Source organism: Coloeus monedula, assembly GCF_965178545.1.
Source record: "Coloeus monedula genome assembly, chromosome: Z".
Classification (NCBI taxonomy): Eukaryota; Metazoa; Chordata; class Aves; order Passeriformes; family Corvidae; genus Coloeus; species Coloeus monedula.
The window spans coordinates 29,677,221-29,818,749 of NC_138822.1; the positions used below are offsets into that span (position 1 = coordinate 29,677,221).

A 141,529-nucleotide genomic window follows, 5' to 3' on the forward strand; every position below is an offset into this window, starting at 1 on the left:
GAGAAGGTGGGATGGGAAACCCACCTCTGTCCTGGCAGCGCGGGTGCGTGAACTCAAGGAGGGAGGCACTAACCGAGGGGGTTCTGCTAAGGTGAAGGTAGCCTCAGCCTCCCGCGATCGAGCTGCCAGGTATTTCAGAAGGGAGGATGATATGTCGGATCCCCTTGAAGGTACCTCGAGCATGTACACCCAGGGAAAGAATGATAACCAGGGCTAGAGGGGCCCTGCCTCTAGCCAGGAAGAGGCACGGGAGAACCGAGTTTTCTGGACGGTGTGGATCCGATGGCCTGGCACATCAGAGCCACAAAAATATGATGCATTGGTTGATACTGGGGCACAGTGTACTTTAATGCCATCGGGACATGTGGGGGCAGAACCTGTATCCATCGCTGGGGTGACTGGGGGATCACAGCAGTTGACCCTTTTGGAAGCTGAGGTGAGCCTGACTGGGAAGGAGTGGCAAAAGCATCCGATTGTGACCGGCCCAGAGGCCCCGTGTATTCTGGGCATAGACTTCCTCCGGAATGGCTATTACAAAGACCCAAAAGGACTCAGGTGGGCATTTGGGATTGCTGCTGTGGAGGCAGAGGGCATTAGGCAATTGAACACCCTGTCTGGACTATCTGAGAATCCTTCTGCAGTTGGGCTCCTGAAAGTGGAAGAGCAACGAGTGCCAATTGCCACCTCGACAGTGCACCGCCGGCAGTATCGGACAAATCGAGATGCTGTGATCCCCATCCACAAGATGATCCGCGAGCTGGAGAGCCAAGGGGTGGTCAGCAAGACCCACTCACCCTTCAACAGCCCCATCTGGCCTGTGCGCAAGTCTGATGGGGAATGGAGACTGACTGTGGACTATCGTGCCCTGAATGAAGTGACTCCACCGCTGAGCGCTGCCGTGCCAGACATGTTGGAGCTCCAGTACGAGCTGGAGTCCAAAGCAGCAAAGTGGTACGCCACTATTGACATTGCCAATGCATTCTTCTCTATTCCTCTGGCAGCAGAGTGCAGGCCTCAGTTTGCCTTCACATGGAGGGGCGTGCAGTACACCTGGAACCGACTGCCCCAGGGGTGGAAGCACAGTCCCACCATCTGTCATGGACTGATCCAGACTGCACTAGAAAAGGGTGGGGCTCCAGAACATCTGCAGTACATTGATGACATCATTGTGTGGGGGAACACCGCGACCGAAGTGTTTGAGAAAGGAGAGAGAATAATTCAAATTCTCCTGCAAGCTGGTTTTGCCATCAAGAAGAGCAAGGTCAAGGGACCTGCCCGAGAGATCCAGTTCCTGGGAGTAAAGTGGCAAGATGGACGGCGTCAGATTCCCACTGAGGTCATCAATAAGATCACAGCAATGTCTCCACCGACCAACAAGAAGGAAACACAAGCTTTCCTAGGCGCTATAGGTTTCTGGAGGATGCACATTCCCGAGTACAGCCAGATCGTGAGTCCTCTCTACCTGGTTACCCGCAAGAAGAACGATTTCCACTGGGGCCCTGAACAGCAGCAAGCCTTCGCCCAGATCAAGCAGGAAATTGCTCACGCCGTAGCCCTTGGCCCAGTCAGGACAGGACCAGAGGTGAAGAACGTGCTCTACTCTGCAGCCGGGAACAATGGTCTGTCCTGGAGCCTGTGGCAGAAGGTGCCTGGTGAGACTCGTGGCCGACCACTGGGATTCTGGAGCCGAAGCTACAGAGGGTCTGAAGCCAACTACACTCCCACAGAGAAGGAAATCCTGGCAGCTTATGAAGGAGTCCAGGCTGCCTCAGAAGTAATTGGCACAGAGGCACAACTCCTCCTGGCACCCCAACTACCGGTGCTGGGGTGGATGTTCAAAGGAAAGGTTCCCTCCATGCATCACGCCACCGACGCTACTTGGAGCAAATGGATTGCCCTCATCACGCAGCGCGCCCGAATTGGAAACCCAAGTCGCCCTGGGATCTTGGAAATAATTACGAACTGGCCGGAAGGTGAGACTTTTGGGTTATCTTCTGAAGAAGAAGAGGAGCAGGTGACACGTGCTGAAGAAGCCCCACCATATAACGAGCTACCAGAGAGTGAAAGACAATACGCCCTCTTCACTGATGGTTCCTGCCGAATTGTAGGCGCTAGCCGGAAATGGAAAGCCGCTGTATGGAGCCCCACACGACAAGTTGCACAGGCTACTGAAGGAGAAGGTGGATCGAGCCAATTTGCTGAGCTCAAAGCTGTCCAATTAGCTCTGGACATAGCTGAAAGAGAGAAGTGGCCAAAGCTCTACCTCTACACTGATTCATGGATGGTAGCCAATGCTCTGTGGGGTTGGCTGGAAAGGTGGAATAAGGCAAACTGGCAGCGCAGAGGAAAACCAATCTGGGCTGCTGAAGAGTGGAAAGACATTGCCACTCGGGTAGAGAAGCTATCCGTGAAGGTCCGTCATGTAGATGCTCACATCCCCAAGAGCCGGGCTAATGAAGAACATCGTAACAACAAACAGGTAGATCAGGCTGTGAAAATAGAGGTGTCCCAGATAGACTTAGATTGGCAACATAAAGGAGAACTGTTCCTAGCTCGATGGGCCCATGATGCCTCAGGTCATCAGGGCAGAGATGCCACCTATAAGTGGGCACGAGACCGAGGGGTGGATCTGACCATGGACAGCATCTCCCAGGTGATCCATGACTGTGAGACATGCGCTGCAATCAAGCAGGCCAAGCGGGTGAAGCCTCTGTGGTACGGTGGGCGATGGTCCAAATACAAGTATGGGGAGGCCTGGCAGATTGATTACATCACACTGCCTCAAACCCGCCAAGGCAAGCGCTATGTGCTCACAATGGTAGAAGCCACCACTGGATGGCTGGAGACCTACCCTGTGCCTCATGCTACAGCCCGGAACACCATCCTGGGCCTGGAAAAGCAAGTCCTTTGGAGGCATGGCACCCCTGAGAGAATCGAGTCTGACAATGGGACTCATTTCAAGAACAGCCTTATAAACACCTGGGCTAGAGAACATGGCATAGAGTGGGTGTACCACATCCCTTACCATGCACCAGCAGCTGGGAAGGTTGAGCGGTGTAATGGATTGCTTAAAACCACTTTGAAGGCACTGGGTGGGGGGACTTTCAAAAACTGGGAGATGCATTTAGCAAGAGCCACCTGGTTAGTTAACACCCGAGGCTCCACCAGCCGAGCAGGCCCTGCCCAATCCGAACCCCTACAAACAACAGACGGAGATAAGGTTCCAGTGGTGCACATGAGAGGTATGCTTGGAAAAACTGTTTGGGTAAAGTCTGCCTTGAGCAAAGACAAACCCATCCGTGGGGTCGTTTTTGCTCAGGGACCAGGTTGCACCTGGTGGGTGATGCAAAAGGATGGAGAGACCCGATGCTTACCTCAAGGGGACCTTGTTTTAGGGTGAACTACCCATGGCTCTGTACTTGTATCACTATCAGCATGTATATTTGTATATAATTTGGGTAATGCATAGATTTATATGGTTAAGAAAAAAAGTTAAGTTTCATGTAACATGTTAGTATGGGAAAAAATTCGGGGTGGATAATGTTGGGGTTTTAGTTTAGTCTTAGGGGTTTTTTTTTCTGTTAAAGGAATTTTCTCCCATATGCATGTTGCTAGGGGACAAATAGCTGTACTTAAGAAAGACAAAAAGGGAGTGGGGCGGGCCTGGCTACTTTCTTGTCTACACCTGGGTGTGGGGGCAGTTCGCTCTGAGCGTCCGGAGAGAGAAGCTGCAGAGAAAGGAGCTGCTGCTTCTTTCTTTTTTGGCCGTTCTTCTCTTCCCGCTGGAAACAACGCCGGGACCCCAAAAGCCGCTTTCCCTGCCCTGCTGGAGGCCGAGCTGTGGCTGCCCTGCCCCGCTGCTGCTGCTTCGAGCTTTTGCTACGCTGTAGCCCTGCTCACCCTGCCTGCCTGGGCATCCGTGGGGTTCTCCCATCTGGATACATCTCGCCTGCCACCCGGGATTTGCGTTCGTCCCTGCCGCTCTAGCCTGCCGTTCCCAGCCTGCTGCTCCTGAGAGTCCGGGATCGGCTGCCCAGCGGTTTGTGAAGCCTTTGTTCCTTCCCTTCCCGGGATCCCAGGGCACGGGTGCCGCGTGTTTCCCGAGCTCGCTGCGGAGCGCCCCCTGCAGCCGCGGGGGAACCATCGCACCTGCCCTGCTCACCGGGAGCCGCCAGCGCCCCTGCCGGCTACGAGCGGAACTGCACCCGAGGGGAAAGGGCCCGACAGCCGAGAAGGCTGGGACTGGGTTTGTGTGTGCTGTTACTGCCATGGTTGTTGTTGTTTTGTTTGACTGGTTATATACATATACATATATATATATATATAGTAAAGAACTGTTATTCCTATTTCCCACATCTCTGCCTAAAGGCCCTTGATTTCAAAATATAATAACTTGGAGGGAAAAAGGGTTATATCTGCCACTTCAAGGGGGGCTTCTGCCTTCCTTAGCAGACACCTGTCTTTCAAAACCGAGACAGTTTGTAATTCACAGACTCATAGAAGGGCTTGAGTTGGAAGGGACCTTAAAGACACTCTAGATCCAGCCCCTCTGCCATGGGCAGGGACACATTCCACTAGCCCAGGTGGCTCAGACCGAATCCAAGCTTTGGCAAATACCCAAGGACACCTTTTCTGTTTTACAAGGTCAGATTTCCATGCTCCTATTCACAGATGGCTCCAGTCTCATGCAGAGGATTGCTGGGTTGGTCACTCTCATCTCCACAACCCAGCAATGGTGCTATTTTGGATGGCTCTCACTGCTCCCAAGGCCCCAGGGACCAGCTACTGCCTTTGCTCCTTCCGCTTTCCTTTCCAGGATCAGTGATTTACCGCTACTTCCTCCACATCTGAGACAACTGGAAGAGATAAGGGACTGCGGATGCAGCTTCTGACAGAGAGCTGATAACACTCAGCTGAGTATTTTCTTCTCCTGCCACTACGCTGTCAGGCTGCCTACACAAAGTTCCTCCTGCTTGGAAAGGGGCTGGTGTGAGCAGCAGGAATTGATGCTGGCTGGAACATTTCAAAGAACTGGACAAAAGCAGCATTCTGTGGAAGGCCACCAGCTGCCCTTTGCCAGCAGCACAAGGTGTGAAGGCCCCTTTGAAGGCCATCCCTGCACAAGGACAGCCTGGCCTTCCAGTACCTCCGCCAGTACCCAGAACACCTTTCAGCCTTTGGGGCTGGCCCTGTCCCTTGCTCTGGAGAAGCAGGTTGCTGTTAGAGCTCCCATATCCACAGTTTCTGGCTGGATTACCACGTTTTACCACAGACAGCCCTTCAGACAACAGTACACAGAGGCTCAATCTGCAATAAAAGGGGATTTTTTCCCAACTTTTCCCTTGGACCACCAGTATGCAGCAAGCACACCTGGGCCTCATTCAAGTCTCTGTGCAGGCTGGTAGTCAGCTTCTGTTGGGAAGCTTTTACTCTACTTTCCACAGCAAATCGTGAAGCAAACTCAGCTGCACCAAACCCCAAATTTCACTTTAAAAATTACAGTTTTCATTTTCTTCTATTCAAGCCATGAAGAAAACAAACTTTACTTGGGTGAGCTGGAGGCACAGCGTCCTCCCAGATCATTCATGAGCAGAAAAATACTCCAGGGGAAAAAGCCAGAATTTCCTGATACTTAGGAAGCTTTGCAAAACCTTCCCACCTGTGGTGGTACTGCACCCTCCTGAATTCCTGGAGCCCTCACTCACCTCCAGTACAGTTTGGACAGGAAGGGGCAGGAGGAGGGAAGACTTTGCAAACACTGTCACGAGGCCAGGGCTGTTTTCATTTATGGTGACACGTTGTAGTACGTAATCTTCTAATTAATGTGAGTGAGGGAGGTGCCGAAGGGCAAAAATTCTCAGTAACAAGGACATCTTCCACTTATACAGCAAGGTAAATGAAGGGAAAAGTGCAATCCTATCTTTCATGGAAGGAATTTTATACACATTATTTTTGCTGAATACATGCCTAGACAGTGGTGATTTAGGGCACCTAATCAGGCTCCCACAGTATCATCACATCTGTTTTGCCACATTTCTTTCTTATTCTCATTGTGCATGATTTCTCCTCCCCGGGTGGCTCCTGGCTGCAGTTCTACGCTCAGGGGAGTCCCGTTTTCTCAGCAGGCCTCTGCAGCGAGCCTGTAGCCAACGTGTGGCTCTGCTGCCATCCCAAATGTGCCGTTCCCTTGCCCAGCCTGGCTGCAGCTGGGGGGAATCTGCTGGGCACGGCTGGGGATTTTCATGGCCAAAATCCTCCAGCATCATCCCATTTACATCTGTGCCTTCCTTTGGAGAGCACAAATCACAGAACACTCATCTCAGTTGACAAATGTCATTTATTACAAATTGCTACACCCGCGCTGACAATATATAACTATACAGATCTAACTTTAAGTTAAAAAAAGTTATTTATTAGATTTCTACAACAATGGAATGTAAAAATATACAAATACCAACTTCCATTAACAAAAATTAATTTATTGCCAACCTATACAACAACTCACTATACACAAAGATAAAATGAAGGTTAACAACTTAATTTATTGCATACTACTACAACCGTACAGCCCATATATCAGTACAAAAATATCAATATCCCTCTCTAAATAGCCCTATGCCAATAACTCAATAAACAGCATTCTACAACTATACAACTTCACACATATTTAAATAGAAATAAAGACATTTATAACCACCACAATATACAGATATAAATACAGATTAAATATTACATATTACATACTATATATATAAATAGATACATACAACAAACCTATCTATAGGCAACCATACCAATCTACATATCCATACAACTAAATCAATACAAATATATAGCTGTACATCTCAACACATATGTAAATATAGTTATACCTAGAAATAGATCAATATACATATAAAAATATAAAAATAGACATATATACCTAACCAAATACCACTATACCTATTTAAGTAGCCATATGCCTATAACTACATCAATAAAAACAGATACCTAGGAAACAGCATACATAGGAAGCAGAACTTAACACAGATATAACAACATACATATATACTTAGATAGATATAGACACATATATACAATTACATATATGTATATATATACATAGCATACATCCATAAATCTAACAACATACATATACAAATATACCTATACAAATAGCAACCTACATATAAATATCCATGTAATGATCACTATCTTATGAGCAAGTCCATAGATCTTTAAACAGAAATACAAGAAGAAGGATTCCCACCGCCCCATCTTCAAAGCCTCTCCCTCTGTCGCTTCCTCCCGTGCAGAGCAGCTCTCCTGGACGGGGACAGCAGATGGGACATCTGGGAAGCAAAGGGAACACTGAGTCAGGATCGGGACGTTTCCCTTGGCAGCACCTGCACTTCCATCAGGGAAGAGAAATCTCAGAGCCTCCCCAGGAGGCTTAGAAAGAAAAAGCAGGCCCAGCGGGCCAGGCTGTGGCGAGCGCAGCCCCGGCGGGACCGTCCCGCAGCCCCGGCAGCGCGGCACAGCCGGCACCGCTCCCGGGCCCTGCCGCCACAGCTGCCTTGCCCAAGGACCGCCCCTGTGCCGCCCGGGGCAGCCGCGCTCAGCGGCCCCAGCACGGGCAGGGCCCGCTCCTGCCCAGCCGGCCAGTGCCCGCGGCCAAAGCCCACGCCAGCCTCACGCCCACCCTGCCTCAGCGGCCCTGGGGCCTCAGCCAGCGTCTCGGGCGGCAGCAGCAGGTCCCCGTTCACTGCTCTTGCTGGCGGCCTTCAGCTTCTCCCTGCTGGTTCCCGTCACTCTCCGGCTCTTCTCAAGGTCTTCAGGACAGCTGGGGCAAAAGTGGAGGCTCTGGAACTGGTTCCAAGGGCTGGCAGAGCTGCAGTCCCGGACCCCTCTGTGCTCTCTGCTGGCCCCCTCCAGCCCCTCAGCCCGGCCATGCCCTCAGCAAACGCACAGCCGCCTTCAGTTTCTTCAGACTCCCACAGTCCTCTCACGCCCCTCAGTCCCTTCAGATCCATCCTGTCCCCTTAGACCTGCCACGCCCCTCAGCCTGTGCCACTTCCCTGTTAACCTCAGTGCCACTTCGCCCTCTGCTCCCCCAAAGCCCTCAGTCCCACCAGCACCTCAAGGTCACCGTCCCTTCAGTGTCACCTCTCCCCAGCCCCCTCTGGCTCACCGTCCTCCAGCAGCTCCTCAGGGCACAGTGCCTGCGGCCACCGGCAGCTCCCACCGCTCCAGGGACACCGGGGCTGCAGCTGCTGCTCCGCCCGGCCCGGCCGCCAGCTCGGAGCCAGCACAGGAAGAGGGGACAGAGGGGCACAGGGGCAAAAATAAGAGATTAAAAAGGCAGCTGAGGGCAGAAAGAGTTTAGAATGCAGCCTAGGTCTATAGAAACATCAATCTATGTATCTAAACATCCAAATACCTCTAACTATAATAACTGTGTACATTTATAAATACCACTTATATATATATAAATTTTTCTCTGCACATATATAAATATAACTGCAAATCTATAACTGTAACTGCCTATGTATAAATATAATTACATCACATCTATATATATATAAATTTAACTACACAGATCTATAAATATATGCACCTATAAACACAACTGTATAAATCTATAAATACTATATGAAACTAATAAGTATAGTATAAATACTATAAATAACTATATGGATATATAAATATAATAGACATCTATAAATCTATCTATAAACAGAGGGATTCCACCTGCCCGATGGTCACAGGCTCTCCCTCGGTCCCTTCCTCCCACGCAAGGCAGCCCTCCTGGAGAGGTAGATCAGATGGATACCTGGGAAGCAAAAGGAACACTGAGTCAATATAGGCCTTCAGGCATCTCTCCTTTTGGAAGTAATTGACTTTCTAGCAAAGACTGTAAAAGGTGACCTGAAAGGCAGACTCTCACTTGGGAATTTGAAGCCTGCCCTTTAAAGAACAGGGACCATTCCAAGTTTTCAAAACCTCCGAAGGTTTGAAGTCTCCCAATAAAGCCTCAGCACTCACAGTGCAAATGGCACCCACAAGAGCCTGAAGCACAGACAGGCCCAGCTCCCACACAGAAGCCCAGCCTTGCTCTTTCTCTGTGCTGACAGAGACACCTCAGTCCTCACTGAAATGGCTGAAGCTGAAGGGTGCTGTGAGCTATGAACCAGCTCCATTACCTGGGACCTACAAACTGCCCTCTGCAGTGAGCAACAGCGGCTCCAACTCAACCATCAGCTCTGGCAGAAAGAGCTGGGAGGGAAAGAGCTCCCCACGAGGCCTGCAGGCTGCACCAGCCTTGCTCAAGAATGCAGATCCAAGGTGCTCTCTCTCCCCTATTAGTTCTCACTAATTTGGGGTAAGTTAAGTTTTTCCTTTCCAAATCATAAATCATTGTGTTTTATGATTTGTTTGGCCTCTGAGCTTCTGCTGCTTGTATTTTTAATGTGTCTCACAAGGGCTATCAGCAGACTGGTACTACATTGATTTAATGTTCTGAGACAAAAAGCTCAGACTTCTGCACTGACTTCTTGCTGAGGTTTTGCTCTCTTGCTTCAAGAGTCCCTCAGTGTTGCCTCCAGAGCACTGTCACCCTGCAGCAAACTCATCCACAGATTTCAGCTCAAAATTGGGACACCCAGGTTAGTGACACAACTCCCACAGGGTCAGGGTCATTCACTGCTCTCTGGCCACAGCACAGCACTCGGTGTCAGTGCCTCTGGAGAAGCGTGGAGGGCAGGGCTCGGGGAGGCTGTGCCAGGGCAGGATTTGACCTAAAGGCACCAGGAAGCACCAACCCTGCAGACAAGAACTCAACTCTTCTCATCTCCCTTCCTGCCAGAGGCAGGCTCAGAGCAGCCGCCTCAGAGCTCTCTAAAGCAGTGTGGGCTCTCTCCTTACCAGGCTCCTCGGGCTCCAGGGAACTCTTTCTGCTGCTCTCGGTGCACGGTGAAGCTCCCTCTGCTGCAGCCCTGTTCCCGGCCTCCCCTCCTGAAGACTCAGGGGCAACACTAAGATTGTCCTGAAAAGAAAACCAGAAAGAAAGAAACCCAAAGATCACTTACTGTTTTCTGCAGGGACACAGTAGATCAGAGCCTGCCACATTTTCTTCTCTTGAAAAAGAAAATGCTTTTGAAAACTGCTGTGTGAGAGTTTACAGAAGACAGAAGTTCATTACACTTGGCAATGAGATATTGGGGATCCCAAAACATCCCACTCGCCACCTTGACTCTGCCCTTCCTGGCTAATAAATCTGCAGCAGGCAGTGGGTCTGCATATTAAACAAAACAGAAATTCTTTGGCAAAGTTGTACATCAATACGCAAAAAGGCCAGTGCCAACACAGGAACTGAAAGGTCCAGACACGTCTGGGAAGAGGCAAGAGTTAAGAGCAAGGGGATTCCTAAGTCAAAGAGGGAATCTGTCAAACACAAGGACTCATGGTCCCTGACTGAATTGCTCTTCCACACAGAAGAAACCCCTGGGCTTCAAGGAGTCCTTAACCCTTTCATGTCCAGCATCATCATTGTCCTGCTCACCAATCACACAAGTCACGGGGCCTCAAAACCAACACTTCTGCCCCTTAAAAGCTCCACTGCTCACACACTTTCATCCCTTGTTCCTAACAAAGAAGTCTGGGCCCCAAAGGCCTTCAACAGTGGAGAAGATTGACTTCTCAAACACAGTCCAAAAGCTGCCAAAGTTGACAAAGTTGAATGTGGGGCTGACACTGAACACATGCAATGGGCACTAAGGAAGGAATCCTGCCAGCTCCTGGCACGAGGATGTGCCCCTCCCTCCACAGCCCTGAGCAGAACAGCAGCGAAGGGCCCTGGAAGCGGCTTGATGGTCGATGGGAACCAGGTGAACCATGAGCTCAGGCTGGCGTTTCAGGTCCAGGCGAACCAGCGGAATGGTGAGCTTACGCAGATGAAATTTGCGAATGAGCTCGATTGATGGTTCCTCTGATAAAGCCGCTGGAAGTCTGGAGGTTGCAGGCACTTTCTGGGGAGGTGCTGGGGAAGCCCCAGACTCCTGAGCACCTGCACTTTGCGTGGAAGGGCCTGGAGGCAGCTCTGAACCCTCAGGTGAGGCAGCACCGAGGTTCTGGCACGAGGGAGCTGTGGAGCAGTGAGGGAAGAAGAAAGGAAGCAAAGGGAAGCCTGCGTCACTATTGGTCCTCAGGTATGTTTTCCTTGGCAGCAACTGTACCTCTATCAGGGAAGACAAAAGCTCCCATCCTCCCAAGCAGGGTGACAAAGAAAAAAATCCCCACATGTTCTGGGCCTTTGCAAACACCAATTCCTTGTCAATTTAGCGCTCCCCTGCTCATTCAACCGTCTGGGAAAACTGTCCCGCTGCAATTCCCTGGCAGGAGGCAACTGCCACAAACCCATCTGCCAGGTCATTTCCCTCTGCTCCAAAGGGACAGGAGGCTCCCTCCAGCTGGGCCGGACAAAGACCGAGCCCTCGGCACTCACACGCACTTACGGAGAGCTCCCCAGGCATCCCAGGGCCGGGCAAGGAGCAGCGCCAGCCACGGCGCAGGGCTGGGCCAGCTGCAGGCCCAGCGGGCCAGGGTGTTGGCTGTGAGCGCAGCCCCGGCGGGACCGTCCCGCAGCCCCGGCAGCGCGGCACAGCCGGCACCGCTCCCGGGCCCTGCCGCCACAGCTGCCTTGCCCAAGGACCGCCCCTGTGCCGCCCGGGGCAGCCGCGCTGAGCGGCCCCAGCACGGGCAGGGCCCGCGGCCAAAGCCCACGCCACCCTCCGCGCCCGCAGCTCCCACCCCGTCTCACCGGCCCCGCGGGGCTCCTGGGAGCGGCTGCGCCGGCGCCTGCGCCCCTCCCGCCCGGCCGCAGGTCGCTGCCTCTTGGCTCTGGCGCAGCGCCTGATGCAGAGGAGGAGGTGGGGGCGGTCGCGGCGAAACCAGGGGTTCCCATAGTGGACGATGGCCCCGGCATCGCCCGGCACAGCCGCGCCAGCCCGGCCCGGCACCTTGTAGAAGCCGTAGCGGTTCAGCTGGCGCACGATGCTGCGGAACTGCGTGGCTCTGAAGGTGCGCGGGGCCGGCCCCTGGACGCCGGCCGGGCTGAGCAGCTCCTGCTCAAAGAGGGCGCGGTCGATGAGCAGCCCCTGGCCCTGGCTGTCCCAGCGCACGGAGCGGACGCGGGGGCTGTTCGCCAGCCGCCACAGCTTGGCGGGGAAGGTGCGGGCGTCGAGCCCGGCGGGCAGCGGCAGCTCGGCCATCGCGCCTGTCGCCCACTGGCGCCGCAACGGCCGCAGCCAACGGCCTGAGGGGGGCGCTGCGCTCGGCCCCGCGCGGGAACGAGCGGCACAAAGCCGGGGCTGCGGGCACAGCGCGGGCGGGGCGGCTCCCGGGGCGCTGCCCGGGCACGGCACGGACCGGCACGGGGCAAACCCTTTCTTCCTCTGCGTGGAATCGGCCTTCTGGCTTTGGTGTGCAGCACGACCCCAAACCACCAAGGCATGCGCAGAGGGGAACTTTCGGAGAGGGGTCCAAACTGAGGAATCCCGTGGGAAACTCTTTGTCCAGTGAAAGCAAAACCGCTCTGTGTTCAGCATAGCTGAAGTGAGGAAAAAGGTCTTCGACTGAGTAGCTTCACTATTTAGGTTGGGGTTGCAAACAGAGTTCTCCAAAGCACATGGGTCAAATGGGACAAGGGGAAATGATGACAAGGAGAGACTTCTTTTCGCGACATTCTTTTTGCATCTTTTCCAGCCAGCTGGCTGGTTCTTTCTCACTGTCTCTGCCTGTCTTAGCAGATTTGGCACATTTCTCTTTCTTTGGAATCAGAAGGGGCAACAGGAAGGGGCAGCAATTTTGTCAGCGTTGCCATCAAAGTTAAAATCCTGCCCCGTGGAAGGATGTTGCTTTCCCCAAGGGATTAATGGCCTAGAGTTGTAGTCAACTTACGCTGGTGTCTTCAGCAAGATGTTTTGCCTTTTTCTTTCCTCAGGAATCACCTCTTCTCTTCTTTATTTTCCCCATTTTGGGGCGAGTTCCAATGCAAAATCCCTCCTGTAGCCAAGTCTTTTCAATGGAGACTGAAAAAGGAGATCTTGCAAAGATCTGTGCTTAGTGTCACTTGTTCTTTTTATTTTAAATTCTCTCTTGACTCTTGAACTGGAAACACTTTTCAGTCATAGCTGGAGAAAAAATAGACTTATTTCCCCCCTCTTTTTAAATTCATGCCTTTTTTTTAAATGTCTTTGCATCGTTTAACCCCAAGGGCTCATGTGAGTATGTTTGGTGCTATGGCATAAGCTCATCCCACACACAGAGCAGATGTTCTCCTTACATCCGGCTTGTCTTGAGTTCCAGCTAACACTGCCTTCTCTTGCCCTCCTTCCAGGTCCCTTTGTGAGGAGCCCTGCCCTGTCACTTCAGTCCCTGCTCTGTGGGTGACATGCTGACCCAAGGATTGTTGGTCTCATCACATTCTGGAATAGTCTTTTGCACTGAGTGGTTTAAAGATGCCCTGTCATCTCTTCCTCTGTGTGCTGGCTTTCTCAGAAAAATTGAAACCCACTACCTAGAAAACCTCTTCCCAATTCCTCTTAAATATCTTCAAACAGTACCTGAATTATGAATGATCCACCTCGGTGGGATGGGGTTTGTCTTTCTTTAAAAGCAGTGTAACAACTCTTGTAAAAATTATCCCAGCGACTGAATTGCAACAACATTTCTAATGAATAGGCAAAAAGGAGGAGACAGGAGTTCAGAAAAGAAGGGACATCTTTCCCCATGTTTCGTGGCCCTTATTTCCCACACATTTGTCTATGTGCTGCTTCATCCAGAAAAGCCTCTTTGGACATCTCCTCTGTAATCTCTGTGAGTCATGAGAAACACACGATCACTGGACCTGTGCCCTACTAGAGATGAGGAAGCAGGTGGCTGAAAAGCGGATTGTCCATTGGAATGTTTACTCACCCCTGTAGTATGGTTATGGTTGCATTGACTTTTCCACAGTACTCTGTGGCTAAGAATGAGAAGTTACCCTTAGCTGTGTTTTAAGGATGCTGAAACTTGAAAAGAAGTGGGTTTATCTTGTGTCTGGCAGCACAACTCCTTCCCAATTTTCTACCCCACTGGTAGAATTTAATGTCGGTTACAGACACCACAAGGCAAATAATGGGTATTACATTTCAGTGTTTGGGCCAAAAATTGGCTTAAAAATTAACAACAGAAAAGGTTATTAAGTTTTAGGAAAGAAACATCCTTAAAACTGTGGTATATGATTTTAGATTAAGATTTTTTTCTAAAAGTTACTCCTTGCCCCTGTAAAAGTAATTTGTAGAGAATGTAACTCAGTGTGCAGGCCTGATCACTTTAAGTATTATTGCTGTTCCATGTCTTTCCTTTTCCCCTACATGACACTGTAGCTTTTGAATCACAATTTTTACCACTTTGAAAATGCAGTTTTAGTGTTTTTCCTACTGCTGAATACTTACCAATTCCAAGTTAAAGAGCAGTCAGTTCTGAAAGCGAAATATGCTGTATGTAAATATATTTTTTCACTGCTCTCCTGGTATTATGTGCAACAGGGGCAACGTTCAAACAGTCTATACTGACTTATTTTTGAGAAGCTGTTAGAAATGATAAATATTTTCAGTATATCTGCAATACTTTAGTGTGTGTTTCAGGTGAAACTGTCCTTTGTGCTCTTCTGCTAGCATGTAGGATCTCCTTGCAGCGTAGGAAGACACAATTTTCACTTTCTGATTGGCATACAGCTGTGTCACTGCCTTCATCGTTCCATCTCAGATGCTCAGACGGTTTTTCCTCCAACACCTGCGATAGCAATGTCCCTTAAGGTGATGCAGACATGGTGGGCATGCAGCACCCAAGCTGTTCCTGATCTTCTGGGAACTAACTGCTGGTCCTGAACCCATCCTTTGCTGTTTACTTCTATACTGTACTTGTGGCAAAGGCTGTTCCTGCCAGTGTTGTAGGTTACTTGGTCGAACCACAGCACCATGAAGAGTAGAAGCTGAAGAAATAAATGTACATTTTTCTGACCAATTTACCTGGAGTCTCTATTTGGACTTACATTGCTGATAAAAGTGAGAAATTCCTGGCAAACGATTCCTGGGAAACAAGTAATAAGTCATTGAATTTAGCATGTATTTCTTGGGTTCCTTGGCTACAGAACGGGGAAGAGAATCTTCATCACTATCTTCCTCCTTACAGATGTGGTTTTAACCCAGTATGGGAACACCTAGACCCCAAGTTTTACATAACTAAAAAAATTTGCATAGGAGGTAGAATCCCATCAGGCAAAGTGACTCTTGCTGCAGCAGCAGGTACAGAGCATCCACGCTTTTGAGTCCAGTGAATTCAAAACACAGGTTTTGAAACCTGCTCACCAATACTTAGGGGGCCACCTTAGCCCCTGGACTTTAGAGGGTAAGAAGAGAGAACATGAAGTCTTTTATACAAAAAACAGAACCACAAAGCAAAAATTCATGGTAACTGCCCTGAAACTGCACCTCAGTTTTGGGATGAACTTGGTCTGAAATGGCTCTTCACTGAACTTCACAAGCAGCTTCTGCTTCTTTCTGTTTGCTCACTTGGGTTTGTTTGTCTGCAAACAGCATCTCAGGTTGTTCTAGTGCTGCTCCCCCCCAACTAAAATCTCTCTGCACATTCTGCAGCCTCCACTGAATATCTGCATGAACTGTTTTGTGTGATGTCTGCACAAGTCTTGTTAAACCTGAAGCTGTGATGCCCTGGTTTGGGTCACCCTGTCTCCTGGACATGCTGCTCAGGTGTGCCAGGATGGTTATCCTCCCTCAAGTGAGCTGAGCTAGTGGAAGCGCTCCAGGGACGTTTAAGAGCGCAGGTACCTCAGGTGGAAGAAATTCTCATTGTCTGTGCCCGTTCAGGCTGGCTGTGACTGTGCCGAGGGGAAATGGCATTTGTTACCTGAGTAGCTCCAGGAGGGCTAAAGGTCATGCTGAAATACTCTGGTGAGGACGGTGGCAAAGGAACAAAACTGGGATTAAGGGGAGTTTTCAGTAATAATTGCATCTCGTTCTGGCTGCTGTCACAGGTAGTTTAGTCACTGGCTAAGGTAGCTCAGAAGTGATTTTGTGTTGGAATTGTAAAAAGACGAGAGGCCCGGCGACTCCGGCGGGGGGAGTTACTTGCAGACCAGCCAATATGGTTGGTAAGAGCAAAACTCCATTTATTAGCAATCCAAAGGCACTTATATAGTATACCAGCTTGTTAACTCCTAAGTGGCTTAAAGCTTATCAAAGCACATTTCTACTTCTACATTATTGGACTTACATTGGCAAGCTTCTATAGTTATGTTATGATTAAAAGAATTCAGTGTTCACCCTCCTCCCTCCGGGTCTTAGCTCCACAGCTGTACCTTTTCAAAACTCCCTCTTTGTTCCCAGCCCTGCTTGTTTTCTTCACACAAGAACTTTCTCATGGAGAGTTTTTTCTCACACACAGGCCCTTCACTTCCAGGCCTATTGCTTGTACAGTTCTTTTATTGATCCCATAATTCTATCAATGATCCATGCCCCGGATCCTTTAATAATTGCAACAATTCCCCCTTTTTCTTTTTGTACAAGCAATACTTGATTGGTCACAGATATAGTGACTTTGTATATTATCCTTTGCAAGCATTGGAAGGCAAGGTGAACACACTATTATTAATAATATTACTAGTCCTACAGTAATCAAGTGCTACACAAATAAAATTAGCCATTATTTTAAATGTAATAACTTTAACCATCCCTCTAAGTTGAGACTGTCTTCTTTTTTCTGTAATTGTGTAGTTAATTGATGTAACTCACTTATCTGCTTGTGAAGTAGGAAAAAGTGGTTAGAATGATTCATACAGCACATACCTTGGAACCTTTCACAGCCGTGGCTGTGAGCTAATGGTAGAAAATCAATGGCTGCTTAATCTTATAATATTATATGTCTAACACTAATAACATAACACACTTAACTTATTGAGCATTTGCAAAGTCATATTAAACTTATCCCTCTCCCAGCAAGCAAGTTTAAGCAAAATAGCGTAAGCCCTGGCTGCTAAGATACCAGGTAAAAACATAAATGCTAACTAAATTAACTGCTTTCACTTGATCTAAATGGGCAGACAGCTGATTGAAAATGCCTGCTAATGCTCTGGTCTCAAGACAGTCAAAAACCAATTTTTTCACCTTACTTCTATGTTTGGTGTTATACCCAAATTCTCTTATTACAACAATCACAAGGTATTATAAGCCAAGCTCTACAGTTCACAAAACCACAGTTAAAGCAGTTCTTGACATAAGGTGAGCCCTTATTCACAGTCAGGTTTGCAGTCTATATACAGAGGGCACAACAGCCCTTTTCAGCCTTTCCTCCTCACGTGGATGCACTTCTGGATCCAGGGTCGGTGCTGTCCACTGCAGGCTCTGTCGCAGCACGAGTCCAGCAGCTGGGTACCCACAGAGGTCCTGCTGGGGTAATGTTCCGGTTTGGCCAAATTTAGAAATATATATCCTCTGAGAGAAGGCACAACCACCCCTCCCCCCACCAGGTTCGGGAAAAAAAAATAAATTTTCCTCAAAGGAAAGTGAGGAAGATAAAACTATTTATTTAACAAACACACGGGAAAGGAAAATAATGTTAAATGGTAAAATCTTTCGCTGTAGAGGAAAAACCTGGGAAAGTGTTCGAGTCCTCCCTTTGGTCTCCTCGGAGCTGGGGCTTGGCCCAGGGCCAGGCCCTCTGTGCCCGGTGGAAAGTCCTCCCGATGTGCTCTGATGTTACAGCAATCAAGCAGTCCAGTAGAAAAGGGAGAAAAAATCTGAAATTCCAGAGAAGGAAAAGTTCAACTCTCAGCCTCTCTCCAGAGAACAAGAAACTGGAAAAACTGGCCAAAAGCTGACTGGAAAAGCTGCAAGCTGGGTGCTTCCTCGCTCCCCTCCCCAGCTGGGAAAAAAACCTGCTATCTTTATGTGACCTTGAACAAGTTTCAAACTGCTTTGAGAAAGTTTTGCTCAGGTTTTCTTTCTCCTCTCAGGCTCAGTTCAGAGGCATAGAAAGGCCAATAATTAATTTCTGGGCATAGGCAGCGATATGGGATACACATCATAAGGTCACCCCAAGACAGGTAAGCACACACATGTACCCCCTGCCTGAATATCAAACCTCAGCGGGCCCCTGCCAGATCCCTGTAGCTGGGTGCCTATACATCACATAAAAAGGCTTTGTTACTTTCCTTTTTGCTTCTACAATACCGCTGTGAAGATAGGCAGGTGCAGCATCACTATCCCCAAACAAACACAAGTAATTTAATATATACAAGGCTTTTGTTAATTTTTCCTGCACATCTGAAATATCCTTGAACTTGGCTAAATATAACTTCAGTGTCTGATTAGCACGCTCTACAATAGCTTGCCCTGTGGGTACATGAGGGATTCCAGTGACGTGCCGCACACTCCACTGCTGGCAAAACTTTCGCAGCCGCTCGCTAATGTAGGCAGGACCGTTGTCTGTCTTGATCTGCTCCGGTACACCCATCAAGGTGAAACAGCTGGTCAGGTGTCGTATTACATGAAGGGCCTTTTCACCTGTCTGCGCTGATGCCCATATAAATTTGCTGCAAGTGTCTATGGTGACATGCACATATTTCAGTCTGCCAGACTCAGGAACATGGGTCACATCCATTTGCCATAGTTCATTCGGGCCTAAGCCTCGGGGATTAACCCCGACACCGAGACCCGGGCCATGATGACTGCATGTAGGACATGCCCGTACTATTCCTTTGGCTTCTTCCATGGTGATGTCAAATTGTCTATGAAGACCTCTGGCATTCTGATGGAATGTGTTATGGGCTTCCCGTGCCTTTGCAAATTCATTCAATGGCACTGTCACAGAGACGAACTGATCTGCATAGGCATTGCCTTCGCCCAGGCCCTCTGTCCATAGATGACTCCTGACATGTATTATAGCACAGGCACACAATCTCTGACCAACGGCTGCTTGGAGCTGGCGCAGTAGTTCAAACAGGCGTCTGTTGTTTATGTCTTTGATCCTAGCATCCTCTATCCGTTCCACGATGCCAGCAACATATAACGAGTCTGTTACTACATTGAGCTTAACAGACAACCATTGCTTAAAGGCCCAGACCACTGCAGCTAATTCAAGGGTCTGCAAAGAGTCTCCAGGTTCAGCCTCTAGTATCTGATGGCACCATTGTCCTTGAACCTGCCACGTTGCAGCTGCTCGTTGGGACTTCTTTCCAGTGTCGGTGAACACTGTTACTGCTTCTCGTAGTGGGTGCTTGCTCCTTTTGGGAATCTGAATCCATGTATGCTGTGTCACCCATTTCAGTACTGGGGCCTCGAGTGGTTGTACTTCAATTTGCTGGGCATTGCTTAGCAAGCTAATTTGCAAGGCTTGAGAATTTTGTAGATACCACTCAAGCTCAGTTCTTTTCATTGGCAAGTGGATCGTTCCTGGCTCTTGCCCAGTGACTTGTATTATACGGGTGCAGCCTTTCTGTATCAATTCTGCCACATTATCGATTTTCTGTTGCAATGTTGTTTTAGGCTGTAGGCTTGTAAACATCCATTCTAGGACCTTAACTTGCTCCCCCTTTTTCTTTTGGCACTGAGTCAGTGCACCAATAAGTTGACTCTCTCCGTGGAGGACAATAAAGTCGACTGGAATATCAGCATCCTTTCCATCAACTGCTCTGTCTGCAATAACAGTACTGATATGCTGGATAGTATCCACTTGCTCTGGTGTGGGCTGAACAGGCAAGGAAGGATCGGTCCCTTTCAGCAGGGGCCGCAGCACCTCCAGATCCTCATTACTGATGCCAACAACCAGCCGCAGCCACTGCAGGTCACCCAAGAGTTTTTGTGCATCTTTCAGGGTTTTGAGATTGGTTTGAATTGTCACCTTCTGTGGCCTGATTTGTGCCTCAGTGATATTCCAGCCCAGGTACTTCTAAACAGGTGTACGTTGAACCTTTTCGGGTGCAACAATCAAGCCATACCAGTTCAACTGATTGGTGAGCAGGAGCTCTTGCTGGGGGGTGATCAGGTTTGGCTGAGCGATCAGTATATCGCCCATATAATGATAAATGATGGCTTTCGGCCACTGCACTCGAACTGGTTTTAGTGCAGCATCAACATACATCTGGCACAAGGTGGGACTGTTCTTCATCCCTTGTGGAAGTACTGTCCACTCATACCGAGAAGCAGGCCCTGCCCTGTTTATGGCAGGGAGAGTAAAAGCAAAACGATGCATATCATCAGGATGCAATGGTATTGTAAAAAAACCAGTCCTTTAAGTCCACTATCAATAAATGCCAGTTCTCAGGTACAACTGCAGGATTGGGAAGACCAGGTTGCAGGGTCCCCATAGCTTGCATCTGAGCATTAATAGCACGCAAATCATGCAACAGCTGATATTTCCCAGATTTCTTCTTGATTACAAAGATGGGCGTATTCCATGGACTTGGAGATGGTCACAAATGTCCTTGATTCAACTGTTCATGCACTAGTGCATGAGTTTGCTGCAGACTTTGATCTTTGAGCGGCCACTGCTCGATCCACACTGAGGCATTTGTAATCCAGTGCAAGGATATCGGGAAAGTCAGTGCAGTGGCCGCTACTGAAAAGGCATGTCAGTGGTTAGCACAAAACCCAGCTGGTCGAGCACATCTCTCCCTATTAAAGCGTTAACTTTCTCTGGCAGAGGCATCACTGTGACTACAACAGATGCAGTGCGTCCATCTAGTATAATTTGAATTCGCTCCCGGCTGCGTTGCACTGAAGCAGTGCCTCCAACACCTTCGACCCGCCTGCCTGTTGAAGGGGCCAATGCGGAGGCCAGCATGAATTGGCCACGATTGTCAGGTCTGCTCCAGAGTCCAAAAGCGCAGACAATGTTATAGAATCACTGCCACGAGTGAACACTGCAGTAGCAACTGGCCGCTGAGCTAGTGGGAGGGTGAGAAGAGCGAGACTCCCAGTTGAACCAAAGTTTCCCGTTCTCCGCTCTGGCATTCCCTCAGCTACAGCTGCAGTTAGGTGAGGCAGAGGAATTAATTGAGCGATCTTGCTGTGTGCTGGGATGTGCACAGGTGGAAAATGAGTTTGAGCCATAATGCAAATTTCTCCTTCATAGTCCTTATCAATTAGGCCAGGCAATATAAAAAGTCCTCTCAGGCTACTAGAAGAGCGGCCTAACAGCAAAGCTCCATGGTACTGTCTTTGATATCACTGATATTGATAACCATATTGATACTGATTAAGGGACCCCTTAATGCCAGTTGGAATCCTCTGGGGCCGGCCGTCGATCAGAGTCACATCTATTGCTGTTGCCAGGTCCAAGCTGAGGCTTCCTCGGGTTGCTGGCCAAAGGCAGTTGGCAGATTGCAGGGAGCTGCGGAGAGTGGCATTGCTACTGCTGGGGCCACTGTTGGTGTTGGCGCGCCGTGACCCTTCGCACTCAGTCTCCCGTTTCCCGGCTTCTTCCAGCAAACTTCAATGGAGTGAGTATTGAGATTGCAGTTACGGCACCATACTCGTCGGACTGGACACTGCTGTTTCACATGTCTTTGGCAGCCGCATCGGTAGCACTTGACTTCATTAGACTTATTATAGCTCCTGTCTCTTGGTGCTTCTGCCCCTTTCAAGGGGGCAAGGGCTGCGAAGGCTTGAGTCTGGGCTTGCACGAGATCTTTCCCTATCTCCTTAACAGCTTCCACTAACATTGCCTGTGGCCCTACTGGCACACGGCTCATTCTATCTAGCATCAGCTCTACCGGTGCATCAGCTGGCAAGGTAACTATTATGGACCGGGTGTACGGATTGCAATTCTCCATTACACACTGTCTTAACAATGGTTCCTTCATAAAATCCTGTATATCTGAATTATGTATAGCATTAGTAACCCTATCGACAAGACTCAAAAAGGATTTATCCCTTCCTTGTTTGATTGACAGATAGGAAGGCTGAGGGGGTGCTGTTTTTACAAAGGACATTGACTGCTGGACATGTCTCATAGCCTCTAATAATCTTTCCGGTCTCACTTGCACTTGCATTTCCACTCTGGCAAACTGCCCAACACCCATAAGCTGCTCCACCATTAACCCCATGTAAGGGGTCTTGTGCATCACGGTGGGTATTAGCAGAGGCGTCACAAAGGCGTTGCCAGTGTGCCTGCCACAGCATAACCTGCGAAGGGGTCATAATCATTCTCATAATAGTTTTAATATCCTCTGGGCAAAGAATCTCACACCCCCATACATAGTTCAGTATCTGCTTGGCTGGCTCACTGTGCAGGCCGGACTCATTGACTGTGCCCCGCAGCTGAGTTAACAACTCCTAATTTACAGGACTATATTTTCCTACTATTTCATCCCCACCTGCTTGATATATTACCGGGAAGGCACCCGGATCTCCGATCTCTTCGGGAAGTTCGTAATCTTTATTTTCAAGGGTTGTTTTTATGGTATTTCTCCAATCAACCCGACTACATTGTAACTTAGGGGTGTTACATGCTCTGCGAATTTTGGTTCTAGCAGGCTCATGGCGACATCTAGCGGCTTCTTGGCCTAACTGTTTGTTGTCGCCGTCTGGTAACTCAGCCTGCGTTCGCACCGGGGGTGCAGTAGGTACGGCACCCGGTGCCGGATCTGTAGGGGGCTTTACAGGCACAGAACACCCTATTGGTGGTGTGGGAACATAATCGCTCCCAAGTGTCATTATACCTGGTGGAGGGTCTTTGCCGTCTAAATGAGCTGTAGCAACTGCTGCTACCTGCTTTTCAACTTGATATTGCTTTATGCAATTAGTAACTGCTCTCCATGGCTTCATTAACTTCCTAGCTTCTTTATTCTCGTCTATAACTAAATTCCACAAACAATCACCATATTCCCTCCATTGCTGTTCCTGAACCAGCGATCTTGACTCTTTAAAATACCCTTTTGCCTTTCCAAACTCCACTAACCCCACCAATTCCTCATTAAGGTTTATCTCCTTAATTCCCCGCTTTTCTAAAAAGCGTAAAAGTAAACCAAGGGCCACCACTGTTTCCATAACTGCGTCCTACCGCACTGCGTCTCACCGCAAATAACTGCGTCCAACTGCAAACTGCATCTAAGCACAAACTGTGTCTTTCCACAAGCTGTGTCCTTCTGCAAACTGTGTCTTCCCGCAAACTGCGTCTACCTGCAAAACCGCGTCTTACCGCGCTGTCCCTGCTGTCAGGGTGATGCAGCCTTCACGTTTAGCCCTTGTCAACCAAACGGCGGACCCCTGATGTCAGGTCAGTCTAGGCTGGGATCAGGCGAGCCGCCGATCCTTACGCCCGCCGGCGCTGCTCTGGCACCACAGTTGGCTCCCGCCGGGTCGAGAGGAACGAAGTGCCAGTCCGAGTTCGAGTTCTGAGCTCCAAGTTCGAGTCTGAGTCCCGGTTCAGGCACCAGATGTTGAAATTGAAAAAAGAAGAGAGGCCCGGCTCCGGCGACGGGAGAAAATTGCAGTCCAAAACCAATGTGGTTGATAAGAGCAAAACTCCATTTATTAGCAATCCAAAGGCACTTATATAGTATATCAGCTTGTTAACTCTCAAGTGGCTTAAAACTTATCAAAACACGTTTCTACTTTTACCTAATTGGACTTACATTGGCAAGCTTCTACAGTTATGTTATGATTAAAAGAATTCACTGTTGGGGAAGATGAAACAGGAAAGCCTTATAAATATGATTGCCTGACAAAAGATTTTGGGAATATGAAAACTATAAGCGACATCGAAATGAAAGCCACCTTTGAGATACCAAGTCTCAGTTACTGAACAACTGGAAAACAATGGTATGGCCGACTGAATGTAATCCCCTCTTGATTGAACAATACCCTCTGCTTGCAGGCAGGTCCAAGGGTCAGAGCAGACCCTACTAGCTCAGCAGAAGGGATCCAAAGAGTAGTTTTTAGAAGTTAAGATGTAACACTCTATGGTAATATAAGAACTCTTATAGGCTGTATGTAAATGCTATAGGATTTGTATCTTGTATTAGATTGGTTAGTGACAATTAGAATATTCAGTACAGAAGATGATTTATTGTATTGTAACCAGGACTTCTTCACTCTCATTCCTCTCTCTCTCTCTCTCCTTACTTACTCGCTTACACTCTTACTCTCTTGGGCCTGCTCCGAGCTGCGACTGGCAGCTCTAAGCAGTGCCCCTGTACCCACGCCCTTTGCAATAAACCGCATGTTCCAAGATCTGACTTCAGAAATCTCTCGTCTCTGTCCGTCCCGACCGTCCGAACCACCCCAAGCTCCCGCAATTCATAGTTTACCTCCCCTTCTCCCTCCGGGTCTTATCTGAACAGCTGCAAATCTTCAAACTCCCTCTTTGTTCCCAGCCCTGTTTTTTTTTCACACAAGAATTTTCTCATGGAGAGTTTTTCCTCACACACAGACCTTTTGCTTACAGGCCTATTGCTGCAGTTCTTTTATTGATCCCATAATTCTATCAATGATCCATGCCCCTGATCCTCTAACCATTCCTCAACAGGTTTATTGTTTTGGCTTTATGTATTTTCAGTCGAAAAACCAGAAGTTTAAACTGGTGGAAGACTTTAAGTTCTCCTTGCACTGACACCACACTTTTTTCAGGTAATAAAGTTCCCCTCAACCCTTTCCATCAGTTTCAGAAATAAAAGAGGTCTTCACAGGGTGACTTCCAGTGTACTCTGTGTAGTTAAAGTGACCATGAAGTCACATCCACATGCTAAAAACACCTTCATAGCCGTCTTTAGACAGCAAGTCTTCTCCACATGGTTGTTAAGGTATACTACTAAGATCTGTAATTACTTTAATTTAAATGTCTAAAAATGTCCTAGTTTTTTATTCCTTGTCTTTCAGCAATACCCAAAGAAAATGTTGAAATGATTTCACTTGGGAAACTGGGATTTCTCTGAGCACTCACTGTAGGCTGCTGTTGTGAACAGCAAGCTGAGCTGGGTGAAGCCCAGTGCAGAGTCTTCAGCTCCCCAATATCTCATTTATTAGAGAAGACGCTGCAGAAAAATGGAAAATTGCCACCTTTTAAGCCATCATGTTTGTCTCTTTATAAACACCCACCAGTGAAATACTTTAAATTAATGTTGCTTTTTAAATGAGCATAAGGCACAAAGGCTGAAAGAATTATTATTTCATTAGTAAACTGCATCTGGAATACCTGACACCAGAACTCATTCCCCTGCTCTCCAGCTGCTGAAAACAGAAATGGTCTAATTGTGCACAGCCCCCTGCATATTTTAGTGTAAATTTAGATGAATCACACATGCAAATCTGGCCTGTGTTCGTCAGGTGAAAAGCTTATGTAAACTCCTCCCTGTGTCTCTCCTGCTGATCAAACCCTGGTCAGAGCAAGCCCTTTCCACAGACACAGGATTCCTCCTCCTTCAAGATGCCCTCGTCTCTTTTTTGAGCGTTTCTGTACAAAAGAGACTAAACCACAGGCAGGGTAGGGCTAAGAGTCTCATTTATCATTTAAAGCTAGTAGAATTAGAGGAATTGAAAATGAAAAGACAACACTGACATGAGAAGTCAGACTGTTCACCTCTTGTAAAAGGTGGGACCTTGCAGCAGATGTACAGAACAGAAACAAAAAGAACAAGTGTTCTCATTACGTACTTTGAAGGCAAAGAATAATGCAATGACACTGGTGTGAACTCCTCTAAATATTAAGCAATGGTCATTTAGAATTCCAGTGATGGTGTGGTAACTTCTTTATTTCTGAAGAGAAGGAGCTGGCAATTTTTGGAGCCGTTATTACCTCAAATTGGAAAAAGCAGCAGGTCAAAATCATCCATAAAGAAACAATCATCCATCCAATATCTTGATCCTAATGAAAACGTTTACAAAACTGCAGCACCTTTTGGATTAGAGGTTTGGGATGGAAATGAAGCTGCTTTAACTTCATGGACCCATTTCCCATCAAATGTATTTACTACATATGCTGTAGAAAATAACCTGCAGCTATAAAAATTTTATGTTTGAAGGATTATCCTATGTCACCAAAGGGATTCTTTATGAGGAATAAATCAGATGCAAAGCTGTTTAAATTATTTCCAGAACAACTGAAAATTTCAAAATAACATACTTTCTCAGATTTCAGTCCTTCTGCTAAAGACTCATCCCAAAATCTGCTGGAGCCTTTGAAGAGACTGTGCAATTTAGTGCATATTCCTGAGTTCTGGCAGTGATGTGTGTATTCCAGTGGGGTGCTGGGGAACACTACAGGAGTTTTTCTTCTTTTTTTTCCTTGAGGTAATACCTGTATTGGGTTTGCATGACCTGGTTTTGGTAGAAGGGCTATAGGGGTGGCTTCTGTGAGAAGCTGCAGGAAGCTTCCTCTGTGTTCAGCAGAGCCAGTGCCTGGAAGCTCCAAGATGAACATGCCACCGACCAGCGCTGGTTCAATTAGAAATGGTGATAACACCTCAGTGACAACAGATTTAAGAAGAAAGGGGGGAAAAAAAATTACCGTGTGTGGAAGTGCAAGTGGCTCCAGCCACTCTGTCTCCTGAGAAGAATTCAACCAACTAGCTGTGGTGGTCAGCAACCCAAGTTTAGTATAGCACTTTCAAGTTACGGTGAGAACCCATGATTCCTTTGTTCTGATATTTGCATGTTTTCCCCTGATAGGTTAATATTTTCCCCTCCCAGTTTTATGTATGAGTGTATGTATATTCATTTCCCTTGTTTAATAGCCAAACATATGCATATTAAACAAGGGAAATGAATATAACAGATCCACTGGATCCATTGGATCCTTCCCCAAGTCCCTCCTATGTTTTGTTCTCACTGGTTCCCTTCCTGTCAACCCCGCCTACTTGCCCTTATCCCATTGGCAATGATCCCTTTCCCTGCCTATCTCATACCAAGTATAAAATCCCTGGACCCTCCTACCAATTTGGCTCTTCATCCCTGTCACTTCACCAGAATAAACCTGTGCGTGGAACACAAACGGAGAGTCCTCTCTCTTTCACTTCTTCTCCTCTGCCATTGTGTGCGCTCACATCAGGTCAAGGGGAAGCTCTTTCGGGTGAGGAGCATACCCTGTCTGCCCGCGTATATTTGTGAGTGCGTGCCTGCCGTAGTGCAGACGGGTCCGTGGCTTGACCTCCGGGCTCTCTTTTGGACTAGCACGCAGCACACCATCAATTGTGCAGATGTAGTTGCAGCCAGAGGAGAGCAGGGTGAGAACATGTGAGAATAACTCTGCAGACACCCAGCGCAGTGCAGGAGGAGGGGCAGGACGTGCTCCAGTTACCGGAGCTGGGAATACTCTGCAGCCCTCGGTGAAGGCTGTGGTGAGGCAGCTGTGGCCCTGCAGCCCATGGAGGGCATGGGGGAGCAGAGATCCAGCTGCAGCCTGTGAAGGAGCCTATGCTGGAGCAGGGGGATGCCTGAGAGAGGCTGTGACCCCATGGGAGGCCTGTGCTGGATCAGGGTCCTGGCAGGGACCTGTGACCCTGTGGAGAAAGGAGCCCATGCTGGAGCAGGTTTGCTGGCACGGCTTGTGACCCCTTGTGCCTGAAGGACTGACCCCATGGGAGCACATGGTATCCACATGGCAGCAGTTCATGGAGAGCTCTTGCCCACAGCATGGACTCACGTTGGAGAAGTTCATGGAGGGATCCCACGGTGCAGCAGGGGAACGACTCCTCTTCCCGAGCAGCTGGAGAAACCATGGGTGATAAACTGGCCATAATCCCCATTCCCTGCCTCCCTGTGCTGCTGGGGCAGGAGGTAGATCTGGAAAGAAGAAAGTCGTGGGGGGAAGGTGCTTTCAAGGGCTTATTTTACTTCTCATTATCCTGCTCTGGTTTTGTTAGTAATACATTCAATTCATATCCCCGAATTCAGTGTGTTTTTCCCGTGATGGTATTAACTGAGTGATTGTACTAGTTTGAAAACAAACTAGTGGGAGACACCCAGTCAGAATAACAATTTAATAGGGAAATAAAAGGAGGGGGGAAAAAGAAATAAAGGTGGATAACACTGGTTCAAACTGACAGAGTCAGGATACAACCTGGCACCCTGTTAGTCAGGGTGGTTGTAGCAGTCTGGTAGAATGGTGGCTGCAGTCCTCCTGAAGCGGTGATCCTCTAGAAAAAGGGTCTGCTCTTCCTCAGAAGGTCCAGTGGTGGCTGTGTAGCTCCTGTGCTCTGGAAATCCAGTGGGAAGGTTCTCTCTGGTGTTCAGAATCTCAGATTATATCCAGGATGGAATGCTTGGTTCCTCCCTCTGGGTGGAGCATCTCACAATGGGGTAATGAGTCATGAGGCCAAGTGTTGATTAGGCTCATTAACAGAAGATGGTCCGGAGGGAGTTATCTCTGAGTCATGCAGCAGGGCATTGATGGGCCATTAACAGAAAGATAGTCTGCAGGGAGGAGGCAAGGAAACACTGCCCCACCTGGTTTCAACAGCTCATGGGGATGGTAATAGAATACACTGCAACCCAGGACAATGATCTCTCCTGGTCCTTATCTCAACCTATGAAACTTTTGGTACATTTTCTCTGTCCCCAGCAACTGCATCAGGGAGGGTTCTGGCTTCTGTCATTGTCCCTTCTCAAAGGCTGCAACACACGGAAGCAGAGCATCTGCGCTCCAGAGAACTTTCATCACACATTTGAAATATATGGCAGAGGAAACATGAAATGAAAACTACTTCTCGCTTTACTGGTAGAAAATAATGCAATCTCAGCAATCTTCTTTTCCACTCCAAGAAGCTTAAAATATAAAACTAGATTAATTTTATTTTAAATTCTGCATTGTACAACAGAGAACAAGCCCCATAAAATTGTATTACTTGTTAAATTATACAACTGAATTTTTGTTAATTTAGAATTGAGGCTTTCTTGGCCCCTCTAAATTTCTTCTCAGGTGAAGATGTGGCAACAGCAGAGGTTTAGGGAGGATTACAACTGGTCTAAATGTCTCTAAGAAGCTCCAATGGCAGAAAAGAGCTGTTCTTTCTATCTCAACCAGAAGAACAGCCTTGTCTTCCTGGAGGGCATCAAACTCCCCCTTGCTGCTTGCTGCCACCACAGGGGCTCCATCCACTGCTGGTTTGTGTCTGATCCCTGCTGGGCTCCCTCTGCCACTTCAGCCGATACCGCCCTGGAAAGGCCTCCATGCTCTGGTGTTCCCAACTTTGGGCTAAATTCTTACCAGCACTGAAAGAAGTGCAAAAACAAAGAGCCATTTTCAGTCCTGCCTGGAAAATCTTCTCCAGTGCCGCTGCCAGAGATCGATCATCTCTCTGTCAGCTTGGCACTGTGCCTGCTGCATCCTCATCCCTGCCCCTTCCATCAGCAGGAACTCCTGCACATCAGCACTCAGGCTGTCCTACGTCATGAAGAGAGCTGTGTCAGAAGAGCAGAGATCACATTTCCTTGGCATTCCTAACAGACACAGGAAACATGAGTCACAACAACTGCTTCTTGGACACGACAGAAAATATTACAGTCACGCAAAATTCAGTGGAAAAGACACTGCTGAGATCGAAGCTTCCAATGAAATGCATTGACATCTGTGAGTTTTAATTTGGGGTCCAGAAATTTCTTGAGTTTAAAAAGAACCAAACTTCATGTCAGAAAAGCTTTTTGTGCAGGGGATAAAATTGCCTGAGGCATTGGAACACAGAATTTCTGATTCCATCTCAGGTTACATATGTGACCCTGACAAGTAATTCTGTTGTCATGTGCAACAATAGCAGAGGTTTTAATATTCCAAAGAAATAAACACTTCAAAGCATGGAGCTCAGTAGAATCTTTTGAGATTCTGAAAGAGGAGCTTACTTGCTTTATCTCTTGATGCACTGGTGTCCTCAGGGGTGAAACACCCCCAATATGAGGAAATGCTCAGTGTGCCTGAAATCATGGATTCCTAGAGAGTGGGTTTTGGATGGAAGGGACCTTGAAGACTAGCCCAGGACAGGGTTGGTTTTCTGGGCTGCAACTGCAGCACTGTAGAACCTGGTGAGATTGCCATGGCTCCCCTTGTTGAGCTTGTCCAGGCCCCTCTGGATGGCATCTGATCCCTCAGGTGTGTCAACCACAGCAACCAGCCTGGTGTCATCTGCGTATTTTTTCCTGGCTTTGGGGATTTTTGACAGGTCGGACAGTTGGTTTTGTAATAAATGGTTAAAGAGTTCTTCTTTTTGGTTAAGAAGTTAAAAGTTGCTTGTTAGAGGAGTGGGGGTATGCAGTTAATGAGTTAATTGTTATTACGATTGTACGGGTGTAATGTTGCCATGTATCCACTAGCTGGGGACACCAATGGGGGAAAGTAGTGGGTCTACAGGAAGGAGGGGAATGCTCTAGAATGTTCCTGAAGACAACCCAATAATTATGATGTAAACACTTTGAAAGATTATTGGTCAAGGGGCCAACCAATCACTCGATGCCCCAGAGACTGACAGAATTGAACACCAATGAGGACCCTAGCAACGAGCCATCAGAGGGAGGATCTGAGCTGCACCAATCACAGCATCAAAAGAGACTATAAGAACTGCTCCGGGGCTCAGCCCCTCGTCGTCCTGGGGAACTTGAGTGGAAGGGAAAGTTGTGTGCGACACACAGTTTGTTTTTCTGGGTTGTTGAGTGGGAGTTGGGCTTACTTCGAGTCTGCGCTGCTAGTTTTCTTTTTAGTAAACGAGAAGACTTTTATTCCACCCAAAAAGTCCAAGCCTCATTTGTAACAGGTTTGCTTCTGCTTTTCAGTGATTTTTTATCAGCATGTTTGCAAGATCAGCTGCACGCAGCCTGTGCCCTGCGGCCGTGGTCGCGGTGGGGTTCCGGGCAGGGCTTTTCGGTCCCGGCCGCAATGAGCTGCCTGCCGTGGGGCCCCGGCCGCGGCGGAGGCTGGCGGGAGTGTGGCGGGGCCGGCAGCGGCGGGCAGAGGCCGCAGAGAGCAGCAGCCCGGCCGGGCCCGCTGCGGACGGGCAGGGAGCAGCCGGCCCCACTGCGGCTCCCGGCCAGCCCTCAGCCGGGGCCGTGCCCGCAAGGCAGCAGCAGAGGCAGGAGGCGCGGCAGGAGCTGGGGCCAGCGGCAGCTCGCCGTGCCCAGGCCCGCAGCCGCAGCCCCTCCGCGCCCGGCCGCCGCAGGGGCCGCTGGCCTGGGAGGCTCCGGCGCTGCCGAAAGAGGAGGGCCCGCAGGCCCCGGGACGCCCTGGAGCCTCGCAGGTTCAGGAGAAGGACATGAGGCTCGTGCTCTGCCACGCTGTGGGAGCAAGATCTGCTCTCTCTCTCCCTTGTCCTTGAGCCCTTTGCTGCTTCTCCCTGATCCCCATCCTTGGCCAAGGGCCCCCGGAGCCCTTTCCAGAGGTGCAGGAAAAGCTCCTGCAGCCACAACCATGGAAGAGCTTTGGGAAAAGTGTCTATCCCGTTGCTCTCCGTTAATCAGAATTGTTGTGAAGAAACATAACATATGGAGCTGTTGTATAGGAAGAGTTTTCAGGCATTATTCCTCCTCAAATTATTTTTGTTCCAAACCCGAAGGAAAAGAAAGAGGAGGTTCACTGCTAATGCAGGGTTAACGCTTGCTAGTAGTGTCATATTAGTTAGTATCAGTATTGGTTAAAAACAGTGCAGCAGGTATTTCTGAGGAAGGCTAGGGAGTAGATAAATTTCGCTTTCAGTTCTTGTGAAGAAGCGTATACATTATGCAAACAACTCTCGCTCTGCGCACACACCTTCCCAGTGAAATGTTCATAGCCAGCAGAGGTGTCAGCAGTCTGTGCAACAGCTCTGCCTGGCAGCAGCCAGAAATACAGCACTGGGCTGTTGGGCATTCTTAGAAAGGAGCAGGGAACGCAACACAAAACATGATTAGGCCGCTCCGTGAATCTTGTGGTGCTGTTTCAGATATCATTTGCTGTTCCCAGTTATTTAAGTTTATTTTAACCCAGTTATTAAAATTACTAGAGAGATGCCTCTGCCCCAGTTAAGGTGCAAACAAGACCATATGCCAAAATCAGTAGCATGGACTTCATTTAACAGTTAATGTGAGGAAGAGCGAGAGATAAAAAGAAATAGAAAAAAAAGGGGGTTTGTAGAGGATGCAGATAGTACTGGCATGCAAAAGCTAAACTCTTTACTTTGATCCCATCTCCCAAGACTACTTGAAACACAGATGTTCCTGTCAGCTTTTGCTTTCCATTTTCTTTTAAACTTCACATGGTTAAATACTGAAACACAAAATCTTTAATTTGGGGAATTATTGATTATAAGAATAAGCCAGATGTTGTTAGACATGATTGTTTAACTCAGTAGTAGAAGTTTATTAATGGAATTTCTGTTTTATTCAGCTTCTACACTGTAGAGTCTCCCCCAGAACCTGTGTGGAGGAACTTCAGTGAACCCTGAGAGCTTTCAGTCTGGTTCCTGCCATTTTGCACTCCAGAGGATCTGAGCCAAGTAATTAAACAAGCTGGAGCTGAAATCAAACCTTGCCAGACGAGCAACCAACAGATTTATACGGAGCTGCAAAAATGCCTTTTCTTGTTGTAGCTGCTTGTATACGTGTTTGAATTGTCACAAGGTCCAGTAAATGGCTCATTTCTATCATAGTCAGAGGGAGGAAAGGCTCATGGAACTGCGGGGCACACAAATGACTCAGTATGACCATTTATTTCCCACTTTTCATTTAGAGCTCTTGGGTAGCCTTTAAAAGCAGTGGAAGTTTCAGTGAGTTTCAGTGAGTTAAGTGTATCTTAAGAAAGAAAAATTAGCAAGTTGCTTCCCATTTAATTAAAGAGATCTTCTCTACTGCAATCACAACAGTATTAAGGAAAGAATTAAACTCCTTGTGCACTGTAGCTACATGTCACAGAGGTAAAATGCATAGATGCAGACAAAGATCAAATCCACTAGAAGATTTTTCAATAGTGGTGTTGTCTAGCGTAGGCAAATATCACTCCTGACATTTACAATTTTTTTCATTTCAAATATCCATTTTCTCACCTTTTGTGTCCTCTAATATTCTTACAGGTGTCAGAATGTTTGCTCTGGACTGGACTAAAGTTCCACTTGGTTGAACAAAGAACTAAGCGGAACTTAGTGAACAAAGAAAGTTCCATCTTGTTTAGAACAACCCCTGTTATTTATTAGCAGGGCAAAAAAATTGTTTTCTTTCTTGGACAATGTGGTGAGACATTTGTTTCATGTTCTGGGAAGTCTCTGCAGTTCAGAGCACCACCTTTCTGGTGCTACCAGTGTGTTGTTTGGCCAGTTCAAATACAGCAGCAATTTCCTTCCAGAGTTGCTACAGTAGTGTAAAAATCAACAGATTAAGATCTGGCCACTGGAGACACAGAGTTTTGCGAGGAAAGAGACAACATCCTGCCTGATTGCTTGAGGCCATTTTGTCAACACCCAGACTGGAAGCACACAGCTGTAGATGCTGCCTACACCAAGCAGACAATTTAGGATTCCACACCTCAGTGCAGTAAAAGCATTACAAGTAAAAGCATTACATTTAAATTTCACAGTCTCTTGAAAGGACACAGCTCTCCCTTCTTGCTTACAGGAGTATCTTCCTAAATATTCCCAAAGCTACAGAGCGAGAATACTCTTTACCACTTCTGATACCAAATTGCATTTTTCCAGTCTACAGGATGTTCAAAGTGTTATGATCAGAGTTAGGAAAAGTTGGCTTCCGCAAAGTTGTTGATTAGTTGCTGAACTAAAGTTGGTAATTAGTGGGTAAAGAAAGTTGTTAATTAGCTTGTTGAGTGTTTCTGCAGTTGAGCAGTTGTGCATTGATCAGGTTTGGTTGTTATAACTTATCAAGATTGAAAGTATTAGTTAAAGTGTTCATTGTGTTTGTTGTTACTGAAATCATTATAGGGATTGGGGTACAAAATGGAGAACAGGGGAATGTTCCAGAACCTCTATGAAGTAATCACAAAAGGGAGGGCTTCACACCGTATCCGTGTAAGGGAGGAAATGAAGGACTATTACTGGATGTTCCCTGAACCATTCAGAAGACCCCAGACAACAGCCAGATGACAACGAGCCAGTGAAAGGACACCAGACATCAGTGAGCCAATCTCGACACTCCGGTTGGGTGGGGAAAGGGGTGGCCGGGAGGCGGGGACTGGGGGTATAAAATGTGTCACCGGAGGCTGGGAGGGGAGCCTCTGATCTGAGGTGTCGCGGGTCAGGCTCTCAGCACTGTGCCCTTTGTCTTGTGTGAGGCAAATAGCCTCAAGTGGTCTCTGATTGTCTTTCAGTTTAGTTCTTGTTAATAAATGTGTTTTAAAGCTCAATCTTGAGCCCGTTTTTAACAGAGATTTAGGTTGGATATTAGGAAACTTCTTTTTTTCACAGGGTTGTAAAGCATTTTCACGGAAATAGTAAAGCCAGTAGTTCTGGAAAGTGTTAAAAAAATGTGCAGCTATGCCATTTGAGGACATGGCTTAGTGGTGACTGTGAGATAGTGGTGCTGGGTTAATGGCTGGACTTGGTCTTAGAGGTCTTTTCCAACCTGAACAATTCTGACTCTACGTCTCTGGCACCCTGTTTGTGCCACACACCTGTTCATCAATGTGTAGAACACTTTTTTTAAAAAATTTTTTATTTGTTTCTCCGTTACCACCCTGTTAAGCTCTTGACAGCAGCCTGAGAAATGCTGGCAGTATTCTCAGTACTGCTCTGTTCAAATCCTCTTCCTCCAGCTCTTCCAACCCACAGCACAGGATGAGCAGGGACTGCTCTGTCAGTGGGGCATCCAAATGCTGCTGATGAAATTTCACCAGAGGCAGTATGGAAAAACCTTGGCAACAGATGATAGAGGGAAAACAGAGTTATAAAACCAAGCACAATCTCTTCAAAGGAGAGCATCACTGCCACAATATTCACAACACAGATCCCAGGTTGTTGGGTCAGGTTTGAAAGCCAGGAAGGACTTTCTGAGCCAGAAAACAGCTGAACGTCTCTGGCAGGAGGATTTCAACATGGGGCGGAAAGGCACTGGGATTTTTCCCCACTTTGTGTATATGGGGAAGGAACAGAGAAGGAAAACAACGATAAGTATTTATTGCTAAGTTTGCTCACAAGGCTGCTACTGCTTTATGTGACTGCATTTAGTAGAGTCATAGGTCAATGGTGTTCCTATGTGCTTTGGAAGGACTGAAAGACAAGGAAAAAGTTTCTGCCGCAGACTGTCTTGAACTTGTGAATGCTTTTGGTCCGTGTGTGTGTGTTTCCTCAGACGGATAACCTGCTGTTTCCATAGTGCAAGCCCTGAATCCCCTGCTCTGCACTGGAAACTTGGAGCAAAGGAGCCAGAGAATGAAAAAATCCACCTGTACATTGTAACTGGAAAACTGGATTGGAACACTACACATTAAATAATAAACTTGAGTTGTTGTGCATTCAGGCTAAAGCTGGGTTTGTTTTGGCAAAGACATATGAGTGGTTTAGCGCCACTGGAGAATGGGAATAACCCCTCAGCTGAAAGGCAGTTGTGAGGCTGCCTAATCCAGTGATTTACTCTCTCTTCACCAGTCAGCTGTGATGGCCTGAGGATCACATAGAATGGACAGGTATAAACACTTCCCTGCAGTGCAGCAGGAGACCAGAGAGGCAGTGCAAGGGCATCTTCAATAGCCTTAGAAAACCATTGTTTAACACTTGGATAATCCTCTTTGTACCAGTGAAGTGCTGCCACCAATGAAAGATAATTAACATGTTGTGTAGATTCCTCGTAGCTTAAAACAAAAGGTATTTAGAAAGACAGAGAAGGTTTTATTATGTTTATATATATTTAGTTAATCTCCTCTGCTATCTTTGTCCCAAACTTTTGTCTACAACATTTTTTTAGAAGCCTGAGAAAGTGTTCAAGAGAAAAAAACATATGCTTTCTTCCTCTGAGTCACAGATAAGAAAAATTTGGAGAAAATTTGAGCTGTTTCTCTAAACCACACAGCACCATTGCTAATCCACAGCAGTGGAGGTTTTAACATTACAAGTGTTTATTGTTAAAAGAATAAAGTACCATAAGACAAAGCTGAATAGAATATTGAACATCGTGTTCAAGAGGGTGTGAAATCGTTCAGAGGTGAAAGGATGGGCTCACACAGTCCGCCCAGAGGATTCAACCTGGCAAGTTGCAGTCAGCCTACCGCCCGCTGGTCATCCTGTGGCCACGCCCCGGTCACTCCTTCCATGTGGACAGCAGAAAGCAGCCGCCAGCCGGGCGCATCATGTGGCTCTGGAGTGCCTGTGCTCCGGCGAGCAGCTGCTGGGGCAGACGTGCTTTGTGCACGCCTCATGTGGCCAGCTGCCGAGGGATCAGCACTGGTACCTGCTGGACACCCTCTGCACGGGCTCCTAGTTGACATGGAGAAAGTCTCCTGCTGGGTCCAAGAGTACGTGAAACCATTAAGAGGTGAAGAGGTGGAGCACACGCAGTTCGCCTGGAGGATTCAACTTGGTGAGTTGCGGTCAGCCTACCGTCATCCTGCGGCCACCCACCGGTCACTCCTTCAGCGTGGACAGAACAAAGCCACTGCCAGCCAGGCGCATCCACGTGCCTCTGGAGTGCCTGTACTCCAGCAAGCAGCTGCCTGGGCAGACGTGCTTTGTGCACACCTCTGGTGGCCAGCTGACGAGGGATCAGCGCCGGTACCTGCTGGACACCCTCTGCACAGGCTCCTGCTTGGGCATGGAGAAAGTCTCCCGCATCAAAGTTATTCCATGTGGCACACGGTCCTGTTTCAGGGAAGTACTAAATAAATCCGTGGCTGGAGTTCCAGTGAATAGATTGTACCTCTGCTCAAGTAAAACCAGGAGCTTTGGATAGATGGGAAACAAATGTCTGCCAGTGCTGGACACTGTTTCGATTGTGGAGAGAAAGCTAAAGTCGCATAGAAAAAATGGAAATTTCCTGCAACTAATTTGTAGTGTTGATCCTATCCACAGTATTTGCTCTGTGTATGTGTGTTGTGTTTGCAGCGGGAAGTTTGCAGCATTCCTGCAGGCACTGATTGCTGGAAAGTGCAAAAATCTACTGAGAGAAAACCTTGCACAGCTCCTGCAAACAACCCTTAACAGCCAGAATGTGCACAATAGGTCTGAGATGGGGCAAGAACAACAAAAAATGTTTCCAAGTGAAGGGGGAGAAAGAAGTGTTTCTGAAATTCTTTGTTCTCAGTGGAGTAAATCTGATCCTGAAAAGGACCAGTCATTAAAAAACCTTTCAAAATGCAGTGACTCCATGGAACGTCAGCAATTTGTTATGCAGAATATATTTCCTCAGTGTTTCAGGGTTTTTTGGCTGCCCGGAGTGTGCTTAAGGATGCACGGTTTTGCTACCTCTGTAGTACTTAAAAAAAAAGACAAAAGGAATTTCCATCTATTTTAAGATCAGAAGAATTTTGACACTTAAGAAAGACAACAGCGGAGCTCTGAGCCACTGTAAATGCCTTAGAGCATTTGGTCATGAATGATACTCCTCAGAAAAGTCCATGCTGGCTATTTGTTATGACCCAGTTATTAAAATTATTAGAGAGATGCCTCTGCCCCAGTTAAGGTGCAAACAAGACCATATGCCAAAATCAGTAGCATGGACTTCATTTAACAGTTAATGTTAAATAACATTAAGGAAGAGGAAGAGCGAGAGATAAATAGAAAAAAAAAAGGCGGGGGGGGGGGGAGAGAAAGAGAGTGACAAAGACAGGTTAAGTAGAAATTGGCACCACTCCATGGATCCTGACGGTGTCCTGTTGATCCTTTCCTTCTGGTGTTCTCAGTGGTGAGGGCCACAAAACACAGAGTTCAATGGTTTAATGCACATTTGGGCCAGGTGGGGATGCCCAGGTACCACCCCTGGGGAGGGGCAGCTTGACAGAGTCTCTTGCAACAGACTCTGGGGGTGTTGCATCACTTTGCATCCCCTGCAGTGCACTGGTGGCCTCAGCAGTGAGTCTGGGGGACACCTCTGGGTCTTTGATGGTTTATGACCCCTCCTCAGCTGCCTCTCATGCCAGTGTCCCATGTGTTGGCCTTCCCATGGTGGGGAATTTTACAGCTGAGCCGGCTTGTGTGAGGGAGGATGGTTGTTCACTGCCTCTGACCAGAGATCACACACCAAAAACTCTCTATTTCATTCTGTGTTTCTCTGGAGGAACAGTGGTAATAACTGGTAAAAAAAGGAGGCTAAACATGCCCAAAGTAAAAAAAAAAAACCAAAACAAACACGACTGTATAATGAAACACAGAACCTAGAGTTTCTGAACTCAAAACAAAACACTGGCTTGTGATTTCATGTAAGATCAGGAATTGGGTATGTTTTGGTGCACAGAGATTGGGGTATATTCAATGGCTGTTTACTTTAGAAACATGATGGTTATTCCCCTGGGCAAGTGTCTTTGCCACTTAACCAATCCAGGTCCAAAATACACCTGCCAAAAGGTGCTGGGCAGGACTGCCCTGGCCATGCTAGCAAGAACAGAGCTGTGGCTGAAATCTCCTGATCACTGTAACACAGCAGAGGAAGGAGAATGAATCTTCAGCACAGAGGGCTCACACCTGAAAGAAGCCCCAAGAACAGGCAAATAATGTCATGAGCTGTCAGCGGGTGGTGTTCAGCTCATCAGGACATCCAAAAATCCCAGGGACAGAGGGTGCTGTGCTCACAAAATGTGTCTTGAGGATTGTTTGCTTTGTTACCAGTGAGAACAGGCTGGGATCTTTGCTCTTGAGAAACTTCTCTGAAGTGCCCTAATTCAAGGGAAAAAAAAAATCCTTAAACTTGTATAATAAAACGGATCGATTCTCATTACCTTTATAAAAAGCCTGAGCTAATTGTAGCTTTTAAGTGTCTGGGGGGAAAAAACTAGGAAGGAGCTTGCATTTACTCAAACAGAAAAGGGATGGAATTTTTATTTAAGCATCTGGTGGTTTGCCCAAAACTCAACTCCCAAACCACCCCATTTTAGCCTTATTGTTAAATGCCCTTTAAACAGGCTGTGAACATTTTACTTTTCATTGTATATTACAACATCAAAAGTATAACTTCTCTGCTGCTTTTGTCCTCCATATCCAGAAATCATTGATTTTTACCTATGCTACTAATGGAACTTGAAATTATTTTCTTCCATGTTTGTGTGCTGCAGGTGTCTGAACTCAGAGCAGGATTTGGAGCAAGCTCTGCTCCCATGTGTTACCCATACGTGCCTCTTCCCAGAACTGTGTGGATGCTCATAAAGAGATCATCTTCAAGAACTATTTTCCTGAAGTAACTCTGTGGTCAGTCATCAGAAATGTGCCCTCAAGCCTCTTGAGTCATTCTGCCAAGTTATATTTCATAATATGTTCCCTGGTGACTTTTAATATTTCTGCCTGTGTGGATACGATTTGATGAATTTAGGCAAGTAAGGAGAGTTTCTCTCATGAGAAATAGATAGATAGATAGACAGACAGACAGACAGATAGGTGAGATAGGTGAGATACGTGCGTGTGTGTGTGTGTGTGTGTGTGTGTGAGATATACGGCAGGAGTATCAACAGAGTGCCTCTAAAATGTCTCTTAAGTTACATTAATTCTTGAGTCAGCTTTGGGATGGACATAAACAGGGCAAATAGAAATTGTAGGGACAGAGCTTGGGAGAACTGCAGTGGAACAGTGGAGCAGCTACAATGAAGGTCAGTGAGGAGAAGGCCCTTTGCTCGTCCCTGCCCTGCCTTGGAATCGATCCCACAGGCTGCCTGGGAGCCACCACTCCCTGCAGAGCAGTGACAATGGTGGCTGTGCAGCTGAAGAGCTGGATCTGATGAGCAGTTTTCAGGGAGCTCCAGTCCTGAAGCCGTAGACTTCCCTGCATTCTCCTCAGGCATTTTCCTCCCACCATCCCCAGGTGGAAAAGAACAGCTTGCTTCCTCCAGCTGTCCCCTCACCCAGCTCTGTCACAGGGGTGTTTAATGCAGTGCAGATGTGTGGTGTGAAATGAGGCTGGATTATCAAGATCATGCCAGTCAAGACCTACAAAGGCATCTATCCACTATGGCAGCAGGGACTGCTATTCAGCTGAATCGAACCCACACACTGTCTGACTCAGTCGGCTGGCAGGCAGAATACCAAACTTGCTGAGAAATGGGATTCCAAACTGTAGTGCTTAATTCTCAGATTGCTTTGGAATTGGTGAAGGAGACTCAGAATGTCCCACAGGACTGTGTGGTGGATGTGCCACACTGCGAAATGTGGCAAGAGTTGGCCTGAGGCTGTTACTATTTGTTCATGGTGGTAGAGTGGGAGTGTGTTTGTTTGGTTTGGTCCAGGTCTCCCCTTTGGGTTTTGAATTGTTGTGACTGTCCAGTTTTGTACCCTCCCAGTTCTATGTTAATTGTCTTACCTTCCCTCTTTGTCTCCTCCCTGGCCCCTGCCAATCATTCCGGCACCCCTCCCAGGCTTCTTGAAAGTTCTGGCCGGAGCATCGGGTGATTGGCCAGGGGAAAAGGGTCCCTCCTTTCTTCTCCCATGATTGGTTCCGTTATGCGCCCTTTATCCTGTTCACCACACCCTCCCCTCTTCCGATTGGTTGTTCCTATGATCCCGCCCTTGTTACCGCCCTCCCATAAAACCTCCTGTAAGAGCTTTCCAAGCTCGCTGTGAGCTGGGCGCGTCTGGGAGGTGGGGCCTTGTGCTCGAGGGCACAATAAACTTCCCAGATTTCACCTAGATCTGAGCCTACCTCCTCCTTCCACCACCTGCCTCCATCGCCGCGGTCCTGTGGAAGGACCCACGAGCCAGACCTCTGGTCTCCCGGAGTCCGGAGGCTGGCCCCCGCAGCCGACTGTGTCCTGAGCCGACCAGGCTGAGTGCGATCTGCTCCAAGGGGACGCAGAGGCAGTGGCAGAAGTAAAATTTCACAGACAGTGACATCTCAAGAGTTGGAGGTACTTGAAATTTAATTTTACATGATGGTTCCTTCATTGGGCTTAATTTTATTTCTTGCTTTCTTAAATAAGATAATTCTGAGGTTTAAGAAACTTTTCACTGTAAGTAAGCCCAGATTTGAGGGACCTTAGGGGGCAAGAGGGAGTGTTTTTCCCAGGAATGTACCATTCCTATGCTTTACCTCAGGTTGGGTGGTGACTGTCTAAAGACTGGAACCACTGGAGTGTGAGGCACAGAATCACATATGGTGCCAAGAATGAAGCTCAGCAATCTCAAATCTAAGTGTGCAGAGTTTGTGCAGCTAAAAAACCAAGAAATGCCCAGAGCAGAACATCCCCGTTGTCCCCAGGAGCATGGCAGTGACATTGCACCAGAGAGCAGCGGGGCACTGCACAGAAATCTGTAACGCTCAGAAGGCATGGATTTGCCCTGGCCTTTGCTGCTGGCTGCTCCAGCCAAATGCTACAACTCTCTGACAGGAGGCTGCAGCCAGGTGAGGATCGATCTCTTCTCCCAAGAGACAACGGACAGGAGGAGAGGAAACGTCCTCGAGGTGCAGCACGTGAGGTTCAGGTTCCCGTGGAGGGCAGCCAGGGTGGTCAGCACTGGAACATCCACCTATAGTCCCCGTGTGCCTTTCCAGATGCCTTGAGGGAGGGTGCAGCCTTGATGCCGAGCGCCCTGGGGGGCTCCTGTGGCTGGGTTTGTACTCAGGGTGAGGATGCCCAGGAGCCACTGAGCTTGGCAGTGGGGACGAAGGCTGGGGCTTGTGGGGTGGGAGGTGTGGCTCTGGGGGCTGTGACATGCCAGGGGATGGGTCACAATGGGAGCTGTGAGCAGGGGCATGGCCAGCTTGGCAGCCAGGTGACATGGTTCTGCTGGCTGTGACATCACAGAGGACAGGTCACACTGGCACCTGTGTCCAGGGCCATCAGCAGGCATTTGGATTTGGGCAGCCAGTGAGGGCAGATGCAGAGGGAACGCTGGGCTGGATGGGGGCTGGCAAAGCTGGGCTGGATGGGGGCTGGCAAAGCTGGGCTGGATGGGGGCTGGCAAAGCTGGGCTGGATGGGGGGTGGCAAAGCTGGGCTGGATGGGGGGTGGCAAAGCTGGGCTGGATGGGGGCTGGCAGAGATGCCCAGGGGGGTTTAAACCCAGAGTGAGAGCTGGGGCAGGGCTCTGTCTCCAGAGCTGGGGCAAGAGGGGCTTGGGGCTCTCAGCGTGGCAGGGGACCAGAGAAGCTCTGGGGACATTCCAGGTGCCCCCAGCCCCCTGCTCCCTCCCAGCCACACCTGCTGAGCCCCCTTTCTCCCACCAGGCCATGTCTCCCACACTTGCCTTCATCCTGGCCCTGTTAGCCACCCACACTGGGCTGAAGGTGCAGGTACAGGTGAATGAAGATGCAGTCAAGCGGATGCAGGAGCGCGAGGAATACCTTCATCAGGAGATGACTCGGCTCCTGCAGGAGGTTGAGGGGAGCAGTGGCACCATGGAAACCCTGCTCCCTTCAGCACTGCAGCAGCAGTGGCTGTTCTGGGTCACTGTAGCAGCCCTGGTTCTGGTTCTGCTTGCTGTGGGCTGCTGGCTGGTGAGGAGAAGAAAGCGTGGCTCTGCCAGCTGCAGTGAGCAGGAGAGATCCAACAGCCTGGAGAAGGTCGGCAGCCAGGAGAAGGTCAGTGAGCAGGACGAGAAGGTCAAGGGTGCAGTCAGTGGTGGCAGCACTTTGGCTGTGCCCACCCAATCACCAATGGGCACATCTGGGATAAGGCTGGAGCGGGCTGTCAGCAACCTGGTCTAGCTGAGAATGTCCCTGCTCATGGCTGCGGGGTCAGACTGGATGGCCTTCAAAGGTCATTCCCAAGCCCAACTGTTGGGTGATTCTGTGATTCTGCAGCAGGACCCGCCCAGCTTGGAGGTGCTGAAGGAGCTGCTGGAGGACCTCCTCGGTGTCTGCCGAGTGCTCTCCAGGAGGAACTTCATGCCGGAGTTGCACCCAGCCACCGGGATGGACACCAGCTCTGAAGCCTGGAGCATCCAGGAAAACAGCGCCGTCTACCGCCCGCTGGTCATCCTGCGGCCACCCCCCGGCCACTCCTTCCATGTGGACAGCAGAAGGCAGCCACCGGCCGTGCGCGTCCGTGTGGCTCTGGAGTGCCTGTGCTCCGGCGAGCAGCTGCTGGGGCAGAGGTGCTTTCTCCACGCCTCTGGTGGCCAGCTGCCGAGGGATCAGCACTGGTACCTGCTGGACACCCTCTGCACAGGCTCCTGCTTGGATGTGGAGAAAGTCTCCCGCTGGGTCCAAACGTTGGTGCCATCGGCCTGGCTGCTTTTGCCCCACTCGCTGCACTGCCAGCTCACGGCGCTGCCCTGCGGCAAGTCCTGCAGCTTCCAGCTGACCACCACCTCTGGACTGCAGATCAGCCTTGAGATGGCTCTGGCAGTGCAGCAAGGCAGCTCAGGTGCCTACCTGAGCTTTGAGTAGGCAGCAGCCAGCTCTGCCAGCAGCACCGTGTGTGCCAGGGAGCTGCCGCCTCTCACACCCACAGCCAACATGCCATTGCTGCTGAGGGCTGTGATAAAAATGAGTTGAGGAAGGTGAAGTCAACCATTCCTCGTGGAACATTTTTTGTCTTTTGTTAAGATTCTTTAGCTTCTTTTTTCATTAATCTGAAAAGTTTAGCTAGACCATAGTAATTCTGAAACCTCCCAAGGCAGAGCTGGGAAGGTTACCATGATTTCAAATACGTTTGTTTTTTTTTGTTGTTGTTGAGAAAAATATATAGCCATAGGAGCTTTTCCTATACCTCTTTTTTCCATAATCAAAATAAAATGAAATGCTTTGACTAATATTCAGTCTCCCAACAAGTCACTTGTGATGAAATACAGACAAGTCACAAATATTAGTAAATTGTCAATACTGTCAATTACAGTGGCAATTAAAAATTTCCTTGATTCTCACACAGCTCCATCTCATCTGTAAGGGGGTTCCTATAAAAGAAAGGACAAAATTGGGCCCACTACAGGCCTATAATTAAAGGAAGGAAAAGCCTCCTGTCTCTATCACAAAGGTGACAGAGGCTGAGTGAAAAATGATCATCACATCTCGATTTAAATCTGCCAGCAGCTCCCCTGCTCCCAGACTCGTTCTGACCTGCAGTAGGGAGGTGCTGGCGTTCCCAGGAAAGAAAACACCACAAACTTCCTGGGCAAACCCAAGCTGTGTAACTACATCAACGTGGGATCTTTTAGGTGGCGTTCTGACTTTTATTTAATGAAGTGCTTGCTGCACTGCCCTTGTTGCTTCCCCCAATTTACTAACTAATATTAGAGTAGTTGCAGACAGAACTTGGCACCAGCAGTGAACCTCCTCTTTCTTTTCATTGTTCTTTAGAACAAAGTTAATTTGAAGAGGAATAATCCATGAAAATTTGTTCCTTTACAGCTCCATGGTGAGATGTAACAATTCTGACTAACAAAACCAGAGAGCCATGGGCTAGAAACTATTCCAGAAGCTCTTCCATGGCCATGGCTGCAGGAGCTTTTCCTGCAGCCCTGGGGCTCTGGAGGCCCTCGGCCGAGGATGGGGATTAAAGGTATTAGAAATGTGTCTGCCCGAATTAAAGTGCAAATGAGACCATTTGCCAAATTCAATAGTATGGATTTTATTTAATACTAAATATATGAGAGAAAGGAAGAGAAAGAAATAGAAAAGAGGTGGCAAGACAGAAAGATAGTGACTGACAGATTAAGAACATATCAGCACTCTGTAGATCCCACCAGCGTCCCGATGATCCTCTCCAGCTGGTGGTGATGATGCCTTTTCTTGGTCTTAAAATCAAGAGGCATACACGGTTAGAAGGGGAAAAGGGATTTTACCTTGGTATTTATTCTTAAGGATCCTTAGGTGTACACGTCCAGGTCATATGCATCGAGATGTACCCCACCGAGTCTTTCCCTGTGTCTCTGTGTCTCTCTTCCCGTGTCTCCTCCTCCCCCCCCCACATTGGGTATAACATTATAGGCTTTACTAATTAGCATATCTATCAAAGATTCCCCAATGAGAGGTTCAAGTGAGCCCCCCCTTCCCCAAGGAACCTTCCCCTGGATGGTTCTGTCTCGGTTTACAGAATATGTTCTGGAGAGGACCTTGGGGTCTGGGGCACACTGATCCCTAGCTACGAAGCTTCTAAAATGTTTAGTCTCTTAGCTTAACAAACAAGTCCAAGAATGTAGGCAAAAAGCACTAGGAATGCAGAAGCTGTAAAAAGGTGTAACAGGGGTATAACAGGGGTATAAAAGAAAAGGCAAAAATCTTCATGGCATCAGTGAGAGTCCCCTAACAAACACAGAATGCAATGGATTAATAGATTTCAGGCCAGCTGGGAATGCCCAGGTAGCTCCCCAGGGAAGGGGAGGGGCAGTTTGACAGAGTCTCTTGCACCAGGCTCTGGATCTGCGGCATCACTTTGCATCCCCTGCAGTCCCTGTGGTGCAAGGCCTCTGGGCAGCGCTTCGGGGGGGTGTTTGATGGATTCTGACACCCCCTCAGCTGCCCCTCACGGGAATGTCCTGTGGATGTGGCCTTCCTGCGCTTGGGGGTTCCACAGCTGGGCCGGTTGGTGTAAGGGAGGACGGCTGTTCTCTGCCTCTCACCAGAGGTTACACCACATGCCCAAAACTCTCCTCCTGCCTCCTTCCTCTGTGCAAACCTGGCCTCTGTGTGCTGTGGCTGCCCCCACCCTAAAGCCAGCCAGGATGATTTTCTGCTGCCTCTGGCTTTCTTCAGATGCATTCGTTTCCCTCAGCTTTATTTCCTTCTCCCTAGACCTGAAATGATTGAACAGTAGTGTTCCCTTTATCTTACCTAGGCGGCTTAACTCACAGTCCAAAGTTCCAGTCAGGCATCTTCAGGGAGGGCTGAGCTTTTTTTCCAGCATGGTTTTCTCCTCCCAAATGTTTGCAGTGCTCTGGTGTTGCCTTTGTAATTCTACTAGAACCTTGCCTGTGCTTTGGGAAACAATGGCAAATGATATCCAAAACAGCACCACAGATTCATGGAGCGGCCTAATCGTGTTTTGTGTTGCGTTCCCTGCTCCTTTCTAAGAATGCCCAACAGCCCAGTGCTGTATTTCTGGCTGCTGTCAGGCAGAGCTGTTGCACAGACTGCTGACACCTCTGCTGGCTATGAACACTTCACTGGGAAGGTGTGTGTGCAGAGCGAGAGTTGTTTGCACAATGTATACGCTTCTTCACAAGAACTGAAAATGAAATTTATCTACTCCCTAGCCTTCCTCAGAAATACCTGCTGCACTGTTTTTAACCAATACTGATACTAACTAATATGACACTACTAGCAAGCGTAACGCTGCATTAGCAGTGAACCTCCTCTTTCTTTTCCTTCGGGTTTGGAACAAAAATAATTTGAGGAGGAATAATGCCTGAAAACTCTTCCTATACAACAGCTCCATATGTTATGTTTCTTCACAACAATTCTGATTAACGGAGAGCAACGGGATAGACACTTTTCCCAAAGCTCTTCCATGGTTGTGGCTGCAGGAGCTTTTCCTGCACCTCTGGAAAGGGCTCCAAGGGCAAAAAATCCCCAAACCCAGGAAAAAATACGCAGATGACACCAGGCTGGTTGCTGTGGTTGACACACCTGAGGGATCAGATGCCATCCAGAGGGGCCTGGACAAGCTCAACAAGGGGAGCCATGGCAATCTCACCAGGTTCTACAGTGCTGCAGTTGCAGCTCAGAAAACCAGCCCTGTCTTGGGCTGGTCTTCAAGGTCCCTTCCATCCAAAACCCACTCTCTAGGAATCCATGATTTCAGGCACACTGAGCATTTCCTCATATTGGGGGTGTTTCACCCCTGAGGACACCAGTGCATCAAGAGATAAAGCAAGTAAGCTCCTCTTTCAGAATCTCAAAAGATTCTACTGAGCTCCATGGTTTTGATGAGCAGGAAAGACTCCACTACTGGAATAAGGAGTAAAGTAGGTACGTTTATTCCAGCGCTGGGACGCATGGGGGATAATTCCTCCAAAGTCATGCTACCGACAGCTGCATTCAGCCTGGTATTTATTGGGTTACAAGTCCCATAGTCATTGAGTTTCCCAATACACCTATACATGTTCATTGCCCAGCCCTGCCCAGCCTCGCCTCGTATTACAATGAGCCCAAAAGTCATTTACATCCGCGTTGCGCTTGCGCAGTGTTGTCTGGTGGTCGTGGGCAGGGGTCTCCGAGATGAAATAAGAGTCTTCCTCAGATGAAGTAAAGGGTCTTCCTCATCCTGAACTTTTCACCTTTCCTCCCTGCGCATGCTCTTTATGCCCCTGGGCTAAGTCCAAACTTCAAGACTGGTCTGAGTTAGCTTTAGGTTAAAAACAGGATCTTTGGTCAAGGTTCCTTCCCTTTATCAAGTCTCGTAGCTTCTCATCCTGCTTTGGTAGGCACAGTAAGTGTTGGGCAAGCGGTATGCATTGCTTCTAACAAACCAGTTCTTAGTAAATCTTTTAATCTCTGCTTCCCCATCCCCGATTCAGTTTGTGTCGCAATGACCGCCACTGACCACTGCCCAGGCTAGCTCCTGCAGTGTGCGACAGGAGTGGGGAGCAGCTGGAGGCTCTTGGCTTTAAAGCTGCTCCTCAGGAGTTCAGCTCTGCCCACGGGAGCTGAAGCTCCCTCCAGGCACAGTGGCTGCTGTCAGCAGTCCGGATGAGGGAGAGGATAAAAAGTAGCAAGGAGGCTTGCCACACGGCATAACCCAAATTCATTGGAGGCAACTCCCAGGAGACAGGCCTCGAGCAGCTCCAGGGAACCTGTTATAAAGGGAGGTGTTACAATGGAGATGGCTTAACTGGGGACCAATAGAAATCTCTAAGGGAGGGATATGGACGAGGATAGACATTTCCTTGGGCCAATAGCCTCAAGGGGAGGAGGGAAAGGGATCACATACCCCAATGGGGCATCGAGGTTTAGGGGATTTCCAAAGGGGGAGGTATCTAGAGGCCTAGGGTTTCGGGGGATTGATGGGGACCATATAAGGGTAAATTGGGAGGTTTCAGATGATGGACACTGGACCTTCGGGAACAACAGGAGGGGTTTGGGTGATTGATAGGGAAAGAGCTAGAACAAGGGGAGGAGAACAACCATGTAGCACTGGAGGAGCGGCTTGGGTCTGGGGCAAACCAGCTGGGAATAGGAGTGGGGAAGGTAGGGATGAACCATTGGGGTACAGAAAGCTTATATAAAAATACAATAAAGGTATCACATCACCACACATTACATTTCTTGTTCCATCACTCTGTGATTAATGTGGGACAACTAATTTTTTTTCCTAACCTGTTTCTGTATTTGAAAAAAAAGACCCTGTTATTTAAGGACATGCGTTTCTCTCACAGTATCAGGTATTATCCTTCTCCTATTCATTAAGTCTTTGAAGACATCCAGTTCATGCCACAAAACATCTTCCTTGTTGCTGAGAGGGATTAATGAATATATAAATTCAGCAAAGTTATCACACTTGTTGCACAGGCCCTTTCAAGTACGCTAACTGATGGCAACAGTTTTAATTGTTAATATTTATTGTACCTTGATTAAGTAAGTCATTACAAGGTAAAGAGTCCCTCTGGCATTTTATTAACTAGAGCTGCTTGCAAGTGCAAGCACGCATACACTCACTCTCGGATTCTCTCGGTGTCTGCAGATTTCCAAATTGGGTTGCTCACATTAGTTCTTGCTGGATGACCAGGGCACTGTGGTATGGAGCCAACACACTTCCACACTCTTTCAAGGCACCGAGACCAGAGAATACTGGAACTACCCTTTCAGATGTTCCATCTTCTGACCTACAGTGGTCTGACTCTTAGTCTTAGCGCACGCTTTTTCTCAGTCCCAGGTAGGATGTTGCTGATGTGTGATACCAGCTGATTACTGCAGCTACTGGAGAAGATGTGAAGTCACAACACCACTTTGTTCAGCCAGACCCCATAGACCAGCTGTTCAATACCACAGACAAGAATCCGTGCACACATTCTGCAAACACAGTAACTGCTTCTTACTAAGAATGAAAATTCTTAACCACAGGGAGCTGGACGCGATGTATTCGTCTGCGTCCCTGTCATCTTGTGATATTCTTTGATTCTGTGATTCTTTACAGAGTCCTGAAACAGTGTTTCCTGACAAGGCCACCAATATCAATGGAGCAAGATCGGGTCCAAAATACAGCAATGAGAATCTCCAAGAACAACCTCTCTCCATCCTGACGCTATCTGCTAAGCCTCTCAGTTGGCCAGTTCTCAGCTTTTTTTAAACTAGTCTCCCACTTCTCCTCTAATCTAGATAACACTTCATCTTTTGTTCTCAGCTGCATGCTTCACACAGTAGCTTTCTCTGTGGATGAGGAATTCACCCATTCCTTATCTTCCCCCTGCTCACTGTGAATAATTTCTGAGTTGGTTGAATTGAATTTTTCCTGCTATCTTTTTCGTTTCTGGGGATCAGCTGTAGTTAATTTTTTTGCATTTGCACCAGTCCCAGGCAAACCTGGTGCAGTGGGTTCTGACTTCCCCTGATAACAAATCCCCCATACCAGTTCCTCCTTGCTGATAGGGACAGCTGATATCCTAGCTGTGGTACGGCATGCAAGACTGTAAAACCAGCTGAGCTTGCTGGCTTGTACCGTGATGCCCATCTAGTTTTTTAAAAAGATGCATCACATCAGTTGGAAAGCAATGCCCTAAGCTGCAGTTCGCCACATTCCTGTGCCTGCTGTGATTTATGTGGCAGTTCACTCCTACAGCCAAGAATGTGAACTTCAAATGGCAAAACCCCCACATTTAAAACACAGACTGTGCTGTGCAGCAGAAAGTACAATTCTTCCTGAAGTGTCCCTGCTGTGAGGGGTGTGTGGTGCCTAGAAAGTTAGGAAGAGAGAACAAGGAAGGAGGGCAAGGAGTGAGACTTCCAAACTGCTGTGAGTAGCAAAATAGGCTTGATATTTCTCAAAAGAAATTTTTGAAAAGTTTGTATGTTTTCTATTTAAGACTGTGGATTTTAACAGTCAATCCACTGGGTATTTGTTTGTTTGTCTTTTCATATAAGTTAAATGGATCTGTAATTTTTCAATATTAATCTATATTCTACAATATAAATTTTCCATAATGCCCTGATTTCCAAATGCAAATAAACACATACCAGACAGTCGATGCAAACGGTGATAACAATGCTGGAGCACTACTAGCTGCACTTTTTCTCCAACATTTATAGACCCAAAATCTGACATCTCTGAAAGATGGGCAGGAGGCACCCGATTCCCAGAGATGCTGGACTTCTCTGACTTTCCACCAAATCAACAGGACACTTAAGTTCATGTGATCTCCGAAAGTCAAGTCTGCCTCAAATTAGGTGTTGAACAATAGAAAAAGAAAAGCACTGTAAACCTCTCAAAATTTAACTATAAATGCTTTTGCAGTAGAAAACAGCTTAAGTCACTCTGCGTAAAAGCTGCCAAATGACCAAAATCAATCGACCAAAAAAAGAGAAAAATTTCCTTCTAGATAGCATTCAGCCATAGCACTTTTCAATTAACCTCTTTCAAAACCCACCAACAAAACAAACAGTATCTTAATTTGCAAGCAGGAAGTTTTAATTTAGTAATATTCCTTTGAGCAAGATAGCCAGGGTGTGCAATACAGGACTTTCAACTTCCTAGATACTGCATCAGCCCTTTTCACACAGTTGCTAAAAAGTTCCCTGTTGCTCCATGAGGTTCTTGGTGAACAGACACTGTTATCTGAGTGACACTGTCACCCAACACAGACGGGGTCTCTTAGGGATATTGGCAGAGTGACGATGGCACTAAACCAGAGGTACAACTAAAGCTTTGCTTTCCTAACAGGATGTTATGATTGACATAGAAGAGAATTTATTATTAGAATGGCACGGGATTTCTACAAGCAGAGTCAGCCTAGTACAGTCTGTAAGTAGCATGGTAGGGAATTTATAATACAATTTAACTTCTAATTTCTAATCCCTTGGACCCTCTGCAGATCAGGTCAGATCCCAATCCATGGTTGCGGGGACTGCCTGGGAAGGCATGGCAGGGCCTGGCAGCCAGGACCCACCCAGCCATCCCAGCCAGGTCAGCCCAGGGTATCAGACACCTCCCTGGGGACAACAAAGGCCAGCCTGGGACATGGGACCAGGGTGGAGCTGGCTTGGCCACTAGGTACTCTCACATCACATGACTTTGCACACGTATACCAAGGTACTAAGATGCGGATGATATGCCCAGACCTAAATCTGTGCCTAGCCTATATAAACCATGCCCAGGCAATATAAGGGCTAAGTAAAAGTTATTTCCTTTTTTTTTTTTTTTTTTAAATTAGGGAAGTGAAACTAAAAACCTACTTTATTTTCTATGATGTAACTTAGAAAATGCATGCTTCTGATGTTGCTGTAGGGCAGACAGGGGAATTAACTATTCTAATTGCTGCCACTGCTTAGGTATTCGGACTGGAGACTTTGACGTAGGCGATGATCAAAAGCAACGCCTGGTGGTATCAAAGGAGAGATTATCCTGTATTTCAGTCGGCTTCAGATGAAGACCATCTCTGTCTATTGATCTTCACGGTAACAAAATTTAAAGTAACAGACATCTAATGTCAGTTCAAATGAATGTTATTTAAATAACATCATTGTGTACAGCCAACTGCATCTGCTGCTAACAGAGCCATGGGTTAGCTAGGAAATTGCTAGTTCAATTCTCATCAAAATCTTGTGTCTGAAGTCACTGTCTTACCTCCTTCACATTACTTTGTTTAGATCCACTTCACATCACAGACCTGTGATTTAAAGCTCCATCTAGAAATCTAAGTCTTGTGCGGCCTCTACCATGGGATTCTCAGCAAGTAGAGCTGTTTGAAAACTCTTAAAACAGTATATTCAAAAGAAAATAAGAAAATACTTTTTTTTCTTTTTTTGTGAGGCCAATTTTTCTGATTTTTCTCCTCCTGCTCCAAGAGTGATCTGCAAAACTGAGATGTTTTAGTTAGGATTGAAAATATTTTAGATAGAATATGAATTTCTAAATAGACTATTGGTGCCTCTTTTGAGAAGCTTCCTACTCATTCTTCACCTTCATAAATGCTCAACCGCCTCGTAAAGCTGTCCTAAAAAGTGCAACCTTTTTGTGATGATGAATATAAATGAGAACAGGTTTGCCCCTTTTTCCAAAAATATCCTAAACCGCCCTCCTATTCAAACAGGTTGCTACTCCTGGATCTTACATACGGATCCACAATTCGGATACAGAAAGTAAGAAGTTCATTTTCCTTCATTAATTTCTTCTATATAGGTGTAAATAAAGATACTGAATATTTTCACTATCTGTTATTGAGTCTATCATTTGAAGGTGTATCTCTGTTAACAAAATACTACTTTGATCGAAAAAAGTGGGGGCACTTGTAAAGATAACTGGTCTTTTTGTAGACTGTGACCATGAGGTAACCTCAGTAACCTTTTTCTGCAGGCCGCTGATGACTGCGATAGTTAAATGTGTTCTGTGCTCCAGAAAATTTCTGCAACATAGGTATTATTTTAGTCAAAGTATTTCAGTGAAACGGTATTCTAACAGCAAATTACATTCTGGATAAATAAATCTCCCTGGGAAGCACATCAGTTCCACGCAGTTCCAGTTTCAGCAGAGACAAGCACATGAATCACAGGTATGAAATCCTTCTGCCTTCAGTCTATCCCTCAGGCTCACAAGACATGGGATCCCTGCAGTTTTCATGCTGCCTTTGTAACATGTTCTAGACACAGGAAGATCTGTTAGCACAGGATCATTGCACTCTCCCTCCTGGCCTCTGTCATTTGCTCACCCTGGAAACTACAGTTTCTCAATTTAGGAGTGAGGAGTAGTGGAGACAACTGTGGGAAGAACTGGGGTATATTTGACCCTGTTGGGAATCATGCTCTTTCCAGCCTTCATTCTGGAGACATTGCCAAACTCTGTGCATGCCTTGAGCTGCACTGAAGGCTTGCAGTTTTCCCCTGGAAGTTCAACAGCCCAAGCTCTGGACTGCTGCAAGTGAGGACCTGAGAGAGGTTGTTTTACAAGGACAGAACTGATCGAAAGGCTTTTTTTCCTTGATGTCTCAAAAAGAAATTAAAATGGCAGTGAATAAGGGAAGTGGAAAGACAGATAAATAAGAAATGATCTGTCAGTAGATGATAGGAGAGGTTACAGAAATGGGGCAGAGGCAATCACCCACATCGAGCCCACATCAGCAGCCAGAGTTCTGGGGAACTACCAGTGTATACAGTAGTGTGCAGTAAAGCAAGAGATGCCCATTTTCACTGCAGTTCATTTATTAAACAAGTATTGCTCCTTATAATTTGACATTAGTCTTACTTCCCTAAGTGTGTGTAAATACATAACTTATTTGATGGGATCACTAATAATCATAGCAGCCAACAGCTATCTGGTTACAAATTTACTATGATGCTTAAAACCCCCACATACTGCAATACCTTTTACTTTTTGTAGTCAAGGAACTGAAAAGAGAAATAAATCTTCTGCTCTTTCATTAACTTGATCTTAAAGAATAGTATTAGCTCACCAGTAATCCTTGCATCATATTTCAAGAGCTAACAAGCCTTACAACGCTTAAAATCTGTAAAATATCCCAAACAAACAAAACCCAAAAAGACGACCTATTTTGCAGTCAAATCTGACACTATCTAACACAGTATGTAATAGATAATATTGTTTCATAAACTTCCTTTGCAGTTCTTTTTCTCTTCGATCTGACATCTTTTGTGGAATATAGGAGTGTTTGCGAGAGAGGAAATATCCCTCAAACTAAAAAGTCAGCAAAACCTGCTACATAATAGAAGTGCCTCCAGGGAGGGTAAAATAAGGATGCCTAATTGTATTTAAACACGCAGATGTGTTTTTGCACAAAACTGTGCTGCCTCTTAATTCTTCTTATTAAAAAAAATACATGGGCATTTAGCTATATGTTAATAGAAGGAAATAATTCTTATTCCAGGAGTTATTTGTTTTGAGTAAACATTAGAAGGTATTTCTGAGGCCAATCACAAAAACTGAATTTTTAAAGACTTACAGCTTGTTAATTCTAATAAGAAAATCCACAGCTAGTCATTTTTATTAAGAGAATACGTATAAAGAGTCTATATAAACCTCCATGTCTAAGAGCTTGGGCAAGCACAATTCTGTCTTTGCTCATGTTTCTTCATATGCTGAAGTGCAGACTGCAGTTCAGTCTTTAGCAGGAGGGCTGCAGCAGGCAATGCATGGGTGACTACATGCTCCCATTTTTTCACCCTCTGATAGCATCAGGGAGTCAAAAAAGCAGTGAGAGAAGCAAGGCATGTATGAAGAACTTTGTTATGCAGGATGCACTCAGGCTTCACCCCACTCTTAGCCGTATAAATGGACGCTAACCCAACAGACAGTTACCTCTGTGCCCTGCTGTATTTACAGGATTGCAAATTGAGAGCAGAACTGGGCTTGAGGAGTCATTTTTCAGGATCATGGGGGTTTCTTCTGTAGGAAGGCAAGATGATGCTGTTAAGAGGCAGAAACTGGTAACAGGTCTGGGTTCATAATTAAAGATTTCTGATGTGACTCCTTCAAATGAGCTATGAGCTCTCCTTTATTACTGTTGATACCAAAGATGGTAAGAGGAATCCTCCTCTTAGTCAGCTGTTTAATTTTCCGTAATAACTGTGATGTGCTCTGAGGTGACAGAGCACATCAAATGTGCTCTGAATGTCACAGGAGCAGCTATGAGGAGCTAGCATTATGTACTTTGGTTGAAGATGCATTGGCAGATACCTGAACTGGAAAACTGAAAAAAAATTTAAAATAACCTTATAATAGATTGATTGTTCAGCTCCAGTGCGACCTCTCAGTGCAGAATTACGCTGAAGTGAGCCTTGCACACAGCTTTGGTAGACGTCTTTTAAGAGCTATTTTTCAGCCAGCTCCATCAGACAGTGGGTGTTTATTTTCTATTCATTTAATTCTCCAGTTCACAACTGAGGAGTAGTTTGTTCTTCTTCAAAGTACTCTCCCTCTGACTTAATGATGTTTCTAAAGCAGCAGCCTTCAATACCGAGCCCTGTGTCATGCCCAAGAGGTTTGGGTTTCGTTTCTATCTCATGTCAAAGGACAGCAGGAGAAGACGATCCAAAATCGAGGGCGAGTAGCACTGTACAGCATGAGGAGGCTGAGGGCCGAGATGACCCTCGCCACACCTACGTTCAATGCCATTCAATTAGATCACGTAATTTATGACCAGACAGGGTACCAGTGCCACTTTTTGGTCACCGCCATGCACAGGCCTCGGCACATGGGCGGGCTTCAACACCCAACGGGGGGGGAAAGACCCGATTTCCTTCCGTTCGGGGCCGATTCCGGCTGTGGATACCCCACGCACGCCCGGCCCCGCCCTGCCGCCAGCGTCGCCCCCCGGGCCCGGGAGCAGCGCCCGCCGATCCGTGCCGGTGTCGCGGCGCTGTCGGGGCCGTGTGGCGGCGCTGTCGGGGCCATGTCGCGACACAGGCGGGTCGCGCGGCGGCAGCCCGGCGGGGCCGCGGGGGGCGCCCGGGCCGAGGCCCTCAGGGAGCTCGGCGTGGACGAGGAGGTGGAGATGGCGGTGCAGCTCGCCCTGGAGCGGTTCCGGAGCGGGGACGAGGCGGGTGCGCGGCCCGGCCCGGGGCGACCCTGCGGGTGTCGGGAGGGCGCTGGCAGCGGGTCAGGGAGGGGATCCTGCCCCCCTGCCCTGCCCTAGTGAGGCACAGCTGGGGTGCTGTGTCCAGCTCTGGGCTCCTCAGCACAGAGACAGGGAGCACGGTCAGGGTCCAGCAAAGGCCACAGACGAGATGAGATGAGATGAGATGAGATGAGATGAGATGAGATGAGATGAGATGAGATGAGATGAGATGAGATGAGATGAGATATGAGATGATGAGAGGTCTGGAGCATCTCTTCTGTGAGGAGAGTTGTGGGACCTGGACCTGTTTAGCCTAGAGAAGACTGAGTGTAAATACGTATAAATATACGTATTGATACGAATGCGTATAGATATCTCCAAGATGAGTCCCAGGAGTGTGGTGCCAGACTTTCTGGTGACAGAACAAGGAGCAGTGGCCATAAACTAAAACCCAGGAAGTTGCACCTCAGCATGAGAAAGACCTTTTAGCCGTGAGGGTGGCAGAGAACTGGAACAGCTGCCCAGGGAGGATGTGGAGTCTCCCCCTCTGGAGACATCCCAAACCCACCTGGGCGTGCTCCTGTGTCACCTGCTCCAGGTGACTCTGCCTTGGCAGGGGGTTGCTCTGGGTGATCTCCGGAGGTCCCTTCCAATCCTAACAATTCTTTGATTCTGTAACACCAAGATAACATGTCAAGAATGCCTGTTGCATTGTTACTGGTTTTTTACTATTATTTATCATTCTAGAGATGGAATTTCCTTCTAGTTTCACTAGTACTGAAAGCACGTTTGTTCACCGGCTCTGTCAGTCTCTTGGACTGGTGTCTAAAAGCAAAGGGTAAGTTGGGGTACAATTTTCATTTCTTGGGTGCAGATGAATGGAGTTTCATGACTGATGATAGAGTGATTGATGTTTCCAACATAGCCAACTCTGCTGCAAGGAATAGTATTAAAGAAAAAAGTGTAAAAGTAGGCATAGAAATAAGTATCTTTGTTTGTTTGGAAGAACTTGTGGCATGCTTTTTGAGATGGCTTGCTTTTATACTTCATGGGTTTCACGTGTCCATAAAAGAGGCTTCTCACCATGATCTCTGCTTTTTTAAAAGGTTTTGCATAGAACCTCATACCTTGACAGATAAAAGTTTAACCTAGACTAGGTCACTTATTCCTACGATATGTTTTCTTTTCCCTCCGACAGAAAAGGAGCAAATCGATACCTGACTGTAAGGAAGAAGGATGTCTCAGAACTGACACACGCAGTCATGGCTTGCGACTTGGCTCTCCGTACGAAACACGCCGTTCGGAGCCTCATTCAGAGCTTTCCCGTCACAAACAAGGAACGCACGGAACTCTTGCCAAGGACAGAGCGAGGAAGTGCCCGTGCTATTGAATCTGGTATGTTCAGCGTGTCTTCGGATTTGGACTTGTCCGTCAACACCACTCGGAAAAACAACGTACGACCCGAGTACAAAACAAACCCCTTTCTGTTCTGTCCCCTTGCCTGCCCTACCATACACCTTTAAACAAACACATGGATTTTCTTTACTTTCAAGGTCTTTTATAACTGGTGTTGTGAGGAACTTGGGCAGTCGTATCACACACATTGCAATGTCTACCTTGTGCTGAGTTAATTTAGGATCTTTGAGCCAGTTCCAGCCAAATCTTTTCGGAAGCACATTTGTGAAATGTGGCTTCATACGAGTTCCATGAGGTGGGATTGAAGAGTCAGGTCTTACCGTGATGCCGTGTGAGAACACCCTTACGAAAGAATGAGGTTGGCTGTGCTGCTTACAGAAATTCACGTGCTTGACAAAGCAAGAAGTTTAGTTTTTGTTTCTTGATCTCTACAAAATAGATGTGATCCTTAAGACACTACTGTCCAGACTTCTTGATTTCTAGGATATGAAGGAGTTCACTGAAGACAAACATCTGATAAAATGTTGGGGTTTTTCTGAAAGCAACGCTTTTATCTAGATTACTGCTTTAACAGCTGTGAGTGGAAGAGCTATACTGTGTTTCTGTGTGCAGAGGTGGCTGTAGTGAAGAGAAAACACTTGTACCAATATGCCTTGTTTAATTAAATATTTCTGATATGTGGTGTCTGTTCTTAAAGTGCTTCCTTTGCTGCTTTTTTCAGTTGTTTCAGTTGTTTAATAGGATTGTTTAATGAACAGAGGGCAGCTATAATAAAAGTACTGAAACACAATGTCTTAGAAATGTAAGGGGTAAGCTAATGAAGAGTCTAACCTTTCTCTTTCTCTGCTTTTCAAGCATGTATTTTTAGTTCTCCTAATCTTTTAGTCTGTGTTTGTCTTGGTACAACAGAGCTTGTAATTTAGCATGTGAATCTGTTAATGACGTTAAATATGTATAATTGAGTTTGCAGCAAGCTTTTCATTCTTCTGGAAAATAATGATCAAGGAATTACAGAGTAGCATTTGCAGTGCTGGGTTTGAAGCAGCTCCCTCAGAAGATGTGCACGTTTTTTGGCTACTTACGCACTGCTTTCTAACACACCACGCTGCTGCAGGACCCCCGATACGGCGCGCTTGGATTAGTACGAGTTGGGGCAAATGCATGGAATAGCTTAAAGGTTGAACTCTGTGAGCGTGTATTTCTAGGGAAACTGCAGATGTGAAACGTGCATGCAGATACGAAGGCCACCAAAATACACCAGGCTGGTTTTCTCCGGTTTAGTTTCTCTTTCTCCTTTTGCTCTTTGTGGGCTTTTTTGGCATGGAGCAATGCTCTGGGAGAGTCTGGTTGTGTTTGAAATACCTATGAAAGTAATAACTGTTCTGAAAAATGCCTATTTCAAGCACCGTAACAGGACGTGTTGCTATGAGTCTGACTTCTAAATGTGTGCCGGGTTTGTCACTTTACCCACAGGGGTGCAGAAAAAAGCAGGCAGGTTAATTGTTAAGTATAATTTTTGAGCAGTATTTTAGTGACCTTCCTCTGTGTCTGTATAAGTAAATTCTTAATTTCTCTTCACAGAAAACAAAGAATTGAACAAGACAAACGGTCGACTTAATGACGGTATCCCCCAGGTCCCAGTGAAAAGAGGGGAATCAGAGTTCGATTCCTTCAGGCAATCACTACCAGTTCTTGAAAAACAGGAAGAAATTGTCCAAACAATAAAGGACAATAAAATTGTTTTGATTATAGGAGAGACGGGATCGGGAAAAACTACTCAAGTATGTTTCCTCAATGAAATGAAAAAGATAACAGTATTTATACTAAACTAATGCCAATTTTGTAATATTTGTGGTAAGGGATATTTCTATGCTATTTTAAGGCTTTTGTTTTCCTGTATGATTGAAAATCTTGTGTTCCAGTTCACTTTCTAGCTTTTGAAATACTAAGCCAGCAGATAGGTACTAAAAGCATAAATGGTTCCTCACAGTTTTCTGATAGATATAATTTTTTCATTAAAATATTACAAATTATTGTGGGGAAAGTAGCTGTGATGTTTGTATAACCCTTTTTCTTCTAAGGCTAGTTCTGTTCTTAGTACCCAGAGTAATATATTTTTTGTGTTAAAATGAGAGATTATCTGTAGGGCTTTTTTTCCTATAGATCTCTCTGAAGCAGGAGAGAGACACTTCAACTTTTTTTAAAAAAAAACCCTAAACAGGTTATACTTTGAAATTTATTTTATGCCCATTCAGGTGTATTTGCAGTGATAATCCTATTGAAAAGTCTGTTGCAACGTGTAGTACTGAGATGCAGTTAAATTGTTTCCCTGTGCTGAGAAAGCTGTGACTTTCTCAAAAAGTAAATTTGAACCACTTCTTTCCAGATCCCTCAGTTTATCCTTGATGACTGCTACAAGAATGGAGCTCCCTGTCGTGTGTTTTGCACTCAGCCGAGACGTTTAGCAGCTGTTGCTGTGGCTGAAAGGGTGGCAGCAGAAAGGAGAGAGAAGATTGGCCAGACAATTGGTTACCAGCTCCGGTTGGAAAGCAGGTACTAATGGTGCTTCTAAGTGTCAGTTGATCTCGTGCTGGTATCGTGAATCTTGTGTACCTTTAAACTGCAGTATATTTGGGATGCAGCCCCATAAATCATAGGTGGGGTATGTTATTGCAGGGAAGGAAGACTTAGGAGTGAAAAGGACGGCTTTCTTCCTGTATTTTGCCGTTTCATGTAGTAGCTTGTCATATTGAACTGAATTTCAAGTGCTTTCTATTGGTTTCTTCTAGGGAGAGTGTGCATGTAAATCCTTGTCTGATTTTCAGATCAAGTCTACACTTTCCTCTCTTCATTTTTTTTCCCCTCTCTACTTTTGACATGTGTGGATCCCAAAGTTCTGCAAGCTTTGAAGGTAGGTAGGAAGACCAGCATGCTGTAACAAACATATATAGTGTGAGTTGGTATGGGTCATAAAAGGGAGAACAACAAAATTGGAAAGTGACTGATGAAGCTGAGCATTATTTACCAGTCCAGTTTGGGTTAAGTTTACTGTGCTTCAGCTTTCAAAACATGAAGTGATGTCAAAGTAGAGCTTTCAGTCACTTGATGAATTTGTCTGTGGAGCAGAGTGTGAATGGGTTTTTACATCTTTGCACTGTGTAGCCAGTGACATTTCAGGGAAGGGGCGACGGCTGGGATATGAGTGACCAGAAGGTGGCAAAAGGTTGTGTTGCTTGAATGAACGAAGATAACACACGGCGGAGGAAAATGAAAGTGCTTGAACAACAAAGCCAAGACAAGAATTGGAATGTGCATGGGAAAGCTCATGAGGCTATTAAGGGATTAGAAGATGTATCACAAATAGTGAAGATGTATCACAAATAAGCTGAATGATTAATGTCTGGAATACTGGATACTGTGCTGGCAGAAGAAGAGCAAAGTCAGATGAAAATGGAAGAAAATCCATCTTGAGAAGAATCAATGCATTTGCTCTGGAGAAACACTGAAGGGGAGAGATGACAATATTTCCAGCTGTGCACAGAAAAGATCTGGAGTGGAGGTGTTTAGGGGTGCTTATAGTAAGGAAGAAGTCTTAATTTTTAAAGTTTTCTTAATGGTCTTCTATAAAGAGCTGTGGAGGACAGTACAAAGGAGCTTTTTGGTTCCTTTGGGATGGCAGCACCAGCGAAAGTAGTGACAATTGCTGTTTTTACTGGGGCAGCTGACTCTGCCCCAGGTGTAGAATAGTTACACTTCAGTATTTTGACTTCCTGAAAAACCAAAGGATCAGCTGATTGCTTTGTGATTTAGTCAGCTGTAGTGTATTAGGTTCGCATGACAAGGCTTTGGGAGCTGTGGGGCGGCTTTCTGTGAGAAGATGCCAGAAGCCTTCCCCGTGTGTGACAGAGACAGTGCCAGCCAGGACGGACCTGCCTCTGGCCAAGGCTGAGCCCATCTGTGGTGGTGGTAGTGCCTCTGGGACAGCAGGGAATGGGGGAGAAAAACCTGCACAACAGAGGCCGCAGTCCAAGGAGAGCAGTGAGCGCATGTGAGAGGAGCACCTCTGCAGATGGGAAGGTCAGTGTGGGAGGGGAGAAGGTGCTCCAGGTGCCAGAGCAGCCCGGGGTGCAGCCCATGGTGAGGCAGCTGTGCTCCTGCAGCCCATGGAGGTGCATGGTGCAGCGGGGATCCCCCTGCAGCCCGTGCAGGACTCCGTGTTGCAGCAGGTGGGTGCTCGAAAGAGGCCGTGATCCTCTGGGAAGCCTATGTTGGAGCAGGCTCCTGGCAGGACCTGTGGCCCTGTGGAGAGAGCCCCCAGTTTGCTGTCAGGATTGTGACCCTGTGGGGGTCCCACGCTGGAGCAGGCTGTTCCTGAGGGACTGCACCCTGTGGAAAGGGACCTGTGCTGGAGCAGGTCCCTTTTATGAAGACCTGCAGCCCATGGGAAGGACTCATGCCGGAGAAGCTCATGGAGGACTGTTGCCCATGGGAGAGACCCATGTTCTCCTTATCCTGGTCCTGACCCTGTGAGTCTTCCATTGTATTTCCTCTCCCCTGCCCAGCTCAGGAGAGGAGGGATAGAGTGGCTTGGGTGGCACCTGGCATCCAGCCAGGCTCATCCCACCACGTGTAGGCAAATACAAAGGCTATATCCAAGCATATGCTGAGGAGTTGGAACCTGGTTTTCCACATGGGATTTTCTAGTAAATTGAATGACATGGAGAATGACTGTTTCTCATGGTTCTGTTTAACTTTCTTACTTACTAAAATTTGAATCTGATGTTTCCAATTAATCCATTGTTGAAAGTTAGGAGCGCAAGCACTAAGAGTTGTTAGGAAATGTCTGGGAATAGGCACAGTTTGAAAACAAGTGGTATGCAGGAGTTCTTTGGTGAGAGAACTGTAATGCCTCTTCTGGTCAGCAGCTGCTTTAATTTTTGAGCCATGGAAAGCTGCTAGCAGCCTTTAAGTGGTGCAAAACCCCTGAGTCGTCTCTGTGCTCTGTTCCATAGGGTTTCTCCAAAGACACTGGTAACATTCTGCACTAATGACATGCTCCTTCGCACACTGATGGCAGGAGACAGCACCCTCTCCACTGTGACGCATGTGATTGTGGTGAGCATCCTGTGGTCTTTCATGTGTTGCTTGTTAATTGGAAAATGAGGTCCTCGTTTGTTTTATTCAAATTTGCTGAGCGTTTTCGGTGGTTTTGTTTGGTGGAATCTGAATTGACTTTAAAGACTTTCTGAGTCCTTAGTGTAGCGTGCATGTTTTGTGCGCTTTGGTGCTTTTCTGTGTGTTTGCTTGTGTTTTTCCCTGGAAAAACGTCTTATTTTATGTTCATGCCAATAATTAGGTGTGGAATCAGGAGGAGTTGAGGAGGACAGAAGTGTAAATTTTTCTGAAATTCCTCTGTCGGCAGAAAAGCCTTAGGGAGGCTTAGATGTGGTTCGATATGATTGTGTCAGAATTTCTGATATCGTGTATTTGTTTCAGCAATACCAGGTTTTCAGTCCTTTTGTTTGCCCAGTGTTTCCAAGATAATGTGCAATCTAATTGCTAGCAAATTGTTCAGGAGCGTTCATTTGTGATTGTGTTAATATTCCTATTGTGGAATTCCGTAAGTAAGGGGAACCAGAATGTTGATGGCAAGATTTAAGTATTCCACTACTGAAGACAAAAAAGTCACGGTAAGTTGAGGTGCCTACCTGTTTATCAGAGTTAAAAAAGCGTAAGAGTGGTCTATTAATTCTTGATGTCAGCCTACAAACCTTGTATTTGAGTCCTTGTTTCATTCATTCATAATACAAAACAAAACAGAAGAATGACAAAGATGATTAACCAGTTACGTCCTTAATTTATAGGCTTTGTGTATGACTTGTCTAAGCAATGTCTTTTTTTCTGATTATGTGGTGTCATACATTTCTTTAAATGCTCATCAGTTGTGAAGTGAGAATTTATTAAAATAAGATTTGTAGGATTTGTGGTTTGTGACCTTTTCTTGACATTTGGCTTCCAATACAAAATTAGAGAGGTTTCAGACATTAACTTTGGCCTCTGATTAAGGTGTGTGTGGCTTGTGCGTTGCAGTGCGCTCTGCTCTGATAAAAACTTTTTGAAACTTTTTTTTTGCTTGTGGATAGTTTAAAAAAAACCCCTTACCTTAAGCTAGATTTACACATTTTAAGGCCTCTGTATGTACCACCAAATCATGTCTTTTAGTTTTTAAAAAAAAGGGTTGTATTTGTCAGAAGTTATGATCTTGAATCTGTGATGTTTGTTTATCTCTTGGTTTTTTTCCTTTTATTACAGGATGAAGTACATGAGAGGGATAGGTTCAGCGACTTCTTGCTAATAAAACTGAGAGATGTGCTGCAAAACCAGAATAATTTAAAACTAATTATTTCTAGTGCTGCTCTAGATGCAAATCTTTTTATTAGGTATTTTGGAAGCTGCCCAGTAATACACAGTAAGTACTTCTCGTAACTCTTAAATCTGAGTATACCTGCCCCAGACGCACGGATTTCAGTGAACTGTAGCAAACTACTCTGAGTAAAGGCACGTGGTGAATACACTGAGAATTACAGCAGTGCCTGTTCTTTGTGTCTTCAGGTTTCTTGTTTCTTAACTATTTGCGCCTACTTCAGAGGGAAGTGTTTTTATCGCTGGGAGTTCTGTAAATGCAGGAATGTCCTGGCCCTCTCCACGTTTAATTCAAGAAGTAGGAAAAGGTTATTGAAGTGCTGTCTCCATGCTGGTACAGGACTTAGGAGCTACATTAGTGTGATGCATATTAATACATTGCAGCAGATTCTAATTCTTCAGATCTCATAAAGGTTGTTACTGGATAAGTCGCAGATAACTGTACCTGTTCAGTTGAGAAATACAGGAGGCCTAGGCAGGTTTGGTTTCATGCTTCAATCACATGATTCTTTGTTTTAAAGGAAATTAGTAGCTGTTCCTCTGGGTAAATACTCAGAAAAGACATCCAGTTTCTGTTAGTTTATGGTCAGCCTCGGTTACCTGCAGTTAGATGACTTTCAGATGCAAAGAAAAGTTCCCATTATTGCTGCTTTAATTTCATTTGACTGATCTTTAGGAGAGGCAAAATACAGATGTGTGGGAGATGGGTGTCGCGATAGAGGGGAAACCCAGACGCTCAATATGAGTGATCAGCAGGAATCCGATTTATTGATTGTACCAGAACTCCTTATATACTAACAATAATAGGCTTTATGCATATTCGTAACGGCGCATTCTAAGTGGTTCACGTCGACTAAGCTGATTCTAAACCCCTCCTTAGACCCCCTCTCGTGGTGAGCAGTTCTGCCATTTTCCCTGGCCTTCTAACCACAGATGTCCATTGTTTTGCTGCCAAAACCTAACCTTGCTGGCTCTGCAAATAAACCCACAGTTCAGCAGTAAGGCTCAATGGTGGTTCAGTTACTGAGCAAGATACATGTAATATTCTGTAACTTCAGTTGTTACACAGGAGGTGTGGTGCATTGTCTTATGAGACCTTGCTCAGCTAGCTGCAAGGGTCTATGTGCCCGTTCTCACGTAGCCAGCTTCTCAGATCAGTAAGCTGCAAAGAATCTGTATATCTCGACTCTATATGTCCCTTTTCACGTAACCAACCTCTCACAATTCCCCCATTTATATTAGTTTGAGCAAGCAAAGCTCCCTGAGTTAGTTGATCTACACGTTTGGCTAAACAAGAAAATACAATGCGTGCTCCAAGCAATAGCAAAAGTATGATGCCGACCCATCTAAGACCTTCTTTTATGAGACTTACGGCCCAAACTCCAAGTCCTCCAAAGGTCCCTTGAAACCATCTATCGCAAGGACTGTCCTGAACAGTGAGCCTTTTGGTATGTTCAGTGAGCCATTGAAGCTGAGAGTGGATTGATTTACTGTGATCTGATAAGTTAAAGCAGCACATTCCTTCTATGTCTTTGCATCCATGTCCATGTGCTAACAGTAGGAAATCAATGGCTGCACGATTTTGCAGTAAGGCGTGGCGTAAGCTGTCCACGTCTGCAACAAGCTCACCTATCAGGTGTGAGGTGACATTTGCTTGCTTGGCTGTCCAACATGCCAACCTTCTAAGCTGAGTGAGGGCACGTGCTGATGCAGCTCCTGGGGCTAAAAGAGAAGCAAAAAAGACAGCAGGAGTTTTCCATAACTGCATATCGTCTCTGCAATTAGGATCTAATGGAAGAGCGCTTCGTCGTGCTCGCTTGTGTGTAATATTTAACAGTTGTTGAATGCTAGGGGCAAATATTGTTAGTTTCCCAAAATAGCACGGTCCTCCCACTGGTTTAGAAGGCACTCCTGGCCATGCCCTGTCCCCACAAATGAGGAAAGTTCCTGAGGGCAAAGCCCTAGGTTCTTGTGGAGGATTATCAACTGGCCATACTGAGCCATTGCAGTACACCGTGATGTTAAAGTACCATGAGGTGGTAGGGCTCAGCCATGTACTGTCTTTGTTTGGCCTTTGGGGGCTGACACTGCTGTCAAAGTGGCTGCCTTTAAACATAAGACAATAGGGACTAGGCTGAGAGCCTAAGAGATCTAGCTCTTGTGGCTCAAACATAGATGTATTAAGGCCTAAGGCAATTGCTCGTGCTTGGGCAGCTAAAGGGTTTTTCTTTATTTTCAGGTCGTTGCAGATGTTAAAAGTAGAGAGGTGAGTATCGAGATAGTTATCAGCGAGGGTGGAATGGCTTGCATTACAAAAGGTTGAGAGTGCAATTTCTGGCTCTGAGTAGCTGAGGGTGTATTTTTTAAGGCTACTAGTTTCTGCTAACGGAACCCCAATAAGGCAAGTGCGGAAAGGGTCAGAAGACGTTGCTAAGGATAAGCAAAAAGAATCTTGGCCTGTTTGGTTGGCCCAGGTAATCCACATGTTTTTTCGGTGGTCTATAACACTAACGTGGTGTGGATCGGTAGCGTGCATGGTCATCAGCAATGTTGCAAGTGCTAAAGCGATGGCACATGCGTTCCCACTCATGGGTATGCACCATCCAGTGGCGTGGTATCTTAATGCCATCTCCGCAAACTCTATGCACTTTTGCAGATTTAAGCTGCAAGCGAATGCGAGCAGCCTCGTGATTAATTCGATAGCGAAACTCAGCAATAGCTCGTTGTTCTACTGATTCATAAAGAGTAAGACCCTGAAAAATTGGTAAACCAGTTTCCCGTTCTAAAGCTCTCTGTAACGTGTCACGTTGCCAAGTTCCCTCACAAATAATACACCATGCTCCCCCTAACAGAAGTGTCTGATGAACCCATCACTCTTTGTTACAACCCCCACATCGGAGAAGAAACCATGCAAAATGCCCTGGCTTCCCGCAAACACCACAGGTTCGACAATTAAGTTTCCCTGGATAATACTGTTCAAGGGCGTCCAGTAGCTGTTCTGCTTCCTCCCAGGATTCAAAGTGCCTAAGTTGGGTAGGCACGATGTTTGCAAGAGGTGCGATCACCGATCAGCTGCTAGATGTAGCCGAAGCAGACTCAGCTCTGGAAGGTGGTATTGTGGAGGCTCCAGGCTTGAGCGGTGTCGGTTTGACCCAGCGGCTGGGTATCCACTGCGGACCTGTAGGAGTAAGCACACAAACATAGCCACGACCAAAATATAACACTTCTGCAGGGCCTTTCCATTCCCCAGTAGCCATGTCCTTAAAGTGAACATAGCTTCCAGTTCTCCTTTGAGCTGGTGGAGTCCCTTCTTCATGTTTTATTGCAGGGGGCTCCTTTTCATCACCAAAAATACAAAGATGGTTTAATACAAACAAAGCTTTTGCTACTTTTTCTTTTGGGTCTGTAATATCTTTAAACTTCTCTAAATATCTCTTTACAGTCCCATTAGCTCTCTCTACAATAGCTTGCCCAGTAGGTGAGTGTGGGGTTCCCGTGGTGTGACTGATGTTCCATGTTTGCAGGAACGTTTGAATGGTCTTGCTAACATTAGCAGGGCCATTGTCCATCTTGATGGCTTTTGGGACTCCCATCACTGCAAAGCAACTAGTTAAGTGTCCGCGCACGTCTCTGGCCTTTTCGCCTGGCTGTGGTATAGCCCAAATGAAGTGGCTATAGGTATCAATAGAGACGTGGAGATATTTCAGGCGGCCTAATGCTGGAACATGCGTAACATCCATCTGCCAAAGTTCATTGGTTTTAAGTCCTCTGGGATTAACTCCACAGCCTATTCCAATTCCACTATTATGGAAACTGCACACCGGACAGGCCTTAACAATTGCTTGCGCTTCGGCTATGGAAATGCCGTAGCTTCGTGCAAGTCCTTTAGCATTCTGGTGGAAGGTGGCATGAGCCTCTCTCGCCTGTTGATGAACCGGTAGTGGGGGCTGGACGATTCCTGCCACTAGCTGATCAGCCCGGTCATTTCCTTCCCCTAGGCCGTCTGTGCTCATGTGGCTTCTAATATGTAGCACTGCATATGCTTCAGTTCGTTTAGCAATTGCTATTTGCATGCTGATAAGGAGTGCTACCAGTCTCTGGTTTTTGATGTCACGCAGTGCTGCATCCTCAATGCGATTCGCAACCCCTACTACGTATAAAGAATCTGAATCAATATTGAGGCGAATGTCCTTCCATCGCACCAAGGCCCAAGCAACAGCATAAAGTTCTAATGTTTGTAATGAATCCAGTGCCTCCAAGTGTTATCCTCTTTCCACGTGACCGCTGCTTTCCGTGACTTTCTTCCAGCATCAGTGAACACAGTAAGTGCATTATCCAGCGGTTCTTGAGCTCTTTTTGGTTTAGAAATCCACCCATGGTTAGTCATCCAGGCTAACACAGGTGTTGGTAGTGGCTTTGCTACCAAATTAGGTCCTTCGCTCAGGAGGGCTCGCTGTAGCTCCGGTGAGTTAAGCAGGAACCATTCTAGATCCGTGGGCGATATAGGTATCCAGATCGTCCCTGGATCTGTTCCATCCACCTGCAAAATTCTGATGCGCGCCTTTTGAATTAAGTCTGCTAGAGTTGCTACTTTCTCTTGAATTGTCCTTCTAGGCTGCAATGGTGGTGCAATCCATTCTAGGACCCGAATATCCTTGGGTGGCTCCCCCATTTCTGTTAATTTGCATTGGGTGATTGCAGCAAGCAGATATATCGGGCCACAAATGATTGTAATGTCCAAAGGTAATGCAGGATCACGTCTTGAAGTGAGGCCTGTAGTGATCTGCTCTGCAATAGTCTGTAGCACAGCCTTCTGTTCAGGCGTCAGTGTAACTGACTGCGCAGGGTTGGTGCCTTTCAAAAGTGGATGAAGCTCATTTAGCAGTTCATTAGGAATGCCAACTACGGGGCGAAGCCACTGCAGATCTCCCATAAGTTTCTGCGCATCATGCAGGTTACGGATGTCTGTATGAATGGTGAGCTTTTGAGGTTGGATAGTGCTGTCAGTGATTTTCCAACCTAGATAAATCCACGGAGCTGAAGTTTGAATTTTCTCGGGAGCTATGTGCAGGCCCCGATCATTCAAAGTCCTGTGCAGTATATCCTTTTGCTGCGTGGTGAACGGATTTTCTTGCGCTAACAGGATATCATCCATGTAATGATAAATGATGGTATCTGGAAACATTTTCCGAATGGGCTGCAGTGCTGAATCAACATAAAGTTGACAAAGGGTAGGTGAGTTGCGCATACCCTGAGGAAGCACTGTCCATTCAAAGCGTTGAGCAGGTGCTTCTCTGTTAATGGCTGGCAGAGTAAAAGCAAATCTCGGCTTGTCATCTTCATGCAGGGAAATGGTGAAAAAACAGTCCTTGAGGTCGACTTTTAGCAGCGACCACCCTGCTGGTAGCATTGAAGGATTTGGTAGGCCTGGTTGAAGGGCCCCCATATCATGCATTTGTCGATTAACAGCTCGTAAATCATGCAACAGTCTATATTTCCCTGATTTCTTTTGAATGACAAAAATTGGAGTATTCCAGGGACTTGTAGAAAGTCGTAAATGTCCTTGATTAAATTGCTCTTGAACCAGAATATGTGCTTGTTCAAGACTTTCCCTCTTTAGGGATCATTGCTCAACCCAAATCGGCTGTTCTGTCTTCCACCGAATAGGGATGGGGAAAGTCCAAGCAATGGCCACTCCTAAAAATTTTGGTCTGTGGTAAGAACCATGCCCATTTGAGCGAGTATGTCCCATCCCACCAGAGCAGCAACACCAAGTGGCAATGGGATGATAGACACACTGCAATTTACCACTTGATCAGCTATAGTCCATTGCAATGGGGGGGACTTGCGAGCGAGGGTAAGTCCTCCCACTCCAGTGACTGTAGCGTCAGATTCAAAGGTGGGCCAATGCTGAGGCCAGTGGTGACTGCTGATGATGGATACATCAGCGCCAGTGTCCAAGAGTGCTGTCAGGGTAACAGTCTCTTCTTGGTATGTTACTGTCACCTGGCGGCGTGGCCGACTTTTCAAGCTCACAGTGAGCATGGCTGCCGGCCCTGTGGATCCGAAGGCTCCCTCACCCCTGGGGTCGGAGTGTATGGGCAATAGTCCTTCAGTGAGAACCGGCAAAGGCACCAATTGGGCTAGTTGAGTGCCCTTTTCTATGAACATAGGTGGAAAAAGAGCCTGTACCATAATTTGAATTTCTCCAGTATAATCCACATCAATTAGTCCTGTAAGTATTTGTAATCCTTCCATAGTAGCTGATGAGCGTCCGATTAAAAGTGCTCCGACCGCTTTCCCATTTATAATTATAGGTCCTTCGATCCCAGTGGGGACACGCTGCGGTCGATTGTCCATAAGAGTACAGTTTATTGAGATTGCCAAGTCCAATCCGAGGCTCCCCCGGGTTGCGGGCTGGAGACGAAAGTGCTGCTCAGAGTCGGTAGAGGCACGCAGGTGTTGATTTCCTGGGTCACTGGGTATGCTGCTGCTTTTGGTGTCATCGCGGGGCGGGCCTTCCCGCTCGACTTCCCGTTTCCCGACCTCCGGCAGGCAGTGCTGGCATGGGTGTCCGATCGGCAATGCTGACACCAGACGTTACCGGCGTTACAATCCCGTCTCATGTGACCGGAGACTCCACAGCGAAAACATCGCAGTCAGGTGGTCTGTCGTCGAGACCCGCTCCGGTGATTTTGCAAAGGTGCAAGGGCAGCTAAAACCTGACTCTGATTTGCCTCAATCTGCCTCTGAGCTACCTCAGCCTGCTGTTTCATCCCCATTCCCAGTTCCTTTCCGAGTTCCTTTATTGCATTAACAATCATAGCTTGGGGACCTACAGGGACCTGTGACATTCTCTCTAGTGCCTCCTCAATAGTCCAAGTAGCAGGCAGAGTAACTAACACGCTACGTGCAGTGGGGTTACAATTCTGAATAGCACATTGTTTAAGCAAAATACCATGCATATAGTCTGGAAGCCCAGTTGCTACAATAGCATTTGCTACGCGATCTATAAAGGTACCAAATGGCTCATCTCTTCCCTGTCTGATACTCATATATGATGGTAATCCCCCTGGTTGCTTAATCTGATCTATTGCTCGTTGTGCTAAATTCATGCTTTCCCGAACTTTATCAGGACCTACGAGAGCCTGTGCTTCTGTCCGGGTGTAATTTCCCAGACCCATTAATTCCTCTAAAGTTACCCCATGTAAAGGATCTCCTGCTCCCCGCTGCGTTGCTACCGACTGCTGGCATAAAGTCTGACAGTAAGCTCCAAACAGCCTACGCTGGTGCTGTGTTAGTATTAGCTTAGTGATATTTTTAATATCATTCGGTAGCAAGAGCATAGAGCCCCATAAATAATCAAGCATTTGACGAGTTGGTTCCCCTTTTAACCCAGATTCATTAACAGTGGCTCGCAGTTGGGTAAGCACTTTCCAATCTAAAGGTCTGATATTAACAGTGATCTGTCCTTGAGCATTAGGAGGTGAAAATTCAACTGGAAAAGCCTGTACAAACTCTCTGGCAGAATCTATGTCTCCCTCAGCAGCAATATTTTTAGCAACCTCTCTCCAAAATTCCTCTCGTTCCTTAGCTATCTCTTGAATTCCTGAGTCTGTGTTTGCACTAAGCGAACTATTAGCTTGCTCAGAAGGGAGTGAAAGTGCTGCCGACCGGCTCTCAGGCGGTGGCGGTTGAGGGGGGGCTGTGGGGGATTGTTCAAAAGGTGGGGCTGTAGGCAATAACTCATGCTCTAACGATGCAGAGGGGGCACTAACAGCTTGGGGAGATGCAGGAGGCAAAAACACAGAATCTGAGACTACTATTCCTGTCTGCATAGTAAAAGTATTCATTGTGGGAGGTAACAGGCAGCTATCACCCATGTCCTTCTCCTGAGTAAGCGGCGTTCCTAAGCACTGCGCAGCAGCTGCTGCAGCCTTCTGCTCTGCCTCATACTGTGCCAAAGCATTACTCACTGCCCGCCACGGCTTCATCAACTTTTTAGCCACCTTATCATCCTGCGTAGCTGCATCAAATATCTTATCCCCAAACACTTTCCACTGCTCCCTCTCAAAAACTTCATTCAGATCAATAAAACAACCCTTAGCAACCCCATAATCTAAAAGTCCAGGGAGATCCTTTTTACAATCTATCCCTGGCGTGCTCCGCTTTTCTAAAAAGCATTTGAGCAATTGATACACCGCTTGTCTCTTAGCCATACCTAAACGTCAGCGCGCTGTTGCAGCCTTTGCAAGACCCGGCGGTGCGTGGCCAGCAGGACTCCTGTAGGTGCTCCTGGGCTCGGAGGTGTGGACTTTTCACCACCTCTGCAGCCTCCCGCGCTGCTTACGGGACCGACGCAGACTCTCTATCGTGCCGTGGCCCCAGGTTATCCATCTCTATGGTCCCTTATTCTCCGCAGGCTGACGGACGTAGGCTATCCATTTCTACGGTCCCTTTTTCCGTCCTCTGTTCGAGCGCCAGAATGTCGCGATAGAGGGGAAACTCAGACGCTCAATATGAGTGATCAGCAGGAATCCGATTTATTGATTGTACCAGAACTCCTTATATACTAACAATAATAGGCTTTATGCATATTCGTAACGGCGCATTCTAAGTGGTTCACGTCGACTAAGCTGATTCTAAACCCCTCCTTAGACCCCCTCTCGTGGTGAGCAGTTCTGCCATTTTCCCTGGCCTTCTAACCACAGATGTCCATTGTTTTGCTGCCAAAACCTAACCTTGCTGGCTCTGCAAATAAACCCACAGTTCAGCAGTAAGGCTCAATGGTGGTTCAGTTACTGAGCAAGATACATGTAATATTCTGTAACTTCAGTTGTTACACAGGAGGTGTGGTGCATTGTCTTATGAGACCTTGCTCAGCTAGCTGCAAGGGTCTATGTGCCCGTTCTCACGTAGCCAGCTTCTCAGATCAGTAAGCTGCAAAGAATCTGTATATCTCGACTCTATATGTCCCTTTTCACGTAACCAACCTCTCACAGATGGGGGGTTTGCGTGGGCTTGTTTTGTTTTTCCCACCCTCCTGGCTTGCAGGTTTTCTGCATGGGTGACCTCCTCTGGCAGCTTGCAGTCCTCTTCCTTTTTCAACAATGATGTCCAAGTTTATTGTCTTTTCAACAGTAGCTTTTAAGAGAAATGCTTTATTTGACAATCAGGTAGACTCTCTGCATGTCAGCCTGTTTTTTTAAAAATCTCAACAGTTCTAGGAAATGGGTGGCATCAGTTATTGGTTTGTTTTAGCAAATGTTCGTGACAAGGAAACCTCGTTGGTTTTTTTACAGATAGAAGTGTTTCTTTCTAGTGCCCAGTCCTGAACTTCTGCCTAGTAAAATAAGGCTTGCAACTTGTTTGAGACAGGAATCTGTCTCAATTACACATGATTTCATGTTCTCTGAATTTTTTTTTGCAAGGGAGAGCCTCAGCTGTGATTGCTGTGTGGCTTTCCAGTTTCCTCTTCTTGCAGCTTCCTATTCTTTTAGATGAGAGTATATTTGTTTTGGAAATTCTGCTGAGAGTCGCTCCAGTTTACCACAGTGGTTATGCTGGTTGTGTAGCAGGCCAGTAGCAATTGGAAAGATGTTTTTTCCTTTTTTGTTTTTGAGAATTTAAGAATTAAAAGAAGCAGCTTTAGACTTCTGTCTGTTAATGTAATGAAAAAGGTTTGCTTCTCCTTCAGCAATATGGCTGACAAAATCCTGACCACAGAAACCAACATTTTGTAGTTGTGGATTGCTGTAGTACACAGAGTTTGTGATGGGTGTTGGAAGGCTTCCTCTATGACAGCTTCTCGAAGTATGTGAACTGTAGATGGTTCTTTCTGAAGGAAAGTCCTGAGTGATCTAAAGTCATCTTAAGGGACCAGAAATCAAAATGTTGAGATTTGAATTCTTCATGTGAAAAGCATCCTTTAATGTTCACAGATAAGGTCTAGAAAAGAGTCATGTTGAAAAAGAAGTAAGGATAAATTATTAGGAGGTAAAGACCACTGGGATGTCTCATCTGTCCAGAAGTATTCAGTAAAGAAAGCCCAGCTTTGCTGAATCAGTTGAGGACGCTGAGAAAAGTCTTATCTCCTCACACACTTCTCATGAGAGAAAGTAGTTCAACACAAAGATGTACTGTCTCCTTGAGGAGTCTTGCACAAAGCTGTATTAATTGCTTGTTAAATAATTGCATTTTTACTCCAGGTGGCAGGCTTACGTGGTGAGTTCTTGTTTGTAACCCTAAACAAAAATGGCTGTTTTCTTCTTCTCATTTTAAAAAATTGCAGTTAATAACTCTGAATCTTATGAACATCTCTTGCTATAACAGCTGATATAATTGAAGAGGTGTATTGGGTTGACCCTGAGTTGATGGACAGTCTTTAAGACCAATTACGCTTCTCACAATTTACATATTTAAACTGCACAGAAAGGCGGGACTTCCCCTTTTTTTGTCGGAGCTCACCTGCTGGGAGGTGGGGGCAGCTCGGGGCCTGCCGGGCCCGGCCAGGCCGGGGCCACTGCCCCTTTCCCAACGCTGTGGCACGGACCCTGGGTGGCTGGGGGGGATTGCCTCAGAGCCACAGGCAGCTAAAACCAGCCATGGACTTCTCACAGCTAAACCCATCCAGCGCGGCTTCTGGGGACCGGCGGGTCCCTCTCCTCTCCATGCGGAGCCGGCGGAGTCAACGGGAGCTGGCAGAGCCTCCTGTCTGCAGCCAGCACACTTCGTGTTGAACTGAAGAAGACACCATGCAGCCAGCAGCACAAAGGGAGCGAGGTTTTCCCCACCGTAAAGGCCGAACAAGAACACTCTTCAGCATGGCGGCGTCAGAGTCAGAGAGAAAGAGAAGTGAGTTACGTGGGACGGAGCTGGAAATGGCGACGGGAGAAAAGAGGGCGGTGCCGCGATTCTGGCGGGCAGCTTAAAAGAAACCTTCTTGCATGCCGTGGTAAGAAACTGTAATACCACAAACTGTTTGTCTCTTTAATCCATTTGAAGAACATGGGGGGATGGAGTATCTTCGTGTGCCTGTGAAGATTGTGAAGAATGCCGATGCCAGGCTTTATAGTAGTAAAAGGCTGCTAGAGACTTGTGGCGAAGAAGAGCCTTTGTGTGCAGGCCAAAAGAACTTATCCTTAAAAAGATGAATAACCCCATGTGATGGCCCATGTTTTGCAGTGTGAAGGAACTGTGAGATTTTTCATGGGAGAGATGTTCTACACACAGCAGATTGTTTGTTTCCGGGCGGATCTGCTGTTAGTGGCAGTTTGGGAACCACGTGCAACTGAAGGAAAAACCCTTTTTTTTCCCTTAAGCATAAGAGAGAGACTTTTCAAGAACTGGAACGCTGACTAACATCCCATGTTCTGTTATCCCTTGTGTGAGCTGGGTAAAAGGAGAGAAGTGCTGGGGGGGGGGGGGGGGGGGGATTTGCTTTAATTTTGTTTTGTTATTGTCTCTTTACTTTTAATTCTATTAGTAATAAAACTCTTTCATTGTACTGCAACTGTTTAAGGTTTGTGCCTGCTTTGCTTTTCTCCTAATTCTTATCTCACAGAAGAAAAATAAGTAAGTAATGAATATTCTGAACCAAAACCACTACATTTAATTGGTGTTTTCTGCCCGGTTTCGAACTCAACCCGCTACAAGAGGTTAATGAGAAACAAGATAGCATTTGACTTTGGAAATGTTTTGTTTTGTATAATTTTAAGAGAAATGAACTCCATTGAAGATAATTTTTTTAAAAAAATAATGCTCTAAGTGAAGCTGGGGAATATCTCGTCTTTTATGGAATTTTTGTACTTTCAGTCCAAGGAAGACCTTTTGAAGTTAAAGAGATGTTTCTGGAGGACATTTTGCGAAGCACTGGGTATACAAACAAAGGGATGGTAAAGTACAAAAAAGAGAAGCAGCAAGGTTGGTGACCTAGTTAATCGTAAGGGTTGGCAATGAGAAGCATTGCTTGATTGAACAAACGATTAACAGGATGATTTTCTGTTAAAATTCCAAAGTCAAGAGATGAAGTGAGATGTGATTAGATGACAGCAAGTGTCTTTAAGCTCTCAGCATTTGCATTATTGAAATGTAATGTTCATGGAAGTTCTTGCAATTAAAGAAGAAAATTCACTTTGATTGAGTGGTTGCATTCTTTTTACTTTCAGTTGATAAATGTCTTATTTTTTCTAATTGTTATGGTGTAGAATTACATATAATTGGGGGCTCTGCCCACATGAAAACTACAGGAGCAGAGGATGCTCTGTACCTTTGGGTGCAAATGCAAGTGCAGCTGTTAAAGGAGGCAGGATTTTGTACATCTTGCACAAAATGTACAAGTTGTTCCTATTAGTATTTTTCACTGCATTCTTCAGACATGGATGTATTTTTTAATAAGCATTCACACTCTTAAACTAAGTATAATTGGTTTTCAGTTGATTAAGTAGCTATTACTTCAGCAGTTTTTCTGGCAACTGAAAGTAATGATCGTAATGATCATTTAAAGAAAATTTTAAAAAAAGGCAAACCCCAAACTATAACATACAGTCCTGACTGGATGTTTATCCCGGTGCTCGGTTGTGATCCCTGTGGATAGAAAAGTTCAGTTAAGACACTGGTGTCTTCTACTGTTTCTTCCACTTGCATACAAAAATAAGTTGTTACGTGCAGGGGCTGTATCACTTGTCTCCAGAATTCCACTTCTGGAGAAAGATCTGGGCTGAGATTGTGTAGAAGGTAATTCCTTAGGAAGCTCCTTTGACTGCAGTAATTTGGAATAATGGAGGCTTAGGGGGTTAAACACCAAAATGGTGGGGTTTACCTTCTTCTCACAGCACTTGTTTGCAGTGGTGCCCTTTGGGTACCCTTAAACACGTCATTTATGTTGGACTGGTAGCAGCATTGTAGATTAAATAAAGCTGATTAGGTAAAACTTTGAGCTGCTGTAATTATTTTTTAATAGAAAACAATGGATAATAAAGATGACTCTAAAAATTTCTTGGGAAATACTTTGCATTCTAGAAGAGAAACAGAAAACCACTCTTGCTGAGTGGTGTTCCGCTCAAGAAAACACCAACAAACTGGCATGTCGGAGACAAAAATCAGTTCCAAGGGCAAATGAAGAGTACAGTCTGTTGGATGATGGTGGTGACACAGTATTTAATCAACTGGTAAGATTTTCCTTTTGTTGCGAGAGAAGTTTATATTTGTGTTCCATTACTAGCCGTTTAAAGTGTGTTATCTGAAGCGCCGTAGGCTCTCAGGTATTAACGCGTTTTAAGGGTCGCTTTACTAGGACGAGCTGCTCTGGCTGAAGTGGGCTTTTCGGTTACGGTGGTGGTACGCAGCTTTTCCTCAGATCAAATGGCTCGACTGCCCCTGTGTGAGTCCTTGCATAGGACACAGTCAGTGCTTTAACTGATGCCTGAGTGGTGGATTTCTGATTGCTGCTGGGAAAACGAGCTGTTCAAATTCTTTGTGGGTAATGTGTGAGAATAGAGACACCTCTTGGAAGAGATTCATCTTTCAGTGTTGTTTTGTCTCATCAGACTGAAAAAGATGTGAATTGCCTTGAACCGTGGATAGTAAAAGAAATGGATTCCTGTCTGTCTGACATCTGGTTGCATAAAGATATTGATTCCTTTGCTCAGGTGTTCCATCTAATTTTAACTGAAAATGTCAGTGGTAAGTTTTGTATGTTATTACATAACAAAAAAGCAACCACAAATTCATTTAAATTTCTATGGCTACTTTCATCTTCAGTTTCAAATGTTGTTACTTTTGCATTCTGATGCCTACTGAAAAAATGAATAGGGCTAGCAGAATTAATGAGTTGTTTAGTTCATTGTTGTTGTTTCGAAGTATTGGCAGAAGTGTGCTTCTAAAACAATGTGGAATTCCCATGAGCTGGCTGCAGAGATGAGTGAGGAAACAAATTCTCTTTGGGCTGGAATTTGAAAGCAGTATTTGTAGAATATTTGGAAAAAAAAATAACATTTCTCTTGGGTTTGCTGATTTTTTTTTTACTTCTCAGTTGATTATAGGCACAGTGAGACCGGTGCGACTGCTCTGATGATTTCTTCAGGGAGAGGCTTTTTGAGTCAAGTAGAACAGCTGATCAGTATGGGAGCAAGTATCCACTGCAAATCATCCAATGGCTGGTAACAAACAAACAGAGAAACCAAAAGATAGATTTATTTGTCAACATAGGAGAGAGAAAGAAAATTGTGTAACATCTGAATTAATTTGCTAACTTACCAGACTGCTGTAAGAGCTATAGATTTTGACAGCCTAAACTGTTTCTAACTTCTGTTGAAGCACATTGTTTTCTGTAAATTCTACATGGAATTCTTAATTACGCGGTCTTGATTATGGGCTATAAGCTTGGTTTCAGTATGTCTTATTTAAGACACTGGTTAGTGGAAAGACTGTAATCTGCTGAATTCCACCAGAATGTTTGGTGATTCTTATTTTCATGGAGTTACCTGTGTAAGAAGATCTTTGTGTTATGTTTCTAAATATGCTGTAGCATGTAAAAATATTTGTGAATCTGTCAAGACTCAAGCTTTGTGGTCATGAAGTGTGTCTTCATATAAACAGGAAGTACAGAAAGTAATTGTAGTATGGAAGGCTAAGAATTAGGATTCCAGGGCTCTGATATTTGGTACCAACACTTGAAAAACTTGGGAAGGAATGCAGTTTAAAGGTAAACCAGTGAACTGCACTGTGAGGAGGACAACTTCTGAAAGGCATGAAATAGCCCAGTATTTTCCCACATTTTGATGAAAAACGCCTGGGGTGTGACTTTTTGGGACGACTTAAAGGGTACTGCAAACAGGCAGGTCTGATCTCTGCACACTGGTGTGGGCTTTTTAAAGGAATGGCACACTGTTCCTTGTTCCACGTTTCCTTGTGCGTGTTTGTGTTGTCCTCCTGTGTAAAACTGACACTCTTGTGTGGTAAGGAGCTGAGTTACCTGAAAATCGGGTCGCTGTTACACGTGTTCATGCACTTCAGAATGGGAAGTCGCAGATCCAGCAATAACAGCATTGCTAGCAATACAGAAGTGGACACAAAAGTGTGGTGTCAGCTGTCTCCTCGCATGATGTGCTATTCATAGTCGTCTTTTGAAGTGGAAAATCTGGTCAGAATACCTGTGCCACTCTTTCAGGACGGCTGTGGACTGGGCTAGGCGCTTCAGACAGACAGAGGTTGTTGATCTGTTGGAATCCTACAGGTGAGCTGTAACTGCTTTGCAGAAGGAGTTGTGGTGAAAGGAAGTTTGAGGTTTGTGTTCTTTTAATCGGAACAGGTTTTAGCTTTTTATGCTTTAAAATCTGGGCTAAATAGCAATACCTTTTTTTTGAGAATAGGAATATATCAAAAGCAAAGAACAAAAACGTTTGTAGTCAGTGTCATGTTGTTTAGGCTAGCACAACTTGCTGATTCTATACTATGAACCATTTTATCTTCACATGCTTATTTTGGAAACAAATCTGTCATGTGTTTTTATCTGTGTATTGTTGATACACAATAGACATAGTAAAGAAACTTTATCGAAGTAACGTGTACACTAGGCCATTCAAGAATGCTTCTTTGATTGACTTACAGCTATCAGAGTTGAGGTAGTGTTTTGTAAAGGTTACATTATTCTGATTTCTCTTCGTGTAGTTTCTGCTAGTGGGAAATTTTTGGAAACTACGTATCTTTTAAATATTTTTCCTTGAACTGATAAACGAGAAATGTCTTCAAACTTTCATTCACTTACGGTTGTGTCTCAATGAAGTTTAAGAAAACTAAAGTTAACACTGAAAATTGGAAGTTGCATGCTTTGTTGGGTTAACATTTAAGTCAGTGAACAGTACTAGTACTGTGATTCTCTTCTGCTACACTTAAAAATAAAAATTCAAGACCGGTGGTCATGTTGGTCTTGATCTAAGTTTGAGTTGATGGCTGAATGCAAACCTGAAGGGAACAGCCTTCTGCGTATTTTTTTATTACAGTGCTTCATTCGGATTTGGAAATCTGGATGAAAGTTCCCTGGTCCAAAAAAGTGGTAGTGACCTTAGTGCAGAGGACAGACAGAGAGCTACTGACAGCTTATCATCACAGCTTTGATGATGAAAAAGTGGATGTGGATCTGGATCTGACCATGCACTTACTCCACAGCATCTGTCGTAGCTGCGATGCGGGTAGGTAAATACCCACACTCCCAGTGAATTGTTGTGGATTCAGCTTCTGATGAATCCTGCTCGCTCTTTGGAAATCCCCAAAAGTTAAAACCTTCCGAGTGCTGGTCTGCGTGGCGCTGACGTATGTTTGAATCTTCTGTTTAACTCTGCAAACCCACTTCCTTCTTTAGGAGCCATTTTAATACTTCTTCCTGGATATGATGAGATAGTGAGCCTGAGGGACCGCATTCTTTTTGATGACAAGAGGTTTGCTGATAACGCTCCCAGGTAAAACCTTTAGTTTCTGTGGCTTTCCATTGCTTCTTTAAAGGATCCTTGAAACGTGCTTTTTGTCTTGCATTAGATACCAAGTTTTCATGCTTCATTCGAGTGTGCAGACTTTGGATCAGAAAAAAGTGCTTGAAACTCCACCTTCTGGCGTCCGCAAGATCCCAAGTATCAGAGGGCTTGGTCAGATGCAACAGTGATCTATTTTGCCTTTGCTTCTACAGTTACTATAGTTTTGGTTGTTTGGTTGGTTTTTTCATTGCAGATTCTTTCTACTAATATTGCAGAAACCAGCGTAACAGTCAGTGATGTTGTATTTGTCATTGACTCGGGCAAGGTGAAAGAGGTACGGCTGCCTTAAATTGTCTTTGGGAAGTGAACTTCCTAGTGCCATTCTAAAACACACGGTGCATGAATTTTGGAGAGCTTTTTTTTTTAACTTATCAGTAGGCTGAGAGCTAGTGCCTGTCAGGCAACAGACCTCACTGAGAAGTTTCAACATCCATTTGTTCTATGACAAACACTGTAAATAGCTAGCTGTCTAAAAGCCCTGTAAAAACTAACGTAGGTTGAGGTGTTGATGGATCTTTCTTTTTTTTTGTAATTTGGTATTTCGGTTTGATTTTTAAAACAAGTCCTCCGTTTAGACCACCACCTTCTGAGACTTGGAGGACACTGGGAGTTCCTTTTGTCCTACTATTGTATCAAGTCCAAAAAGAACCCATTAAGCTTTTAAGCACTTTTTTGGGTGTGTTGCATGCCTATTCCTAAGTTACTTGTTCAAGAAAAGTGAGATAACATAACGAGGCAATTTAAGACCTAGTGTATGGCTTTGAAAATGGAGTTGGATTTCGTAGGAGGTACACACACCAAATTTCTGAAGTTCTTACAATACAGTTTCTTTTGGTAATTTTACATCAAATCTAGGAAAATAAGGAGGTAATTTCCAAGTGAGATAAAGAGGAAAACTTTATTTGGTATAATAATGTATTTTTGCTTGCTTTGTGATATCTCAGGACGCAGACCTGACATATCTTTTACTGACTTGCAATTACCTGTTGACTAGAAAAAGTTTAATTTTGAAAACTGTGTAGCACAAAGATACTGCAAAGGAGGTACCATCATAAATTCACGGGAAACTGAGACGATATCTTTGTGCCAGAAGCTGCTGTATATATTACTATGTCATACTTTTTAGAGAACTTCTGTTGGTAATCTAAATAACTAGTAACTTCTATTTCATGTGCCCTATTCAGTCTTGGGCTTATGTACCTTTCTTTGTTTTTATAGAAGTCTTTTGATACACTGAGCTGTGTTACAGTGCTAAAAATGGGGTGGATTTCAAAAGCCAGTGCTATCCAGAGAAAAGGCAGGTAATAAATGCCTCATAATGGTTCTTATTTCGCAGATCTCCACCGTCCTGTGTGTTAAGAATAAAGCACACAGCATAATAACTGTTTCTAGCCTAGTCCAGTGTCGTGTTGGACAATGGCCAGCACTCATTCTCTGCAGATGAGTAGGGGTCAGCATGTATTTCCTTGGAATCATTTCCCAAGTTGTAGAAAAGTGATGCTCAGGCATTTCCCAAAGGTCTAGGTTGTTTTCCACCCCATTAATTTTTAGCGGGGGGGGGGGGGGTCCCACGTGCAGGAGAGGCAGCCTGAGACACGACACGAACACCGATACGATTTGAGCATCGTGCTCCCGTTTTATTGTTTACCTTCACCAAGTTAGACTTTTTCAAAGTTCACGCCCCTTTCCCATGAGAAAGCCTCTAAGCAGCGGGGCAGCTGACCAGTGTATGCCTTTTCCCAAGGCTGTTCAAGGCTGCCGGCTAGCAGGTGCCTTGCAAGCCTATCTTCAGCCTGAGGCCCCGTCAGGGGTACTTCTGCAACAGCCCTGGGATGCCCAAGCTCTCCTGGGGTATCTCATGCCCCTGTTCCACAAGGAATTCCTCTACATTAATTTGTTCTCCTTCCTCTTCCTCCCACGTAGCACCAGCAGTCACAGTGTCCACCTGTTTTCACACCTTGTCTTTGGGCAGAGGACTGCCTATTTCACTTTCTCCAAACTATCCACGACTTAACAGGCCATGATCATATTCTTCCCAACACTGTGGGTGAGGGCTTGGAAGTTTTGTAGCAACAAATGCCCATCAATTGCCAGCAAATGCCCAAACAAATGTTTCATCAATTCTGTTGGCATTAAGCTTCAAGTATTTGTGTGTGAATGTGAGAATTTGCTGTCTCTGTCCCTTCAGTCACAAGCTGTTTAATCTTTATTCTACCTTTTACTCCAAGAGTAACTTGAGTTTGGGGGATGCGCAGGGAAGAAACGAAGTTCGCAGCTTAGATTCCTTACAGCAAAGGATGATTGAGATTTGGACTGGTCTTAGGTTAGCAAAAAACCCACAGCCTTTACTTAGATGAGCCTTGTTTTTGTTTCTCCAGATTTCTCAGTGTTGGGTTAAAATTACAATAAAAAATTTCCATGCCATCAAAAATAATCCACGCTTGGAAAACTCACACTCTGTGTGTGACTTACACTTAGCAACACCTTCTTCACAGAACTGCTTCTGCTTTTCCATTCTAAGTTTCTGTGTCTGTTTGCTGGCTTTTGGTTGGTTGGTTTTGTTTTTAGAAAAAAATCCTAATTTTCACAACTTCCCATACTTTATTTTCAAGGGCTGGGCGCTGTCAGCCTGGAGTCTGTTTTCGTCTCTTCAGCAGGCTCCGATTTCAGAATATGTTGGAATTTCAGTCTCCAGAACTTCTAAGAATGCCACTTCAGGTGCATGTTCAGTTTGAAATTGTAACTTCAAAAAATTTAATGTCATCAAACCATACTATTAATTGCAAAAAATCGTGTGTTGGGTTTGTTTCCAAGTCTTAGTAACCTTTTTTCTTCTGCCTTTGAACTTGCAGGAGATTTGTTTATACACAAAGCTTCTGGCTCCAATTAATTGTCCAGTTGTGGACTTCCTTATGAAAGCTCCTGATCCTCCGCCTGCTCTAACTGTCAGAAATGCTGTGCACATGCTTAAGGTCAGGAAAGGAATAGGTTTAGGTGGGAATTTCATTTGATTCCATATTTGTGGTGTAGCAGCCTATCTTACTGGCTTCTGTTTGTACTGAAGCTGTTTTTAATTACTTCAGGATGTTTTGAATTTTTGCTTATTACCTGTTTTCATTTTGTGTGTGGGGATGTGTTTTTCCATGTCGGGGAAGAGAGTGATTCAAAGTCGTCTCTGTTAATAGCTGGACTTGCTGTTTTAGTGTTTGGGAAGAAGTCTGGTTAATGCCCAGTATTCACATCCTTTCTGCTTTCACTGTAAACTGATTTAGTCCACTGTCCCTGTCCCCCTCTCCTTTGTTTGTTTGTTTATAAACAGACCATAGATGCCATGGACCCTTGGGAAGATCTCACTGAGCTTGGTTACCACCTCACTGAATTACCTGTAGAGCCACACCTGGGTAAAATGGTGTTGTATGCTGTTGTGCTGAAGTGCCTGGATCCTGTTCTGACCATTGCCTGTGCTCTTGCCGGCCAAGACCCTTTTGTGCTGCCCACGCTGGCCTCCCAAAAGCGTGCAGCCATGCTGTGCAGGAAGCGTTTTGCTGCAGGGACGTTCAGTGACCACATGGCCCTGCTCAGGGCTTTCCAGGTAGGATTTCAGTTCAGAGAGTACTCATCACAGGAGATCACCCATCAAGGCAAATAATGTACCAGTCTGCTTGGATGTAGAGTGGTGTGTTGCAGCGGGGATTACTGCAACAAGTATAGTTCAAACCAGGAGTCCCGTGGAAACCGAAGTATATATGGACAGATTCGTGGTAGATGTTTCAGAGATGTTTATTTCTCCAGCCGCATGGCCGGGGCTCAGCTCAGGAACTCGCCGGTCACGGGACCCGAGGGTCCTTGGCCACACAGGGGAACACAAACCAACCAATGGGAAATGGGACTGACCAGGGGCAGGGAAACCCCGTGCCTCCCCCCCAGGGCCCCTCTCCCAGGGCTCCATGGCAGGGGAGGGACCCCAACATCTCACCCGTTTTATTTTAATAAAAGGAGAATGAAAACAACTGGATAAACATAACAAGAACAGTTTCAAGACAAAACAAGCCACCCTCCTGAGTCTTTAAATGTCCAAACAGATTCTCTGGAACATCTTAGGGCTGACAGAAGGGAGACAGAACTCTCTGGGCATGCTTTGTGGGGAAACTGAGGCAGGAGAGGGTTTAATTTCTTGCCTCCCCCTTTTCATCCCCCCCTCGGTAGCGGAGAGGAATTGTAGGGAAATGGAATTGTATAGGGAAGCCATGGGGTGAAAAACGGATTAGGAATAAACTGGGGATAGGGCAAACTTAGGAAGGGGTTCATATTGGGTATAGGGTAAAAGGGGGAAGTAGGCTGTGGGTAGGGAAATTGCTGGGATGGATATTGTTTATAATTCTGTGCATAACGGCTGCCTTTGACTGGAATACCTCCAGGCCCAGTAACATTTGCTGCTTGTAAACCCTTCTTTCCTTGCACTATATCAAACTGTACAACTTCTCCATCTCCTACACTTTGCAGGTAATTTTTAGGGTTATTCCTTTTAATGGCAGTTCTGTGGATGAATAAATCTTCGCCTGTATCATCTCGTGTTATAAATCCATAGTTGTTTTTGACATTGTACCATTTCACAGTTCCTGTGACTTTCGTGGCTATAACTCCTCCTATCACATGCTTGCGTGTTCGTCGTGGCTGCTGGTCCCGCGTGGCCGCCGCCTCGCCGGCTCCGACGTCTCGGCCGGGCCCCCATGCTGTGGCTGCTCCCGTGCGTGTCTGGGCTCTGCACGGCCCCGCGTTGCCATCGCCGCTGGCTCCGTGCCCTGTGAGCGGTTCTGCTCGGCCAACTCCACGCTGCTTTGGGTGCGGCCCCGTTCCGGCTCGGCGCTGCGCTGCGCGGCTTCTCGTGTCGCTGTGGAAAGCGCCGCTTCTCCCTCCGCAGGGCTCTCCGAGCCGTGTGCTCAGAGCGGGCTGCCACGCCAATGCCCGGTTCCTGGCTGCTCGTGGCCCACGGCACCCGCGGCGCCTGCGGCATCGCTCCCTCACTCGCGGCCGCGTGGCCGGGGACCCCGAGGCAGGGATGGGGTCCGTGATAAGGAGCGCGCTCCCGAGGGGGCCGGGTGCATCCAGTGCAGGCACCTCCGCCGGCACGGCTGCAGTCATGTGCTCCCGGGATGGCGGCCGCGCGGCCTCGGCCACGGGATAAGTAGGATCCTCTGCTTTAGGGGTAATGGGACCGTTCAAATGCTCCTCAAGAGCTTCCCTGATTATAAGGTATGCACGGCAAGCTTCTCTTTGATCCCATACTTTATCCCAGATCTCATCCCAGAAACACCCCTCACAAGATACAGGAGGTTCGATATTAAAAAGTAAGTCTCGAGAAATACAGGGGAACCTTTTGAAAAGCCAGATGAAAAAGTGTTCTAGATCTCCCAGTTGCATTACTTTTTTGTTTTGTTGTTCAAGGATTCCTTTTACTTCTAGATACATTTTTCTCTGTGGCTCAGAGAGCCCCATTTCCCACGATTCTTCCATAGTCCAGAGAGAATATCCAAACCAAGATGAGAAGAGAGAGGTCTAGAGTGGTTATTTTACTCACGAATCTTCCTCAGGGATCGGTATCCTGCCCGCATTCTCCACCAGTTTGTTGCAGCGGGGATTACTGCAACAAGTATATTTCAAACCAGGAGTCCCGTGGAAACCGAAGTATATATGGACAGATTCGTGGTAGATGTTTCAGAGATGTTTATTTCTCCAGCCGCATGGCCGGGGCTCAGCTCAGGAACTCGCCGGTCACGGGACCCGAGGGTCCTTGGCCACACAGGGGAACACAAACCAACCAATGGGAAATGGGACTGACCAGGGGCAGGGAAACCCCGTGCCTCCCCCCCAGGGCCCCTCTCCCAGGGCTCCATGGCAGGGGAGGGACCCCAACAGTGGTGGATTGTGATTAAGGCCTTGGAGAAGACGTTATTTTTGCCTAGTGGCTTTCCTGTGTGTTGGACTCATCAATGTGTGAGGGAACACTTTCTGTGGTATGTTTTGTTGATGTTTCCAAACCTTACAAGATTGTGAGCGTTCCAGCCATGTGCCAACAGTGTGGCTCTTTACATCCTACTACACTGATAACTTCAAATCATGATCTTAATGTAATGATCTTTATTGAATTAATCATTTTAACTTGACGTAATGATCACTGGAGTGAACAGGTAAAGAGAATCTAATTCTTGAAATTAGAAAAAAAATCTAGTTTGATGCATTTACTTCCAGAGTGGGTTTTGCCTTCATTTTATTGACATAAATGTAATTTTTTTAAAATGCATTTTTTAGTTTTAGCTAGTCAAAGTGATAGGCAAATGTGAAAAACGTTTTCAGGCGTGGCAGAAGGCGCGCGCTGATGGCTGGGAGAGAGCCTTCTGTGAAAAGAACTTCCTATCCCAAGCCACGATGGAAATCATCGTAGGAATGAGAACACAGCTGCTTGGCCAGCTTAGAGCCTTGGGTAAACAGCTTGGAAGAAATTTTAACCTCGTTTTAAAGTCCAGCCTATAGAAATTGTAACAGAAATAATGTTCACTGGTGTCATTTTTCTTACTTAATTTGAATCAGACCTTCACGTACACGTTGATGCAGGGTATGGTGTAGATGAGGAAGTGTGGCTGATCTAACCGGAGGCATCCTCATCTCATCTCCACATGGCACTGCATTTCAGTGTTGAGATGAATTTCTTTGGGTCATTATGTTTTAGTAAATTATTCCCATAGGAAATGTCTTTGTATTGTAGAAAGTAATTGTATTCTGTGTTAGTGTGCAACCCCTTATCGGGAGGGATTTCAGTGTAATGGTTTCTTCTTGATGCTGTTAAGGTTGGCAGTGGTGAAAGATGCAACAAATTAGTAGTTTATTTCACCTTTGCTTTCAAATTCCTTTTGGGAACCAAACACAAGCTAACATGGCACCGTTTTGTCCTGTTCTTCTGACAGGTTTTGTGAGAGCCAGAGGAGGAGCTGCTATTAGAGATGTTAATACTAACTCTGAGAACTGGGCTGTAATTAAAGCTGCCTTAGTGGCTGGGATGTATCCCAATCTTGTGCATGTAGACAGAGAAAGCCTGGTGTTGACTGAACCAAAGGAGAAGAAAGTGCGATTTCATCCTACCTCTGTTCTTGGTCAATCTCAGTATAACAAGGTAAAATCACTTTGAATTTATAGCTCACAAAATAGAGCACTAGAATCTATCAGATGTTTTAGAAATGTCTTTTCCTAGTTGTCAGTACTTTAAAAGCAGCAAGGGCATTAAACACTGCAGCTTTAGAAAATACTTTTCCTACCAGTTGGTAGAATTGGAGTTGGTTCATTTTTCCATTGTTTCAATTAGTCCTTTCTCCAGATGGAACAAGGCAAAATGACAAAAAACCACCCCTAGTTGTAAAATTGTTGTAAAGATATAATCTCTTAAAAGCAAGAAGTTCTGCTCTGAAACTTTTCTTCTTTAACATCTCTTTTTAAAGCAAAGTATTTTGTTTCATGGTGGTAGGATAATTTGTGCATCTGGTTGAATTCTCTCATGCTTTTTTATTTGCATGTATATTTTTATTTTTATTTTTATATAGGTATATATTATATATGTATATAATTATATACGTATTTCTTCCTAAAGATACAGAATCACAGAAGGGTTTGGGTTGGAAGGGACCTTAAAGCTTATCTCGTTCCAGCCCCCTGCCGTGGGCAGGGACACCTTCCACTAGTCCAGGTTGCTCAGAGCCCCACGCAGCCTGGCCTTGAACACTGCCAGGTTGAGGCATCCACAATGTCTCTGGATAAAATGAGAAAGATGTTAAAATGTATGTTAACTACAGGTAGAGGGTATAATAGCCCAGTCTTACCTGCTCTTGCACAGGTTCCCCCAGCAGATGGACAAGCTGCAGCCATCCAGGCCCTCCCTACAGACTGGCTTATCTATGACGAAATGACGAGAGCTCGCAAGACAGCAAACGTCAGGTGCTGCTCTGTTGTGACACCTGTCACCGTGTCCCTCTTCTGTGGACCAGCCAGACTGCCAAGTAATGCCTTGCAGGCATCTTCAGCCTTCCGAGGTACACTGGAGTGTGGATTTGGAATGTTTCCATTGGCATGCACCAGTGTGTGATGTGCAAAGCTTCTTTTTCAGTCATTTTTAATGCATATGTTGGTGACTTCTGAAATAACAGTGTAATGATTCTTGTAGCTATTCAGGAATAGTTTGTAGGTTCTGTAACAAATGTCTCAGTTTTGGGATTCCTTACAGATCCATATCCATAATTGACACAGTTCTGGGGTCTCAGAAACTACAGTGCAGTTTGTAAGGAGAGAATGCAGCCACAATGTCTAATGATAATACTAGTACTGAGAAGCGTAGCATGTGTGTTCTTTTTCTCCAGACTGCTTTATTTGATACTTCAGACCAGATTATTCAAACTGAATAATTTAGAAACAATCAATGTGGCAAACAAGACATACTGCTTCTAGCTGACACATGCATTTTCAAGATATTTTCCACTGATGATTTCTAATGTCAATTAGCTGTGCTGTTAACTAGAAGTAATGGAGAATATATAGAAATTTCCTTTTTTTTCTTATTTAAATGGAGTGCTGTAGGAATGGAAGCAAAAATAACTGCTGCTATTTCTCATAGGTTGAATCAAACTGAAAGTCCAACTTATTTGTGAAGCTTTTCTGTCTTGCTTTTAAACTGTTGACCTTAGAATAGTGTTCATGCTGATTGAATTGCGCTCTAGGAAATAAGGATTCCTAATTAATAGCCATACGTATCTATAATTTTCTTTTTCTTACTAGGTCTTTATCTAGTAATCTAGTAAAAAAATCTGCTCTTTTACTAGGAAATAGAGCCACGTGTGGTTTTACAAACAGCTTCAGGCAACAGCTGGATTGTGGCTTGTGAATACTGGTGAAGGTACATGAGTTGAGTCAGACCACGTCAGTACAGGTTTTTACACAGTAGGATCTTCAGCAGGTCTGGCTACTTGATTGCTCCTATCTGGAGCAAAGACTCTGCAGTGTATTTGCAGAAAAGAAGAAGTAGTTTTACAACAGTTTACATTGTAAAGTCAGTTTTAGAAGGAAAAGGATTTATTGCTGGTAATGCGGTAGTGTTCAGGTTTTTGTATATAAGTAGAAATAATACAGAAATGCTAATGCACCTTTTCTCTTTAATTCAGGGGGAGGGGTATCTAACGATAGCAGTGACAGTGAGATGGAGGACAAAACAACTGCTGATCTGGCACTACTGAAGCTGGATGAATGGCTTCATCTCAAACTGGACCCTGAAGTACGTAAGAAATCACTCCTGTGTTTGCTTCATGTAGAAGGATTATAAAAAGATGTAAAAAGGTTTTTGTAACGTTTGAGTAGCCAGGAATTTTCTCTAAGAATGTCATGGTCCGTTGGGGTCTGTCAAACTAAGTACTCTGTGATTTAACCCATATTTCGTGAGCTCATCAAGAGTTAAAGGGCTTCAATCCCCTTTGGCCCAGAGCTGTCACATGAATTCACGAATTCAACGTGCAAGTCGCAAGGTTTTGTAACCTACCACCCATACCTTTCAAACCTTGTACCTATGAGCAAAAAGACAAAAAATAATTGGTCACCTAATCCAACAGTGAGAGTGCTCTTCCCTCTTCCTCCATCATGGGGTGTGGGTGTCTTGTCTCTCACATGAGGGAGCAGGAAAGCCTCAGCAGTCCAGATGCTGTTGGATCTGCTTCAGAAACTTTCTGGGCAATATGATGTTTTATGTGTCTGAGCTTGGCAGTTTTGTCTGTTTCCACAAGTGAGCACATTCTGAAGAGGCTGCCAGACAAAAGATAAGGGCTGCAGGGGACAGCAGGCTGCAGGTGACAGTGGCTGCATAATGGCCCTTTTGCTCCTTCTGGCCTCCTGTCCTGCCTGTGTGGTGCTCCATCAGGCCACAGCATGAGCTGGGATAGCCAAAATCTGAGCAGGAGCTGAGAGAACAGCCACATTGGCATATTGTGTTTTTCTTTCTCTGGGAGCATAACCACAATCGGATCGAAAAAGGAGCACTTGAAGCTGGAGCTGCTGAAAGAAAGTTGCTATCAGATTTCGGAAGGAGAAATAAAAACCTCTTTGAAACAGAAGGCTTTAGGTCATTGAAGAGCTGTGGCTGTGGTAGGAGGTAGTTTATGGATCATGAAACCCTGGAACTTACCAGCTCTAATAATAATGCTGTCTGTCCTAGACATGTCCAGAAGAGTGATTTTTAAAAATTCTTTTTTCAATGGAAGCATTTCTGATAACATGGGAATTAGACTCTAGTCTTCTGAATTTAGTCATTGCGTTTGAGCAGAAGTCTGTGTAAGAAAAATGCTGCTTAGAGCTCTTTTCCCTCAGGTAGGACTGAAGAGTGCATGAGTACAGATTGATTTGATAGGAAGGGCATAAAGCATGAAAAAAGTGGGTTTTCTGGAAAGATAAAAAGGAAAAAAATTCTGTGGATTTACAATGCAATGTTAAGTTTAGTACAGAGCTAAAGGAAATGTTCCAAAAATTACCTTGCGTCCAAGGAGAAAAATGTAAATTAACATCTTACTTTAAGTAAGAGTTATTCCCCCTCCCCAAGACCTTGGTCTTGCCTTTCAGTTTGGACCTTGTTCTCACTGGAATGTGAGGTGCTGCCTGATAGGAAGGAGTAGGGTACTCTCACCTGCCTGATGTAATTTTCATCAGTCTGTAACAGAATTGGAATTCATTACGGGCTGCTGGGATGCTGTTGCAACTCAGGCAGAAGTGGCACAGTTTGTTCCTGCGTCGTATGCGAGCTCCTTCTAAACCGTGGTCTCAAGTTGATGAAACAACTGTAAGAGCAATTACAGCTGTTCTGAGTGCTGAAGAGCAGTCTGCAGGTCTGCAGCAGCCTTCAGGAATTGGCCAGAGACCGAGACCTGTGACTTGTGAAGAGCTTCCTTTGGCATCTACATGGAAGTCAACCAACAGTAGAAAAAGCTCAACAGAAACTGAATTCTCTGACTCCTCTAGTGCTGAAAAGTAAGATGTTGAGGTCTTCTAGACACTGTAGGTTGCAATTTATGTATGCAAGCATCACTTAAATTTCTGCTAGTAATAAGGAGGTGGAAATAGTGGCAGTACAGTTGAAAGGTGTGATACTGTCCTATGCTGCATTGTAGTTTCACTGAGAAGTATTTCATACATGGGCCTGCTGTTTGAGAGAGCAGTCAGGAATATTGTCCATGATTTGTGATCTTGGAGAAGGAGCAGATGAGGTTTAGCAGTAACATTAAAAAACAATGCATGACCGGTATGGGTTTTTAGTTAGTGTTTAATATGTGTTGTAGTTGCTGTAATACATGTGGTCATGCAGTAGGCTGACAGGTATGTACGTAAATTGTTCAGTGAGTGCTCGTGAAACTCAAGGCATGTCCTTTTTAGAGTTTCGGTGAAATCTACATCTCCTGCACTCCACCAGCCAAAGAAGTACAAAGAAAAAGACATTTTGCTCTCCAAACGATCCTCAGATGACAGATCAGCTCAGTCCTCAGTGAAGCCTGCAGACAGCAGTAGCTGTCCCAGCCCCTGTGCTAGTCCTTCTTCTCCAGTATCTGCAAAGGTAGAGTTCTCCAAAGTACCACCCTGCTCTTCGAAAGTAAAGGGATGTCTTGCTGATACCATTCTGCAACAATTAGGTATTTTACTGCTAAATTAGGAACCTGACTTAACTTTTCATTTGTAACAGCTGCATAATGCTTCCTTCTGGAACTTAAAATCTAGACTAAATATCCTTGTTACGCTAGTTTAATACAGCAAAGATGGTATTTGTGGACTGCTGAGGTAAAGCTATCCAAAGTAAAAAAATGAGATTGTTTTTTTTTTTAATAAATGGTGAAGGTGTATTAATTTTTTTCAACTAAATTAGTACATTGTACACACACTTCTGAAAGTTTTGGATTCTGCCTTTCTGTTTCTGTAACAGCATCCATTGATACAGATTCTCTTTAAATATTTTGTTATCTGTGTTACCTGCCTTATTATGACTGCTTGGGGGTTTTTGTGAGGGTTATTTTAACAAAGCACACATTTAACGAGCTTATTGTCATAATTGTCCCCGTATACTTGAATGGTAAACTGCAGTGATACTAAACAGATCACTGAAAGGAAACCTCATGGACTCGCTGGAGGATTTAGTAATTCCTCTTGAGTTTTTCAGCTTTTAGGTTGAGCCAGTGTAAAAGGAAGAAAACATGTTTCCCGAAGGTAGAAATGGGAGTGGTGTGCTGTAGGCTGCAGTCTAGGATGATTCATTTTGGTGCCATCTCAAGGCGTGTCAGACTTAAACAAATTGTAATTAATCACTAAGCTTTTTACTCCTATTCTGCTCTACTTGTTTTCGGCCCCTCACAGAGGAACTGTTGAGAAGTGCTATCAAAATGTAAAATAGACGTCAGATACATTTTAAAGCTGTTTCAGACAGGACCAGCTGATTTTACATTTCTTCTAGAAGCTGGAGGAGGAAGGGAGGAGCACAGTCAAGGATTTCCATGTTCGTGTGTGTAAAGCTTCAGAAATAAAGCCTGGTTTATTTTGTTGTCTTTATTAATTTAATTTATTTTTTCCAGGGTTGCAGATCTCCTTCACCAAGCCAAAATAGGCCAGTTCGGTACTTTATAATGAAAAGTAGCAACTTGCAAAACATTGATATTTCTCAACAGAAGGGAATATGGTCCACTACGCCAAGTAATGAAGGGAAACTGAATGGAGCCTTTTGGGAGAGCAGCCTGGTTTACTTAATATTTTCTGCTCAAGGGTCTGGATGCTTTCAGGTGAGTCCTAATCTAAAACTAAGTATTAGCAGCGGTTGGTGGTTTAGGAGGCTGCAGCAGATGACTGTGTGTAGTGTGGACAGCTTTGCTTATGACTCCTGGCCTTCTGAGAAGCAGAGCAGTGTGCAAATGTCTGTGCTTGCTGAAGAAAGAGCATTTAATTCTTCTCTGAAACATGCTCTTCTAGTTAGCTCAGTTTGTCCCTCGAAGGCGGAGACAGAATTGCCTCCAAACATCATGAGTCAGAATAATGTTTATACCCTACATTAATCCTCTAAAACAACAAAAAGCGCCCCAAAAATCCTGACAAAGTCAGGGATTGCTACTCTTTGCATGCCAAAGTGTGTATTGTAAGTGAGCAAGGAGTTACAGGCAAGTCATAGCTTTCTAAAGCCAGGAAACTCATACATTTCTTTATTAAAATCTTAATAAAAACTGGTTTTATTCACTTCCAGTTAGGAAGCTGGCCGTGATTCTTCCAGAGCTGTGTCTTGACTTCATGTTCAGTGAGATATATGTCAACAGTTTGTTGGTCAAATCTCTGGTCAGTTTGAAGTTAAAAACTTGACCTGGTAGTGCAAAGTTGCGCATTAGCTTTGAGCCAGCTAAATTCAGTTGTTCCAGGTAAAGAAAGGCCCACTTACTTCTTCATATATAAGCTCTTTGTAAAAATCAGCTGAACTGAAAATCTAAGGAACCAACCAAAACACAGCTGTCTTGGCAATACCACTGAAGGACTGCAGTGGCATACTGTGTACGATGATTTGGCAAACGCAGGTGTAATACTGGCAAGTAATTTTCAGCAAGCCAGTTGATACCGAAAATGGGCGGTTGCATTGGTGCTCTCAGGCAGGGAAGCGGGGGAGGGAAGACACGCCGACGTCAGGAGTGCAGGTGATTGACCTTGCCCTGCCCTTCCAGTTGTGACAGGGCACTGCACCCTCATGGGAATGTGGGATTAACTTCCCTATTAATCTTCTGTTGTCCCAACTGTCTCTTTCTAGTCCACATTTATTTTTTTTCCACTGTTCCTTTCATTAACTCTCATGTAAGTCTGCCTTGAGCTATGTAGGACTGCATGTCTTACAACAGCAGTGAGTGCTGCTAATTTACACAGTGAACTGCATCTTTTGGACTGCTACATCCTAACTGGCATCAATTCACCTGAATAGTTGATACGTTGTCTGTGGGGTTGGGTTCACTTCTGGTTTGGTTGGGGCGTGGGCAAATCAGGGTGTCCTGAAGTAAGTTAAATGCTATCTCGGGTTTGGGGTTCCTTTCATTTTCTTTCTGAATACTTGTCATGGTGGAATTTTGTCCAGCTTCACTAAAGAAGGAAATAAAAGCAACTTTGACTTCTTTCTTGGAAGAACAGCTACACTCTCCTGATTCTATGTGAAAGTTAATGTAGAGGGAACACGAGAAGGAACAAATGGATTTCTGCAAAAATAACCTACAGCTGACGAGGAATGTGAATGTCTAACGGACTATTCTGTACTGGAATATTCATCTTGATTTCCTTCTGCTTCAGGTGGTTTTGCAACAGCTTTTTAATCTGTTACGAAGCTCAAAAAACCTTCAGTGATAATTTTGTCATTGAGAGACATTCCTTACGGTCAAACCCTACAAGGCATATTTGAAGTGGAAAAAGAAGTGCTACCTCTAACTTTCTAGATGTAAAACATTTTGGAAGCTCCAGCTTCATGGTGGAGAGGGTGTTAATCACTTTGAAACTATTTTGAAAGTTTCACAGGAAGTTCAGTTATTTATCTCGTTCTGCCACAGACAGATGTGGTCCCATTATGTCTGTTCTTTCCATTTTTGTCCCAGGGGTTTGCTAGAATGGGTTCAGCAATTGGGCGTGAGAAAAGTCAAGACTGGGGATCTGCTGGTTTCGGAGGTGTGTTTAAGGTGGACTGGATCCGAAAAGAAAGCATTCCTTTTCAGTTTGCACACCATTTGCTCAACCCGTGGAATGACAGTAAGAAAGTACAGATAAGTAGAGATGGCCAGGTAATGTTACCCTCTTCTAAAGTTTTCTTTACTTGGTAGAACTGTGTATTTTTTATTGGCTTGTTCAGTTTATCGCCACTTGTTCGTGTGTCTGCTAATCTGAATCCCAGTTCATTGGTGCATTGTACCTTCAGCGAATGCAGAATTACCGCTGAAGTAATGGAGACATTTTGATAAGATCAAAACAGTTTCTTGCTTATGTGTTTAAAAAATTATTTAAAGGTGGATGCTTCCAAAAAGAAGTTGTTGGGGTTTTTTTGTAATTTAGTTCTGGAGGTTTGTGCCATGTTTGGTTGAGATGTATTCTCTTAGACAGTCTGTTACACCCAAATAAATGTTCATAATTAAAAGGTTTTTTCTGTAAAGCCTGAAGAGAATCCCGAGTTTTGAGGTAGAGTAAAGCTTAGGACCGTTCTCAAATCTGTTAAAGCTCTAACTGCAACTACAAAAAGCCAAAGAATTGGCACAGAATTTCTCTGTGGCAGTTTCTGCCCTCTCTCCATCCCCTCCCAAAACATCTTGATGACTCAAGAGCTAAAGCTTTTGTTTCACCTTCTCTTCTCCAAAACTCTCTCCAGTTGTAAGAAACTGGAGGAAAGAAGTACAAGGAAAGGACAGCCACTGTATTTCCTGTGACCTCTCTTTCCACATTCTCCACCACGCTTGATGGAATTCAGCTTAAAAGATGTGGAAAATAATGATCTTGAGTTAGTAAGTGAGTGACCTGTGGGAGGTACAAAGTATCTGGTGCGTCTGTTCTTGTGTATGGAGGTAGTGTGTTCACTGGAATTATCTTTGTGAGAACTGACATCTCACTGGGAATGGAAACACCCCAAACACCCTCTAGGCTAGGGTGGCTTATGAAAGTTTTTATCTCCTGCTGAGCCCTAGTAAGAAAACCTTGCTCTGCTGGGAGTTCTAATGTTTGTCCCAATAGCAAAAGGGATGAGCTCTTGTAGAAGGTTTGAAAGCAATCACCGGCAACCTCACCTAATTCAGTAATAAATCGTTTCTGTATGCTCAATAGTAGCAGTGCAGATAACTTCCCGGATTTCCTGATCCTTTCTAGGAGCTGGAACCACAAGTTGGAGAGCAGTTGCTGCAGCTTTGGGACCATATTCCTTTGGCAGGAAAAAACCTGCCTGAGCATGCCAAGTAGTATGGCAGAGGTAGTTACTCCTGCATTGCTTCCTGGTTTTGTGGTAGAGGAAAAGCTGTCCACACACAGTGTATCATCACTGTCCAGTCTTTGTAGCTTGTGGAAGGACAGGTACACTTGGTACTAAATAGTCTATTCATTTTGATTTTTTTCCAGCTGGTTTAGGTTGTTGAAACATCAGCCACGAGAACCAGCAGCATGTCTACAGTAAAGATGAGGAAGAAGGCGGCGCAACAACCTCCTGACGTTCTTAGTCATGCTGTGCAGCTAGAAGTGGAAAAATAAGAGGGAATTGTGTTGTTTTCAGTGTTTCCTTGCCAGCCTGGTTTTTGGCTGAGTTGGTTTTTTTACAGTAGTGTGCAGCTGATACTTAAAAATACAGTGAAGTTCAAAACAAAGTTTGAAACAATGGACCCCTTGTAAGTTGTCTGTGGGTTTAAAATAGCATAGCAGACAGTTGAGATATGCAGTTTACAGTTAAAGCTTTCTCAGCCCAGTACAAGGTATGAGAATGTAAATGTTAATTAATCGGTCTTGCAGTTGAGTTAAAAAAATAATAACTCCAAATATGTTGAAAGGCTCCATAAGTGTTGGTTGAACTTCTGCATCCACAGTGCAAGAGAGAAGAATGTAGTCATACAAACACCTAAGCAGCTGGAGATGTGAATTTTGAAGTTATTTAAATGTAATTATTTTTAATTAAATTTATTTTATTTATTAATTATTTAATTGTTATTGGATTTGATTATTTTAATTAAATTTCATTTAAATAAAGAAGAAGGAGCATGAGACTTGTGAGATTGGGTGCGTCCACTGATGTTTCAATTATTTTTCACCTTTAAGATGGGACTCACACCTTGACAGGCTGAAACAGTCTTTCAGAGGCCTGCGGCCAAGTGGCACTTCAATAGTTCACTAACTTAGGCACTGGTAGAAGAGTTGTATTTCTTTAAAAGAATATAAAAAATAATTACCAGTACCATTTCCTTGATCATTTAACATAGTCTTCATGCTTGCTTTCAAGTTGTTTCTTCTTCTTCCATACCACTACTGTCTTGGTTTATTTGGCTTTTTCTTAGTCCTTAACGTACTGTACTGTAAGGCTGGTATAAATTCAGTGTGATCACTGTCAGCACTGTTTGTGGTCATTCTTTGGCTAAACCAAAACTTTTTTCTGCTGCTGAGCATCTACCTATTTTCTCATGTCTGTTCAGGATATTACCCTGTGCATCCATTTTGCCTTCTGTGTAGCGACCTCCATACATGAACCATCAGTTTTACCTTTGCCAGGACTAACTGGGTGCATGTAAGGCTCTACTGCCTAATACACTGTGTCTCAAGACAGTGCATGAGGCTCTTGCTGCCTTTTACAGTACTTCCAGGCCTGTGCCCACGCAGGAATGCGGGGCAGTAGTGCCTTGTACAGATCTACAGGGCCCTGTGCACTCCAGGGACAGAGATGGCCCAGAGAGGGAGCACAGGTGGGGTGTAATGTTTGGTTAACCAGCCCAGGTAGGACTTCTGCAGCTTGATGATAAAAAGGACAGTCCAGCCATGGAATTTGCATTCCACTAGGCCACTGGCCAGTCTAGAACACTTGAGTGGAGAAGAGATTGTACCCTCCTTGCCTGCCTGACAGAGACATGGTCATGGTAAGTCTTTGTATGGCCAGATGTTAGATCTAGCTCAGTCATGGTGAAGTACATGATACTATTATTATTATTACCCAAGTAACTGTGCTACTGATCTGTATTTTCTCATGCACTGTATTTAGAGGTGGACTGTTTATCCCTTAAGCTGTTGGTCTGGTGTCTGTAACCATCTCCTTTTAGCAGGGCTGCCTAAAGCCCTTTCACTCCAGTAGCACAAGTGGACTGCCACTTTCTGTGATGATACCAACAGCATCATCAGCCTGCAGAAGAACTCCAGCACTGCAGCATAGTTTTTAGACACCTCACCTGCCTGATCATGACTGAGTGTGATCATCGTACCTGAAGTGAAAACTAAAGCAGGAAGAAGGGCAAGGACCTGAACCTATCTGAAAAGTAATAGGGCAGCAACAGCCAGCAGTTCAACACAATCCTTGCATTGGTGATGACAAACGGGGGAAATGGCCTGTGACCATCCCCTCAGCAACAGTAAAAATCCCAGATTGGAGGTTGTTCTGTGTTAAAGAGTAAATTAAGTTCTTGCAAGCTAGACCCTTGTCCATAACTAGAGTGTGGAGGAAGGGAACATAAATAGGGTTCTGAAGGATAGTCAAGAGTTTTGCCAAGTTTGTTCATACATGAACAAAACTTGGCTGAGAAGTGCTGGTTCAGGACAACTCCAGTCATGTTCCTCAACACAGAAGGTACGAGCTTTGCCAGTGTCTCATGGGAAAATGCTGAGCTGTGCTGCCTCCTCAGGAACATATTCCTGCAAACAGGTAAAGGTGGCAAGCTGTTTAGTCATAGACTTTTTTGTTGTTGTTAAATACTGTGTAGCATGAAATTGCTAATCTGTCACAACTATTTGCTTCAGTATTTGCTTTCTTGCATTTTCTTTTTCCCACTATTGAACTGGTGTAATTTCTGCTCCGTCATCACAGCATCTACAAAGACATGGTGGGCTTAATTGTAGTGAGGGATTTTTTGAAGCTTCCATTTTAAATGCTTGGCACTGGCTGTTGTAGAAATGAAATCACAGCTCCTACCTGGCAGGCCCACCACAGGCTTGTGGTTGGATTAGTCCATAGTTATTCCCAGGCACTTTGTCTTTAGAGCGAGTTAAGAGTGGTTTTTGCAGCTACTAATTCTAACTTTTGTTTCTGTGAAATGATGCTGTAGTGATTGTTCAGAGCAGCCACTTCTCCAGATGTATTCAGTCGTGGTGTTCACTATCTGGAAAACATTAGCAGTTAGTCTCGTGTTCTCTGCATCTTCCTGTTGCCACTTAGCTGCTCTGTTTTCCTTCCCTGTGGATCACGCTGCGTTGCTTTCAGCCGTCACCCCCGCTGCCTTTGTTGCATCTTCTAACAGGAACCGCAGTGCACAAAGCAGGTGATGCTGCTGGATTAAAAGCTTTATTTGCTGTTTTGTTTCTTTTGGCAGATGTTGAAATGTGTCACCTAAACAGGAAGGGTAAGTCTGGGTTTAAAAGCAAATTGGTTCTAAGGAAAGCAGATTGGGGGTTGTATTACATTAGAGAATAGTCCTGAAAACACTAAAAGCCATGCCTCATTGCCAAATCAGGCAGTCTAGAGAGGAGGCTCTATTTTATTTGTGTCAAGCCAAGAAGCAATTTTAAAGCTGATTTGACACCATGTGGGTGTAAATTTACTAATTTTTGCCTTGTGCTGTATAGTGCACAGCTCTGAGATTTATGGCCTCATCTCTTTTAAGTTTGCAGACATGAGCGATCGTACTGCATTTGGTACTGCTGGGCTGTGAGTAAAGGTTGTAGCACAAAGCTCCTAAATCATGTACCACTTCCTTCTATCCACAGGGAATGTCTGGTGAATCCTGGCAGCAGTCATATAAGACCAAGGAATAGGGAACAAAACACAGCTGCCAAAGTTGCTTCGCTGTGAGGGCAAAACGCAGTCCAGTGGAGACCACCAGGCCAGCGCAGCCTGCCCTGCCCTGCCTTCAGCACCGCGCGGAGCCGTGCGGCACCCCTGGCAGGCAGCCGGCAGCCGCAGGTGGGGCTGTGGCACGGGGGCTCCTGAGAGCTGGCGCGGCGCTGGGACAAGCCGCCCCAGCCCTGGCCCTGCCCTTCTCCAGGCTGCGGGCAGCAGCACAGGCTCTCTGTCCCTGCTCAGTTGGCTGCAGTGGCCACCGCCCCGAAGGGGCCCTTGCCCGTCCAGGGGATGTCCTCGCTCAGGGTGCCACAGCTGCACAGCCGCACTCGGGGGACGAGCGAGCGCAGCTCGGCCAGAGCAGAAGCTCGCCTTACCTTCCCAAGCTCACCTGGGAAGTGAGCGGCCAGGTCATCCTCCCTGGTCGGACGGGGCTACGGCAGGACCGTGCTCGGGATCAGCCTGCAAGAAGCCAGGTGCGCTCGCAGAACAGCACAAAGGGCCGGCGGCCGGGTGCCAGCCAGCCCTGGCAGCCTGAGCGTGGCACACAGCTGGCAGCCTCTGGCCCACCGGCCTCTCTGCCCTGCGCAACAGCAGTCCTGCCACTGGCCACAGCAAGGACGTGCCAGTGGTGCCAGTGGCTCCCCAGTGCCTCTGCGTGCTGAGTAGCACCACAGACAATTCCTCCCTCCTAGCCACACATGCCTGGCACGGCAGCGCAGCCAGACGTGGGTGAAAGGCAGCCATTCTCACATTTGCCAGGTCCTCAGTCAGCCTCTCCACCCTCCTGGCACTCAGTGTCCTCCTCGGGGCAAGAGAGAAGTGGAAGGAGGTGAGCGGTGATGTCTCTGCAGCTCGGCTGGGGGAGCGGTGCTCAGGCACAGAGCCCAGAGCAGGGAGACACTCACTGCACAGCCCGGCTCAACTCCTTCTCCAGGGCTTTCATGGATGGGACACAGGTCACTCGGGCTCCCTTGGTCCTGTGAAGAGGGAGAGAGCTGGGTGACCCCCAAGCTGCCTCTCCTCTCTTTGTCAGGCAGCTCTGCCTGAGAGCTGCCCACAGCTGCAGGGGCAGCTCTCCCCAGCTGGCGAGCTGTGTTCCACTGTCCAGCTGCTCCTGAAGCCCTCCCCAGCTTACCCCTGTGGGGTGCCCACCCACAGCTCCTTCAGCACCTGGGAGCCTCAAAAAGAGGCGAGCACAGGCCCTGCTGCTCCCCAGCCCGAGGGCAGACGTGCACCTGCCCGGTCCTGCGGGAAGGACACAGGAGCAGGACGAAGCCCCATGGTGGGGGTAGGACAGAGTTGCTGCCCAAGCCCTGGTTCCCTCTGACGTGCCCCAAGCAGAGGCTTTCACCCCTCCCTTCTGGGGACCAAAGAGTGCCTGGGGGATGCAGGACGTGGAAATACCCACATCCACTCCCTGCCCAGCCTCGGCATGAAGGGCAGAGGTCATTCCCAGGCTGGTGTGTGCATGGCTGGAAACCTCTCCTGCCCTGCCATGGCGTGTGGCACCACAACTCACCCAAAAGTGGCAGTACAGGAGCTGGTGGGACAGGTGAGGATGTTGGAGGTGCCATCTTCATTGCTGCCTTCCTGCTGCTCCTCCACTTCTCTCTCCACCACTGCTGCTCTGCACCCACAGCTGCTCCACGTCCAGGCAGAGCTGTGGGCAGGGGGTGGTGTCCCGGCTGCAGAGAGCAGAGGCAAGCAGGGAGTTGCACGTGGCCTCCCACACACTCCCTGGTGCAGAGCCCTGGCATCCTGCCCTGCTGATGTTGGGATGACACTGGTGCGTCCAGCACCAAGGTGCTGGGGCCTGGCACTTATGGCAGGGTGTCTTTGCCCCAGAGCCAGGGATGGGGCAAAGGCAGCTGGGCTCTGAAGCTTTTACTGCACCTTGGCCACCACCAGTTCCTCCTGGAGGAGGAGAAGGCGCTTGTCACTCATTTTTGGGCCGCGGCTCAGAGCCACGTCCGTGCTCAGCACCGCCTCGCCGCCGCTGAGAACCTTCCTGCAGTGCAGAGAGTGGCGGCCGTGAGGAAGGCGGCCCCTTCTGCTGCGGGACCCGGCCGTGCCCGCGTGTCCCCGAGCTGTAGGGGAGCCTACCTGGAGCCAAAGCAGCTCCTGGCCTGGGACAGGAGGACCCTGGCCTTGCCGCAAGGACGCGGGCCAGTCGCTGACAGCGAGGATGGGAAGCAGGGTAGCAGGGTTGGGTTGGTGCCGCTCGGCCAGACCCTGCCTTCTCCTGGTGTCCATCTGTGCCGGGACAGCTCCTTGCTGCTGGTTCTGCTGGACGCTGGCTCCAACTGACCAACAATTAGAGCTCAAGAGAAGCTGGGCTAGGCACTGAGGAGGGACACAGGGACAGGACTTGCTTCCAGGATGGACAATGCCTGCTTTGCACTGGGGAGCCCAGACACACCCGAGGCCAAGGCTCATCTTCCTCCACCTGCTGCCAAGGCTTTGCCTCCTGCAGCCCAGCATGCAGTCAGCTGCCCTTGCCCCAGGGCCATTTCAGCAGCTCCAAATTGCTCAGCCTGCAGTTGACCATGACCCCAGGTGTCTGCACAGCTGCTTTACAGCTGGCTCTTCCCCAGCATCTCCTGGTGCGAGGGCTTGTTCCTCCCCGGGTGCAGGACTCAGCTCTGAACATCACAGCCCCTACTGATGGGTTGTGACACATGGCCCCGCCCTCCACGCCCTTCCTTAAGTAAACAAAGAAAAATTAAACAAGTAAAACTGTTTACAGCTGGTTCCTTGTGCTATGTGAAGCTTTCCTCCCTCTCAAACACTCACTGGTGCCTCTTCCCCAGCAAAAGTCTTTCCTAGGACAAACCCTCCATTTCTAGGAGAGGCGCTCTTAACTGGATGCCCGTGACATAGTCTATTCCAGGAGAGCCACAGCTGCTAAAAGCTTTCCAAGCCCTGGATTGGTGATTTCTGGGACCAGCTCCTGGGCCCACTTGCACCAAAGCTCAGGACAACTGTATCTCATGGAGGTCATTCCGGTTGAATGCTGTGTCCCCCGACCACCCCCACAGGCCCATCAGCACAGTCCGTCCTGGTGGGCTGCCGGCAAAGGTGGTGTCTGCATCCCCGCTCTTCTGTCCTCCCTTTAGGGGCCTGGCCAGCAACACCGGCCTTTCTCCCTGGGCATGAGGGCATGACCATGGTGGTAGAAGACAGAGTCCTCTTGGTGCACACCAGCCAACCTGTGGGAATGTCTCTGGCACACCTGCTGTGCCAGCTTTCAATCCCCAGCATGCTGGAACTAAGCCAGGTCCAGGAGGAAGAACAGCTTTTGATGTGTGTTGTTTTGATTCTTATGGGTGTTTGGAGCTAAATCTGGAGGTGCCTAAACCAGAAATTTTGGAGGCAAGAGACAGCCTGGAGTAGTGACTGTGAGAGACTGCGCTGTCTCTTAAGGATCAATGACTCAACACATTTGCTCACTTGTACAGGGCCAGGGTGCTTTGCAAGGCCAGGTTTGCATCCCTGGAGGGAGGAGGTGAGGTTTTGGTGAGTAATGGCTACTGCAGAGGGGGTGAACTATCACTGCCTGGAGGCTACAAATCGGGCTTTGAGGCTGATTAAGAGGCAAATCCTGCAAGGCTTCTTATCTTGCTAATTGCTCTCCCTTACACAACTCCCAGCTGTCCAGGCAGGTACCTGGGCATTCCCACTGAGCCTGACCTTATTTAAATCCACTGGACTTTGTGTTTCACGGGCTTCTTCCCCCATCCCTGACAGATGATGACCGTCACTTTGACCAGCAAACGTCTAAGCTGCAACAGCCCAGTCCCATCGCAAGATCTGTGAGAAGCGATACGTTTTTTACTCTATCTTTTCTCTCTCTCTCTCTCTTTATCTAGCTCTCTCTCTATCTTAATCTTACATTTCCTTATGTAATATTTTTGTGTTGTCATATTGCTATATGTCTACAGCTAATAATAACCAAAATGGCTACATGCCTGCTTTCCATTGCAACCAAATTGTTCTATAAGAAACCCTAAATTTATAGATATATTTACAAACACTGATCATTCATTCATTCATTCATTCGCTCATTCGTTCAGTATTGATTCACTCTAAGCCGATCCGCGGGATTTTTAACAAGAACATGGCTTACTCTCGCCTTCATGGACATGGGTTGTAACAGCGACCGACTGCCGAATCGCCGCCTTAGCTCTGCAGAGATGTTGCTTTGCAGCAGCCACGTCTCGCCCAGGACACCTGTCCCACAACAAACTGGAGGAAGCTGTGATGAAGAAGGATCTGAGCAAAAGCCCTCTCCAGTTGACAGCTACCCCTCCCTACCTTTAATTTGTAGGTATTTTGGACTTGGATTAAGCACATGCCTAAGGCATTTGAGAAACAACCTGTCCGGTTTTCGTTAGATGTGTCACTGCGGGGTGAGGAAGGAACCCCAAAGGCTCACGACATGGGCTGTCAGGGGGAGGCACAGCAGCTGCTTGACCTCATCAGAAATTCCCCACCCTTGTCCCAGTGCTTGTGAAGCTGACATACCCCTGCCCCTTGGGCTCCACCACAGTGTCTCCCCCATCTCCTCTGAGGATGTCTGGCAGAGAGAGGGGCATGCATCCAGACAGGTTTTTGCCTTTTGGTCCTTGACTGCTCTGCCTGCAGGGACACTTGGCTCTTCCAAACACAGGTCAAGAAAGCAAAAGCATGTGCAGCTAAGCGACTTCTTGCAAGACAAGAACACATAAAGCAAAACCCGCCCAAGCCCTTCCCCAGTTATCTTCTTGATGTTGACATTTCTCATATCCCAACTCCAAGGCTGTGACAACCCTCCACCCCTCCTCATATCTGTGGATGTGCCTGTGGGTGCTGGTGGTTCCTCCAGACCACCCTTCTACTCCCCCCCCGAAGGTCATCCAATTTTCCCATCATAAACTCCACCAGCACCTTCACCTGCACACAGGAAAGCCTTGCTCTCAGCCCAGGTGCTGACAGTGTGCCAAGCTGCCCTTGCCATCTCTCCCGAGCCTTTTCCTCTGCACAGAAGGCTGTGGCTGAGGGCAGCTCTTGCAGGCATTCATTGGAGAGAGGTGGCTGCCAGGCACAGGCACCTCTGGGCAGCCAAGCTCACACGGGCTGGGCTGGCCACGGCCAGCTGCTGAAGCCAGCGTGACCTTCTTGGTCTTGGCCAGCACAGCCTCGAGCTCCAGCTGCTCCTTCTTGGATGTGCTCAGCAGGCTCAGCCCCAGGCAGACGGCCAGGTTGCTGCAGGTCATTCTCCTGGGGGACTTGTGCTGGACAATGTGCCGCAGCAGTGCCAGCAGCTGCCTGAGGAGGAGCAGGTTTGCCGTGGGCAACTTCCTGGCCACTCTGAGGGAACAGGAAGGCAGCGTCCATCAGGCAGATGTTGCCCACCGCCGCCCCCAAAGCTGGCACGAGGCAGGGGGCAGCCAGCGGCTGTGGTGCGCAGCTTTGCAGGCTGTATTGAGTGAGGGAGTGCCATCTCGGGCTGGGGGGCCATATGGCATCAGGGGAGTCATTTGGGGCTAAGGGGGAGCAGTGAGAGGGCAGCAGTGACGTCTGGCACAGTTGTGTCCCAATCAGAGCGCCAACAAAGGCAGGAGCCGTATCCAGAGCTGGCAGCACTCGCACAAGGTGTGCTTGGCATTCTCACCGTGACATCGTGTGTTGGAAGCAGCGGCTTTCAGCGTGCCTTGCTGGAGGGTGCATGGATTTTGTAGCTGACTTTGCAGCTTGTCTTGCTTCCCCTTCAAGGGACCTGGCTGCACTTTCCTGCCCTTTTCCCCTTATTTCCAGCCCTTTTCTCTCTTCACATTTCCTGTCCTTTTCCCCTTCACATCTCCTTCTCCCTCCAGTCACAATTCTCACAATTTTCCCACCCTGTTTCCTGCCCGTTTTTCACTCACGTTTACCACCCTTTTCACCTACTTTCCTCACACTCTTCCTCTTACATTTCCCATCCCTTTCCACTCATGTTTCCTGCCATTTTTTTCACTCATGTTTTTCACAATTTTCCCCTCATATTTCCTGCCCTTTTCTCCCCTCACCTTTCTCTCTTTCCAGTCATGTTTCTTGCCCTTTCCTCCCCAAGTTTCTTACTTTTCCTCTCATGATTCTTGCACTTTTCTCCTCATGTTTCCTGCTATTTTCTCCCCTCATGTTTCTCTCCTTTTTTCCACTCAGCTTTCTCACCCTTTTCTCCTCATGTTTCCCACTTTACCCCTCACATCTTCCACCCTTTCTTTGCTCATATTTTCTGCCTTTTCCCTGCTCTGGTTTCTCACCCTTTTCCCCTCACGTTTCTCTTACTTTTCCCTTCGTGTTTCTCAAAATGTTCCCCTCACATTTCCTTTCCGTTTCTCTCTCTTTGTCTGTTAAGTTTCTCACCTTTTCCCCCTCACGTTTCCTTCCCTTCTGTCCTGGGTTGCAGTGTATTCCATTACCATCCTCATGAGCTGTTGAAACCAGGAGTGGCAGTGTTTCCTTGCCTTCTTGCCCCAGACTATCGTTCTGTTAATGGCCCATCAATGCCCTGCTGCATGACTCAGAGATAACTCCCTCTGGACCATCTTCTGTTCATGAGCCTAATCAACACTTGGCCTCATGACTCATTACCCCATTGTGAGATGCTCCACCCAGAGAGAGGAACCAAGCATTCCATCCTGGATATAATCTGAGATTCTGAACTCCAGAGACAACCTTTCCACTGGATTTCCAGAGGACAGGAGCTACACAGCCACCACTGGACTTTCTGAGGAAGAGCAGACCCTTTCTACAGGACCACTGCTTCAGGAGGACTGCAGCCACCATTCTACCAGACTGCTACCACCGCCGTGACTAACAGGGTGTCAGGTTGTATCCTGACTGTCAGTTTGAACCAGCATTTTCTTCTATTTTTTTCCTTTTCTTTAATTTCTCCATTAAATTGTTATTCTGACTTGGCACCTCCCACTGGTTTGTTTTCAAACTAGTACACCTTCATTCCCCTTATATTTCTCACCCTTTTCCACTCATGTTTCTTAGAATTTTCCAGTTGTGTTTCCTGCCCTTTTCTCCCCTCACCTTCCTCTCCTATTTTCACTCACATTTCTCACCATTTCCCCCTCAGGTTCCTACGCTTTTCTGCCCTCACACTTCTCTCCTTTTTTCACTCACATTTCTCAACCTCTTCCCCTCATGTTTCTCACACTTGTCACCTCACATTTTCTGCCCTTTTACCCCTCACATTTCCCACACTTTCTCAGCCACTGGTTCTTGTCAGTGACTGTTTCTCTTTAGTAGTTTATGAGCTTCTCTTCTTTTTTTCCTGCAATCCCCTACTCAAAATAATGGATGCCAGAGCAGCGGCCCGAGAAGCTCCTGCCTGTGTGTCTGCTGAACAGAATGTCTGTGCTCAACCTGAGGAATCTCATTAAGAACAACCTAAAGTGCAATGGACTTCCAGCTGTAGTTTTGGTTTGTTTTTTTTCTTCAATTCTGTATAGTTTTCATAATGTTCTAAATAAATAGGTACCCTGAGGGATACACATTGCAGGTGAGCACCCACTGCATGATCTGCTTCAGGTAGATCCCATCTCCTTCTTCATCACCACACAGTCACTATGACTCCTGCCTGGAATAAACTGGTTGTGCTGCCTCTCTGTATTGAAGGACCTCCATCTGCACAGGAAATGCTTTTGGTCTTTTTTGGGGGGGGGAAGGGGGCAGGGGGAAAGAAAAAGTTTTTATTTCAAAATGTTCAAACCCTGGAATTTTTTCTATTTCTACCGATTTGAATTGACTTGAGATCAGATTAAAGCACTGCCAGCCGGGGTTACAAACTGGCTCCTGTATCCCTGTGCGCACAGAACAAAGGTGCTGCCACACTGTGTCAGTCCCCCAGCTCTCTGTTACTCTCCATTTAAACAGGCGGCTGAAAGAGGGGGCTCCGCCGGCCCCGCGCTGCTCCGGGCCGGGGCTGGGCCGGGAGGGGCCGCAGGACGCGCCAAGAGGCGCCGCCTCAGCCCGGCCGCCATCTTGTGCGTGGCGGCAGCGCCGGCGGCTGCGGGCGGGACGCGCTTCCCCAGCGCTGTTTCCCGTCTTTCTTTCCCGGGCTGGGATTTTGAAATGTCTTTCCTGGGTTCCATTGCTTTATGCTTGTGCATATACAAGTCGCTGTTACGCATACTCACACTCATTTTACTCTAAGAAATGGGAGTAAGAGCAGGAACTGAGAGGGAAAACAGAACCAGGAAGGTTCCACATTATTCGTTTTAAGAAGCAAACACTGTTTTGGGTGCACTACTATCCTTTTCAGCTGAGGACTGTGAGAAAGGAGTCTCTCTTTTTCTTTGCCATTAGTTTCAAATCCTGCCACCAGCACCTTTGCTTTTACAGGCAGGGAACGCAGTGCAGACAGGCTCCAGGCAAACATTTAGAGAGGCAAGGTGGAGAACAGCAAATACAAATACAAGAGACAGAGCGAGAATACAACAGCAGGAGATAAGAATACAAGAACTGAGTACAGTGAGTGCACGCACACTGCCACACAGGTCACTTGAGATGCTCTTGCTTCTCCATAGCATAGCAGCAACACAGAAACAAAGCTTGGCACATGAAGTCTCTGCTGTTCTGAGCCCCTGTTTCCCAGACAATCCTGCCCACGCCCTCGGAAGGAAGCACAGGTGGGATCCCTGACCTCCCGACTGACAGCTGCAATCTCTTCTTCAGACATGTGCGTCTCACTGATGACATCACTCAGAGTGCCTCTGTCCATGTACTCCATAACTCATCCACAAGGTAGCTGAAGGAAGGAAACAAGGGCGTGGAGATGAACATACATGGCTACGTTGCTGTTTGGAAAAGACAATGGTTGATTCTTGTTTCCGGGTCCCTTTGAAATGAGGACAGAACAAAAGGAATAGACATTCCCTCTAGGCTGTGCAGTGTTTGCAATCTGTGCAGTCTCAAGGAGAAAGGCACAGCTGTGAAAAAGGGGATATCTTACATGGCAGTTTAGTTTAGCCCAAATAATAAAAATTTTCCATGTTTCTGGAAATAAGCACCTAGTCTTCCTGGCATCCACAGCAACAGAAAAGAGTCCTCTGGGCATGGTGCTCCCAGGCAGCACTTCTGCGCACCCCTCTGTCACCAAAAACGTTGGGATAATAAAACTTTGTAACTCTGCCAGCTCAGCGTTAGAAAGGAGGCATTACTTTATTTCGGCACCGGGTGTGTGGGGGATCACTTCTCCAACATGTGCACACCCAGCAATCTCACCTACTCGTTTGTATCCATGGAACTAAGACATATTCATTACTTTGCTCAAACTCACAGGCTAAACATTCCCACAAAGTATTTGACATATTTAAATCACTTCCCCAAAATTACTGACATTGAGAGGAGGGGTCTCTTGAGGGCCTCTGGTGGCTGTTCTGCAAATTCTCCTTCTGTGCTCAAGAGCCTCCTAAAACCACTTTCTTCCCCTTGAATGCATTGCAGCTGTCTTCTTAGCAGGCCCCCTCTCCTTAGTCTCAAGGCTAAGTTATCCACTTGCACACATTAATCACTGGTGTGGGGGAATACAGGGCTAAGCACTGTCTGTTAAAGCTTAAGGAATTCACAATTTGTTACAGGTAAACCTTTTCCCAACACCTCTCCTTCCTTCTCTGGCAATCAAACACACGCATCTCGTGATCACCGAGCCCAAGGCCACCTCTGACCCTCCTGTCACCCACCAGCCCTTCTCCCTTCACAAAGAGCAGGTCCAGCAGTGCCTTCCCTCACTGGCTCAGTCACCAGCTGTCTCAGAAGCTCTCTGTCCAGGGAACATCCTGGACTGTTTGCTCTCCGCTGCACTCTATTGCCAGCAGACATCCCCACCCTGTTCCGTTCCCCCTGCAGAGCCTCGTACCTGCTATCCATGGGCACCTGGGAAGGGGGGGCAGTCACACAGGAGACGCACCCGCGGCGCTGGGCAGGAACCAAAACCCTGTCGAGTCACAGCTGCAGGCCTGTATCTGCACAGGATGCTCTGGCTGCCCCACTCCTCATGGGCTTTTGGCTGGAAATGCTGCTGAACTTTCTGCCTCACGTAGAAGTACCATGGCTGCGCAAAACACGGCCAGTGGGCCGTATTCCAAAGGCACTGCAGTGTGGAGTTGATGGGGGAAGGGGAGACCCTTCCCCAATTCCTAACCATAACAAAACCACCATAAAAGGACTTTCCATCTTGAAAAAACAATGGACAATTCAGAAAGTGAATGTAGAGCTTATTCACAGGGAGACATGGAAGGGAATCTTCCAGTGGAGCTGAGATTTGATAGAGATTTTGATCTGAGCCCTATTCAGGCTGTAGATTTAAAAATTTATTTTAAAAGGTATTTTAAAAGGCTGTGCAGTCTTATGGCTTTGTTCTGATACCAAAATGGCTATATGAAATGTACTGGCATTTTAATTACACCCAAACTGATTACTCGCTAAAACATTTTCTGCAGAATAGACACTAAAGAAAAAATGAAAAGGTAAGCAGTGGATTGCTGACCTTGCAAATGTCTACTAAACTTATCAGACAGTGAGATGTTTTTAGTTAGATCATAGAACAAATTAATTTGTATTGATACCTTGACTTATACAGACCTGTTGACTTCAAAGTAAAACTGCCAGCATGTACTAAGTGGAAATCTGAATACTCAGTTCTATGAGGTCTGTAATATTAGATAGTCATCGTTCACCATATTAACAAAATGAGCATTATGGCTATTTTTCTTACTTACAGTCAGCTCTTCCACACTCTTTGTAACACCAGATAGAGAGTTTATAGCAATGTGAACCATGGGCTGGTAGGGCATTGCAAAAGGCTCCTGTGTCAGCACTGAATGTTCACATTCGCCATGGCACCACTTCTTGCCTCTAATTCCGAGCTACAGCTCAGTTCCTGCAGTATAGATTCACACCTGTAGCCTGTATTTGCAGCTGGTTCTTACTTCCGTGTCCAGAAAATAATCATATTTTGATCTCCAATCCAAATAAAAAGAGGGGAGAGTCAATGTCTTGGTTTGAAAGACAGGTGTCTGCCAAGAAAGGCAGGAGTCTCCCTTGAAATGGAAGAAAAAAAAAATGGCAACCCCCTTCCCTCCGCATTATTATAATTTTGAAATTAAGGGGCTTTCAGGCAAAGATATGAGGAACAGGAATAACAGTTCTTTACTATTATATATCCATGTGTGTATAACAAGGCAAACAAACAGCAATAACTGCAGCAGTAAGAGCAGACAGAAGCACAAACCCAGTGCCAGCCCTCTCGGCTGTCGGGCCCTTTCCCCTCGGGTGCAGTTCCGCTCGCAGCCGGCAGGGGCGCTGGCGGCTCCCGGTGAGCAGGGCAGGTGCGATGGTTCCCCCGCGGCTGCAGGGGGCGCTCCGGAGCGAGCTCGGGGAGCACGCGGCAATGGCGGCCTGGGATCCCGGGAAGGGATGGAACAAAGGCTTCACAAACCCCTGGGCAGCCGATCCCGGTGTCCAGCCGGACCCTCGGGAACAGCAGGCTGGAACAGCAGGGACGAGCACAAATCCCGGGTGGCAGATGAGATGGATCGAACTCCGGAGCTGCGGTGAGAACCCCCGGAGGTCCGGGCAGGCAGGGCGTGCGGGGCTACAGAGCAGCGAAGGCTCCAAGCAACGGCGGGGGCAGGGCAGCCACAGCCCGGCTCCCAGCGGGGCAGGGAACGTGGGCTTGGGATCCCGGGGTTTCTCCAGTATTAGGAAGGCAGCCGAAGAAGCAGAAGTCTCCAGTGCCAATGAATTCCTTCCAGCCTCTCCCTCTGTCCAAATGCCAGGAACTAATAGCCCACAAGCCCAGGTGAAAGAGAGTAGCCAGACGGACCTCTCCCCCTGTGGCCAGGTCTTTTGTTTTTCTTAAGCACCCTGGCAACCTGTATGGGGAAAATTCTTCAAGAGGAAAAAAGAACAGAGGGAGAACTCCTAAAACCCCAACAGTCAGGTTCTGGATAGGTATAGAAAGAATTAATAGATTTTTTTGCAAATATGTTGAAAAGCTGTTTGCACATACTGCATAAACGACAGCTGGAAGACTGGCACTCTGACTTGCAAGCTGAGGTTCGCCTATTCTTTTTGGACTGATTTCTTGAGGCCAGACACTGAACCTAATCAGTAAGAAAATCAAAACCACAGGGGTAGTTTGGGGAATATTGTAAATTATTCTGTCACGGTGCTTTTTGCTTAAAAGCTCTGGCCATCATCTGATTGGAGTAATTACAGGAGACAGAAGCAATCCTACTGTGTCTGTGCACACAATTCCTTCCCAGTAATATTATGAATATGTTGTGATGTTGGCTTTTCGCACGTTACATAATTGTTATGAACGTATTGTGATGTTGGGTTTTTTTTCACGTTCCTTAATGATAGAAAAACTTTACCTAGGTTCTGTAATGTAATACATGACATAGAATGCCTACTGTTTATGTAGTCAATTTGAAAAGATAGGCAGAGAAAGCCTTCACATTCCTGGCGTATCTTACCAGAGAAAGAAGACCTGAACCCAGAGAGAAGAATTTATGGAGGGAGCAGAGACGGAACAGAGCCAAGGAGGAAGATAAGGCTGATGGGATGATACACAGAAACTCCAAAGAATTTATGAATCATGCATGATTGTGATGAATATGCAATAAGAGATGTACTTTTAAAGACTATCTTTTGGATGTCGAGGTGTGTGCCTTTGGATCTCTGCCAAAGCACCCGGCCGTAGTACCCTTTTTGCTGTTGTCTCCTAACTGTCCCTTTTATTAAACTTTTCTTAAAATTTTACGAAGAGTGAACCTCGTTTTTCACAATTTGGTGGCCCATACGGGGAAAAGGCCTCACCTCTGGGATCTCCTGGGAAACCCAGAGCGGGGGGGCGTCCCTGCCTGCTTTTGGCGGCCTCGCTTTGTGTTTCCCAGAATGGTCGGGGGGTTTGCAGGTCAAACACCCAGTGGACAAGAGAGGAGACAAAGCAAAAAGAAAGGAAAGAAAAGGCTCCCTAAGATACCGCGGTAATTAAACACATAAAATCTTGGCACAAAGACTCAGAGAAAGGTGAGTATTTTTTCTTTCCTCTTTTTTGGGGGGATACGGGGGATGAAAGTGTGTGCATGAGACGCAGGCTGGTTACCCCAGACCTGCGAAGCGAGTGTGGAGCCTCTGAGGCTGCAGTTCTGCTCTCCCGCAAGGGAAGCAGTCAGTAAAGAGGCAAAGCGAAAGAGAAAAGGAGTGAGAGAACCCCCGGTCTAACTGGGACGGGGTTTCAGGGAAGGGATTGGACTCCTTGAAGGAGGGGAGTCAGGAGTTTCCTAGTACAAACCACGACGAAACGAGACAAAAAGTAAGAGAGCCTCTAAAGATTTCCCAGGTTGAAGATTGGATCCGAGAAATTTAGGTTTTAAGACTGCCAGATTGAGGGTTCAAAATTCAAGAAATCCAGGCTTAGTTCTGCTAAACTGAGGATTAATTCCAAGACATTTGGGTTTTGAGACTGCTGGATTGAGGGTTAAAAATTCAAGAAATCCAGGCTTAATTCTGCCAAATTGAGGATAAATCCAAGATATCTGGGTTTTGAGACTGCTGGATTGAGGGTTCAAAATTCAAGAAATCCAGGCTTAATTCTGCCAAATTGAGGATTACTCCAAGAAACCTGGAACTTTGGGCCCAGGGGTGAATATTGGCCAACAATTTGAAATTAAAAGGTACCTTAATCTTGTGTGGTTGTGACTGATAGCACTTGAGAAAGAGAAACTGGAACAACAAAAAGGAGTGAGTGAGAATGAATGAAAACGTATGTGATAGAAATGTTAAACCTTGAAATATAATTTTATTTTCTGGAGGGAAGCATATTTTATTAAGAGGATAGAACTTTTGTATTCTAGGAGAAGAAAGGGGAAAGAGGTGGTGGGGTTCGAAGAGTTGTTTGTTTTGTTGGTTTTTATTAAAAAGGTGGGAAACAAAGGCCTGGGAAGGATAGATAAGATTCTGAGAAAATGGGACATAAAACTAGTAAGCAAGAGTCAAGGAATAAAAAAGGGAATAGAGGCATGCCAGTGGAGATACCCCAGGAAAGCCCTTTGGGAGTTATGTTAGCTAACTGGAATACTAACCCAAGTACAAAGAAAAAGAGCAAAGTCAAAATGGTACAGTTTTGTATGTTTGATTGGGCCGAGAAGGAAATAAGATTCGACCGTGTTTTCTGGCCCAGATATGGCTCTTTTGAAGCTTGGATCTGTCAGGTTTTACAAGTATTTGTAAATTCAAAAGAGCCCTTTAACACAGAAGAAGGCAAGTACGCATCATGCTGGGTGGGAAACATAGAGTCTAAGGGGATAAGAATTTTTAAGTTGTCAGAGACCCAAGAAAAGGAGAAAAGGGAAAACAAGAAAGAGGAGGGCTGGGACCCTCTGGAAGCATTGCCCCCTCCATTCCCGCCTGCCCCCCGCCAAGCCCAGGCTCCTGTGGCGCCACTCGCAGCTGCGCCGCCAGTTCTGGAGCCCGAGGTCCCGCCTGTCCTGGCTCTCATGGCACCACCCGCGGCTCCACCTCTTGTCCCAGCCGTGGCAGCTCCGCCGGTAGCCCCGGAGTTTCTGTCACCCCCTCCAGCCCCTGCGGATCCTGTGGGAGCCCAGCCCGCCACCTTTGGGGTTGCCCCAGCCCCTACCCCGGCTCTGACCCCAGTCCCGATGTCTGTGGCCATTCCATCAGCCCCTACCGCCACTGTGTTGCCCGCCACAGCTCTGCCGGTAGCCCTGGCATTCCCGCCACCCCCTCCAGCCCCTGTGGGTCCAGCAGCAGCCCAGCCCCCCCCTTACAGTGTCCCGCCTGTCCCTAGCCTGGGTATCTGCTCCGCGGCAGCCCAGCCCGCCGCCTTTGGGGCCCACCCTGCCCCTGCCCCTGCCCCTGCCCCTGCCCCTGCCCCTGCCCCTGCCCCTGCCCCTGCCCTGGCCCCGGTGGCAGCCCCAGTCCTGGCTGCGGCCCCGGTTCTGATGCCCGCAGCCATTCCACCGGCCCCTGCCGCCGCTGCGTTGTCTGCCACGCTTCATTGAACCCGGCTTTGGCCCCACGGGCCACACTGGGCCCACCAGCAGCTCAGAGTCCTGTCGCCTTGGCTGCTGTGGACCGCGTGCAGAGGGTCCATGCCAGACTCTGGTGTCCACCAGAAGAGCTTGTCCCCTTGGCGGTTCCGGCAGCAGTCCCCACCTATGCCCCCACTCCTGGAGGAATCAGCCTTGGAGAGGACTCCTACCTCCTAGCCCCCCTCCCTCACCTGCACCATTCTCCTGGCAAGGACCGCCTCTGCTGTTCCTCTTAAAGGAGAAGCAAAACACCAAAGTATGGGGAGCTCAGTTACAGAACAGCCCTCTCCCAACACCCCCCCAAGACAGGAAAGAAGTATCATAAGAGAAAAATGACACAAGAATTGGGATGGAGAGGTCCGTTAGGAGATTAGGAGGATTAGGAGAAGTTCCAATGGGGGCTGGCGGAAAAGGATTTGTAAACGTCCCCCTCACTTCTTCAGAGGTCAGAAATTTTAAAAAATAGGTTAAAGGATTATGAGAAGATCCCATGGGAACAGCTGAACAATTAGATCAATTTTTAGGCCCAAACATTTTTACTTGGGAAGAGATGCAAGCAATAATGAAAATATTATTTTCTCAAGAGGAACGGGAAAGGATTAAGAGTTGCAGGTATGAGAATCTGGGAAAGAGAGAACCAACAGGGACTGCCAGGAGACCAGAAGATGCCATTGACACCTCCTGCCTGGAATCACAATGAAGAGGTTGGGCAAAGGAATATGAATAATTACCGTAATTTAATCATCAAAGGAATAAAAGAGGCAGCACCTTGAGAGCAGAATTTAAAAAGGGCTTTTGAAGGGCAACAGGGAAAGGAAGTCTCCAAGTGAATGGTTAGAGAGAGACAATTTTCTGGGATAGATCCCAAGACAGTAGCTGGGCAGGCTTTACTAAGAGTCAATTTTGGCACTCATGCTTGGCCAGGTATTAGGAAAAAACTAGAAAAATTGGAAGACTGGCATGAAAGATCATCAAATGATTTATTAAAAGAGGCTCAGAAAGTTTATGTCAGGAGAGATGAAGAAAAAGCCCAAGGAGAAGCAAAAATTATGGTAGCCACTATGAGAGAAAGTAACTTTCAAAGGAATCTGAACTCCACAAGGAAAAGGTCCTTTTTAGGTGCTACTGATGACTGAGGCAGCAATCCGGACCAAGGAGCAAGGGTGGATCCACACCAGCAGAATCAAAGGACCCGTGGAAGAACCTGAGGAGTGGACTATAACATCTATGCCTGGTGATACCAAGTTAACTCTTAAAAGGGAACTGGGTGGTAATGCACTGGGAAGACCCAAATGATCCAAGAGATACACCAAGAATCACAGCCTGACTGGGAAATAAGGCCAAGCTTATATCAGTGGTGTCAAGTGTTGCCTGGACAAGTCCTGAGACACCTCCGATACGCCCCTTGGGGAGGAATACTTCCACTCCAAACAGGAGGATCAGGACTATTTAGGTCTGAGAGTTCTCATATTCTGGCCTTAGCCTGTGACTTATTTAAAAAGGAGGAGGAATTGCCACTTCCAACAGTGCCATACCATATACCCTGTCTGATCCACCCCAATACTGGACATGCTAGCTGGGTTAAATGTAAATGTCTAGACTGTAAAAAATATTGGTGTTGTAGTTCGCAAAAACAACACTCTCATTGCCTGAAGTGTCGAACGCCAAATCTATTCCCCATCCAAGTAGAGCAAAGAACAGCTGAAATAGTAACCTTGCATTGTGGATGGGAATTACTAGTGCCCGTTGAATGGGAGATACCTGAGGAATGGTGGGAAGTTACAATTAAGAAGTGTCCAAAGCAATTTGCCTGGAAATCAGCAAAGAGGAAGTGACAAGGAAACAGAGGGCAAGATGGAATTGACCACTGCACTTGCCACCAAGAAGATCATATACCCCTGCTGTGGGTAGCAACCCCATAGGCATGGGAAGTGAAGGTATAAGCCATATCGGCCTTCTGTTATTCCTGTATCTGTCACTCCTCTTTTGTCTCTTCCCTCTGGGGATACCAGCCATGCCATAGGTGTTGCCGAAAGCTGTATATGGAAAAACAGCAAGGTTCCTTTTTCATTGCACATACCCATGTCAACAGTCTCTGTTATAACCAATCCAAAATAGAAAACTGTATGCAAAATGGGAAAAAGCACTGGATTGCAGAAAACCTAGGAACAAGTGGTAGCAGGTTGGAAAGTAAACGTCCAAAAGGAGAAAGATGGATGTGTTTCACACATATTGTTGGGAGTAAAGTCTCAGGCTTACTAAAAGAACAACTGGTAAATAAGAAGGTAAAGCCAGCACAACATTCTAACTCTGTATCAACCCCAATTCAGGACATGTATGTGAAACTCAAACAACAAATGGAAAATGAAAAGGAGATCTCAAAATTTGGAAAAAATCTGTTTGTGGAATTAGGGGAAAGGATAGGTAAAGAGCTTAATGTAACCAACTGTTGGGTCTGTGGAGGGCCTCTGATGACAGAGGAATGGCCACGGAAAGGCAGTAGCTTAAGCCCAATAGAACTCCTTAAGTGGAATTGGACAAGGATAAGGGGAGAAAACAGACCAGAAGGGTGGGTACTGAGTTCAACAGTGATAGGAGAGGAGTGTCTCTGGCCTACCGGGAACAATTACCTTAACGAAGTAGGAAATACTCCCTGTAAGAGATATAAGGTCAGTAATGGAACTTTTACATGGTGGGTCCCCAAGAAACCAACTCTGTATTGGACTCAGGAAAAAAACAAAGGAGAAGAATTTTAAGTACAATAATAAGGTCAAACTCTTTCAACGCAATGATACAAACAAAAATCCTTATTTTGGGATCCCAGACATTTCAGAATTCTGGGGAAAATATAAATCAACAAAAGTTGACTACTGATGGCCTATTTTGAATATGTTGGAAAAGGGCATATGCAAAGCTCCCCTCTCAGTGGAAAGGGAGTTGTACCCTGGGAATCATACACCCAGGATTCTTTCTTTTACCTGAGCCAGACAGAGATGAACTAGGAATACCAGTGTATGAGGATCTGAAAAGGAATGTCATAGGTTAACAAGCATAGTCTGGAAGGGATGTCGTTGCCAAGGGGTGCTTACAGCTTCCTCTGGGACCTGATAGAACCTATCAGCTGTCCAGTTTGAATATGGACAATTCTTTAAGCCACTTAAAGTTGTGACCGCCTCTGTGATGCACACTTAAGAATAGAAACCTTGAGGCAGACTTGCTCTGTCTCGTTTCCGGTGCTGGGACAGGTGGCTGCGGGCCCCGTGGGGGGCCAGTGGGCCCAGGCCAGGCCCTGCTTGGGCCAGGTTGGGCCGAGCCACGGCCATCCTGGAGCCAATGGGCCCTGTTCCACCTGTGGAACCCCCCCCAGCAGGGCTGTGGGCAGCCGGAGCGGCTCGGCTTCCCCCCCCTCCCCTACTGCGACCAAGATTTCAGCAAAAGCAGCACTGCTGTCTGGCAGAGGTCAGGTGACCAACAGTGATAAGCCACATTCCAGCTGCAAGGCCGAGGTGAGATTAACCCTTTTATTGCTGTGAAGAGCTGAAAACCTGAGGGAAGAGAAAGAGGAGATGCTTAAAGCTGAAATTCTGTTGTGACGCTATGATATATCAGAGTATCCCGTTGTAATTTCATGAAGATATGGGGGGTGGAGTGTTCAATTCAACTTGTGAGCAAAAGCACCTGTGCTGAGATAGGCAGATGCTGAAGCAGCTGTAATTTCATGAGAAGTTGAACAGGGAGAGATGGAAGCGATGAGGACTTTTGCTCCAAATGGGAAAGGAGAGAACCTCAGTTCCTAGAGATGCTCCCAAAGATTTCTTAGAGATGAAATACCCCCAGAGATGGGTGAAGAGAACTTTTGTTTCTGAACAGCTCAACCTTAAAATTGTACCCCAAAAAACTTCAAGAGTGGACCCTTGAAAGCAGTTGCAGGAAAAGCTGCAAGTTGGGGGAAGGGACTCACATGCGAGCAGAGAGAGTCCTCTTCCTAAATGGACTGAACAAAGTTATTTGGAAGTTGGCGGCTGTCTCGTTGTGATAATGTGTTCATAGCATGAGCAAGAGAGACTCCTCTTCCTAAATGGACTGAACAAGGTTGCTATGGAAGCGATAAACAGACTGAATATCTCAAGGGTTGTCTTTTTCCATTGTCAGTGGGAGAAGGGAGGAAGGTGGGGGGAGGAGAAGAGTTCTGAAGGTGCGGTATAATTTTTTTTCCTCTTTTAGGTCTGTTAATAAACTTCCTTATATTCTTTCAAGTTTGGTGCCTGCTTTGCATTCCTCCTAATTCTCATCTCACAGAAGATAAACAGTAATGAGTATCTTGGACCAAACCACTACACTAAATTGGTGTTTCTGCCTGGTTACAATCCCAACCCCCTACAAGGAATAAAAGAGAATTGATTGGAGGATCTCAAAAATGGAGAGATGAGGAATGGCCCGCTGAGCGCGTAATTGAAACATATGGGCCAGCCACCTGGGCACAAGATGGGAGGTGGGAGTATTGAACCCCAATTTACATGCGGAATCGGATTATAAGACTCCAAGCAGTTGTAGAAATAATAACGAACCAAACTGGTCAGGCATTGGAATTACTAGCTAGCCAACAAAGCCAAACAAGAGCTGCGGTGTATCAGAATAGGTTGGCTTTAGACTATCTATTGGCTGAAGAAGGAGGTGTTTGTGGAAAATTTAATACATCAGACTGTTGTTTGAAGATAGATGACCATGGGGATGCCGTCCTAGATATAGCCAAAAATATCAGAAAAATAGCCCATGTACCGGTCCAAAAGCGGGAATCCGCACTAAAACTTAGCTGGTGGGATAATGTATTGGGAATAGGAGTGTGGAAGAAGCTAGGCTTCTTCCTTTTATGTGCCACCGCAGGCTTGATATTTCTCCCTTGCCTGATCCTCTGTTTCATTCGATTAATATCTACCATGGTCCAAGGCATGCAAATAGTACCAATGCCTGTGGAACCAAAATTGGCTACATCTGGAATGGCACAAAAAGATCATGGTGTTAAAGAAGCAAAATGATATCAAAGACCCCTTTGAAGAAGCAAGATTGATTTGTGAAAAAAAATGAGCAAATAATAAAGGCTAGAAAACAGGGGATACTGCTCAAGCCAAATTATCTGTAAAAAAAGGAAAAGGGAGGTATTGTTATGAATGTATTGTGATGTTGGCTTTTTTTTCATGTTCCTTAATGATAGAAAAACTTTACCTAGGTTCTGTAATGTGATACATGACATAGAATGTCTATTGTTTATGTAGTCAATTTAGAAAAGATAGGCAGAGAAAGCCTTCACATTCCTGGAGTATCTTACCAGAGAAAGAAGACCCAAAAGCAGAGAGAAGAATTTATGGAGGGAGCAGAGACAGAACAGAGCCAAGGAGGAAGATAAGGCTGATGGGATGATACACAGAAACTCCAAAGAATTTATGAATCATGCATGATTGTGATGAATATGCAATAAGAGATGTACTTTTAAAGACTATCTTTTGGATGTCGAGGTGTGTGCCTTTGGATCTCTGCCAAAGCACCCGGCCGTAGTACCCTTTTTGCTGCTGTCTCCTAATTGTCCCTTTTATTAAACTTTTCTTAAAATTTTACGAAGAGTGAACCTCGTTTTTCACATCCCCAAGGCCCGTATCTGTTCCCATAAACAGCAGGAGCTCAGAGGAGATGGCTTGTGCTCCTTTTCACCTGCTTATCTCCACACACTGAAATACCTGAGAATCATGGCTGTATTCCTCGGCAGACAAGGAGCTGTTATTTGGCCGAGTCAGGAGTGACTGTAATACCATAAACAGAAGTGATGTTTCCAGGAAAGTAAGGTACCAATTTTTTTGCTTAAGAGTAAGGGTCAGATTCTCCCCACACTAAAATGTCCTTCTTTCTTATTTATTCAGGTGAGAATTGAATCTTGCTACCTAGAATGTATGTTTTCCTTTACATTTCAAAAGAAATCTAAACTGTCTTGTGTCAAAGGAGAGACATTATGGAAACAGGATTCTCCACCTACTTTTGATTTGGTTTGGTGGGGGGGAGGTTGATGTTTGGGGTTTTTTTGTTCTTGTTAGTTTAGTTTAGTTCAGTTTAGTTTAGTTTAGTTTTGGGTTGGCTTGGGGATTTTTGTGGAGTTTTCGTGTTTGGTTGGTTAGTTTGTTTTGGTTTGGTTTGCCCGTTTATGGTTTTAGCCTGAGACCTACAGTATACAGAAAGGTAAAATCCCTGGCAGGTGCATACCTGGAAAGCAGTTGGATGCATAAGCAGGCAGACTTTTATTCCTAGCTTTAATAGAATAAACCCTACTTTGTTTCTTCATTTCTTCACTTGATCCTTTTGCAAATATTTGCATTTTCTTTATCCTACATACTGACAACGGATGCTTTAATTCCTTTGTTTTCTTTTATTTTGGCTTAGGTCTAGAATGTCTTCAAGTTCCTCTGGTAAGAAGACATTCTTTACTGAAGGACACAGCAAACATATGAGGTGAGTTTTGAGTCTATGAGATGTCCAGGTCCCCAGTACTTCCCTTGACATGAGCTGCAAGATTCAGGTGGCCAAGTTGATACTCCTGGAGAAGGAGATATTTCTTCCATTGCTTGGCAAGAAGCTTTTCCAGCAAGCAGAAGGATGCAGGAGGGCACCTGAACCCCAGGAGCCCTGCAGAATTTGTCTGCCTCTCTCAGCTTGTGTGTCACTGATAAACACACAGGCTCACAGCCACACATCTGGATGAGGAAGAGTCCATACCATTTAAAGTCCAACAGCAGTATTCCAAAATCACTTCTGAGCTACCTTAGCCAGTGACTAAACTACCTGTGACAGCAGCCAGAACGAGATGCAATTATTACTGAAAACTCCCCTTAATCCCAGTTTTGTTCCTTTGCCACCGTCCTCACCAGAGTATTTCAGCATGACCTTTAGCCCTCCTGGAGCTACTCAGGTAACAAATGCCATTTCCCCTCGGCACAGTCACAGCCAGCCTGAACGGGCACAGACAATGAGAATTTCTTCCACCTGAGGTACCTGCGCTCTTAAACGTCCCTGGAGCGCTTCCACTAGCTCAGCTCACTTGAGGGAGGATAACCATCCTGGCAGCCCTGAGTAGCATGTCCAGGAGACAGGGTGACCCAAACCAGGGCATCACAGCTTCAGGTTTAACAAGACTTGTGCAGACATCACACAAAACAGTTCATGCAGATATTCAGTGGAGGCTGCAGAATGTGCAGAGAGATTTTAGTTGGGGGGGAGCAGCACTAGAACAACCTGAGATGCTGTTTGCAGACAAACAAACCCAAGTGAGCAAACAGAAAGAGGCAGAAGCTGCTTTTGAAGTTCAGTGAAGAACTGTTGGGGTTTCCTCCCCCTGCCATGGAGCCCTGGGAGAGGGGCCCTGGGGGGGAGACACGGGGTCTCCCTGCCCCTGGTCAGTCTCATTCCCCATTGGTTGGTTTGTGTTCCCCGGGGTGGCCAAGGACCCTGGGGTCCCGGGACCGGGGAGTTCCTGAGCTGAGCCCCGGCCATGCGGCTGGAGAAATAAACATCTCTGAAACATCTACCACGAATCTGTCCATATATACTTCGGTTTCCACGGGACTCCTGGTTTGAAATATACTTGTTGCAGTAATCCCCGCTGCAACAAAGAGCCATTTCAGACCAAGTTCATCCCAAAACTGAGGTGCAGTTTCAGGGCAGTTACCATGAATTTTTGCTTTGTGGTTCTGTTTTTTGTATAAAAGACTTCATGTTCTCTCTTCTTACCCTCTAAAGTCCAGGGACTAAGGTGGCCCCCTAAGTGTTGGTGAGCAGGTTTCAAAACCTGTGTTTTGAATTCACTGGACTCAAAAGCGTGGATGCTCTGTACCTGCTGCTGCAGCAAGAGTCACTTTGCCTGATGGGATTCTACCTCCTATGCAAATATTTTTAGTTATGTAAAACTTGGGGTCTAGGTGTTCCCATACTGGGTTAAAACCACATCTGTAAGGAGGAAGAAAGTGATGAAGATTCTCTTCCCCATTCTGTAGCCAAGGAACCCAAGAAATACATGCTAAATTCAATGACTTATTACTTGTTTCCCAGGAATCGTTTGCCAGGAATTTCTCACTTTTATCAGCAATGTAAGTCCAAATAGAGACTCCAGGTAAATTGGTCAGAAAAATGTACATTTATTTCTTCAGCTTCTACTCTTCATGGTGCTGTGGTTCGACCAAGTAACCGACAACACTGGCAGGAACAGCCTTTGCCACAAGTACAGTATAGAAGTAAACAGCAAAGGATGGGTTCAGGACCAGCAGTTAGTTCCCAGAAGATCAGGAACAGCTTGGGTGCTGCATGCCCACCATGTCTGCATCACCTTAAGGGACATTGCTATCGCAGGTGTTGGAGGAAAAACCGTCTGAGCATCTGAGATGGAACAGTGAAGGCAGTGACACAGCTGTGTGCCAATCAGAAAGTGAAAATTGTGTCTTCCTACGCTGCAAGGAGATCCTACATGCTAACAGAAGAGCACAAAGGACAGTTTCACCTGAAACACACACTAAAGTATTGCAGATATACTGAAAATATTAATAATTTCTAACAGCTTCTCAAAAATAAGTCAGTATAGACTGTTTGAACGTTGCCCCTGTTGCACATAATACCAGGAGAGCAGTGAAAAAATATATTTATATACAGCATATTTTGCTTTCAGAACTGACTGCTCTTTAACTTGGAACTGGTAAGTATTCAGCAGTAGGAAAAACACTAAAACTGCATTTTCAAAGTGGTAAAAATTGTGATTCAAAAGCTACAGTGCCATGTAGGGGAAAAGGAAAGACATGGAACAGCAATAATACTTAAAGTGATCAGGCCTGCACACTGAGTTATGTTCTCTACAAATTATTTTTACAGGGGCAAGGAGTAATTTTTAGAAAAAAATCTAAAATCATATACCACAGTTTTAAGGATGTTTCTTTCCTAAAACTTAATAACCTTTTCTGTTGTTAATTTTTAAGCCAATTTTTGGCCCAAACACTGAAATGTAATACCCATTATTTGCCTTGTGGTGTCTGTAACCGACATTAAATTCTACCAGTGGGGTAGAAAATTGGGAAAGAGTTGTGCTGCCAGACACAAGATAAACCCACTTCTTTTCAAGTTTCAGCATCCTTAAAACACAGCTAAGGGTAACTTCTCATTCTTAGCCACAGAGTACTGTGGAAAAGTCAATGCAACCATAACCATACTACAGGGGTGAGTAAACATTCCAATGGACAATCCGCTTTTCAGCCACCTGCTTCCTCATCTCTAGTAGGGCACAGGTCCAGTGATCGTGTGTTTCTCATGACTCACAGAGATTACAGAGGAGATGTCCAAAGAGGCTTTTCTGGATGAAGCAGCACATAGACAAATGTGTGGGAAATAAGGGCCACGAAACATGGGGAAAGATGTCCCTTCTTTTCTGAACTCCTGTCTCCTCCTTTTTGCCTATTCATTAGAAATGTTGTTGCAATTCAGTCGCTGGGATAATTTTTACAAGAGTTGTTACACTGCTTTTAAAGAAAGACAAACCCCATCCCACCGAGGTGGATCATTCATAATTCAGGTACTGTTTGAAGATATTTAAGAGGGATTGGGAAGAGGTTTTCTAGGTAGTGGGTTTCAATTTTTCTGAGAAAGCCAGCACACAGAGGAAGAGATGACAGGGCATCTTTAAACCACTCAGTGCAAAAGACTATTCCAGAATGTGATGAGACCAACAATCCTTGGGTCAGCATGTCACCCACAGAGCAGGGACTGAAGTGACAGGGCAGGGCTCCTCACAAAGGGACCTGGAAGGAGGGCAAGAGAAGGCAGTGTTAGCTGGAACTCAAGACAAGCTGGATGTAAGGAGAACATCTGCTCTGTGTGTGGGATGAGCTTATGCCATAGCACCAAACATACTCACATGAGCCCTTGGGGTTAAACGATGCAAAGACATTAAAAAAAAAGGCATAAATTTAAAAAGAGGGGGGAAATAAGTCTATTTTTTCCCCAGCTATGACTGAAAAGTGTTTCCAGTTCAAGAGTCAAGAGAGAATTTAAAATAAAAAGAACAAGTGACACTAAGCACAGATCTTTGCAAGATCTCCTTTTTCAGTCTCCATTGAAAAGACTTGGCTACAGGAGGGATTTTGCATTGGAACTCGCCCCAAAATGGGGAAAATAAAGAAGAGAAGAGGTGATTCCTGAGGAAAGAAAAAGGCAAAACATCTTGCTGAAGACACCAGCGTGAGTTGACTACAACTCTAGGCCATTAATCCCTTGGGGAAAGCAACATCCTTCCACGAGGCAGGATTTTAACTTTGATGGCAACGCTGACAAAATTGCTGCCCCTTCCTGTTGCCCCTTCTGATTCCAAAGAAAGAGAAATGTGCCAAATCTGCTAAGACAGGCAGAGACAGTGAGAAAGAACCAGCCAGCTGGCTGGAAAAGACGCAAAAAGAATGTCTTCAAGTCTCTCCTTGTCATCATTTCCCCTTGTCCCATTTGACCCATGTGCTTTGGAGAACTCTGTTTGCAACCCCAACCTAAATAGTGAAGCTACTCAGTCGAAGACCTTTTTCCTCACTTCAGCTATGCTGAACACAGAGCGGTTTTGCTTTCACTGGACAAAGAGGAACCCGAGTTTCCCACGGGATTCCTCAGTTTGGACCCCTCTCCGAAAGTTCCCCTCTGCGCATGCCTTGGTGGTTTGGGGTCGTGCTGCACACCAAAGCCAGAAGGCCGATTCCACGCAGAGGAAGAAAGGGTTTGCCCCGTGCCGGTCCGTGCCGTGCCCGGGCAGCGCCCCGGGAGCCGCCCCGCCCGCGCTGTGCCCGCAGCCCCGGCTTTGTGCCGCTCGTTCCCGCGCGGGGCCGAGCGCAGCGCCCCCCTCAGGCCGTTGGCTGCGGCCGTTGCGGCGCCAGTGGGCGACAGGCGCGATGGCCGAGCTGCCGCTGCCCGCCGGGCTCGACGCCCGCACCTTCCCCGCCAAGCTGTGGCGGCTGGCGAACAGCCCCCGCGTCCGCTCCGTGCGCTGGGACAGCCAGGGCCAGGGGCTGCTCATCGACCGCGCCCTCTTTGAGCAGGAGCTGCTCAGCCCGGCCGGCGTCCAGGGGCCGGCCCCGCGCACCTTCAGAGCCACGCAGTTCCGCAGCATCGTGCGCCAGCTGAACCGCTACGGCTTCTACAAGGTGCCGGGCCGGGCTGGCGCGGCTGTGCCGGGCGATGCCGGGGCCATCGTCCACTATGGGAACCCCTGGTTTCGCCGCGACCGCCCCCACCTCCTGCTGCGCGTCAGGCGCCGGAGCACGGCCAGCAAGCACCGCCTGGCACCCCGGCCGGAGCGGCGCAGGCACTCGCCCTGCGGCTCCCAGCAGCGCCCCCGGCAGCGGCCGCGGCCGGCGGGGCCGGAGGGGCGCGGGCGGTTCCAGCCGCTGCGTCGGGAGCGGCCGCCGCTGCCGGCGGGGCGGCCGCCCAGCGGCTTCTTGCTCCTGCACAGGGAGCGGACGCTGCCGGACGGGCGGGAGCTGCGCAGTCGGCGGCCCAGCCGCTTCCAGCAGCCCCCCAGAGAGCGGCCGCTCCTGGCCCGGCGCCCGCCCTGTGGCTTCCACCTCCTCCACAGGGACCGGCCGCAGCCGGCCCGGCGGGACGGGCCCAGCCGCTTCCAGGAGCTGTACGGGGAGCGGCCGCTGCCTGCCGAGCGGGAGGTGCCCAGGATCCCGCCCTGCGAGCTCCTCGGGCTCTACGGGGAGCCGCTGCTGCCGGTCAGGCGGGAGGGGCTGAGCCGCCTCCAGGAGCTGTACGGGCTGCAGCCGCCGCCGGCCGGGCTGCCGCCCTGGGCTTTCCAGCAGCCCCACAGGGAGCGGCCGCCTCCGGCCGGGCGGGAGCTGCTCAGGATCCCGCCGTGCAGCTTCCAGCAGCTCCAAACGGAGCAGCAGTCCCCAGCCTGCAAGCCATCAGGTAGGAAAAGTGTTCCAAAAGGTCGTGAAAAGTGACCGTTTGAAGTATTTCCCCACAACGCTCTGTCATTCCCAGACAGAAGTTGTCAAACCTGCTAGGACGGGGGACCTGGAAAGCCAGAAGAATCTCTGTCTGGTTTTCCTGTGTGCTTCCTGTGATGTTTGCTGCAAGGCAGCAATAGAGCTCTGTGTCCCAAAGCCACATTCTGGAGTCTGACCAATGTGTTTGGATTCTTGCAGCCACACCGGACACTTCAGCCTCCAGTGCTCCACCTGGCAGTGCTGGCTGGGCAGCATCGACGGCCTCCAGCAAGACAGGGAATGCACCTGGGCAAGAGGAGTTGCCTTCAGCAGATCTGGGCCTTCAGGTCGAGGCAATGATTCGGGAGATCAGGAGATCCGTGGCTGAAAGGTCTCCCTTTGCTCAGGTAACCCCACTGGATGGGAATGAAGGGGCTGGGCTGAGAGCTTTTGAACGTTGCTGCAAAGGCTTCTTTAGTTGATTTCATGATTATTTAGTGATTGAATTCTTGTTGGTCAAGCAAGATTTCTAAAAGAAGAGGGATGACAAAGTCTCCCCCCTTAGTGAGGATGAGAGGTGTGATCCTGTGGTGGCCACGTTTGGGTGCTCCTTTTGCTGGGAAGAATCCCTGGTGCAGGGGCATTTGTGGTGATGCTCTGTAGGTTCTATGAGGCTTTGTTTGATGGGACAGAAGAGAAGAGTGTGGGGAGAATTGCCACTGAAGGCAAAGTGTCCCTTGCAGGGAGGGGCATGCGAGAGGTGCCTCCCTGACAGCAGCAGCAGACGTGGGCTCTGCCTGTTTTGGGTGGGAAGGCCAAGGCAAAGCAAGGGCTGGGCTGCAGCTGCTGCTGCTGCTGCTGCTGTGTGAGCCGTGCCGAGCGTGCAGGCGCTGCCGGAGCCGTGCTTGGGGATGGGCTGGAGCTGCAGCTTTCTGCTCCTTCTGTTTGACAGATGCAGTCTTGGGATTAGGAATCCCATTTCTCTTAACTCTTGCCTCTTCCCAGACTTGCCTGGAGTGTCTGTGTTGGCACCGGCCTTTTTGCAGGTTGTTCTACATGTTGGCCAGAGAATGTCTCTCTTTCTATTCGTGTGCAGCCCCATTGCCTGCAGTACGTTTGTGGTTGAGGAAGGGCAGACTCAAGGTGGGGAGTGGGGCTTTTTGGATTTACCAATATGTTGTTCTCAAGTGTGATGTCTTCTGTAAACCCCCACACAGCAGTTTTTAAAGGCATTTTATTCCCTAATAAAAGGAAATATTGCAAGCCCTGAACCATCTTCAGAATCTTTAGGATTCTGATGCACAGGCTGTTGCAGAGGAGATGAATATTCTGGAAGTGGTCATAGTGAGAATATCTTTCTGTTTAAAGGTAACTTGCAGGTGCTTAATCTTGGGCATTTCCTTCCTCAGTGGAATTAGGAAACACAACTTGGTTGTCTGGCTTTTCATGTCTTTTGGGTTGGTTTTTTTGGTACCCTCCAGATTTACAGACTTTTGGCACTGGAAAATTTGATGCTAGAAATACCCTAGGTCCATAAACGTTTGCCCGGATCATCCATATGGGGCAGCAGCAGAGGGCTCCAAAAAGCACCGCCTTGTGGCTGATGGTCTGAGCGGCTGGGTGGGGGGTGGTGAGAGTGCCAGGCAGAAACGTGTGCTTTGTGTGCAGGTTTGCAGCACCCAGCCCTGGGCAGTGCTGGCAGCGAGCTCTGCCCCTGTCGATGGCCGTGCTGGGAAGCAGGAGGGCCCCAGGCTTTCTGCTGGCTGATTTCTTACAGCTGGTGGGAGAAGCCAGGCTCAGAGTGTGAGGGCACGTCCCCTCCCTTGGTGTCTCCTGGTTTTCCGAGTTCATGGTTTGCCTCCAAGGTCATTTTGTAAGAGCTTCAGTTGCACCTTGGTCACACAAATCCTGAGTTTCAAACAATTGTCACGTGAATGGTTTGGGCAGCGTTCCCCTCCTGTTGGAGTGGAGAAGATTTGTTGTATCCCTGATGTGATTCCAAGAAAATACAGAGTGATCTTTGGGTTTCTTTCTTTCTGGTTTTCTTTCAAGGGGAATGCTAATGTTGCTGCCGAGTCTTCAGGAGGGGAGGCCGGGAACAGGGCTGCAGCCGAGGGAGCTTCGCCCGGCACCGAGAGCAGCGGGAACAGTTCCCCAGAGCCCGAGGAGCCTGGTAAGGAGAGAGCCCACACTGCTTTAGAGAGCTCTGAGGCGGCTGCTCTGAGCCTGCCTCTGGCAGGAAGGGAGATGAGAAGAGTTGAGTTCTTGTCTGCAGGGCTGGTGCTTCCTGGTGCCTTTAGGTCAAATCCTGCCCTGGCACAGCCTCCCCGAGCCCTGCCCTCCACGCTTCTCCAGAGACACTGACACCGAGTGCTGTGCTGTGGCCAGAGAGCAGTGAATAAACCCAACCTGTGGGAGCTGTGTCACCAACCTGGCTGTCCCAATTTTGTGAAGTCCTTGGATGAATTTGCTGCACGGTGGAGGCCGGGCCGAAGGACTCTTGAAGGAACAGGGGAAATAAAAGGGCAAAACATCAGGCTAAAAGTCCAAACGTTTGGTCTCAAATCACTGACTGAAGGTAGTACCAGTCTGCTGGTATCTGTCCTGAGACACAAGAAAAACAAGGAGCTGAACATCAGAGGCCAACCCATTGAAAAATCACAAATCCAGTCACAAAAGGAAAAGCCTGAATGAGCCCAGATCAGCAGGACCTAAGAGGACAGAGGGAGCACTTTGGATCCATTCCTTAGCCAAGCTGGTGCAGCCTGCAGGCCTCATGGGGAGCTCTTTCCCTCCCAGCTCTTTCTGCCAGAGCTGATGGTCGAGTTGGAGCCGCTGTTGCTCACTGCAGAGGGCAGTTTGTAGGTCCCAGGTAATGGAGCTGGTTCATAGCTCACAGCACCCTTCAGCTTCAGCCATTTCAGTGAGGACTGAGGTGTCTCTGTCAGCACAGAGAAAGAGCAAGGCAGGGCTTCTGTGTGGGAGCTGGGCCTGTCTGTGCTTCAGGCTGTCGTGGGTGCCATTTGCACTGCGGGCGCTGAGACTTTATTGGGAGACTTCAAAGCTTTGGAGGTTTTGAAAACTTGAAAGGATCCCTGTTCTTTAAAGAGCAACCTTCAAATTCCCAAGTGAATTCCCAAGTGATGGCCCTTTCAGGCCATCTTTTACAGTCCCTGATAGAAGGACAATTGCTGCCCAAGGGAAACGCGCATGAGGGCCGGTATTGACTCAGTGTTGCCTTTGCTTCCCAGATTCCATCTGATCGACCTCTCCAAGAGGGCTGTCCTGCATGGGAGGAAGAGACAGAGGGAGAGCCTGTGATCACTAGGCAGGTGCAATCCCTCTGTCTCTAGTTGCATTTATAGAGGGGTAGTTATATTTATAGATTATGTAGTTGTATTTAAATGTCTAGATAGTTGTAGTTACAGATCTGAGTAGTTAAATATATATTTGTAGTTGTAGATGTATAAAGTTATTTTTTATATATGTAGTTGCATTTAAGGATGTGAAGTTACATTTATATATGTATATAGTTATAAATGAGCATAGTTATATTTATATAGCTATAGGTATATGGAGCTTTAGATAGATTGATAGATATTTGAATAAATATAGGCAGCTTTTTAAGCTCTTTCTCTACTCTGCTTCGTCTCTCACCTCTTGCTTTTGCCCCTGTGCCCCTCTGTCCCCTCTTCCTGTGCTGGCTCCGAGCTGGCGGCCGGGCCGGGCGGAGCAGCAGCTGCAGCCCCGGTGTCCCTGGAGCGGTGGGAGCTGCCGGTGGCCGCAGGCACTGTGCCCTGAGGAGCTGCTGGAGGACGGTGAGCCAGAGGGGGCTGGGGAGAGGTGACACTGAAGGTGACACTGATATTGAGGTGCTGGTGGGGCTGAGGGGTGTGGGGAGCAGAGGGGAATGGTGGGGGCTGCGGTGACAGAGAAGTGGCACAGGCTAAGGAGGGTGGTGGGAATGAGGGAACTGGGAGAGCTGAGGGGGATGGTGGGGCTGAGGGGTGTGGGCGTGCTGAGGTGACAGGGAAGTGGCACAGGCTGAGGAGGATGCCAGGTCTAAGGGCACTCAGTGGGTCAGAAGGGACTGAGAGGGGTGAGAGGACTGTGGGGGTCTGAAGCACCTGAGGTGCTGGTGGGGCTGAGGGGTGTCGGGGAACAGAGGAGAATGGTGGGGATTGAAGGGACTGGGAGAGCTGAAGGGAATGGTAGAGCAGAGAGGTGTGGAGGAGCTGCTGGGTGGGGATGGTGGGGACTGAGGGGACAGGGAAGTGGCACGGGCTAAGGGGGGCGTTAGGACTGAGGGAACTGGGAGGACTGAGCAGGGTGGCAGGAACCGAGGGCTCTAGAGCGAGCTGAGGGGAACAGTGGGGCTGAGGGAACTGGGAAAAGTGGGGAATGAATGGTGGGACTGAGGGGTAGAAGTTCCGCAAGGGAAGTGGCACAGGCTGAGGGGGGTGGCAGGTCTAAGGGGACTCGATGGGTCTGAAGGGAGTGAGGGGGGGGTGAGAAAAATTTGAGGAACTGGCAGGACTGGGGGTTTGCTGAGGGGCTGGAGGGGGCCAGCAGGGAGCACAGTGGGGTCCAGGCCTGTGGCTCTGCCAGCCCTTGGAACCAATTCCAGAGCCTCCACTTTTGCCCCAGCTGCCCTGAAGACCTTGAGAAGAGCCGGAGAGTGACGGGAGCCAGCAGGGAGAAGCTGAAGGCCGCCAGCAAGAGCAGTGAACGGGGACCTGCTGCTGCCGCCCGAGACGCTGGGTGAGGCCCCAGGGCCGCTGAGGCAGGGTGGGCGTGAGGCTGGCGTGGGCTTTGGCCGCGGGCACTGGCCGGCTGGGCAGGAGCGGGCCCTGCCCGTGCTGGGGCCGCTGAGCGCGGCTGCCCCGGGCGGCACAGGGGCGGTCCTTGGGCAAGGCAGCTGTGGCGGCAGGGCCCGGGAGCGGTGCCGGCTGTGCCGCGCTGCCGGGGCTGCGGGACAGTCCCGCCGGGGCTGCGCTCGCCACAGCCTGGCCCGCTGGGCCTGCTTTTTCTTTCTAAGCCTCCTGGGGAGGCTCTGAGATTTCTCTTCCCTGATGGAAGTGAAGGTGCTGCCAAGGGAAATGTCCTGATCCTGACTCAGTGTTCCCTTTGCTTCCCAGATGTCCCATCTGCTGTCCCTGTCCAGGAGAGCTGCTCTGCGCGGGAGGAAGCGACAGAGGGAGAGGCTTTGAAGATGGGGCGGCTGGAATCCCTCTGCTTATAGTTCTGCTTATAGATGAATGGACTTGCATGTAGAGCGTGATAATTATATTGATATTTACGTATCTGCTATTTGCATAGGTATATTTCTATGTGTATATTGTTACATGAATGGATGTAGTATGTATATATGCATGTGTAGATATATACATACATATTTCTTGTTACATGTATGTGTATATATGTATCTAAGTATATATGTATGTTGTTATATCTCTGTCCAGTTCTATTTCCTGTTTATACAGTTGTCTAGGTATCTATTTCTAGTGATGTTGTTGTAGGTATTTGGCTCTTTAAATAGGTACATTGGTATTTGTATCGGTATATATGTCTGGTTTTATATTTTTGTATGCATATTGATCTATTTCTGTAATTATATTTACACGTGTCGAGATGTTTAGCTGTATATTTGTATAGATGCAGTTGTTTTATCTATCTATTTATGTATGTGTTGTAGGTAATATGAGTAATTATATTTACATCTGTGTATTGTGGTGGTTATATATGTATTTATTTCTATTTAAATATAGATGGAGTTGTATAGTTGTGTAATTCTGTTTATTCAGTTCTTGCTATAGGGCTATTTAGAGAGAGATGTTGATATTTTAGTGTTTCTATATGGGCTAGTACAGTTATAGTAACATGGAATAAATTAAGTTGTTAAACTTCAGTTGATCTTTGTGTATAGTGAGTTGTTGTAGAGGTTGGCAATAAATTAATTTTTGTTCCTGGAAGTTGATGTTTCTATATTTTTACGTAGCATTGTTGTAATAATCAAATAAATGACAGTTTTGTACCTTAACTGAGATCTGTACAGTTATCTATTGTCAGCGCGGGTGTAGCAATTTGTAATAAATTACATTTTTCAACTGAAATTGATTCTCGTGTGTTTGTAGCTCAGCAGTGCGGCTGCAGCAACCGGCGATAAATGACATTTGTCAGCTGAGATGAGTGTTCTCTGATTTGTGCTCTCCAAAGGAAGGAGCAGATGTAAATGGGATGATGCTGGAGGATTTTGGCCATGAAAATCCCCAGCCATGCCCAGCAGATCCCCCAGCTGCAGCCAGGCTGGGCAAGGGAATGGCACATTTGGGATGGCAGCAGAGCCACACGTTAGCTACAGGCTCGCTGCAGAGGCCTGCTGAGAAAACGGGACTCCCCTGAGCGTAGAACTGCAGCCAGGAGCCACCCGGCGAGGAGAAATCCACCCCCGTCCCACCGGGAGCTCTTTAGGGAGCGCTCCCAGTGCCCCTCTGAAGGTCATCCTGGAGAGCAGCAGCACCCAGGGATCCCGAGCCAGCTGCGCTGCCTTTGGCAGCACTTTGGCAAAGGGTCTGGAGCAAGGGCGAGGGAACAGTGACTGTAACTGCTGCAGGGCAGGGATGAGGGAAGGGCCATTGACCCAAGTGCTGACATGCTCCAAAATCCAGAAGGATGCAGGAGAACTGGGAAGCAGCAAGTTCTCACAAGTGCTGAAATGATGGAAGCCCTTGGAGTGAAGTTCCCTGAAGGAACTCGCAGGGGACTTGCTGCTGGGATCAGCAGTACCAGGAGACAGCAGGAGCTGCTCATTTTGCTGGATCTGTTTCCAGGACACAGGCTGTGATCGCCCTGCTCACACAAACGCCGTGCCCATGGAGCCTGCAGGGTAACAGCAATGCCGTTCCAAAGAGAGGCTTTGCAGCTGAAGTCACTGCCCTCGTGTTTAGGGAATGAATGACTCCCGTGCCAAAGCACTGGCAGGTCACCAGGGCTCCGTGAGGCAGAGCCTTTAGAGGGAAAGAGAGATGAGGCACTCACATGCCTGAAACTCCTTCAGCTCTCTTATTTTGTGGAATGAGGAGTAAGAAAGCTGAGGAGAGGAAAATGCAGTCCTCCCAGAAAACATTGGGACAAACAAGTCTTGTGGGAAAAGAAAAGTAGGTAAGAACTTGGCCTTGTTTTCATGGGCTGTGTCTTCTGCAGGGGAGACAATGGAATGTACAGCTACCAGGAACAGGAGGCATTGCAGGGAACGGTGCACGCGCTCAACAACTCCACCCTACTGGTGCACTTTGATGCCCAAAAACTAGGCCAGAAAACAGTACTCCATAGTATAAGGCCTACAGAGCAGGTATTTGTTTATTCAGTGGCAGGAGTGAGGGGGATAACTCCACCACAAACTCACTTGTCCATTCTTCACACAGTAGTAGGTTTTATACTTTTTTCCTTAATGTGCACATTCTACTTTCCTATCCTTCACATTGCAACACATTTTCTAATCACATGGTTATGCAAGCCCTTGCAGCACACGCGTGGTTTCTGCATGAGGTGGTCATCAGCCTCCTGGTGGTCGTTTCTGATGAAGGCTCATAAGTCTTCCTCGGGCTTGAACTTCTCACCCCTGTTCCCTGTGCATGCTCTCTAAGATTGTCTGCTCAAATAGGCAGTGGTTAGCTTTTGCAGTTAGCCTGTTCTGCTAAATGTGCTGATTTCTACAAGTGCTTCATGCACATACCCTGTTACAGACTAACTACTTCTTTCCGCATAGCTACAGCTTTTTGCAGAGCTCAAGCAGTATCTTGTTGCCTTGGCATCAACTTTGTAAGGAAACAGGCAGCAGTTGGATCTATGTATCCACACATTAATCAAGTACTAGTAGCAATAGGATCTACGTATCCGCTCCTTGGGGAAACAGGTGTTTTACCTTTTGGCATTTAGAATTTGGACAAGGCCACACCTGGGCCTGTCTGGGGGTGTAGGATCCAAGACAACTCCTTTGCTTCCTCCTTGAGGCCTGGGCAGGCTTGGGGAGAAAACCAAGAGGAGAATGAAATCAGGTGTCCCTGCCCTAGAAGTTCTGTCAGATGCTCCTGCAGCACTGTCCAAGCCGGGCTACTCTCACAGCGCCCTCGGAAGCCTCGTGGCCGGCAAAGGTGGAGGCACCGCAGGATGTCCCTGTTCCCCGCCGTGGCTCTGCAGGGCTTTGCTGGGACAGCTTCCCCCAGCCGATGTGTGGATCTGGATGAAGGAGAAAGGATTAGGGTATCTGGAGATGTATCTCTCTTAATCACTAGAGGCAACCTTTTGTAGTAATGATTGGGTATAGTGCTTAACTTATCCTTTTGGGATCATTTTTTGGCAGTGCTGCATTACAGTAAATTGCACTATTCCATGCTGGGGTCCGTGCTGGCAGCGGGGCCGGGCCGAGCAGCGCTTTCAGCCCCAGGTCCCGGCTGGCCGCAGCTGACGGGAGCGGCGGGAACCGCCGGTGGCACCGGGCACCGTCCCCCTCAGGGGCCGCGGGGCTCAAGGCACCGGGGAGCCGCTGAAGGGCCGGGAAGGCGGAGGGCACCGGGGCTGCCGCAGGGACAGCGCCGCCCAAGGCCCCGTGCTGCTGAGCTGCTGCTGGTGCCTACGGCACCGAGAGGACGGTGAGGCGGGGGGGCTGAGGGGAAGCAGCGGAGCTCTGCGGGAGCTGAGGGCGATGGTGGGGGCTGAGAGGACAGGGAAAAGGCACGGGCTGAGAGGGCCGGCGGGGCTCAGGGCACCCCGGACACTGAGGGCGATGGCAGCACTGGGGGGCCGATGGGCTTGGAGGGTCTGAAGGGACTGGGGGGGCTGCGGGTGTGCTGAGGCTGTGGCGGGGCTGAGGGCACGCTGCAAGTGACTCAGCATTCCCTTTGCTTCCCACATCTGCGTCTGCTCTGCGTTTCCAGAAGGGCAGCTCTGCGCGGGACCGAGCGACCGAGGTGGAGCGGGGGGAAATGGGCCGGCCGCGTTCCCTCTCTATCTTGTCCCACCCATCCGTGTACCCAGTTACCTTTGTGCCTGTACATAGTTATGTTTCTGTATGTCTCGAGGTCTGTTTCTGTACGTGCAGAGCTCGATAGCTACACGGTCCTATTTCTTGAGTTACAGTTGTATGGAAGTTTAGATGGGGACACTGGTGTTTGGATAGTTATGTAAAAGTTCACTCTGTGTAGAGTTATTTTTATACAGGTATCAATATATTTATATACCATAGATTGTTATATTTATACATGTATAAAGTCCAGTGTACACACGTGTAGTATTGTACAGTTTAGTTTCTGCTCTGAGGATATTGAGATCATTTGGCTCTTTATATATATACATACATATACATATATATCTATAAATATAGAGGAACTACTTTGTAACCTGTAACATACTTGATTGTAGGAACTGAAATGGACATTTGTATCTTTATCTGTAGTCAGCAGAGTTGTACCGTTCTGCAGCCAGCTTTTAACTGAAATTGGTCATTCTATATAAGCAGTGCAGTCATAGCAATCTGTAATAAATTTTCCTTTTAAACTGACATTGGCTTTGGGGCCCTTCTCATTTCCAGGATTAGTGACCGCACTGATGTTTGTCCCTATTTCTTCACTGATCCTTACGCTTTGGCGAGTCTGTGACAGGCTGTGGCACCCAATTCCTCACAGGTCTGTCAATCTGTGGGTAATAGAACCTGTCTCGTCTATGAAACATTGTCTGAGGTTATTTATCTGTGAGTTGTGCTCCATCTCTAGAACCCCTTTTCAGAGACTGAAAGAGTTCATGCCTCAAACATTGATAGAAAAGAGTTTTGCCCACTACAACAAGAACTGTATAAAGAAGCTACAACCAAAGAAGCCTCCCTGAAGGTACCTGACTGGGACTTTGGACTGTAAGTTAAACCACTAAGATTAGATAAAGAGAAACCCCATTTTTAAATTATCTCAGGCCTAGGAAAAAAAAAAACAAGGCTGAAGGAGAAGAATGCATCCACAAGAGAGCCAAAAGCAGCAGTGTCACAGTTGAGACGGATGTGACACTCACGACTCAATCACACCAACTCCGTTCAGAAGGCAAACAGCATCTTTAATTCTACAAAGCCTCTTTTATACAGTTTCTTGGCACTCGTGCTGTGTCCCCATTGGCTTCTACGTTAACACCCTACAAAACTGCCCGTGGCAGGGCAGGAGAGGTTTCCAGCCATGCACACACCAGCCTGGGAATGACCTCTGCCCTTCATGCCGAGGCTGGGCAGGGAGTGGATGTGGGTATTTCCACGTCCTGCATCCCCCAGGCACTCTTTGGTCCCCAGAAGGGAGGGGTGAAAGCCTCTGCTTGGGGCATGTCAGAGGGAACCAGGACTTGGGCAGCAACTCTGTCCTACCCCCACCATGGGGCTTCGTCCTGCTCCTGTGTCCTTCCCGCAGGACCGGGCAGGTGCACGTCTGCCCTCGGGCTGGGGAGCAGCAGGGCCTGTGCTCGCCTCTTTTTGAGGCTCCCAGGTGCTGAAGGAGCTGTGGGTGGGCACCCCACAGGGGTAAGCTGGGGAGGGCTTCAGGAGCAGCCGGACAGTGGAACACAGCTCGCCAGCTGGGGAGAGCTGCCCCTGCAGCTGTGGGCAGCTCTCAGGCAGAGCTGCCTGACAAAGAGAGGAGAGGCAGCTTGGGGGTCACCCAGCTCTCTCCCTCTTCACAGGACCAAGGGAGCCCGAGTGACCTGTGTCCCATCCATGAAAGCCCTGGAGAAGGAGTTGAGCCGGGCTGTGCAGTGAGTGTCTCCCTGCTCTGGGCTCTGTGCCTGAGCACCGCTCCCCCAGCCGAGCTGCAGAGACATCACCGCTCACCTCCTTCCACTTCTCTCTTGCCCCGAGGAGGACACTGAGTGCCAGGAGGGTGGAGAGGCTGACTGAGGACCTGGCAAATGTGAGAATGGCTGCCTTTCACCCACGTCTGGCTGCGCTGCCGTGCCAGGCATGTGTGGCTAGGAGGGAGGAATTGTCTGTGGTGCTACTCAGCACGCAGAGGCACTGGGGAGCCACTGGCGCCACTGGCACGTCCTTGCTGTGGCCAGTGGCAGGACTGCTGTTGCGCAGGGCAGAGAGGCCGGTGGGCCAGAGGCTGCCAGCTGTGTGCCACGCTCAGGCTGCCAGGGCTGGCTGGCACCCGGCCGCCGGCCCTTTGTGCTGTTCTGCGAGCGCACCTGGCTTCTTGCAGGCTGATCCCGAGCACGGTCCTGCCGTAGCCCCGTCCGACCAGGGAGGATGACCTGGCCGCTCACTTCCCAGGTGAGCTTGGGAAGGTAAGGCGAGCTTCTGCTCTGGCCGAGCTGCGCTCGCTCGTCCCCCGAGTGCGGCTGTGCAGCTGTGGCACCCTGAGCGAGGACATCCCCTGGACGGGCAAGGGCCCCTTCGGGGCGGTGGCCACTGCAGCCAACTGAGCAGGGACAGAGAGCCTGTGCTGCTGCCCGCAGCCTGGAGAAGGGCAGGGCCAGGGCTGGGGCGGCTTGTCCCAGCGCCGCGCCAGCTCTCAGGAGCCCCCGTGCCACAGCCCCACCTGCGGCTGCCGGCTGCCTGCCAGGGGTGCCGCACGGCTCCGCGCGGTGCTGAAGGCAGGGCAGGGCAGGCTGCGCTGGCCTGGTGGTCTCCACTGGACTGCGTTTTGCCCTCACAGCGAAGCAACTTTGGCAGCTGTGTTTTGTTCCCTATTCCTTGGTCTTATATGACTGCTGCCAGGATTCACCAGACATTCCCTGTGGATAGAAGGAAGTGGTACATGATTTAGGAGCTTTGTGCTACAACCTTTACTCACAGCCCAGCAGTACCAAATGCAGTACGATCGCTCATGTCTGCAAACTTAAAAGAGATGAGGCCATAAATCTCAGAGCTGTGCACTATACAGCACAAGGCAAAAATTAGTAAATTTACACCCACATGGTGTCAAATCAGCTTTAAAATTGCTTCTTGGCTTGACACAAATAAAATAGAGCCTCCTCTCTAGACTGCCTGATTTGGCAATGAGGCATGGCTTTTAGTGTTTTCAGGACTATTCTCTAATGTAATACAACCCCCAATCTGCTTTCCTTAGAACCAATTTGCTTTTAAACCCAGACTTACCCTTCCTGTTTAGGTGACACATTTCAACATCTGCCAAAAGAAACAAAACAGCAAATAAAGCTTTTAATCCAGCAGCATCACCTGCTTTGTGCACTGCGGTTCCTGTTAGAAGATGCAACAAAGGCAGCGGGGGTGACGGCTGAAAGCAACGCAGCGTGATCCACAGGGAAGGAAAACAGAGCAGCTAAGTGGCAGCAGGAAGATGCAGAGAACACGAGACTAACTGCTAATGTTTTCCAGATAGTGAACACCACGACTGAATACATCTGGAGAAGTGGCTGCTCTGAACAATCACTACAGCATCATTTCACAGAAACAAAAGTTAGAATTAGTAGCTGCAAAAACCACTCTTAACTCGCTCTAAAGACAAAGTGCCTGGGAATAACTATGGACTAATCCAACCACAAGCCTGTGGTGGGCCTGCCAGGTAGGAGCTGTGATTTCATTTCTACAACAGCCAGTGCCAAGCATTTAAAATGGAAGCTTCAAAAAATCCCTCACTACAATTAAGCCCACCATGTCTTTGTAGATGCTGTGATGACGGAGCAGAAATTACACCAGTTCAATAGTGGGAAAAAGAAAATGCAAGAAAGCAAATACTGAAGCAAATAGTTGCGACAGATTAGCGATTTCACGCTACACAGTATTTAGCAACAAAAAAAATAGTCTATGGCTAAACAGCTTGCCACCTTTACCTGTTTGCAGGAATATGTTCCTGAGGAGGCAGCACAGCTCAGCATTTTCCCATGAGACACTGGCAAAACTCGTACCTTCTGTGTTGAGGAACATGACTGGAGTTGTCCTGAACCAGCACTTCTCAGCCAAGTTTTGTTCATGTATGAACAAACTTGGCAAAACTCTTGACTATCCTTCAGAACCCTATTTATGTTCCCTTCCTCCACACTCTAGTTTGGACAAGGGTCTAGCTTGCAAGAACTTAATTTACTCTTTAACACAGAACAACCTCCAATCTGGGATTTTTACTGTTGCTGAGGGGATGGTCACAGGCCATTTCCCCCGTTTGTCATCACCAATGCAAGGATTGTGTTGAACTGCTGGCTGTTGCTGCCCTATTACTTTTCAGATAGGTTCAGGTCCTTGCCCTTCTTCCTGCTTTAGTTTTCACTTCAGGTACGATGATCACACTCAGTCATGATCAGGCAGGTGAGGTGTCTAAAAACTATGCTGCAGTGCTGGAGTTCTTCTGCAGGCTGATGATGCTGTTGGTATCATCACAGAAAGTGGCAGTCCACTTGTGCTACTGGAGTGAAAGGGCTTTAGGCAGCCCTGCTAAAAGGAGATGGTTACAGACACCAGACCAACAGCTTAAGGGATAAACAGTCCACCTCTAAATACAGTGCACGAGAAAATACAGATCAGTAGCACAGTTACTTGGGTAATAATAATAATAGTATCATGTACTTCACCATGACTGAGCTAGATCTAACATCTGGCCATACAAAGACTTACCATGACCACGTCTCTGTCAGGCAGGCAAGGAGGGTACAATCTCTTCTCCACTCAAGTGTTCTAGACTGGCCAGTGGCCTTGTGGAATGCAAATTCCATGGCTGGACTGTCCTTTTTATCATCAAGCTGCAGAAGTCCTACCTGGGCTGGTTAACCAAACATTACACCCCACCTGTGCTCCCTCTCTGGGCCAGCTCCGTCCCTGGAGTGCACAGGGCCCTGTAGATCTGTACAAGGCACTACTGCCCCACATTCCTGCGTGGGCACAGGCCTGGAAGTACTGTAAAAGGCAGCAAGAGCCTCATGCACTGTCTTGAGACACAGTGTATTAGGCAGTAGAGCCTTACATGCACCCAGTTAGTCCTGGCAAAGGTAAAACTGATGGTTCATGTATGGAGGTCGCTACACAGAAGGCAAAATGGATGCACAGGGTAATATCCTGAACAGACATGAGAAAATAGGTAGATGCTCAGCAGCAGAAAAAAGTTTTGGTTTAGCCAAAGAATGACCACAAACAGTGCTGACAGTGATCACACTGAATTTATACCAGCCTTACAGTACAGTACGTTAAGGACTAAGAAAAAGCCAAATAAACCAAGACAGTAGTGGTATGGAAGAAGAAGAAACAACTTGAAAGCAAGCATGAAGACTATGTTAAATGATCAAGGAAATGGTACTGGTAATTATTTTTTATATTCTTTTAAAGAAATACAACTCTTCTACCAGTGCCTAAGTTAGTGAACTATTGAAGTGCCACTTGGCCACAGGCCTCTGAAAGACTGTTTCAGCTTGTCAAGGTGTGAGTCCCATCTTAAAGGTGAAAAATAATTGAAACATCAGTGGACGCACCCAATCTCACAAGTCTCATGCTCCTTCTTCTTTATTTAAATGAAATTTAATTAAAATAATCAAATCCAATAACAATTAAATAATTAATAAATAAAATAAATTTAAACTATAAAAAAATTACATTTAAATAACTTCAAAATTCACATCTCCAGCTGCTTAGGTGTTTGTATGACTACATTCTTCTCTCTTGCACTGTGGATGCAGAAGTTCAACCAACACTTATGGAGCCTTTCAACATATTTGGAGTTATTATTTTTTTAACTCAACTGCAAGACCGATTAATTTAACATTTACATTCTCATACCTTGTACTGGGCTGAGAAAGCTTTAACTGTAAACT

General features: G+C 47.0%; 1 pseudogene across 1 annotated transcript; it reads left to right on the forward strand.

Annotated features, from left to right (window-relative positions):
• The first annotated feature begins 55,647 nt into the window (after nucleotides 1–55,647).
• Nucleotides 55,648–96,098, forward strand: LOC309585391 (3'-5' RNA helicase YTHDC2-like; annotated as a pseudogene). The gene is made up of 29 exons: nucleotides 55,648–55,708; nucleotides 56,470–56,560; nucleotides 56,921–57,117; nucleotides 58,720–58,919; nucleotides 59,525–59,691; nucleotides 62,151–62,253; nucleotides 63,451–63,607; nucleotides 75,376–75,483; nucleotides 76,582–76,730; nucleotides 77,109–77,244; nucleotides 77,594–77,720; nucleotides 78,731–78,796; nucleotides 79,563–79,751; nucleotides 79,922–80,018; nucleotides 80,095–80,182; nucleotides 80,284–80,364; nucleotides 81,309–81,391; nucleotides 82,703–82,808; nucleotides 82,943–83,062; nucleotides 83,410–83,682; nucleotides 86,445–86,571; nucleotides 87,053–87,258; nucleotides 87,973–88,168; nucleotides 89,291–89,400; nucleotides 90,847–91,136; nucleotides 91,539–91,716; nucleotides 92,723–92,926; nucleotides 94,757–94,939; nucleotides 96,009–96,098. The product of its transcript is annotated as a 3'-5' RNA helicase YTHDC2-like (transcript).
• The last annotated feature ends 45,431 nt before the right edge of the window (nucleotides 96,099–141,529 follow it).